Consider the following 144,179-nt stretch of genomic DNA (forward strand, 5'->3'; position numbering starts at 1 on the left):
TTGACAAATAATCGGCTGGTTTGCAAAATATTTGTCTCCAAAAGCTGCCGTTACACCAGACAACAACAAAAAAAATTTAATAAAACAAAATTATGAACATCTACAAAACCCTTTAAAATCTTTATTATTGCTTTCACCAAAGCTTAGTAACTTTGTTAAAAAACCCTGTCGTGTTTAGACGTTTATTATGTCAACGCATGTATTAGCCCCTATGTAATCTGATTGCTCTATTCTGCTTTGTGATTGGCTGAATGTACTTCAAACCAATCGCACGAATCACTGCAAATGTCACATTAACTATTATGAAGGTTTGTGTTCAGGTTCATGAGTCCTGCCAAGCTCCTGCTCTTCTTTTAAGTCCAATCCTGCTACTCATTGGATGTCTGAGAGCATCAGCTGACCACTCTCAGCTTGTCAATGAGGGTCTGTGCCTTGAAACTTGCACAGAGTTGACATTAGCCAGCATGGAAATCGAAACATCTGAGTCCTAACGACACTGCTTGAAGTGTAGTTACGTCTCTGGCAGCTGAGGGGATAATCCCTTTCAAAGTGAAATGCTGCACATATAGCCTCCAAGCACCATATCCACTTCAAATAACTGAAGTGGTCATAGTGCCTGGGATAACCCTTTACATGAACGTTCCATCCTGCAGAGAAGCCCAATTATTACACAATGTAATCATAATTATTTTAAAAAGATAAAAAAAAATAAAAAATACATGCCATTTGGTTCACAATTGGTATATATAAACAAATATTTGGTGGGTTAGAGTTCCCCATCATTGTGGTTGAGATCCCTCAAAATACAGCCATCAAACATTACTGGGTGGATACATTGAATATTGTATCCACGGCCAGGCCCATAGTGCGAATCTCTCGATACTTGAGCAGAGGTTCCGTTTCATAAAGCATTATGAAAGTGACCATAGAACCATTCGGTCTTTCGGAACATATAGAGACATTACCACTAGATAATAATCAGAGTGATATACGGTTAAAATGCTGAGATTTTACCATAAAAATCCAGAATACAGATTAGTGTTGTAATGAGTCCACTCAGTGCACACGGAGTGTTGATTGTCACAAATTTAAAATAATTAGTCTGAGTCACAACATCCAACTTCAGTTCAAGGATAAAGGAAATGCAAAAGCCAGCACTCGGAACTTAAAAAGCTTAATCATGTTCTGAATAGACATTCCCTGCGCCCGCTCTACCCTCCGTTCATCAGCTTTAGCAGTATTCATAAGAACCATTACTATAATCAATCTCTGCGCTCTTTGTGATTCGTACCGAACACCTTCAGCGCTGCAATGTGTTCCAAGTGAAAATCAACCATGAGGAAAATGGATTTCTCACTCAGTCATCCCATTTATATTCCGATACACTAGTCGCAGCCTTCATTTCTGCATGCAGATCTTTATTCTCTAAAGTGATGTTTTTTTTTCCCCCTTCTTAGTCTTTTTGACAAAAAGATACTATCTGGTTATCTCAGATAGATTTTGACTTTGCTCCAAAAAACTTTCATATCTTATTCAACATGGTCTTTACCCTTCTGGTTAAATGACTATATTTTAGCTCTTATAATCCATTTTACAAAAAGTCAATTTAGACCTTGGTTTTAAATCATCAGGAGTGGGGTGATTTGCATTCATTTCCTTATCTTCCTAAATGTATAAAATGTAGAATAAACAAAAGAGAGACATTATTCCAAGTTGTCAGATACCACCGGTTCTTCTTGTTCCAAATTAATAGCCTATTTATCAAGTGCTAAATGTTTTAACTCTATCACTACTAAAGGCCAGAGAGTGCAGAATGATTGATAGAATGTTATATTAGCACAGGCAATGCTGACAGATGCGCCTTGAAGGCACTTAATCATAGGCCACGGTGTGGTATAGTAGCTGATTCTGCGTATGCTCTAACAAAAAAAAACCAAAGTGACAGACAGGTTAAAGAGAGCTTGAAAAGGTGAATGATTCTATGTTTGGTCTAGGAGGTAGTATTGTCACATGAAGATTTGCAATACACAAATTAGCTAGTGGCATTTTTAGAATCACCATATGTCATACGTGTTGGAAGCAATCAGGATCATTCAGTAAATCAGGTGTCCTATAGACAGGGATAGCAACCTTTTAGGACAAAATGGCCAATGTTTATTATAGAACGTCTAGTACTGCCTTCTGTCTGTATCCTCACAGATTATTATAGAGTAGACTTGCATTTGGTTTCCAATGAATTGCAATTTGTTCAATTTGGGGGGGGAGGGGGGGTTGCGATTTGTCAGAATCCTTCATTCTGAATCCTCAGATGACTGAATAATGAAACAAATTAAACAAGGAATGAGCAAGCATTGTGTTTGTTTTGTAAATTTTGAGTCTTATCCATGGGGCTAAAAAAAAAGATAAATAATGGGAAACATATAATTAATGCTGACATTATTTACTGAGAATTAACCAATAGAGGGGGGAAAAAAAGGATGAACAGTAAAAAAAATAATATATATATACACAGAGTATGATTAGATAGGACTCCCTGGGCTTCTTTAAAGTAAAAATTTAACTTTTATTAGCTTACAGAATAAAAAATCAACGTTTCAGTCTGACACAGCAGACTTTCATCAGGATAAGCTCAATATACACCAAACATACAATATATAACAAAAGATAAATCATAAACTCACCACATCTGACGGCAGAACCCATCCAGGGGGTGACCCGGTCCGTCCGAGCGCCTGACTCCGTCCCCATTCAATTACATCATCGCTGCCATAGTAGCCAAAATTAAACAACAACAAAAGACATTAACCCCTTAAGGACCGGACTTTTTTTGCGATGTTGTACATTTGCGACCAGGCATCTTTTTACACTTTTGTGGTGTTTGTGTTTAGCTGTAATTTTCCGCTCTCTCATTTACTGTTCCCATACAAATTATATATTGTTTTTTTCAGGACAAAAGGGGCTTTCTTTACATACCATTATTTATATAATCTCATGTAATTAAATTTTTTAAAAATGAAAAAATATGATGAAAAATTGAAAAAAATACATGTTTTTTTACTTTTATGTGAAAAATCTTTTACTCATCTACAAAAGCGAATGAAAAAAACTGCTAAATAGATTCAAAATTTTGTCCTGAGTTTAAAAATACCCAGTGTTTACATGCTTTTTTCTATTTTTTTGCATGTTATAGGGCTATAAGTACAAGTAGGATATTGCGGTTTCAAAACATACATTTTTAAAATGTATCAATAGTGACATTGTAACACTATTATCTGTCATAAATCTCTGAATAACATCCCACATGTACATATTTTTTTTTAAAGTAGACAACCCAGGGTATTCAATATGGGGTATGTCCAGACTTTTTTAGTAGCCACTTAGTTGCAAACACTGGCCAAAGTTAGCGTTCATATTTGTTTGTGTGTGAAAAAAGTAAAAAACTAAATTGAACGCTAATTTTGGCCAGTGTTTGTGACTAAGTGGTTACTAAAAAAGACTGGACATACCCCATTTGCAATACCTTGGGTTGTCTTCTTTTGCAAATGGTATGCCATCATGGGGGTAATTCTCATTCCTGGGCTACCATCCTGGGCTACCAAAGGCACGTAACCAACCTGGCCATTTTCAATGTAAAAATATTTGACCCATATATTTGACCCTGTAACTTTCAAAAACGCTATAAAACCTGTACATGGGGGGTACTGTTATACTCAGGAGACTTTGCTGAACACAAATATTAGTGTTTCAAAACTGGAAAATGTATCACAACAATTATATCATCAGTAAAAGTGCTGTTTGTGTGTGAAAAATGCAAAAAAAAGTCACTTTCACTGACAATATCATCGCTGTGATATGTTTTACTGTTTTGAATCACTAATATTTGTGTTCAGCGAAGTCTCCCGAGTAAAACAGTACCCCCCATGTACAGGTTTTAGGGTGTCGTAGAACGTTACAGGGTAAAATACAGTGATAGCAAATTAAATTCTCTGGACTTTCAGCCTGGGTTGGCAGGCAGGTCCCTTAAATTGCAATCAATAAAATAACTTAATTATGTAAAAATATTACATAAATACGCACGTAGAATTTAAATATATATGCATATTTATATATTTGAAGTCTACGTGTATATTTATATAATTATTTATGTAATTTTTTATATGGACATATGAATAGTTCGTATTCTTTTTATTTATTTATATATACATAGATATATATACAATTTCATTCTAAGTGTATTTTGATATAAATATATATATATATTAATATCAAAATACAGTTAGAATAAAATTTCGTATAGATATATAATTTTTTTTTTAATTTTTTATTATTATTTTTAATTTTTTTTATTTAATTTAATTTACTTATTATTTGTATTTTATAATAATATATATACAATATATATAGTTATTATATATATTATATATATATACGTGTGTAATTTAATTATAAGTGTATTTTTATATTAATATATGTACATATTAATATAAAAATACACTTAGCATGACATTATATATATGATATATAGACATATATTATATAGGTATAATATATGTCTATATATCATATATATATACACATATATAATAATATTTTTTTTAAATTAACTTTAACTTTAATTTTTTTTAATGATTTTACACATGCAGGGAGACTGCCTGTCAGCACAGACAGTCCCCCTGCAGGCAGAGACTAGGACAGGACTAGGATTAAAATTAACAATAGGGGTGGGGGCCGGGGGAGGACAGTAGGTCCCCCCTTATTGTTAATTTTAGGGCCCCCACCCACCGCTCAGGGGTGGGGGCTGGGGGGGGACAGTAGGTAACCCCCTTATTGTTAATTTTAGGGCCCCCACCCACCGCTCAGGGGTGGGGGCCGGGGGGGACAATAGGTCCCCCCCTTATTGTTATTTTTAGGGTCCCCACCCACCGCTCAGGGGTGGGGGCCGGGGGGGGGGGGACAATAGGTCCCCCTTATTGTTATTTTTAGGGCCCCCACCCACCGCTCAGAGGTGGGGGCCGGGTGGGGACAGTAGGTCCCCCTTATTGTTATTTTTAGGGCCCCCACCCGCCGCTCAGGGGTGGGGGCCAGGGGGACAGTAGTTCCCCCCCTTATTGTTAATTTTAGGGCCCCCACCCACTGCTCAGGGGTGGGTGCCAGGGGGGACAGTAGGTCACCCCTTATTGTTAATTTTAGGGCCCCCACCCACCGCTCAGGGGTGGGGGCCGGTGGGACAGTAGGTCCCCCTTATTGTTAATTTTAGAGCCCCTACCTGCCGCTCAGGGGTGGGGGCCGGGGGGGAAAGAGGTTCCCCCCGTATTGTTATTTTTCAGGCCCCCACCCGCCGCACAGGGGTGGGGGCCGGAGAGGGGGAGGACAGTAGGTTCCCCCTCATTATCTTTATGGCCCCCACCCGCCGCCCAGGGGTGGGGGCCGGGGGGGAGGACAGTAGGTCCCCACCCTCATTATCTTTATGGCCCCCACCCGCCGCCCAGGGGTGGGGGCCGGGGGGGAGGACAGTAGGTCCCCCCCCTCATTATCATTATGGCCCCCACCCGCCACCCAGGGGTGGGGGCCGAAGAGGGGGAGGACAGTAGGTCCCCCCTCACTATCTTTATGGCCCCCACCCGCCGCCCAGGGGTGGGGGCCGGGGGGAAGGAGAGTAGGTCTCCTCCCCCCCCCCCACCCTTCAACCACTATTGTGGCCAGATAGAGTCCATGTGGGTTTTAAAATTCATCTGCCTACTGAAGTCTATGGCGGTTCACCCGGTTCGCCCGGTTCGCCCGGTTCACGAACATTTGCAGAAGTTCGCGTTCGCGGTTCGCGAACCGAAAATTTTATGTTCACGACATCACTAAATATAACCTAAAAAATTGGATCTGTGCCATATATTGCCACAGGAGGAAAACATTTCATACCCAAAAATACTTGAATAAAAGTACTTGATACTTGTAACTAATATGTTGCCAACCATAGGGCTGTGTACTTATGTTACAACCACAACTTACCACCCATAATTGAGACACAAATTTACATATTTACATATTTACACAACATTGATATTGCAATGAAGCAATGTTTTTAGGAATATGGAAACTAGAACAAGGCACGGGCAAACAGATATTAGGGCCATGGCCAACCCTGTGCCTCTCCCCCTGGGTGGGTTATAGGTAACCAAATGAGCCCAATCTGTGCCATAAGTGCTATAATAGTTCCCAGTTACAGTAATAAATATGACAATAAAGTGAGGACAACAGTGGAGAGCCTATCCCCAGGGTGGGCTCTGAACACACTGTCTTTCATTACAGAATGTTTAGAACCAAACCGAAATCACAAGAAAATGGAAAGTGAATATTTCTCGTTTAGGCCCCTTGGTGAGGTGGTATCAAGAGTCCTGATCCAGAATACCTCCTGTTGTAGTAATAATTTTATATTTTATATATCTATATCCACACAGAGCAGTATAGAATGGTCAACACTGCCTTATATGTGAATTCACACAGATCATTATATAATGCACATTAGTGCCTTCTACCTGAATATTTACAGATCAGTATAGAATGCTCAGCACTGCCTTCTGTCTGTATCCACACATATCGTTAAATAATGCACAGCACTGCCTTCTATCTGAACCCCCACAAATCAGTATAGAATGCTCAGCACTGCCTTCTGTCTGTATCCACACAAATGAGTATAAATTTTCCAAGCACTGCCTTATGTCTGTATCCACACATATTTGTATAGAATGCCCAGCACTGCCTTCTGTCTGTATCCACACAGATGAGTATAAAATTGTCCAGCACTGCCTTATGTCTGTATCCACACATATTTTTATAGAATGCCCAGCACTGCCTTCTGTCTGTATCCACACAGATCATTATAGAATGCTCAGCACTGCCTTATGTCTGTATCCACACATTTTTATAGAATGCCCAACACTGCCTTCTGTCTGTATCCACACAGATCATTATAGAATGCTCAGCACTGCCTTATGTCTGTATCCACACATATTTTTATAGAATGCCCAGCACTGCCTTCTGTCTGTATCCACACAGATGAGTATAAAATTGTCCAGCACTGCCTTATGTCTGTATCCACACATATTTTTATAGAATGCCCAGCACTGCCTTCTGTCTGTATCCACACAGATCATTATAGAATGCTCAGCACTGCCTTATGTCTGTATCCACACATATTTTTATAGAATGCCCAGCACTGCCTTCTGTCTGTATCCACACAGATGAGTATAAATTTTCCAAGCACTGCCTTATGTCTGTATCCACACATATTTTTATAGAATGATCAGCACTGCCTTCTGTCTGTATACACACAGATCATTATAGAATGCTCAGCACTGCCTTCTGTCTGTATACACACAGATCATTATAGAATGCCCAGCACTGCCTTCTGTCTGTATCCACACAGATGAGTATAAATTTGCCAAGCACTGCCTTATGTCTGTATCCACACATATTTTTATAGAATGCCCAGCACTGCCTTCTGTCTGTATCCACACAGATCATTATAGAATGCTCAGCACTGCCTTATGTCTGTATCCACACATATTTTTATAGAATGCCCAGCACTGCCTTCTGTCTGTATCCACACAGATGAGTATAAAATTGTCCAGCACTGCCTTATGTCTGTATCCACACATATTTTTATAGAATGCTCAGCACTGCCTTCTGTCTGTATACACACAGATCATTATAGAATGCTCAGCACTGCCTTATGTCTGTATCCACACATATTTTTATAGAATGCCCAGCACTGCCTTCTGTCTGTATCCACACAGATGAGCATAGAATGCCCAGCACTGCCTTCTATCTGAATCCACACAGATGAGTATAAAATTGCCCAACACTGCCTTCTGTCTGTATCCAGACAGATGATTATCGATGGCCCAGCACTGCCTCTGCCAGGAATGATAAATGAGCGGGGACAAACAGAAATCAGATGGAAAGACAAATATATTTTACCCTCCTGTCAGATAACTGACATATAAAATTCTAGATGTCACTATAAATATTCCATGTTTTATTGTCTTTCCCATGATCCAGCTCTTGGAATATATGTATTAAGGCCTTTTGGCCTGTAATTGTGGGAGGGGCGTATGACACACCTCTTCCCTACTTAAGGGACACCCCTTACCTGGCTCCATATCGTTCGAGGTCAGCGCTGCATCATTTCCACTTCCGGGTCATCCAGACGCCATTTTACCTGATTACTCCATGAGGTTTTTTAAGCAGAGCTGTGTCAGGAATCCAGCCACAGGCTTTTCCGGCCTACAACCTTCTTTCTTCAATCCATCGCCGTGGATGGTGTCCAAGTGACTCACAAACTGTAAGTCAACCTACCCGTTATGCCAGGCATCAGTCCCACGGCACCATGCACGGGTCAGGTCCTCACTTTACGGCTGCATTTTGTCTAAGTCTGTTCTAAAACCATTGCATGTTCATGCATATCATTCGTTTAAACCCCCTACTGGTCTTTGGGTGTACTACAAGCTTCTCAGACATTATTGCATTTCATGTATAAACCAACGAACCACTGCATTTTCGCCTACACACTGACCCCTACCGGTCATTCGGTGTACTACAGGCTTCTCAGACATTATTGCATTTCATGTACAAACCATCGAACCACTGCATTTTCGCCTACACACTGACCCCTACCGGTCATTCAGTGTACTACAGGCTTCTCAGACATTATTGCATTTCATGTAAAAACCAACCTTGCTTCATTTAAACGATTGTCATTTCGGTTTGTGTTTTCTGGTCGGCACTTATTCATAGTATATTCTATGCACGATTGCTGTTCGCATTAAAATGCATACGGTTAAGCTATTCATGCTAACTTCTGTTTTCCCTTCATACTAAGATTCGGTTATTCTGCTATGTGTTCACATAGATCTTTTTCGTGAGTTACATTTCATCATTTCATGTATTTACATTAGGTTAAAAAGTTGCTTGGTTAAATAGACAGACCATTTTCATGCTATTTTTAAGGTATCACTTATTACATCAGGGTATGAAACCAGCTAACATTTCTGTATAGACATTGGACTCCCACGCTTACTGGAGTTTTTTGGTTTTTTTTTATAATTATCCATTTCATTACAATTAAATCAGCCTACGTTACAGGCCTCATTTCTTTGTTGTTAACCATGACACAAGGATTTAATTCCTTTTCATGCATACTCGGGTTGAATCACACGTACTGATCCAACCGATCATACGTTTCCTGCACAGTAATCGGTTAAACTTTCAAATACTTATTTTACACGATCTTAGGTTGTCTGTTTTGTTTCAGTTTGCTTATTATATATATATATGGTTTTAATAATAAGTTATTTTATTTTACAATGCAGATATTACATGTATATTACTGTTATGGTTAGCCTACATTACGGCTCCTTTTTCTGTCATGCTCGTACGACATACCACGAGTTCAAGGACACGGTCCTATTTTCAAAGAGTATAATGGAGATATGATGTTATTACAACCATGTACATTACGATTACATGGCACTAACTATTCAGGCCATTTCTTATCATACTCATACGATATACCACGAGTATATAAGAACACGGTCCTACCTTCCACAGAGGGTTTCGGGTTGAATCACACGCATTGGTTCAACCACTCATACGTCACGTTACAACATTTTCTGCATAGATTGTCATTTCACATAATTTCACATGGCATTTACAAACTCAGGCCTTTTCTTGACACACTCAGACGACGTAACACGAGTATTCAAGAACACGGCATATACGTCTCACAAGACTTTTGGTTTTTGAATCACACGTTCTGGTTCATACATTCATACGTCACTTTACAGCAACATTTATGATTCTGCATATTGTCACTTCACATTAAAAAGTCCCTTGCATTCCCAGATCAGTTTAGTGACATGCATATCATCTGATCACCTTCCATATATACACATTACACGGCCAATCCCCTGCTGCCAGGTATCGGACTCAGCGTAACGCTTGTCACCAAGCATGGGCAGTCATGTCACTATCATACTCATAGATTTTACACCTCCCACACATACTGCTAGAAGCCCTAATCCCAGCCTATACAGATTACACAGGTCTCACAGGATCCATTCTCACTCTATCCCTTTTTAGGTTTATCCAGGTTTTCATACCTGTCGAATCTCAAAACTTCATACATACTACCAGGTACGTAAGCCTGCTCACGTTGTAGTTCACATACGTTTCATTCTTCTAGGCCATAGAGTACTGGCAAGTTAGGGGTATAGGCCCAAATAGGTACCTCCCTTCTTGGCATTTCTGCCTATCGTTTAGTGGTCCGCGAGGCCAACACCCCGCCTCAACGTTTCGGAGGCAAACGCCATCGGGCCACACGTGAGTTAGCCGCCTCGCAATATTATAGAGAGGGCCTCACCTGTCACTCCCTCCCCCTGTTTTCTTTTACTATCACCGAGAGGCCTACGATTCCTGCCACTACGACGGGTGGCCTCAATAACCCCTCGCGCCAACTCATAGACAGAGCCTCTCATAGCCACTTGGCAACTAGCAGGGCCTCACCTGTCACAAAACAAAAATTTTTCGCCTTTCAGGCCTAGTTAGCCTGCCAGTATCACCCCTGGGGAATCGGTCACTACACCCCTTACCATGGCTGGGTCGGCCGCTGCGACCCCTCCAGCACTGGTTGAGTTGCAATCACTTTCTCCAGCCATCTGTTTCAGGGCACATGCTAAATCTGTGTCCAAATAAAATGTATCCCAAAACTATACTTAACATCAATAAACATTTCTGTACTTACGACATTACTGCCACATCATCCATCTAGACATTTGGTGGAATTCATTATCTCGGGTCTATCAGAAGGATTCACACAGGCCTCATACACATGCCTTCCGGAATCCTGGAATGTCCTAATTTACAATCCGCACAACAAACCATACAGCAGTGGAGACACTCATAGCCAGGAAGTGGCAGAGGACTTCCTATGGGGGCCCTTCCAGTCCCCTCCGTTCACCACATAGCAGACAAACCCCATCGGTATTGTCACAGGGAAATCTTCTCACAAACAGAGACTTATCATTGATCTATCAACACCTCACACCTCTGCCACTCCTAGTTTGAACTCCCTCATACCCTCTGAGGAATTTTCACTGCAATATTCCACCATAGATCACGCCATTACGGCTATCATGCAGGCAGGGGCCGGAGCATGGCTCAGTAAGACTGATATCACAATGCTTTCAAGTTACTGCCTATCCACCCTACACTGTGTCACCTGCATGGTATCAAGTGGGCAGGGAACTACTATTTTGCTCACGTTTAACATTTAGGTTCCAAAGTAGTCCGGCCATTTTCGACGTATTCGCCGAAACCCTATGCTGGTTTTATTAAATATAGCCAGATGCCCTACAGTTATACATTATCTGGATGATTTCTTACTGGTCGAGGAGAATATTTCCCCTCCCAGTAGCCTAAAAGAAACCATCAGTCTATTCGAACAGGTGGGTGTCCCAGTCTCCTCCACCAAGACTGAAGGACCAGATACCTTCATCACATTCCTGGGTATCATACTAGACTCAGCCACCATGCAAGCTAGCCTGCCACGCCCAAGGTAGAAAACATTCTGATCAACATAATCTCTACATACAACTCGGTACTTGCAACCGCAAGAATTACAGTCTCTGCTTGGGTCACTGAATTTTGCCATTCGCATCATACCTCAAGGCCGGGCTTTCATCTCACAACTCCTTTACATGTTTCCCACTTTTAGACATGATGGACACAGGTCACCCCTGGATACCCAAGCCACGGCAGGTGTAATTATGTGGAGAAATTTTTTAACCACCTTGAATGGTAAAAGCATGTTCCTTCCAAAATTGTCTGACTCCTCACCTACCATTTGGTCAGACGCGGCGTCTACCACAGGTTTTGCAGCAATTTTTCAGGAACGAATGGCTTTGGGGCAGCTGGCCTTCAGAAGTTCAGGACCTGGAGGGTTTTTCCACTACCTCAGCTCTGTTTGAGATATATCCCATCGTGACGGTTGCCGTGGCATGGGTGCATTTATGGGCAGGTTCGTCTGTACGTTGCTACTCAGACAACCAAGTAACTTGTCACATTATAAACAAGGCCGATCCAAATCACTGACTATTATGAGATTCTTGAGGAAACTCACTTGGCTGGCTGCATGTCATAATTTTCTCTTGTTTTGTATTCATGTTCCAGGTGTATGTAACACTGCTGCTGACAATTTTGTCTCGCTTTAATTTCCAGGCTTTTCGTCAAATACTCCCGTCAGCCGCACTCACAGCCACGAACACCCCACTATTCCACCATCTAGTAATGGACTAGATGCTATTATGCAACATAGCAGAACATTGTCCCAATTAGCACTGTCTACTAATACCCGGGAAACTTACGATAGAGCTTTCATTTGATTTAAAGATTCCTTTCTGAACACAACATCTTACAACCTTTCATCGTGACATCCTGGTTGGGCTTTGCTTCTTTTTGCCACCTCAAACTCAAACTATCATACAACACAATCAAACCATATCTGACAGGCATCCAACATCACATGCTAACTTTACAACCAGACAAATCAAGTGTCCTCCTACCAATTAAGAACATCCTTAGGGGTATTCAGAGATCCGAACCCCCACGTACGGCCCAGAGGCTACCCATAGATTTCCATATTTCTAAAGACTTATACAATTCACTAGATTTAAACCCTTTGCCAACAACACAAAAATCATTGTTAAAACCGCCATATACGTAGCCTTGTTTATGGTTTCTTGAGACCAAGAGAATTTACCGCCATCAGCACAACACAGTCCACTCACATCCTACTTCATTCACACTTAACAAAACACATGGACTATTATATCTTGACTCTGCCTCACTCCAAAACCAGTCAACATGCACTTTCAGTAGAGGTTAAGTACTATCCTACTCACAACAGGTGGAGCCCCGTCAAACTACTGGACTCATATACCCAGCATAACAACGAACCACCATCTCAACCACTTTCAGTCTACAAGGTTCGGTACTCACTACCACCACCTTTATGACACACGTCAGGTCTTTACTTACACAGCTGGGCCTCAAATCAGCTAACTATTCGGGCCACTCCTTCCGCATAGGAGCGGCCTCCACAGCATCCAGTGCAAACATTCCAGTTCATGTTATCAAGTCACTAGGGCGCTGGAAATCATCAGCTTACTCTAGATACATACCTAACCCGGTACAAGAAGTAAGAAATGCCTTTCAAGACATGTCTGGTTAAAGTATGTATATTGCTGGTATGTAATAAATTTGATTTTCTACTTTTGCCCTCTTTATTTACAGGCCTACCTCATCGTCGGTTCCGGCACACCACAACCGACTTGCTCTTTTAATACCATCCTACACTTATCAGTGTTTGTATCTTCTGTACTATCATGAGCCCTTAACACAAGTATTAAGGCCTTTTGGCCTGTAATTGTGGGAGGGGCGTATGACACACCTCTTCCCTACTTAAGGGACACCCCTTACCTGGCTCTATATCGTTCGAGGTCAGCGCTGCATCACCCTCCCACCCACTCCTCATTATTAACTCCTTTTCTCTTTACATTTCTTCTTGGTGGGCCCTCTTTATTTACAGGCCTACCTCATCGTCGGTTCCGGCACACCACAACCGACTTGCTCTTTTAATACCATCCTACACTTATCAGTGTTTGTATCTTCTGTACTATCATGAGCCCTTAACACAAATATATATATATATATATATATATTTATTTTATTTTTTTTTTATTTTTTTTTAAATGGTTTCTGTCTCTGGATAAAAGTTACTCATATGTGGCTAATGCCAAAAGTAACCCATGTTTAAATTTTTCGGTCTAGAATTACCATTTAATTTCATTGAGTTTACGGTGTAACAATTTTTAATGAGGACTTTTTGTGTTTTCGTTTGTAAACTTTGTGAGGATTTGGGGGTACCTATGTGCCTTCTTTTCCACCAAATATCTATTTGGTAAAAAAAGCCAATTTGAACTCAACTGGCGCCAAAAAGATGTTTGTCACCCAAAATATTCATAGGTTCAACCTGAGCTTCTAGTTTTATTTAATTTGAGCTATTGATGACTACATTTGAAGGGACCCAGAAAAGTCAATTATGAATGAATTTACATTTCGAGAATATGTAGCTATCCAGATCTAACAACATTGTCTTGCTTCATAGACCCTAAATCTCATTGACTCTGACCTTTAAATGTTGAAAACGCTGCAAGTGTAAACAAAATTCGGAATTGCTGAGTCTTAAAATTGGTTAAACTGCATTTTCTGAATAATTTGAAAAATAACCTTGCGCTTGATCTTTAATTAAAACCAGGAATAATGTCTGAAGATGGAACAAAGGGAATTGATCAAGAAGGTGATTAGGACGAAGTATAATCAACCAGTTATTTGTCTTGCACAAAAGTTGGAGTGATGCTGTGTTGTAATGAATAGATGTCTACTTATCTTCAGATTACAAACTCAACAAAAGGCAGTGTTCATATCTGAGGAAGATGAGATAAGTCTTTCCACTAATTTACTGCACTATAGTTTATTATCTAGCTTTCTGAAATCTCTCGGCAATGAGTGAAGTTAATGTTCTTTTTTCTAACCCAAGAAATCTTTGCTTAAACTGATCCAGTTTATCTTAAGAATAAGGATGAAATGCTTAGGCAACAAGTTATCTGTTTCTGAAAAGACATTTGCACAAAAAAGTGATCTTAATGAAATGAGTAGAATTAAACATTTTATTTTGTTAATTCAGAGGCAGCTAATCCCATATTGTGTTTGTAAAGAAGTATAAAATAGGCCAATCCGACATACTTCTATGACATAATCCATATAGTTAATTTACAGGAGCCTGTGTGCACATTTTAAAGGTTGATTCTCAAAGAGACAATGCATTGAATCATCTACTAATAGGGTTATTCACTAAACAAGGATTAGTCATAGAATATCTATCTATCTATCTATCTATCTATCTATCTATCTATCTATCTATCTATCTATCTATCTGTCTCTCTGTCTCTCTGTCTGTCTGTCTGTCTGTCTGTCTGTCTGTCTGTCTGTCTGTCTGTCTGTCTGTCTGTCTGTCTGTCTGTCTGTCTGTCTGTCTGTCTGTCTGTCTGTCTGTCTGTCTGTCTATCTATCTATCTGTGCTGAAAGTAACCTCATCACTGGTATTTGGAGGGGCCTGCTTGCCAGCCTCTTGCCCCAGGGTTATGGGCCCTGCAAAAAGACATGTTAAAAAGTGACTTCCATGGAAAAACCAAACCACAGAACCGATCTGGGTGATTTTTGGATATGTTGGTCACCCAGATCAGGGCTATCCGAGGATGTGACTCTTGTGGGGTTTCCATGGATCTTGGGGGTACTTTTGGGGTGTTTGTAAATTGTGTGTTTTTCTGTACCTGGAGATAATTAATATCTCTCAGATACAGAGAAGGAGTATGTTGAATGTACTGCTTGTCTGTGCCTTTCCCCCTCCCCCCCCTTTCCCCTTTTTCCTGTCCTATTGTTTCCCCAGCAGGGCGTTGTCCCAGGGACACTGCCATACCAGTTTAAACTAGCTGCTTCGTCCCTCCTCAATCTCCCATCAGCCCTTGCTATTGTCTGACCCCACCCTTCCTTGTACTATAGTGCTATATGTAACCTGTGGTATGTAAATGAGGCTGTTGGGGGTTTAAATGTATGTATAAATTGTAAGTGCTGGCTTCCATTAAACAGACCTGCTTTACCCCTTCATGAAGTCTTGGCTCATGTTTGGGGGATTGGATAGCTATGATCACAATACTCCCTAAACTCTTGTAAGAGCTTGTTCCTGCTACGCTCTCTGGAGTAGGAGAGGTCTGCCCACTGGGAGCTGGATCCTGGTCTTGGGTCCAAGGTGGGTGGAGGGCGGCGACACCCCGGCGCAGCTGTATTGCTGGAAGTGGGGTCTGCAGTGCTTATGGTGTCTGGTGGAGTGCTTGGAGCACCTGGAAAGCACTAGGAGCATCGATTGATGAAGGTATCCGGTCGGTGTGCCAGGCGGTCAGTCACACTAGCTATCTATCAATATATCTATCTATCTATCTATCTGTCTTTCTGTCTGTCTATCTATAATCTGTCTGTATGTCTATAATCTCTATGTTTGTCTGTCTATGTATCTCATCAAGAGAGCAAGCCCTGTATGCTGTCACAATATAGTAATCTAAGTATATAAGTCCAATACTTTGTCCCTATCAGTCTGCCATTTTGTCTATCAGATTGTCTCTTTGTCTGTCTGTCCATCTGCTTGTCAGTCTCTCTTTCTCAGTCTGCCTGACTGTCTGTCTCTCTGTCAGCTACCCTGCCTATCTGACAATATGACTTTCCTACTGACTGTCTGGCTGTCATTCTCTCTCTGTCAAAATGTCTGTCTATCTCTCTGTCCAACTGTTCGTGCACTTATCTCTTCCTCTTGTGTCACTTCATACAACACATCCAACACGACAAAAATTGTTTTGACCAATACTTTGCCAAAATGAAGCCAGTATATGTGTGCATTAATGAGGGTAGCAGAGAGAACAAAGCAACTTTGTAAAATGTCCATTTGACCTGGGAACCCAACAAATATACAAACTAAACATGACATGAATCGAATTGTTGTAATTGGGAAAATCTTAAAGATGTAAGTAAGAACGTTGTACTTGGTAAATGTTTCTCTGGCAAATAGCTTATGTACAGATAAATCTAAGTGATTCTTATGTAAAACCCAATTTCAGCTTCTTCATATGTTATTTACCTGAAATATACAGTGTTTGTCAAGAGGGAAAAGTTTTGGAGCGAGTGAGAGTCATGTACCTTGCAGTGAGAACTTCCAGTTTTAAGGTGTAAAATTTACACATTTTAAAAGTACTGCCAAAAGCTTTGTTTCTACAACAAAGAGATTGCAGAAGAGAAGCAGGGTAAAAGAAAAGAGGCCTTTTCTGCACCCCTGACTTTACTGTCAACAATTCAGATTTTCTTGTATTTGAACTGTTTGCTTTTCACAATGCGCTCAGGTAGGTCAAAAACAAAAAATATATATTTTTTTTTTCATCAAGTGAGATTCATTTCTATGTCACTTTATGACCCTTTCAATTTCCTGAATTTTTGTCAATTACATAACTGACCAGATTATTGCTTTTTTTTTTCTTTAAGATTTTATATAAATATAAAAACGAAATATGCAAAATTAAAAATGGCTCTTGATTTGCGACCGTCTGCAGCGAACTCAAGACTTTCAAAGTACAGTATTTTCTACCACATGTGACACATCGTTTATGTGTCACTGAGTCTTGGAAATTCAATGAGACCCTCGAGATCCAAGACATTTAAACCAATTATATTTCCATTTGTAGAACATTAAAAAGAATCTAGTGGCAAGACCCGACCCGTTAAGAGTAAGATCTCCTAGCAACATGGAATACAATTTTAAAGTATGTTGTAAAACACTTGCTTATGTACAATGGGTGTTTTTAGAAGTGAAGCAATTTCATTGATACATTTCACAATGTTGCACTCCTTACCAAAAGAAAAAAATTAAATGGAGTTATAGCAAAATATCGTTATATGTCCATCATAGAAAAAAAATAAACAATGGCAGGTCAACATCACATAAACAAAATGATAACAAGAGAAGAGGGGGGAGACGCGTTTCGCACCTATAAAATACACTTTCTCAGCAGCTACCATAACATTTACATTTGGCTCCATTTTGAGACAAAGATTAAGCTATTCTGTAGCGGGAAGCAGAGGAATTTTGCCTGTTATTTCTTTTTTTTTTTAAGATCTTTTTTTAGTGATGTGGAGATACCATCTAATTAGTGACTATATGTGTAATAAATTAGGTCATTTTAATATGGAAACTAGCATAGCTGTATGTACGTCCCTCTTACATTGAGCAGTTGAAAGCGCTGAGATGCCGAGTAAGCTGTGTGGCTGTCTTAAGGATTGTGGGAATTTAATGAGCCAAATTAAAATGGAAACTCCTAAATTCCTCTCTTGTATCGAAATCTTTCGCGACAAAGTAAAAGGGTTATTGGTTAGAGAAAGCTTCAGCATAGATTGCATGGGCCCCGGAGGGTGACTGTAAATCTACTCTCTGGGCGTCTGTGAAGTTTGGAATGAGAGGGTAATTAGCCTGCAGCTTGCTAATGAAATCTAGATTTTATTGTCCATATTAGTATTATATTCTTCATTTATTTGGCTACCTCACAGTTCAATTAAGGCGCTGACCTTCATATCTTTCAGTATAGTTGTTGCACTGTAAAATGCATTTTATGATATTCTATTTTTTTCTTTTAATTTTATGCCTTAGTTTGTTGCTGCAAGGGTTTTTTTTTTTTTTTTTTTTCATTGACCAAGCATTTAAATCTAATTTCTAAGCACGTTTAAATTCGGGATGAAACGCGACTGGCTTATGAGTTACTTTTGCAATTCATCCATTTGTTTAGACTGCGGTTGCTCTTTAAAGCTGACATGTTAATATACATCTCCTGCTATCAGGATGCAGAATCAGCAAGAATTTGCAAAAGACGTACCACAATTTATTAACGTATGAAGTTCAAGACAAAGATGCCAAGCCCTTTAACAAAAATGTATTATTACTGTTATTTATTAAATCTGGCGCTACATGTGGTTGATGCAAATGGAAAAAAAATTACATTGCAGTAAAAAATAGCAAGGGCCCTGACACAACCACCACTATAACAGTGGCCCAACCACTGCAACAGCCAGAAAGGTGGTTACGCATAAAATCCATAGTATTTGCTGCAGAAAATATGTAATAATAATAATAATAATAATAATAATAAATAAATAATAATAATAATAAACACATATATATGTAGACAGCACTCAAAAACTGTTGTGGGCTAATTTATAACAAATAACCGAATTAGTGCAAAATGCTTTTTTTTTTTTTTTTTTATTACACTATATTTTTAACAGTACACTTTTTCCATCAGACGAGGAGAAAGAAAAGACCTCCTACAGAACAAAATGATGTTTAAATCGATGTGGATCCAACAAATCAAAACACAAAAAAACTACAGACATAAATAAAATAAAACTCAGAGAATATTATTGTCTAAAGAACCAGCCCTTTTATAAACATTATGCACTAACAGGAAAACAGAAACCAAAGGGCATATCTCCCACTTGTAGGTATAGCAACAATGTCTCCACTTCTTCCATGTCTTTGTTTCTCCTGTATGTAGATACAGAAGAACTTTCAGTTCTTGGAGGTGGCTGTAACCGGATTGATAGCTGTTTTGATGGATGTGGCACGGACAGCTCTGGTTGCTTCAGAAGTAGCCAACGTCCCTGTCAAAGACATTGCGACATAATGAGAAAAGCAATCACAATCACAGTCAGAAACACAACCATTGTTGTAGCCTCCAGTACAGCCACCACTACAGCGAGAACTACCACTAGTCACTCTGATAGTCGGCTGGGGAGATTCCGTGATCATTATAGCCGGTCGGTTCTTTTTCCATGACCAATTTGGCTCACCATCCTTTGCCCATAAACCCCTATGGTGCCATTTGCATGGGTGAGGTGATGCACCTCCAAATAGGGCACTAGGAAAGAGATCCCTGAGCATGCATGCACTCATACAGCACATTTTAAGTAGATATATGACTGATCATGAATGTACCCAGAGCATTGTGGGAAGAAATTGATATGTAGAACTTGAAGGCCTGTAGAGTTATGTATGTTTTCTATTTATCGCCCCTGAACTCCTCACCCTAGTAAATTTTTTAGCGTTTATTAAGTTCAGTGACACTTTCTCTTCAATACTTTTCCACAAGATGGTCTACTGCGGATTCTCAGCTCTTCAAAGTAAGTTCTTGATTTACCGCACTTGTCCCAGCACCTGTCAGACAGAGGTACATTGCCCAGCAGGCAGAGAGGAACATGAATTGTGAGTGGAGAGAATTTACCCTTATTATAGAAAAGTACTAAATTGGAACTAATTTAATCCACTGAGTTTCACAAGTAATGTTGCCAGAACTGAGTTTGGTGATATTTGTTAAAAACAAAATATGAACAAGCATAGAGACGCTAATCTATATGTCACAACCTACAATGATCTAAAAAAACAAAATGAGTAAATGCGTGGCAATTTAATATTGATGAGTTTCCACATGCCTTTTGTTTCTACATTGAAGGACATCTAGAATGACAACTGCCCTTTTCACCACTCACTCATTTCAGAATAAAATGTTTAACTTTCAGATTTAACTTGTTTTTATATCTTATCAAAGTCCCCAAACTACGAATGCTGGAAGAACGAGACAAAATTAAATTCTGAGCCTTTCAGACAAAATGAAATAGACTATGAAAGAGAATGGCATAATCAATTCCTATACGGGCTCAGCTAACAAAATCAATGTGCTTAAATGACTGAGACAGGGCGACCCTGAGCTCAAACCTTGGCCAGGGGATTCCAGTCAATGAGAGGATCTGAGTCACATTGAGATTAATGTATATAATGACAATAAACAGATTCTTTGGGCAGTCAGCAGAAATGTTTACACTCTACTGTAACATTTCACAGCAGACCACTGAAATATAAATCCTTCACTTTAGATCTATAAAGATACATAAATCTTTAGATTTTGATGTATAAAGATATATAAAACTGTCTTCAAAATAATGTTCTTTCATTGAGTTTATCACTTGAGATTAGGACCCCATAATGTGATATCCATAATCGCAATCAACGGAACATACAAAATAACAAAAGTATTTCATTAAAAACACCAATTACGTCTAGTGAATAAGGAGTCATTTATCAAAGTCTCAGAAGCAAGAATGGAAGACTGCGTCCCAGAATGGAGGATCTTTAGACTGAAACAGTAAATCTAAAAAACGCTGAACACAAATCTATATTTGCTGCTCTGAAAATTAGGCTTTACAATCCATGGATGTGTTTATTTCAAAACTTTTTCCTGTAACGGCTGCATCCGGAGTAAAGTCCTATTTCAGTGTGTTTCATGATTATATCATTTGCAAAATTTCAACAATGGCAAATGGTACTTTAAAAATAGCAAATCAAGGGCAAAGATATACAAGGTGGTCCTGCCATTTTTAGAACTTTACATTAGGATCGAGCTATACTACCGTTATCCCTTTCCTCTAGAGCAGTGGCTCCCAAACCAGTCCTCAAGACCCACCAACAGTCCAGTTTTGGCAGTATCTTCATTTTAATAAAACAGGGAAACACGAAAATCCAGGACTATTGGTGGGCCACGAGGACTGGATTGGGAACCACTGCTATAGAGGGCAACAAACTGAAAGGAAGTAGATTCTGCTTCCATGGTAGCCAAAATATATTTGAGAGGTTGAACTTGACGGACATGTGTTTGTGAGTCTTGTAATTGGGCAGAAGATCTAGATCATGATTATTGTAACTCACCATCAAACACTACATATGTTATTGCCACATATTGCTTGGCACTTTGATTTCCAGGACATTATTCCTGTTCTGTCTGGTTACCTATTCAGAAGAAGTTGATGCCTCGATGGAGAAAGAATATCATCAATGGTAAACAGTAGCACAACAGTAATTTTTTTTGAGGTATCACACACAGAATATGATGGAGAGCATCATATCATATATTTTCCAAGATTCTAAATAATGGTAACATTGAAAAGAAAAGCAATGTATTATTTCCTGTTAATGACATCTTTACACAACCAAACCAAACCCCTAACAAAAACTAAAAAAACAATATAAACTCTCTGCACAGCTCCTTCCAATTTAAAATCTAACATGCTAATAATTTTTTACGGGAATCTAAATGAAACAAAAATAAATTTTATGTACAAACTCCAGGGAAAAGAACATTTTTTTATTGAAAATATTTGATTTTACGTCTTTGGAGTTTTAACAATGGCAGCTGCTGAGGATTTGTTTGCAATATGTAGGTCTGAACGGCTTTTAGAGACAAATTTACTATGCTATAAGAAGGGTCTGGAGAGAAACACACAGATGGCTGGTTGTCTGCATTTGTGTTTTGTCCATACTTTCATCTGCAAAGTTCTAAAACATATAAACAAAGCAATAACAAAGTTGAAAACATATCAGCAAAGCGAACTAACTACATCTATAACTAAAAATAATTTTCTTATTTAAAAAAACAAACAAACAAACAAACAAACATAACTGAGCATAAAGCAAATCATCTTTTAGTAGCAGAATGTCTGAGCAGAGTGGATTAAATGTTATTCCTTTGGAATACCTCTAGAATGACAAGTGATATAACTGGAGAGTATAAAAGTCAGTGCATTGCTGGTTTATAAAGGAAGATATATTAGCAGAAGATGGAGACGTGTATCGGAACAACTTTAAAGAAGCTTATAGGATATTAATACATTATAGACGACTCACCTTATGAATACAGATTTGCAACACAGTCTAAGAAACATAATCGTATTGCGTCAAAAACGTCCGTATGGACAGGTTTGTAGAAAAAAAAAAATCTGAAAGGGTAAGGAAACATTTAGCTTAATAAAAACATTACATACAGCATAAGTATAACACATGACAGGGATCTGTGCAGTATAGGGCAGTTTAGGCTGATGTTGCCGTCTGCATAGAAGCTCTGTAGACTGCACAGAGACCGCCTTCCATTCCTGTATGTATAAATGCACTCATTGTGCTTTGAACTAAAGGGACTCTTGATACTGGCAACTGCAGTCCCTCTGTAGGACCGGGGGGCTGAGCAATACCCAAGATGAGCAATAGTTTGTCCAATAGGTAAAGGCTGACAGTGATGCAAAATGAAATTCAGTCCACGAATACATGGTTTTGGGAAGGAAAAGATTGGGGTGTGTATTTTTCATTTATAATGTGTACCTTTTAAAATATTTTTTTGTATTCAGTTTGTTTTATTTAAGTACATGTTTACAATAAAATGTTGTTAGCTTTTAAAGTGTCCTTCCTACAATTGTATTGTATATCTTTGTTTGTGTTGTGAGAGACAGAGATTTGTGTGTGTGCTTTATTGTGCAAATGATAGAGCATTAGTACTTCTCTTGTCCCGCTGCTATTCTAGTGATTAAAGTCTGTTTTAACCGCAATGTCCTTCCTAGAGAAGAGGGTCACGTCGAATGGATGAAGCTTCCATTATTTTACTAGACTGAATGTTTAAAAATACAGAATTTTTCATTCCCTGTGGATAAACAAGTATCCGTTCTATTTTTCTCTGCTGAAGGTAACTTGACGGAGATTTATGCTGCTGAGTGGAATTATAATCATGTTTTCATTATTTTTTCCCTAGTTGTACACCTTTACCTATTTTTCCTTCTTGATTTGTGTAATTTCCTTAACACATTGTCAGCCTCTTTCACCTGCTGCAAAGTATTGAATTTTAACAGGTACAGATGACAAAGAACCTTTTTTTTTAGAAGGATTATATCATAGTGTTAAGAAATAGCTCAGGTTATTGCTCTCTCAGAATATTGCTCTCTTGTAGGACAAAAGAGTTTATTTTGCACCATTGTGCCACAGCGACATCTAAATTTAGGAACTTTTTTTAAAGGTCAGACTTTTTTTCTGGTAAATAGTTGAATTGTTGCATTTTATTTCTTTATTTATTTATGTCAAAGGTTTTTTATTTCTTTTTTTTTTTTTTTTTGGCTGTCACGTAAATATCAGATTGAAAACCAAGTGTGGCGTTTTTTTGTATTTCACGTTGGCTCTGTCCAGATGCTTAAATATCACGCAGTCGGGGAGCAGTGCTGACATAAAGGATTGTGATATTAGCAGCATCTTGAATACAGCTTTGTATTCCTCATTTTCTGAATTTGTTATATTCTCTCTGACATTTGAATGACGGAAAAAACAAGTTCAGGAAATATACACTTTATGGGCAAAAGTATTGGGATACATGACCATTCCGCCACTGGGACATTGATGACATTGCATTCTAAATACATAGACACTTTTATGTCACTTTACCCCACTCCCTCTAGACTGTAGGCTGGTTTGAGCAGGGCCCTCAGCCCCCTCTGTTCCTGTATGTCTAAATCGTCTGGGTACGAATACTTGTCTGTTAGTCCATTGTACAGCTCTGCAGAATTTTTTTGTCACTTTATAAATCTTAATAATATTTGGTACCCCCTTTGCAGCTCTAATGGCTTCCACTCTTCTGGAAGGCTTTTTGGAGTGTTTCTGTGGGAGTGCGTGCCCATTCATCCAGTAGAGCATTTGTGAGGTCGGGCACTGATTTTGTACGAGAAGGTCTGGCTTGCAATCTCTGTTCCAGTTCATCCCAAAGGTGTTTGATGGGGTTGAGATCAGGACTCTGTGGAGGCCAGTCAAGGTCTTCCACACCAAACTAATCCAACCATGTTTTTATGGACCTTTCTTTGTGCATTGGGCCACAGTCATGCTGAAATAGAAAAGGGCCTTCCTCAAACTGTTTACTCAAAGTTGGAAGCATAACATTGTCCAAAATGTCTTGGTATGCTGAAGCATTAAGATGTCCCTTCACTGGAAGAAACGGGTCTAGCCCATCCCCTGAAAAACAGCCCCATACCATTATCCCTATTCCACCAAACTTTACAGTTGGCACAATGCAATCAGGCAGGTAATGTTTCCTTGACATCTACCAAACCAAAACTCACCCATCACCCATACTATATTGCTAAAACTGCTAAAACTCACGAACAACTTTCCCAGGTCCTTTGTATGTACGAATGACCGAACACCCGGCCCTTGGCGTGTGCCACCAATTACCTTCGTTCACCTTTGCAATGCCGAATAAACTACCAAACAACCGACCACCCTACCTGAGGAGTGTGCCCCTTATTAACCACCCAGGAGTTGCGGTTTTTGTGGTTAATGACCGACCACCCGGCCCTTGGCGTGTGCCGACTATTAACCCCATTCACCTCTACAATACCGAATAAAATACCGAACGGCCGACCACCCTTCCTGAGGAGTGTGCCCCTTATCAACCACCCAGGAGTTGCGTTTTTTGTGGTTAACCGCAGACTAATTGGCAGTGACGGGGTGGTCGTCGTTCGTATGCACGAACACGCGGCGGCCATCTTTAACCGCCGAACGCCCAGCGGGACCTGGTCATCGACGGTCTGGTACTATTCTCGGACACTATTTTATCCAAACCCCGCTGGGGTGCCCAGTGCCCCGTCCGTGCATAATACACTGAACACCATACCGTTCGGTACTTTGGGACTACGAAGGCTATACCAACCATATGCATGATCCTATGGAAGAGGATCTCTGAGCTGCTAGTTTGCCGAACAGTCTTAGAGACAATTTTTATCCCCATGACATTTCCACTCCATTCGTCCAAGCTGTCTGGGGATATGTTGAATGCACAAATTAAAGAATATGATGTATGAGTTATAGATTTTTATGTAGTTTTCATGTACTTGTAAAAACTAGAATATTGCCTGTACCTGGAGATAATTAAGTTATTGTAACCATTAAGACTAATTATCTCCAGGATAGAGGGGAGGGTTTGAAAAGATGCACTTTGTTACCATTGGTTGTTGTCGCTTGTCACCCTGTGTACCATCAGGTCCAGAGGGGTGTGCCTCTGGCCTGAAAATGTGTATTTAAGCAATGCCATAGGGAATAGTGTTACTGTGATAGATTACTGTATTGTACCATAGAGAATACTGTTACTGTAATAGATTACTGTATTGTACCATAGGGAATAATGTTACTGTGATAGATTACTGTATTGTATCATAGAGAATACTGTTACTGTGATAGATTACTGCATTGTACAATGGGGAATACTGTTACTGTGATAGATTACTGTATTGTATCATAGAGAATACTGTTACTGTAATAGATTACTGTATTGTACCATATAGAATAATGTTACTGTGATAGATTACTGTATAGTACCATAGAGAATACTGTTACTGTAATAGATTACTGTATTGTACCATAGGGAATAATGTTACTGTGATAGATTACTGTATTGTAACATAGGGAATACTGTTACTGTGATAGATTACTGTATTGTACCATAGAGAATACTGTTACTGTGATAGATTACTGCATTGTACAATGGGGAATACTGTTACTGTGATAGATTACTGTATTGTATCATAAATGTGACGCACCACAGGCACTCCGACAGAGTACCTGTCACGTCCTGCTCTGTTCTGTGGAGATGTCTGGTAATGACTTCTGGTATCCAGTACTCTTGTTACAATTCTTGTTTAGTTTTTCCTGTTTTTTTATTCTATGTCTGGTTTTCTTTATGCTGGGATTTCTGGGTTAATTCCTATAGTCCGTCCCTGGATTTCCCAGTCTCTTGGATTCATTTAAATGTTTGTTTTATGTTGCTACACCCATTTGTTTTCCATCATTCCCTTTGTTTCAGAGTTCCTGCAGGCAGCTCCTCAAGGTTTCTGCCCTTTCTTGCAGGTAAGTTCTATATATGTCTTTGGTTGTTTTAGCATACATTAGGCAGTGTAGGACTTGCCAAATATGGGGTACATTGGCGTTGCTGGCAGGCTTATGCAATGTATGATCATATAGTGTGACTAAATCCCCATGATTTCCATATGTAGTACTTATTTCTCCTCTTGTTTTGCCTATGTTATCTTGTCTTGTTTTAATTTGTATACCCAGTCCATGTACAGTCCTGTCCAGTCATGCCCATGTTATGTTCATGTTTTCCTCATGTCTTGTGTATATGTTCTGGGTTTAGCTTACTATCCTTCTCTGGTTCTGGGTTCTATTAGGTCTGTCTTCTTTCCATGTTTGGTGTCTATCTCTAGTCTTGCCTTGTTTCTAGTACTGGATACAATCTTGCTGCAGAGCCTCCCTATTCAGCTCCTGGGAGGTCTGCCTAATTTCCAAGCTCCTAGTTTCTGGTATCCACTGAAGATGATTCAGGGTCTTGGTATGTGGCTGCACAAACGCTGGTGCTCAACACCAGGGGGCGTGCGGTTACCCTGCAACAGACCCTGCTAATCCACCTCCACACTGTGACTCCTACTCTAATATCAGGCATACTGGGTCCCGGTCCTGCACCGCCGCCTGGATAGTGTCTGGGTCCCGGGCACCGGACCGCCACCCTGACAGTACCTCCACCAATCGATGCTCCTAGCACTTGCCGAGGACTCCAAGCACTCCAACTGACACCATCAGCACTGCAGACCCCACTTCCAGCGATGCAGCTGCGCCGGGACCAGGATCCAGCTCCCAGTGGGTGAACCTCTCCTAAATCCAGAGAGCGTAGCAGGAACAAATCAAGCTCTTACAAGAGCTTACTCTGGGGAGTAAGTGATTATAGCAATCCCCAGAGTGTAGATATCCCTTCCCCCAAGCATGAGTCAAGGCTTCAAGAAAGGTGCAAGTAGGTCTGGTTTATTGAGGGTTACCTGCCCGGTATTTATGCAAGTGTCCACCAGGTGGACACTCCCCTAGGGAACCTGATGGAACAATGGGACACATATTGGATATCAGCCAATCACAGACAATACAAACAAAACACTCCCCCAGTGACATCACAATCCCTCCTCTCTATCCTGGAGATAATTGGGAAGTAATTACATTATCTCCCAGGACAGAGGCAAGACTCCATTAACCACATGGTTACAAAAAGACATAAAATTACACAATGTTACAATTATTACATAAAACATATACATGCATATCCCCAGATAGCTTAGATCTGAGCGCACATTATTACCGAATGGCGCTCAGATAACATACATACAGTTCAATTGCCATGAAGCCAAAGTCTTTTCCATAGTCTTTCGTTACACGAATAGGCTCCATGGCATAGCTATAGCACTACTCACATACTGAAAGTCCCGAACAACCCGGCAGAAATACACAAATAAACCTTTCTGCGGGGTAAAATACACCTATCAGCCCAGGGGTCATAGTCGGAAGGCAGGAGGCTAGCCAGTAGTCCCCTCTAGGCAAAAGTGGCAAAGGGCACTTCGTCACAATAGGTAATACTGTTACTGTGATAGATTACTGTATTGTACCATAGAGAATATTGTTACTGTGATAAATTGCTGTATTGCACCTAGGGAATACTGTTACTGTGATAGATTACTATATTGTACCATAGGGAATAATGTTACTGTGATAGATTACTGCACTGTATCATAGAGAATACTGTTACTGTGATAGATTACTGCATTGTATCATAGAGAATACTGTTATTGTGATAGATTACTGCATTGTATCATAGAGAATACTGTTACTGTGATAGATTACTGTATTGCACGATGGGGAATAATGTTACTGTGATTGCTGTATTGTACCATATAGAATACTGTTACTGTAATAGATTACTGTATTGTACCATAGGGAATACTGTTACTGTGATAGATTACTGTATTGTACCATAGAGAATTATGTTACTGTGATAGATTACTGTATTGTACAATGGGGAATACTGTTACTGTGATAGATTACTGTATTGTATCATAGGTAGTGTTATGGGCAAATGCAAATATTACAAGTTTTAGAATGAAATGTTGTATTTCTTAAACTGTGTACTTTGTCTTTAAGAGATATTGCAAACTGACAAGGTGTTAGAAATGGAACATATTGTTTTTCATAACTGTTTCTTTAAGCAATAACCTCAGTGCATAATATGTTTGCGCCATTTTGTCCCAGACGAATTACAATAACAATAACGCATAAACAAGTTTCAAGGCTATACTACGACTCTTTCAGTACACAATATACTGTGGTAACCCCAAGTTAATGGAACTTCCCCAAATCCGGGAATCTCCCACGACTGTGCACTTGCGTCTTAGTATAAACAACAGATAAGCTATTCAGACTTTAAGATGCCATCTTGAACTAAGTCAGGAAAATTTCCATGACGTATACACCCTTTAGTTATGGCCTTGTATCTTTGCCAAATTAAGGGAGGTCCTAAATTGATTTAAAGTAGACAAGTTACTTTTTCATATATGAACTATGGTGACTCTAAAATTACGACACTTAAGGTATAAATAGGTGTACTTTTAAAATGTTAAGAAACAGAGGAGAGACTTGGAGACAGACGCTGCTCCATCTTAAAATGACTGAGAGGCTGACATGATGACATGTTCAGAAGGGTATGTTAACCTATTAATGATATTTGCAAGCATTTAATTTCACCTTATAAACTCTGCTATAATGGATTTTATATGTCTATATTTATATTTTTATATAATAAATATCTAAAAGACAAAACTATTGCTTCCAAGACAATCCTTATTTTATATTGTATTCTCAATTATTTACATATGTTAAATAGAGGATCTCTTACTAACTATATAACATTATGGCTAAGATATCTGTATGGTTAGCCCTACTAAGTTCTATGCTTTAAGACATTATAGAGGTAAATAAGGGAACCGCCCAGCGGTTACAGTAGTACTGTTACTGTGTTAGATCACTGTATTGTACCATAGGGAATACTGTTACTGTAATAGATTACTGTATTGTACCATAGGGAATACTGTTACTGTGATAGATTACTGTATTGTATGATGGGGAATACTGTTACTGTGATTGCTGTATTGTACCATAGAGAATACTGTTACTGTAATAGATTACTGTATTGTACCATAGGAATACTATTACTGTGATAGATTACTGTATTGTACGATGGGGAATACTGTTACTGTGATTGCTGTATTGTACCATAGAGAATACTGTTACTGTGATATATTACTGTATTGTACCATAGGGAATAATGTTACTGTGATAGATTACTGTATTGTACCATAGAGAATTATGTTACTGTGATAGATTACTGTATTGTACAATGGGGAATACTGTTACTGTGATAGATTACTGTATTGTATCATAGGTAGTACTGTTACTGTGTTAGATCACTGTATTGTACCATAGGGAATACTGTTACTGTAATAGATTACTGTATTGTACCATAGGGAATACTGTTACTGTGATAGATTACTGTATTGTACCATAGAGAATTATGTTACGGTGATAGATTACTGTATTGTACAATGGGGAATACTGTTACTGTGATAGATTACTGTATTGTATCATAGGTAGTACTGTTACTGTGTTAGATCACTGTATTGTACCATAGGGAATACTGTTACTGTAATAGATTACTGTATTGTACCATAGGGAATACTGTTACTGTGATAGATTACTGTATTGTATGATGGGGAATACTGTTACTGTGATTGCTGTATTGTACCATAGAGAATACTGTTACTGTAATAGATTACTGTATTGTACCATAGGAATACTATTACTGTGATAGATTACTGTATTGTACGATGGGGAATACTGTTACTGTGATTGCTGTATTGTACCATAGAGAATACTGTTACTGTGATATATTACTGTATTGTACCATAGGGAATAATGTTACTGTAATAGATTATTGTATTGTACCATAGAGGGTACGATTTTAGGTGATCCCCTGCTCACTGGTAGGGATCCAAGGAAATAGAACTGAAATAGAACAGTGTTGCAATCAGCTAATGGATATGACTGGTGGTAGCCATTCAGGCAGTGTTTGTGCGAGGAATGGGGTTTACACCTGGATTTTAATCTCGCCCTTTAAACTGACCTTTTTTGTGTGATCTGCTGCCTCGATGCCATAGATTTCTCAATGGAAGAATATGGTAATTTTATAAATTTATTTAAAATAATAGAGCTAAAAATTTGTAAAAGTGGAGCAATCACCATTGGAATGTTCCCGCTGATTCCAATGGTTTCCGTGGTGATTGCCCCACTTGCACAAATTTGCACCACTTTTGTCATCTGCTTTTATGAAAACAGATTTTTCCACTAAACTGGATATTATGGAGAACCGACAAAGGAATGTAATGTTTGAGGCTAAAACAGCCAAGTTGGCAAAACACGAGATTTAGAATTTTTTTCAATTCTGATACTTTTGTCCAAAAATGTAAAATTCTCTAGTCAATTATTTATCACAGATTACTGAATAATCTAGAATGATGTTTACTACAAACTTAGATGTTAAAATAGTAGATTGAGTTTTCCAGAAAACAGAATATTTTCTAATAATTGTAGCTATTAATGTGACATTTCAGTGGTTCATTTTTTTTAATAGTGCTAATTTAATTCAACATATGTACATTACGTGTGATAGCAATGAACCTTCAGTTTGAACCCAATGACAAATAATAGAAATGCACAGAGATTGATTTGTTTAACCCCTTAAGGACCAAACTTCAGGAATAAAAGGGAATCATGACATGTCACACACGTCATGTGTCCTTAAGGGGTTAAAGAGAAGCATATAATATTTTACACTAAAAGCAATGACAGTCAGTTGTAAATGGTCAATTGTGTCAATAAAAGTGCTGCTTGGGATTAGAAAGTAATCATATTTTATATTTCTTTTTCTATTGAATCAAAGTGTAAAAGAAGATGTATTATTGTGTACATAACTGCTGAATGCATCAGATAACATTTGCTTCATTTATTAATGAACCAATAATTTAATTCTTTCTCAAGTGTTGGATAACTAACTCTCCCTGGACACTTTGTAGGACTGTGTGTAGACAAATTATCAGACACAAGACGTGGAGAGGGGGGGCTCACATTTTGACGAGACATGACTCAGCTCTGGGTAGTGTGATCCGTAGAACAAAGATACAGTCATTAGGATTAAGTTATTGTGTTGCTCCCAGAAGTAATAGCAAGTAAATTAGAATTACACAGGGTTATAGAGGGTTAAAGCAATAAAACCATAATTACCGTGATTAAATATACTAACAGATTATAACAGGTTAACACAATAACAATGAGAAAAACAAGATAACAGACTCGGAGCAACAATGCAATGCAGATGTACACAGTAATAGAATAGGAAATTACAATGTAAACCAGAGTAACACAGAATAATACCATATAATGCAGAGTAACACAGTTTGATACTATATAATACAGAGTAACACAGTGCAATACCATTAAATAGAGAGTAACACAGAATAATACCATATAATACAGAGTAAGACAGAGTAATCAGGGCCGTCTTTAAGGAGGGGCAAAAAGGGCAGCTGCCCTGGGCCCAGTTACTCCTGGGGGCCCTAAGGCAGCTACCCCATGGGCCCCCTGCAGCACCTGAGGTAATCAGGGGCCACAGCCCTTTAATACTGCTCCGGACCGGGGCCCTGTAATATGTGGGTTGGCTGAATACATACTCACAGCTAGCTCCCTCACACACTGCCCTGTGATCCCTTTGCTTCTCCGTGGCATGCTGGGAGGAAGTGAGGTCAGATCGCTTCCTCCTCAGTGCCGCTGGGGAGGGGGCACACACCACATGGAGGAGAAAGAAGCATTGTGGGGGAGAGGGACTGAGAAAGCTGATGGCAGACTCCCATCAGCCTGGGCCAGCAAGCTCTCACTGGACCCCAGGGAAGCCACCCCTCTGTACCCAAAAGGTAAGGAAACAGGAGGGTGGCTAAATATTGTTTGTTTTTTGATTTGCTTATTTCTGATATCACTTTTATTCATGTGTTGGTGTTTGTAATGTAACACACAGGGAATAAGTACATGTTAAAAATCCTAGAAGAACCTGGCAGTTCCCTATTAAATATAAATGTAAAAAGTATTTATTTTAACATATTATTGCATCAAGTGTTATCAAAAGCTGTACACCATTTCCAAATGTCACTTTTGCCAAATTCTGGACCATGGTATGTAAGAACAGAGTTGAGACATTATATTGGCCAAGGTTGCTGGGAGTTGCTGTCCAAGAGCTGCTAGAAGGCAGAGATTAAAATATGTAAATGTACACATATGTGTGTGTGTGTGTGTGTGTGTGTGTGTGTGGATATGGCTTTGTTTGTGTCCTTGTGTGTATCTGGCTGTGTTTGTGTCAGTGTGTGTATCTGGCTGTGTTTTTCTGTGTGTCAGTGTTTCTGTGTGTATGTATACCTGGGTATGTGTACTTGTGTGCCAGTGTGTATGTGTATCTGTGTGTGTGTTTGTGTGTATGTATGTGTCGGTGTGTGTAAGTGGGCATCTGAGTGTGTGGTAATGCATACATCCCAGCATTTTAATGCCAACACAAATACACTCCTATATTCCATCTCTAGCACTGTACACATATAGACCCCTGCATTTATAACTTTATGTATGTGTGTATCTGAGTGTGTGTGTACATACATGTGTGTGTGTGTTTGTGTGTGTGTATCTCTGTGTGTGGATGTGCCAGTGTGTGTGTGTATCAAAGTGCTTGTATCTGTTTGTAAAAGGGTGTGTATCTGAGTGTGTGTGTATGTATGTGCCAGTATGTGTCAAGTTGTGAGCATGTGTCAGTGTGCTTATGTGTGTATCTGCGTGTTAATGTGTATATGTATATGTGTTATAGAAAGCACACAACATGCAAACAAAGCCCTGCAAACACAAACATTCCATACAAACACACCAGTTTGCTGAAACACCAATACTACACACAAATGTACATATGCATTTAAAGCACAACTCTACATCCAAACACCCCCCTGCATGCAAATACAAACATTACATGCAAACACATTCCTGTATTACAATGCTAAAATAATATACAAACACCAACTCTACACACAACAGTACACCTGCATTTAAAAGCCAACACTACAGACAATCACACATCCCTGCATTCAAACGCAAACACTACACACAAGTGCACCACTGCATTCCAATGGTAACAGTACATACAAATACACCCCTACATGCACACATACACTCTGTACAATAACATGCTGACATTCAATTGCACAAACACTGCTCAAAAATACAACCTTGCAAGGATGGTAGATCCCCACCTGGCATAGCATCGCAGGAGTTGTATGACAGATGGGGATCTGTCTTTTCTTTACTCTTGTGCTACAGGGCAGGCCTGGATTTTTTTTTGCATCAAGGCACTCTCTACATTAGTTTCGCCTCTAGGTTGGGGTGGAGGGAGTGATTGCATGCCCAGGGGGCCCAAGCAGATGCTTGCCCAGGGTCCAATCAATATTAAAGACGGCCCTGAGAGTAATATCATATAATACAGAGTAACACAGAGTAATAATACCATATAATACAGAGTAACGCATAGTGATACCATATAATACAGTGTAATAGCATATAGTACAGAGTAACATACAGTAATACCATATAATACAGAGTAACACAGTGTAAAACCATGTAGCACAAAGCAACACAGAATAGCAATATAATGCATATAGTATAGAGCAGGGGTTCCCAGTTATTTTTTCCCGTGGACCCCTTTGACTGTGACACACAGATACACACACTGGCAAACAGATACACTGACACACACACCTTGACCCACAGATACACACACTCAGATGCACACAGTGGCACATACACACATCTTGACTTAAAAATACACACACACTCAGATACACACAGTGACATATACACACACTTGCACCCACAGATACACACACTGGCACATACACACACTCAGATACACACATTGACACATATACACACTCAGATACACAAACTGACATACACACACACACACATAGGCATATACAAACACACTGATATACATTGGCACATACACACATACTGACATACACACACACACACTCATATGCACACAGTGACACATGCACAAACCTTGATACACAGATACACACACTGACACTCAGACACACATACTCTTTGACAGACACACATACACTCTCACTGACAAACACACATATACACTGTCACTGACAAGCACACATACATTCTCACTGACAAACACACTCTCACTGACAGACACACATACAAACACATATACACTTTCACTGAAAAGCACACATACATTCTCACTGACAAACACATACACACTCACTGGCAAGCACACATACACTCTCACTGACAAACACACATACAATTTATTATTATTTTAGAATTTTATTCCACCCAGCCTCCCTACATTTGGGAGTGCTGGCATGGAGTCTCTATGTCCCTGGGGTCCAGTGGGGCTGCTGAGTGGCTGGCGTGCGGGCAGCGAGGGAGCAGTGATCTCCCTGCTCAGCTCACTCGTGCACCTCTTAGTGATGCCGCAGCCGGAGTGACGTCATATTCCGGCTTCGGCATCACTTCTGTGCGCGCAAGGGAGCTAAGCAGGGAGATCACTGCCCACTGCTCCCTCGTCAGCTGCTGCCATTTTGTTTTCAGAAATCTTGGCGGAATCCCATTTGTGTTCTCGCGGAACCCCAGGGTTCTGCAAGAACACTAATTAGGAAACGCTGGTATAGAGTAACACATAGTAATGCCGTATAGAGCAGAGTAACACAGTGTATTGCCATATAGTACAGCAAGCATGTCAAACTCGCGGCCCACAATGGACATGTTTGCGGCCCGGCAAGCCACAAGTACATGCTCAGTGTTATAGCAGAGTAGGCACCTGCTTTCCCCAAATTTCAGGGGCCTACTCTGCTAAAACTTACCTGGCCTGGAGCTCAGTAGAGGGGGAGAACTGGGATTTAGTATATGGGGGGGGGACTGGGACTCAGTAGAGGGGGTTGCTGTGGTTTAGTACAGGTGGATGCTGTTTTTTGTTTTATACTGTACTTTTCAAAATCAACCTACGTTTCTATGGAAATTTAAGGTGTTTTTTGTTTTTTTTTGCGGCCCACATAAACTTCAACCTTGTTTATGTGGCCCGTGCTAGACTTTGAGTTTGACATGCTTGTAGTACAGAGTAACATGGACTAATGCCATATTATACAGATTCACACAGAATAATAATACAACAAGAGTAACACAGCAATAAAATAGGGGATTACTATGCAAATAAGAGTAACAGAATCATACCACACAGTACAGAGTAACTCATTGTATTGCCATATAGAATAATCCATTCTTTTTTTATTCTTTGGCGACATATGTAATACAAACAGCTTGTGAAAGCTGCGGACCTTCTGTCCTCCTGTTTATCCCAATATATTGTAAAAAGAGGAGGAATACTGCATTCTTGTTGAGATCCAGGAGCTGCCAGACCTGGGGTTGGCTGTCCCCACTGCAACTGTCCCTTGTGGGATTGAAACGTTGCACTTGTTTCCAATAAATCTGCTGTTAAATTGAATCCTGAGTGCCGTGACCATACTTTTGTTCTCCTGTTTATCCCAGGCACAGACTGCCATTGAGAAGCCTCTGTGCCTGGACTGTGATCATGGCTTTCCTATGCTACTCAATGAGTTGTAGAGTAAACTTGGGCATGTCTGCCCCTTACGTTAGCTCTGTGTAGCTAACAAAAGATAAAGAAAATCTTCCCAGCTGTGGAGTTTATGCCCCAATTTTAAAAGTTTAGATTTCTGATGATCTTTTATAAAGTTTCACAAAACTGAATCCACACTTAACTACATATGCATTTCAGTTGTTCCTTTAACGGGGCTTGGAAAACATTTGAGAAAAAATAGTTTGTAATATTGATTTAGAGACAGACATCCACATAGGCGTAGACACACATATTCTCGTAATTGCAGACAGACACACATGCCCATACATAGACTGAAAGTTACAGGTACAGTTACAATACTCAGTGCGCACACACATACATGCACACTCATACTTATAAATACACACAAAAACACTCAACAATGACAAACACACACATTTTATCAGGCACACTCTCACACAATGTCACACATACAGTCACAGAAACATACATGCACACTCATACTTACAAATACACATGAAAACACTCAACAGTGACAAACACAGACATTTTGTCAGGCACACTCTCACACAATGTCACACATACAGTCAAAAAATATTTTGTTTTCCATAATATTCATGAAAGTGGGGAGATCCATGCAATCTTTTTTTCCCAATACAATTTTATTGGTAAATATTGCATTAAATGAATGTACATCATTTTGTTCAGATTATAAATTGCTTTCTGTGTTTACTTTAACATTACAGGGTGTTTATATTGCTAGGTCCAGCTTTTCTTGATATTTCAAAGCAAACACAATTTTTTTCTGGGACAAACCACGATTTGAACATTTCTGGATTATATATGGAGCAGGGATTGGGAAATGTACAAGTTATTTTTCCAATAATGTCTGTATGTGTCCTGTACATAGGGATAATCCCCTGGCCCTTGACGTTGGAATAAAACATTTTGTTTAGATCCCTGTATATTGCTGCTGCTTATATTTCATATCTTATATTACAAGCCCTTCTGCTTCACGTTCTGTAATCATCCAGAGAAGGCGTCAGGCCCTTGTTCCAAACCTGCAACACGATGAGACGCCTTCTATGTTACAAATCCAGTGCGAGGCTCTCATAAACAGCATATTGAGTATAAAGTGCTACATTTAATGCAACAATATAAGACATTAAGAACATAATAAGTAGTATAGGCAGAGGCACTTGGTGCGTACAATTGCAGAATACATATCACGTTTGCTACAGGTTAATAATCCAAGGGAAAATGCACTGAGCACTTTAGTGACCTATTTCATTAGCATTAATGGATATTTTATGCTATTAATTGAACGAGTGATTGCTCCACGTTATTCGGTATTAAATCGCCACTGAACGGCCCATCCAAGCTCAGAGTCACTTTATAACTGTGTTTTTTTTTTAACGTGCAAGGCATAATATTTATGTAGGAGCCATTAAACAATATAGTCAGGAGGTCAAGGAAATTGTCCTCCGATACACAGATATAATAAGCTATAAAAGAGGAAATAGAGAAGGACTTAATTGTTACCATTTGCTGACTCCTAAAATACCGAACGATCAAAAATCTGGCTGATCTGTACAGTATTAAGATTACGAGATTTAACCTTGAGTTTGGGATGTGTAAACCCATAACTCCCACAAGCTAGTGCTCATTTATTTCGAACTTGCTTATATATTTTAAATATTCATACATCCCTTGCAGGAGAAATATATTTACTTTATAGGAGAGGCACACATATAGAGCTTAATACATTGTAGTTTAATGCAGGGGCAGGCATCCTTCAGCACTCCAAATGTCCCATAATGCTATTACAGCCATATGACTGGCAATGAATCAGGGGCAGGGCCGGCGCTTCCTATAAGGCGAACTAGGCAGCCGCCTAGGGCGGCTGGTATCCCTATACACTACATCCCATAAGCACACACATTAGATCCTCTACAGTAACACATAAAACATCCCCTACACACTCCACTCCCTGTGAGCGAACTCATGGGTGGAACATGTAGGTGGACTTATGGGTGGGCCTTATGGGCATACTCACCGTCAGGCCCTGGGGCCCAGACCTTGATCTGTGTAAGGGGCCCCAAAACAATGGAGCTGCTTGCTGTTCTCCCAGAACATTGAATTTTGTGACCACAGTTACAAACAGCCTCCAGAGATCCTGTTCTACACCAGACCAGTGGAGCCAGACTGCAGCCAGAGCCCATCACCATCCTCATCTGGTTGTAAGTAGGCAATCTAGTATATTATTAGTAACACTAATCTATAATTTACCTCACATTAAAGCGACACTATAGTCCCCAGAACCACTGCAGCTTAATAAAGTGGTTCTGGTGTCTATAGTTTGTCCCTGCAGGCTTTTTAGTATAAACACACACTGTGTGCAGCACTGGCGTTAGTTCATATGGCAGATCATATTGATGGGGCATTGCGATGTCACTGGGGGGTGGGTGGGGGGGGGGCGGCAAATCTTTCTTTTGCCTAGGGCGGCAAAAATCCTTGAACCGGCACTGATCAGGGGACATGTAGTTCATGATATCTGGAGTGCCGAAGTTTGCCTACCAATCCTACGATATTAAATGCAAAATAACAAGCTGGTCCGGCACTCGTTCATGTAGTGTTCATTTATTGGTGCCCAAAGAGCCCAAAACATTACCTGCTTTTAGGCGCTTAATGGGTTGGAGGTTATGAGGAGGTAGAGGTAGCAAGTAGAGGTAGTAGTTGGCTAACTTCGGGTTTATAGTTATGGGTACAATTCTTCTGGTCTATATCAGGGGAATTATATAAGTCAAATAAAGGGAAGTTAGTTGTTTATGAGGAGCGGAATTAGCCAAGTTATATCAAAGTGTAGCCAAATGGAAGCACAAATTAAATTGAAAACACCAATGTATCCTTTTATGAATAGTCAAAATACTTTAAACACCCCAAGTGTGAGGACTGAATATCATGTCTGTCATGCGGATGCTGTTTTTCCTTTTTTATGACTAAACCCCTGAATATTTCCGTAGTTTCACTGACTCTATATCATTTCCAATACCCTGCTATAGATCCAGGTAAGGATTTAAATGTTTCCATGACATTTAACAATTTCAAATGCCAGCTTATATCTATGGTTCCTCTCATGTCTCCATGGTTGCATCTGACCGACATCAGAAAAGGCTCTGCAAAATGTCTCTTGATGTTCTGCAGTAAAATATAGCACTTCCTGTAGTAAGTCACTCGATAGAATCCTCAGAACTCTCAGAATGATATAGAATGTGACGTTATGGTCATTCAGGTTCTCACCAATGTTACCAACGTATACCGACCACATTCCCCATGCTGTTCAAGAAAAGCTATAGTTTGATTAACAGGTTAAAAGACTAACCATCACTGTCCCATGGGGCAAGCAGGAGGAAGTTTGAGATGTCTATGTTGTGAGGAGCTGCTCTTGAAGTCACCATTATATCTGTCAGAATTCTCCTGGTACTAGCAAGTACTGTGACTGGTTGGCACATAGTAATGTGCGCAGCTTCAGGGTGATTTTATACTCTTATTTAATTTTTTACCTTTTTTAATAAATATTGCTATAACAGTAAAATGGCCTGGAGCTATATCTAGCTAGTTAGCTAACTAACTAACTAGTTAACTAATACTGGTAAATCAATTAATCTATTTAGCATTAACATCGCTGTACCTAAACTATTACAAATTCAGTAACAGTCAAAGTGTTTGCCACTCTGTGATACTGACGGAAAACAAGAAATCTGATATATTAGCATATATATTTATAAATGCATGGCAGGATTCCAAAGATAAAAAAAAAAAAAAAGATGAAAAGCAATGAGTGGATAGTTTTTTGGTCGTAAAGCTTTCATTTCAGATAGTAATAAAACTGAGTGATATGAATTGGGGTGAGGGCAAAAGGGAGCGAGATGAGAATATGGATGTGAAAGGTGATGTTTGAACAAGATTATAATTTACGTTTCTCTCCAAAGTTTTTAGATTCTAGACAGTTTAACTCATTCACTGCTAGTCTGTCACTTGGTGGCTGTTAAATCTCAACTACCGTTTATTAGTTTATATCACACAGTATGTGTATATTGTAAAATCTACTGCCTGCTTATTGTGCCCAATATACGATATGTATATAATTTAAAATGTGTTGTAAATTGTTTTCATATAATCTATATTGATATTGTGATACACAGTGTATAGACCAGGGGTAGGCAACGTTTTATCAGTACTGTGCCAAACCCAGATCTTGAAGTCCCTTAGTGTGCATTCCTATTTGTTTTAATTGAGGTGTGTATGTTGCAATATTCTTCTTGTGTTTTTGGTGGTGCAGATGCCCTGTAGTGTTGTATTTGTGTGTATGTGGTCTGTTATATCGTATATGTTCATGAGTAGTTTTTGCAATTGTGTATGATATCTATGAATGTGGGCTACTTTTGGAATTGTGTGTGTGGATGAGATTATTATTATTATTATTATTATTATTATTACTGGTATTTATATAGTGCCAGCATATTCCGTAGAACTTTACAATATTATCAAAAGGGGAGATTTAACAATAAAACTTGGTTGAAGAGGGCCCTGCTCAAATGAGCTTACAGTCTATAGGAGGTGGGGCGTAAAACACAACAGGACAGGAAGTAGCAATCAATCAAGGTGGAATGAAGCAGAGCTGGAGGATAGAATAGAGTCCTGCCCTTTAGGAGAGAGCAAGGGACAGGTACGTGAGGTAGAGGTTACACTGGGAGGCCATAAGCTTTCCTGAAGAGATGGGTTTGAGGCATTTTTTAAATGATTGAAGACTAGGGGAGAGCTTGATGGTCGTAGGCAGACTATTCCAAAGGAAAGGAACCACCCGCAAGAAGTCCTGTAAGCGTGAGTTTGCTGTATGGGTGCGAGCAGTGGACAGAAGAAGGTCATGGGCAGAGCGGAGAGACCGAGAAAGTGCATACCTGCGGATCAGTGAAGAAATATAGGAGGGGATAGAATTGGTCAGTGCTTTATAGGTGTGGTTTAGTATCTTGAATTGACTCCTATAGGATACAGGAAGCCAGTGTAAGGACTGACAGAGGGGAGAGGTGTGAGAGGACTGACTAGAGAGGAAAATCAGTCTTGCTGCAGCATTCATTACAGACTGTAGCAGGGCAATACGACCTGTGAGCAGACCAATTAGGAGAGGGTTACAATAATCCATGCGAGAAATTACTAGAGCACGGGCAAGCTCCTTAGTAGCATTTTGTGTAAGAAGGTGGCGGATGCGGCTCTGTTTTTAAGGTGGAATCTACAGGATTTTATAACATTTTAAGGTGGAATCTACAGGATTTGATAAAAGACTGGATGTGAGTCTCAAATGTGAGGCCAGAATCAAGTATAACGCCAAGACAGGGTGCTTGCAAGGGTGGACTGATGTGGGTACTACTCACTTGAAGTATTAGGAGGAGGAAAGACAATGAGTTCAGTTTTAGAGAGATTGATTTTCAAAAAGCTGGAGGACATACAATCAGAGATGGAAGAAAGGCAAGCAGTGACACGTTGCAGGACGGCAGTGGAGAGGTCCGGGGAGGAGAGGCATATCTTAGTGTCATCTAATGCCTTAGTGGCATTAGATTTGATTAGTTAGCAACTTGCTATTGATTGCTGTATAATTAGCTATTGTGTGCAAATAAGCAGAGGCCTACCCAGGTGTTAAACATTCCTAGTGGGTGGTGATTTTAGGAGTTATATAAGGGTTGTTGTCATTAGCTTGGCTAATATAGCTTGGTTGCTTCATCTAAGTGTTGCTTCTAAGTGTGGTTGGAGATATTCTGGAGAGTGTTGCTTCTAAGTGTGGTTGGAGATATTCTGAAAAGTGTTGCTTCTAAGTGTGGTTGGAGATATTCTGGAGAGTGTTGCTTCTAAGTGTGGTTGGAGATATTCTGAAAAGTGTTGCTTCTAAGTGTGGTTGGAGATATTCTGGAGATAACCTGGAGGTAATCTGAGGTATTCAGGAGGATAAATAAAAAGTTAAGATTTGTTTGATTTAAATTATTCACCTTGTTGGAATGGCAGACTTAGTTCAATGTAATAGTTGCTATGCATTTGTTTCACGTTCCACTTTTTGGAGGTTTGGTTGTTGTCTAATCTGTAGACAGTTCTCTATCTTGCGGCAGGAGATTGTATTTTTGAAGACTGAGATTTGTAAATTATCTGGTAAACAAACTCGGGCTGGAACTGCTGCAAAGCCACTGCTGCAGAGACATACTAGGAATGGCAGATGGATCACTGTAGGATCTGGTAGACGTAGAGTTGTGGATAAAAGGCATATTGCACAGTCTGTTGCTCTACATAATTCATTTTCTGCACTTTCAGAGGGTAGTGGTGTTGTGGAGAGAGGCATTGAGGCTAGTGGTGTTGTGGAGAGAGGCATTGAGGCTAGTGGTGTTGTGGAGAGAGGCATTGAGGCTAGTGGTGTTGTGGAGAGAGGCATTGAGGCTAGTGGTGTTGTGGAGAGAGGCATTGAGGCTAGTGGTGTTGTGGAGAGAGGCATTGAGGCTAGTGGTGTTGTGCAAAGAGGCATTGAGGCTAGTGGTGCTGTGGAAAGAGGCATTGAGGCTAGTGGTGTTGTGGAGAGAGGCATTGAGGCTAGTGGTGTTTTGGAGAGAGGCTTGGAGACTATGATGAGGCCTAACGTATCTGTAATATTGTTAAGCGAGCAAAGCAGGAAGGCGAATTGGATGTACTTGTCCATCTAGGGACAAATGACTTGGCTTGCAATGAGATCTCAGAGGTTAAGGGCGTTTTTAGTGTTTTTGCCAATGATATAATGTTGCTTCCACACTGTCATTCTCTGAAGTTCTGCCTGTGCATAACACTCAGAATGACAGGCGGATGCTTATTAGGTACTTTAACTTGTGGCTTCGTGAATGGTGTCGGGAGCAAGGATTTGGCTTTATTTCTCATGGTAGCTCTGTTTGGAATGGAAATAAACTGTACAAAAAAGATGGTTTGCATCTTTCTCAAAAGGGAACAAATGTTCTCAGTGAGCAGTTCAGAGGTTTTGCTAGGATGTATTTAAACTAGTTAAACTAGGAGGGGGAGGGGCAAAAGGGTGATAAAACATCAATCCAATTGTCCCCCAAAACAAGGACAGAATGTGCCTGTAGCAAGTGTGTTAAAAAATGCTAAGCTTAGAGTCATGTCTACAAATGCTCGTAGTTTAGGGAATAAGATCCATGAACTTGTGGCAATAATGACAACTGATAGTGTAGATTTAGTCGCTGTTACTGAGACATGGTATAATGAGAAAAATGACTGAGACATAGCAATACCAGGGTAATCTTTATATATAAAAGACAGGGAAGGCAGGAAGGGGGGGGGGGGGTGGCCCTGTATGTGAAGGATAGCATAAAATCTAGCCTAATAAAAGTTAGTGAGGCGAACATAGAGTCCCTTTGGGTTACATTAGAATTTGGTAATCACACAATAACTCGTGTAGGTGTGATTTATAGGCCCCCAGGACAAATTGAAGAGTTAGATAATCTACTAGTTGAGGAAATAGCTAAAATGACAATGAAGGGGGAAGTTATCATCATGGGTGACTTTAATCTTCCTGATGTGAATTGGAAAACAAAAATAGCTGCTTGTGCCAGGAGCACACATATTCTAAACTCCCTACTGGGATTGTCTCTAAAACAAGTCGTTGAGGAGCCAACTCGTAAAGAGGCCATACTAGATTTAGTGTTAACAAATGGAGATTTGGTATCCGATATTACTGTAGGTGAAAGTTTAGGATCCAGTGATCATCAGTCAGTGTGGTTTAATATAAGAACAGTGACTGAGTCACACAACACAAAAACAAACGTTTTAGACTTTAGAAAAACAGACTTTTCTAAAATTAGAATATGTGTAAAGGAGTCATTATCAGACTGGAGCAATTTAAATGGAGTCCAAGAGAAATGGGATTATTTAAAAGTGGCACTACTGAAGGCAACAGAAAATTGCATTAAGCTTGTCAGTAAAAGCAAAAAATTCAAGAAACCACTGTGGTACTCCGCAGATGTGGCCAAAATAGTAAAAAAACAAAAAGTTAGCATTTAGTAATTATAAAAAAAACCCAGAGTGAGGAAGACAGAATGATCTATAAGATTAGGCAGAAAGAGGCTAAGCAAGTTATAAGAGCTTCCAAATCACACACAGAAGAGAAAATAGCACAGTCAGTAAAAAAGGGGGACAAAACTTTTTTTAGATACATAAATGAGAAAAGAAAAGTAAAACAAGGATTAGTTAGATTAAAAACAAAAGAAGGCAGGTATATAGAAGAGGATAAAGGTCTAGCTGACTGCCTCAATGAATATTTTTGTTCGGTATTTAAAGATGAAAATGAAGGGAAGGGACCTCAGTTAAGAAAAAGGATAAATTAGTCATTTATTACACGTGAGTTTACAGAGGAAGAGGTTCTATTTCAACTCTCAAAAGTAAAGACAAATAAGTCAATGGGACCTGATAGAATACACCCAAAGCTATTAAAAGAGCTTGGTGGTGTACTAGCAAAACCATTAACAGATTTATTTAACCAATCATTAATAACAGGAGTAGTCCCAGAAGATTGGAAGTTGGCGAATGTTGTGCCCATTCACAAGAAAGGTAATAGGGAGGAGTCGGGCATCTATAGGCCAGTAAGCCTTACTTCAGTAGTGGGAAAAGTGATGGAAACCATGTTAAAGGATAGGATTGTTGAACACCTAAAAACACATGGATTTCAAGATCAGAGACAACATGGATTTACTTCAGGGAGATCATGCCAAACTAATTGTATTGATTTTTTTGATTGGGTAACTAAAATTATAGATCAGGGTGGTGCAGTAGACATCGCTTACCTAGATTTCAGTAAGGCTTTTGGCACTGTTGCACATAGAAGGCTTATCAATAAACTGCAATATTTAAGTTTGGATTCCAATATTGTTGAATGGGTAAGGCAGTGGCTGAGTGACAGGCAACAGAGGGTTGTAGTCAATGGAGTATATTCGAAGCTTGGGCTTGTTACCAGTGGGGTACCTCAGGGATCTGTACTTGGACCCATTCTCTTTACTATTTGTATTAGTGATATTGCAGAAGGTCTTGATGGTAAGGTATGTCTTTTTGCTGATGATACTAAGATATGTAACAGGGTTGATGTTCCAGGAGGGATTAGCCAAATGGCTAATGATTTAGGTAAACTAGAAAAATGGTCAGAGTTGTGGCAACTGACATTTAATGTGGATAAGTGCAAGATAATGCATCTTGGACGTAAAAACCCAAGGGCAGAGTACAGAATATTTGATAGAGTCCTAACCTCAACATCTGAGGAAAGGGATTTAAGGGTGATTATTTCTGATGACTTAAAGGTAGGCAGACAATGTAATAGAGCAGCAGGAAATGCTAGCAGAATGCTTGGTTGTATAGGGAGAGGCATTAGCAGTAGAAAGAGGGAAGTGCTCATGCCATTGTACAGAACATTGGTGAGACCTCACTTGGAGTATTGTACGCACTACTGGAGACCATATCTCCAGAAGGATATTGGTACTTTGGAGAGAGTTCAGAGAAGGGCTACTAAACATGTTCATGGATTGCAGGATAAAACTTACCAGGAAAGGTTAAAGGGTCTTGCAACAAGCCCCCTGGGATGCCTGCTGTGTTTGGTCTTCCACCTCCCTCCTCTGACTCCTCTTCTTCAGACTACTCTCTCTGCATTGCCTCTCTCTGCGTTATTATAAAGGTGTGTTAAGTAGTACTATTCTTATCAGTTTAATCCCTGTTACGAGTAGAGGACTATTTCCTTGTTTCGCCAAACCCCTTCAAAGATGGAAAAAGCGGTATGAGTGGAAGAAACAAGGAAATGTGTTCAGGTGGTGGTGCCAGCCCCACCGAGGGCTTGTACCCAGGTATGCTAACAAACTGAAAAAAGAAAAAAATCTCCCAAGAAGGAGATCTAAAACTGGCATAGGAAAAGGTTAGACAACTATAATAAAGTGATACCTACAAATCCTAGTGAGCATAGGTGTATAATAGAGGGAGAAAGGGAAAGCAGAGTAATGTTTCCTAATACCGTGGTTAGTACCCTTTGTTAAAGTAAATTGAGTAATGGACAAAAGTCTTTATTGTATCATTTATAAATAACAAAGGGATACTATACTCATTCCCCTATAGTGGCTAATTGTGTAATAATAGTAATACTATTACCTATTATATAATATTGCCAGGGGCAAGGAAATTCCCTCTAAATAGATGGGTATAGGCAGAGAGTATGGAGACCGGAGTGATGCTGTCATAAAAAGTGGCAATAAAGTGATATAAAGTTAAATGTATCACAGACACACAGACACCCTTTCTCTTAGCTAGTTTCCAGAAATACTGGATAGGTAGAAGGGCTATAAAGACTCAGAGAGGTCTAAGAAGAATCCTCTAAACTAGCCCTAATCTCCTTAAACACCTTCAAGGGTGTTCTAAGCTAAAGCTCAATCTAAATGTTTAGATGACTGCCTGATTTCCCATCACAGATGCTGGCTAGGAATAACACTGTGCAAGACAAAGAGTGGGTCTAAGTGCCCATAGTGCAGTAAAGTGTCCCTAGTGAAGTGAAAAAGAGAATAACGAGCTGGCGCCCAAGAGAATAACGAGCTGGCGCCCTATCAGGAGACGTGTATATGGCATCGATTTTAGGAACCGGGAGATGGAAAAAGATGCTTGTTCGGTCCTCTTACTTCAAATTTGGGGCACTGCGCGTGCAATCTAATGTGCCACCAGATAGGAGTGGTGTGTTAAGTAGTACTATTCCTATCAGTTTAATCCCTGTTATGTGCCTTTTTTTTTGGTTTGGTTTTTGAAGCCACAGTGCAGCACCAGAGGCCCGAAAAATTAGGCATGTACACATGCCTGAAAAATTTGGTATTGTTGCAGCCGCTGCTGTAGCAGCGGGCAGAAAAATTGATGTTTGTTTCCCAGGCAGAAAGTGCCCTAAAACATTGCGGATTGAACCCTAGTTGGTGGCGGATAAGTCACGCAAGTCAACCGGCATTCAGAGCTAAAATACAGCAGCGTGTGGACCATTTTTAGCCCAAAGCAGCTCATCTCATCAGGCCTTTTTTAGTCGAATGTATCGCCCACTGTCAGTCCCTTCGGGATCCATCCCTCATCTTAATAAAGGTGAGGTAATCTAGACTTTTTTTACCTAGGCGACCTCTTCTCAGTGACAATATCTCCTGCTGCACTGAAGGTCCTTTCTGACAGGACACTTGAAGAGGGGCAGGCCAGAAGTTCTATCGCAAATTGGGATAGCTCAGGCCACAGGTCAAGCCTGCACACCCAGTAGTCAAGGGGTTCATCGCTCCTCAAAGTGTCGATATCTGCAGTTAAGGCGAGGTAGTCTGCTACCTGTCGGTCGAGTCGTTTTCTGAGGGTGGACCCCGAAGGGCTGTGGCGATGCGTAGGACTTAAAAAGCTCCGCATGTCCTCCATCAACAACACATCTGTAAAGCGTCCTGTCCTTGCCAGCGTGGTCGTGGGAGGAGGAGGATTACTTTCACCTCTTCCCCTGTTAAATTCCCGTTGTGCTGTGCCGTCACCCTTATACGCGGTGTAAAGCATAGTTTTTAATTTATTTTGCAAATGCTGCATCCTTTCCGACTTGTTGTAATTTGGTAACATTTCAGCCACGTTCTGCTCATACCGGGGGTCTAGTAGCGTGGACACCCAGTACAGGTTGTTCTCCTTCAGCCTTTTTATACGAGGGTCCCTCAACAGGCACGACAGCATGAAAGACCCCATTTGCAAGGTTGGATGCCGAGCTACTCATTTCCCGTTCCTCCTCCTCAGTTATCTCAATGAAGGTATGTTCTTCCCCCCAGCCACGGAAAACACCACGGGTACCAGATAGGTGACAACGAGCACCTGGGATGCCTGTTGTGGTTGGTCTTCCTCCTCCTCCTCAAAGCTATTGTGACACCAGATATGAGTGGTGGCACTGGGCAAGTGGGCACAGTATCCACTGTGAGCCTGACACAGAAGCTGGCAGGCAGGCAACTGCAATTAGATTACACAGGAAAAAAAAGCAGACTGATGTTCTAGCCCTAAAAAAGGGTTTTTGGGGTGCTGTCCTTACAGCAGAGATCATATGAGTCCTTCAGGACTGTTGTGGACACTGAATACACTAGCCTAGCTATCAATTTCCCTATCAAATCAGCAGCAGCTACACTGTCCCTCCTCTCACTAAGAATGCAGCTTCACAATGAATGTAAAATGGATGCTGTACAGGAGGTGGGAGGGTCTGGAAGGGAGGGTCTGCTGCTGATTGGCTGGAATATGTCTGCTGACTGTGAGGCACAGGGTCAAAGTTTACTCAATGAAGACGAATAGGGGGCGGATCGAACCGCGCACATGTTCGCCGTCCGTGGCGAACGCAAACACGCTATGTTTGCCAGAAACTATTCGCCAGCGAACCGTTCGGTACATCACTAATTGTAAGTGGTGTTGTGTTTGTCTGTGAGCTGTTTGTATTATTTGTATGAGGGGAAATTAATTCTGCAGCTTATTCTGGGTGGCTTCCCTGGGTCAAGACAGGTACAGGTCAAGGGCAGGAACTGTGATAGCTCCTGCTCGCTACTCTACTCCAGTGCGGATTCCAGTTCAAAAGCGCTAGGAGGAAGTGATCTGAGATTGAGGATTTCCCTGCAATCACTGATTGGTTTGCACTAGCAAATATATGAAGTCCCACTGGGACTGATAGGCCAACACCTGTAACCTCTGGCAGTGCTGTGCAAAGGCATCTAGAGTGCCGTGCGTGGCACAGGTGCCAGAGGTTGCTGACCCCTGTTATAGACTGTAATGTCAGTATTTTACATGGTATACACTGTCTGTGTGAGGCAATATACACGGTGTGCTTATTGTATTGCTTATATATGCATGTCTGTATATCGTAGTAGAAAGACTGTTTGTATAGTATTTATTTAGGTATCTGTGAGAAAGTTTTCTAATGCCCACAGATAGCCTGTCCACATGCTGTGTGGATCCACGTTGTTCTGTAGACAGAACAACACAGAATAAAACACTAAATACAATTCCATTGTGGCTGGAAGTGATATTATAAAATGCCATTTTGTTTGGTATAGACTGTCTGTATATTGCGATATATTCTCACCGTATAATCTATTGCACACTTATAAGAAGAAGACCTAATGCTGGGAAGTGAGGCATTTGAGAAACACCTCGGGGCAGCACTAATGCTGTGATAGACAGCTATTGCTTTTGCCAGTGGAACGTGCTTATACTGAAATGAGTACTTGCTATCTGTATCAATCAATAACAATGTGCTCATATCACCAGCCCATTCAAAGTGTAACAGACAGAACATTAATAAATGCAGAAAGAGGTTGTGACATATGTTACTAGCTATGACTTAATTATGACATCAACGGTTGCCGATGTCAAATGAGGTAGTTATTGCTGGTGGCTTTCTTAAGGCTTACAACAACACACAAAAAAGACGCCAGTTACCAAAAAAGAAAAAAAATACCAATATAGTTGAATTTATGTAATAAACTGTAATGTTTGAAGCTCTGAGTAAAGATATTATTCTCATATTGGCATGGAATAATGTGTACTGGCAATGACTTCATGAGCAGCAAAGAACCTTTAGAAATACATTTTACTTATATCAGCAGTAGGAAGATAATCATACTTTAGAGGTGTTGCAGCCAGGTGATAAGATAAGAAAAACTATGGATTGTTTGTCATGAAAATTGACCAAGGTGACTATTTAATGGGCACCAGATCCAAAACAATAAATCGCGGGTGTGTTCACTAAACTGAAAATGGCAATCAAACAGTAGCTGAATGATATTCATTGTCTCAATTTGTCTGTTTTAAGCAAATTTAATCTATTCAACTGAATATAAAAGTCATTTTTTTTTTTTTTTAAATCCAAGTTTGCATTTCCATGTGCTTGAAGTTTAGCTGTCCGTTTAAATTAGTCCAATTTTTCGGGTTAATTAGACTATTCACTTACAACCAAATTGCTACCAAATTGTATGCAAATTCTGTTCTACAGACAAGGGCACTTGTCAAAAATCCCTACTCCCATAATTTAGCCCTGTGATAATACAAACTTTAATCTGGGGATTTTAACAAAATAGTTAAATGCCGGAGTACCACGGAGTGATAGGAATGCAGAGTCTGGGGGAAAAAAAAGCATAATAGCTTATCAGAAAGGCAAAGCAAGCAGCTATGCTTATATATTTGAATTAATTGCACCTTAGTGATAATTGGCATTTTAAAAATGAAACTTGATTTAATCAGACAACCAGTCCTGTTACTTCTGGATTGTTTAGCTCAGTCTCTAAACGGAAGAGTCATCAATTGCCCAGCACACCTGCTTTGCAAAGGCTTTTCATTGAGCTGTACTGGAAAGCCTGTGATTGGACAGCCACAGAGAGTCTGGGCAGGGTTAGAAGGGGAGGGCTTGTAAAGACTGCAGAAAAGAGAACTGTAGCTTTTACCAGCTGATTTTAGATATACCCCTGTGGAGAAAATCCATTATTAAATCCATGCATTATTTAATTAGGGGTATATCTCCTGAACATGTATTTTTTAAAATTTGTTCATTTATGTTGGCATTGTAGTGTCCTTGAAACCAAATACTGTAGAAATGATATTACATTAATTCTGCAAAACAGTAGGCTACACTTGATAAAGGAACAGAAACTTGCAAAAAACACAAACTGGTGAAAATGGAAGTCAAAATTCATTAAGGGGATGGCAGCTTTGGGGCTGTCTCTAACCGGATTGGTGACCACTGCTATACTGTAAAAATAAAAGATAGGAATTTGCTTCAAAGTATAACTATCAAAAAAGAAAAAAAAAAGAAAAAAACACAAGACTAATATAACAGGGGTAGCAACCTTCGGCACTCCAGATGCTGTGGACTACATCTCCCACAACGCTCTTACAGCCATAATGCTGGCAAAGCATCATGGGAGGTGTAGTCCAAAACATCTGTAGTGCCGAAGGTTGCCTATCCCTGATATTTAAGTTGCCTATCCCTGATGTCAAGTGGCATATCTAACATCTTAACAAAACACAGAACAAACAACAATAGAAGTACTAAGAGTGAACAGGTCAATAGACTAGGTGGCAACACAGATGCACTCATTGCGTCCAGAGCTGGTAACATAATAAAAAAGGGAGCTGATCTGAAAGACTGCATGAATTAATAGTGAGCCGTGAGCGGGAGTTTTTTTTTCCCAAATCAGCACCTTTTGCCCAAATTCTGCAATTCAGTTTTGTGAATAACATTAGGTTTCTGCTTGTTATTTTTGTAGCCTGTTGAGCGAGCAGTCTCAATCAGCTGCTTAGCATGCAAGAGTGTTTATGCCATGAAGAGCTGGATAATAACACTGAATTTTAACTTAAATTGATAAACTACTGAATTCTCGGTAATACGTCAAATCTCTATAATAAACACGTAACCACTCAAATAGTGTGTTTGCATGCTTGTTTATGTGACACGCGAACGGGAATTCACTATACCAATACAGCAAATAATTCCATTCTCACTGCATGAGTCTCAGAATTTGTGATATCAATTTGCTTAAGAGTTTGTCTGTAATTCAAAATGCAACACACAGTATTTTAGTACAGTTTGTTAGAAGAGAAGAGCAAGAGAGACTTAAAGCAGACACCAAACATCATTGCTCATTGTATGATATGTACTAAATCTTCTTTTCCAGCAGCTCATCATAACCTTTTTATTTTGTTTTCTAAAACGTCTTCCCTGGTCTGTTATCTGATTTAATTCCAAATAATTACATCTATTTTGTTTCGTTGTGAATTTCTCTCACTGTTTTTACCATGCAGTAAGTTTGCTGGTACCTCTGCCCCCAGCCCTCATTCTAAAATCAATGGAAAACCATTCAACTGATTAATTGCAATTGCATTTTGCTGCAGCTCATTATACATTGAAAATCATGCTCTTTATAGAAAGCTACAATGGGTGCAATTTGGGAGAAGCAGCTATGACACTGCTCACTAATTAAATAGGCCTATATACTTGTTTTTTTTAAATCTATTGATTGGACTAGGCAAGTGGCGACCAGGTGCTTAGATCAGATCTTAATTTTGTAAATAATTTTAAAAGATTGAATAGACTTTTTTTTTTTTTTTATATTTAAATAATTAATAAAATATTTATTTTATTCATGAGATGTATGCTTGCAGACATCAACATTTTCCATGTTATAATGGTAAACATTTTTGTCTTTTGAGTAGTGTAGTTGATTAAAGTAACTGCCCCCAAAAAAACTAATCACTGAATAGTAGATATTTCCCCAATGAAAACATGCAAGCATTTAATTAAAGGACCATTATGGTTCCAGGAAAACAAACGTATTTTCCTGGCATTATATGGTCATTAGGTCCCCCCACCCTCAGGTCCCCCTCCCACTGGGCTGAAGGGGTTAAAACCCCTTCCATCACTTACCTTTCTCCATAGCTGCCTCGGCGCCGGGGAACTCTCCTCCTTCTGCCGACGTCAGCTCTGAATGCGCATGTGCGGCAAGAACCGCAATACTGTCCCTAGTCATATACAGGTTTTTTAATAAACTGCAAAAATGACATTGCACCGTTAAAGGAACACTATAGTCACCTAAATTACTTTAGCTAAATAAAGCAGTTTTAGTGTATAGATCATTCCCCTGCAATTTCACTGCTCAATTCACTGTCATTTAGGAGTTAAATCACTTTGTTTCTGTTTATGCAGCGCTAGCCACACCTCCCCTGGCTATGATTGACAGAGCCTGCATAAAAAAAAAACTGGTTTCACTTTCAAACAGATGTAATTTACCTTAAATAATTGTATCTCAATCTCTAAATTGAACTTTAATCACATACAGGAGGCTCTTGCAGGGTCTAGCAAGCTATTAACATAGCAGGGGATAAGAAAATCTTAATTAAACAGAACTTGCAATAAAGAAAGCCTAAATAGGGCTCTCTTTACAGGAAGTGTTTATGGAAGGCTGTGCAAGTCACATGCAGGGAGGTGTGACTATGGTTCATAAACAAAGGGATTTAACTCCTAAATGGCAGAGGATTGAGCAGTGAGGCTGCAGGGGCATGTTCTATACACCAAAACTGCTTCATGAAGCTAAAGTTGTTCAGGTGACTATAGTGTCCCTTTAACTCCATCTCAGACATTAGAGGGACATACGGATGGTTATTCGACATTTGGTCGCCTAACTGATGCTGATCATTCTCAAAATTTGCATTAGGACATCCAGTGCCACCAAAAATTCCATAGGAAAGCATTACACAACTATTTTACTATGGGGGAAGTTCTAATGTGCTTGCAGCGTTTGCATGTGCATTTGGTCCCCTCAGCAGCTGACGTCAGCAGAGGAGGAGCAGAGGTCTGAACCAGCACCGAGGGACGTCGGCACTAGAATTAGGGAAGTGATAAAGGGGTTTTTCACCCCTTCAACACCATGAGGTGGTGCAAAAGTGGGCGGGCACTATAGGTCCCTATAATGCTAGGAAAGCAACTTTCTATTCCTAGTGCTATAGTTTCCCTTTAACATTAATAAAATAATGGTATTACTCAACATTTTTCCAGCCTCCATTAGGATCATTGAGGACCAGATGTGCATGTATCCAGTGCTTTCCTATAAGCTTTTGTCTCTCATGACCAAGTTTTCTTCAGCCAGTGCCGCAGAAGCCCCTCCTGTGACTATCAGTATGACAGTCACTAGAGGCGTGTTTATGCCTTTAATGTAATCCTTGTTAATCAATGGAATCCGTGTTAATTCACTGAAATGGGAATTGTAGAATTCACAAATTTCAGATCAAACAGCTGAATTGGGAAACTAATTTGGTTGGAGAATTTTTCCTATATGGCTATTTTGAGCTAAACCGTGCGATTTTCTTGTCGATTCCTCAGAATCCCCAGTTTAGTAAATACACTAAATATGAGATCCCCTGCAGTACATCCTCTAGAAAGAGGAGTGCTGTCTGAACAGATGCAACATCGCAGCCTTAATTAGCATTGTGCAATATGCCTCATTTTTTTGTTGCATACCGTAAACCTTTTCTCTCCCAGAGGAGAATCAGACACCGATAGATGAGAATGTTAGGGAGAGAGAGTGTTAATCAGCATATTTCTCCCAAAAATCCTTAGGGGTCTTATTTACTGTATTTTAATTACCTGCTTTTGACTGCTACAGTTGCAAGTAGACAAACCATTAGCTAATAATATATTGCTTCCATCCATGTAATATTTCACGACTAATTGCCTTAACAATTATTTATTTAAATAGAAATAGTGAGTAATTTTGAAGCGTTTTCACCGAGTTACTTTACTTTTCAGACAGGAAATAAACATACATCGATAGCGACATGTATTCCATAATCCGAAAGAAGAAAAGGTCGGGACTCACGAAAAACATATGGGCACTAAGACGGGAAACGTGAGGTCAAAATGAGGGGTTATGGATATAGATAATTTATTATTTGAAAACTTGGAAAATAATCCATTAACGATCTACAGGGAGTGCAGAATTATTAGGCAAATGAGTATTTTGAAAACATCATCCTCTTTATGCATGTTGTCTTACTCCAAGCTGTATAGGCTCGAAAGCCTACTACCAATTAAGCATATTAGGTGATGTGCATCTCTAATGAGAAGGGGTGTGGTCTAATGACATCAACACCCTATATCAGGTGTGCATAATTATTAGGCAACTTCCTTTCCTTTGGCAAAATGGGTCAAAAGAAGGACTTGGCAGGCTCAGAAAAGTCAAAAATAGTGAGATATCTTGCAGAGGGATGCAGCACTCTTAAAATTGCAAAGCTTCTGAAGCGTGATCATCGAACAATCAAGCGTTTCATTCAAAATAGTCAACAGGGTCGCAAGAAGCGTGTGGAGAAACCAAGGCGCAAAATAACTGCCCATGAACTGAGAAAAGTCAAGCGTGCAGCTGCCAAGATGCCACTTGCCACCAGTTTGGCCATATTTCAGAGCTGCAACATCACTGGAGTGCCCAAAAGCACAAGGTGTGCAATACTCAGAGACATGGCCAAGGTAAGAAAGGCTGAAAGACGACCACCACTGAACAAGACACACAAGCTGAAATGTCAAGACTGGGCCAAGAAATATCTCAAGACTGATTTTTCTAAGGTTTTATGGACTGATGAAATGAGAGTGAGTCTTGATGGGCCAGATGGATGGATTGGTAAAGGGCAGAGAGCTCCAGTCTGACTCAGACGCCAGCCATTGGCGGATCCAGGGGGGGGGCAACGGGGCAATTGCCCCCCCCGAGATTCTCCCCTGCCGGCTAGTGCAGGGCTGACATTGCCCAAGTGCCAGCCCTGCATTGTGCCTGCAGACCGGGAGGGAGATCAGTGATCAGTGATCTCCCTCCCCGGTCCGCAGGCACATTACTGACAGCCGACCGGCAGGGGAGGGAGAGAGGACCCGGGAGCTGTTACCAGCAGCTCCTCCGGGTCCTCCTCTCGCGAGATTTGGAGCGTTGCCGCGGTTACCACGGCAACGCTCCAAATCTCGCGAGAGTGAACTCTAGCCCTGGAGCGCGGGCTAGAGTTCACTGGAACCACTGGACCACCAGGGATTCCCCACTGGGACCACCAGGGATCCAGAAATGTCCCCCCTCCTCCTCAATAAAGGTAAGAAGGGAGGGGGGACATAATATATTTTATTAAATACATTTTTTTTTTATTTTTTTATTAAAAAGCCTCCCTTCCCTCCTCCCCTCCCCCATACACACTGCCCCCATACACACTGCCCAACATACACTGCCCCCATACACACTGCCCCACATACACTGCCCCCATACACACTGCCCAACATACACTGCCCCCATACACACACTGACCCCATACACACACTGACCCCATACACACACTACACACACTGACCCCATACACACACTGACCCCATACACACACTGACCCCATACACACACTGACCCCATACACACACTACACACACTGTCCCCATACACACAATACACACACTGTCTCCATACACACACTACACACACTGTCCCCATACACACACTACACACACTGTCCCCATACACACACTGTCCCCATATACACACTGTCCCCATATACACACTGTCCCCATACACACACTGTCCCCATATAAACACTGACCCCATACACACACTACACACACTGACCCCATACGCACACTGACCCCATACACACACTACACACACTGACCCCATACACACACTGACCCCATACACACACTACACACACTGACCCCATACACACACTGACCCCATACACACACCACACACACTGACCCCATACACACACTGACCCCATACACACACTACACACACTGACCCCATACATACACACACTGACCCCATACACACAAACACTGCCCCCATACACACAAACACTGCCCCCATACACACAAACACTGCCCCCATACACACAAACACTGCCCCATACACACAAACACTGCCCCCATACACACACTGTCCCCATACACACACTGTCCCCATACACACACTGTCCCCATACACACACTGTCCCCATACACACACTGTCCCTATATACACACTGTCCCCATATACACACTGTCCCCATACACACTACACACACTGACCCCATACACACACTGACCCCATACACACACTACACACATTGACCCCATACACACACTGACCCCATACACACACTGACCCCATACACACACTGACCCCATACACACACTGACCCCATACACACACTGACCCCACACACACTGCCCCCATACATACACACACTGCCCCCATACACACAAACACTGCCCCCATACACACAAACACTGCCCCCATACACACAAACACTGCCCCCATACACACAAACACTGCCCCCATACACACACTGGCCCCATATACACACTGTCCCCATATACACACTGTCCCCATACACACACTGTCCCCATATACACACTGTCCCCATACACACACTGCCCCACACACACACTGCCCCACAAACACTGCCCCATACACACACTTCCCCCTTACACACACTGACCCCATACACACACTGACCCACAAACACTGCCCCACATACAAACACTACACACACTGACCCCATACACACACTGCCCCCACAAACACTGCCTCCATACACACACTGCCCCACAAACACTGTCCCCATACAACACTGTCCCACAAACACTGTCCCCATACACACTGCCCCACAAACACTGCCCCATACACATACTGCCCCGCACACACTGCACACCTATACACACACAGTGCCCTACACACCCTGCTGCCCCCCCATACACACATTGCCCCAAACACACACACACGACCCCCCCCATACACACAGTGCCCCCCATACACACACTGCCCCACACAGACATACAGTGCCCCCCCATACACACACTGCCCCACACAGACATACAGTGCCCCCATACACACACTGCCCCCTAACACACACACTGCCACCCTTACGCACTCACACTCACTTCACCACTCACACACACACTGCACCTTTCACACACACTTCACCCCTAACACACACCACTTCTCCTATGCCCTATATCCCAGCAGACCCCAGGTAAGTTGTCAAACTGTTCTTAAACGGTATGACTACTTACTCCGGGGTGGGATCCTGGCACTACTGGCACCATAACTACTACACTGAGCTGTAGTGGTTATTGTGCTAGGATTATTTTTTTTAAATAATCTACAAGTGCCCCTCCCGAGATCAGGCTCTGGATCCGCCACTGACGCCAGCAAGGTGGAGGTGGAGTACTGGTTTGGGCTGGTATCATCAAAGATGAGCTTGTGGGGCCTTTTCGGGTTGAGGATGGAGTCAAGCTCAATTCCCAGTCCTACTGCCAGTTTCTGGAAGACACCTTCTTCAAGCAGTGGTACAGGAAGAAGTCTGCATCCTTCAAGAAAAACATGATTTTCATGCAGGACAATGCTCCATCACACGCGTCCAAGTACTCCACAGCGTGGCTGGCAAGAAAGGGTATAAAAGAAGAAAATCTAATGACATGGCCTCCTTGTTCACCTGATCTGAACCCCATTGAGAACCTGTGGTCCATCATCAAATGTGAGATTTACAAGGAGAGAAAACAGTACACCTCTCTGAACAGTGTCTGGGAGGCTGTGGTTGCTGCTGCACGCAATGTTGATGGTGAACAGATCAAAACACTGACAGAATCCATGGATGGCAGGCTTTTGAGTGTCCTTGCAAAGAAAGGTGGCTATATTGGTCACTAATTTGTTTTTGAATGTCAGAAATGTATATTTGTGTATGTTGAGATGTTATATTGGTTTCACTGGTAAAAATAAATAATTGAAATGGGTATATATTTGTTTTTTTGTTAAGTTGCCTAATAATTATGCACAGTAATAGTCACCTGCACACACAGATATCCCCCTAAAATAGCTATAACTAAAAACAAACTAAAAACTACTTCCAAAAATATTCAGCTTTGATAATGAGTTTTTTGGGTTCATTGAGAACATGGTTGTTGTTCAATAATAAAATTAATCCTCAAAAATACAACTTGCCTAATAATTCTGCACTCCCTGTACCTCATCTGGTTTCTTGGTGTAGACCTAAATGTGCAAAAGTATAAGGTGCCCCATGACTGACCTCCAAAAAGATTTAATCAGAAAGAGCATTTCTTTTTTCCTCCATAATTAAAAATAAAATAAAAACATGTACATTTGTGGACACGGTAGATGCTCTTGTCGAAAGGCTCCTATAGGTAACTGCCTACGTTGCCCATCGGTAAATGGTTCTGTAGGCACAGGTTAATGACTGAAACTACCAATGTGGTGGGCTGTTAAAGAAACTTCTGCTTTCTAAAAACAAGACTGATAGTGAACCAGTCTGCACACTTGTTTGTCAAACCAGGTGGATGTAAAATGGCCCATTGGGTTTGCCTTAACCCCTTAAGGACACATGACATGTGTGACATTTCATGATTCCCTTTTATTCCAGAAGTTTGGTCCTTAAGGGGTTAAAAGAGATCACATTATATGAATGTTTGATAGAAACTATAGCATTGAGATTTTTGTTCTGAAGTGAAGTGAGAAAATTCCGTACCTTTTGATACATTAACAGCTTCGCTAGTGAGATGATTTTGTTTACAAAAAAATAAAAATCTAATAAACATTTTTAAATTAGAAAATACAAATTGACATGAAACATGAAGTAGATAGCACATAAACATTGGACGAAAGAACATTTTTGAATATGAAATACTGTCTGGATATTCATAAAAAAGTGTATTACGCAATGTATACTTCAAAGAAACACAAACGGACAACTGCCAGACAACTTGAGCGAAGAGGAAAAAACCTACTGAGGAAAATATCAGAAAACTAGTATATGTTATAAATATTAAAACTCATCTATGAAGCAGTGCTAGACATATACATCAGGCAAGGCTTCCATTGCAAATTGCATCTGTCAGTTATTCAGCCACAGTAAGGGCTTCCTTATCATATATCTCATCTTCCACCCCCTGATGGAAGGTGGGCAGTGGAACAATGCATTTAACTGCTTATCATTCAAAAAAAATATTATTAGTGAATAAAAAGTTTTAGGATAAAATCGTTTCTCTTATCTTGATATACTAAAAATGGTTTTGATATATTAGCATGTAGGAAAAATGCTATTTTGCCACCTGCATTAGGCAAGAGGCACTAAGACATTGTAGAGTATTGCAGACTGTCATTGCAGTCTGCAACTATGTTCTAGAATGTGCACATAGCAATCCTTCCTTCCTCCCCTGTCCATGGCTGCTTGCATTTGGAAAGTCGTGTACTCCTACACACGAAGGAAGGGTGCATGCTTTTATAGTCTCTCTGTATGATAAAATGTGTTTCTCTGCTTGGTGAAGGTCAGTATTGGTAAGAAGGTTGAGTGGTTTTATTCCATACACAGATACATTTAGTAAACATATACATTTAGTACATTTTTAGTCTCCCGGAGCAAAGCTAGTCACTGCTTCTCCGGTGCCTCTAAAGCGGCCATGTAGTGCAATTCAGCCACAATTTGACTGGTATTTGCAATGCATGTGTGACCAGGGACACCTTACTGCTTTCCGTTTCAAACTGACTTGTCTGACCTTCATTATAAATGCATGCAAATCATATACAGAGGGCAGAGGCTGTCATTATTCAGATTGTAACATAACTAATCTAATAATTTATAATTTATTATTTGACATGAGATGCTGACTCATTAACTCCAAGAAACTGAAAAGCAATTCAAATAGCAATAGAATCTGAGAGTAAGAATTCAATGGCTCATTTCTGATACTATTACAGTAAATATTATTTAATGAATGTCCCTCTGTAACGTAAATGCTGTGCTGTCGAACAGATTTTTATTTTTTTAACAAAATATGTTTTTTTATTTTTTTTTTTATTTTTTTTTAGGGAATGGTGTATAAAATAAGAAAAGAGTAAACATTCTTGTTAATAAACACAAATCAAATTAAACTGAATGTAATAAATTATATGTGAAATATGTAAAACAGAGAAAAATAAGGATTAATGGTCTGAAATAATGCCCCACAATTCACTGTGTAAAATAACACTCTTGGGTTAAATATAGAAATATTTGTGTATAACCTTAGTTTGCTCCTTTATTAAAAGGGACATTTTAGTCACCAGAACAACTACAGCTTATTGCATTTTTTTCTCATGAGTATAATCATTCCCTTTAGGCTTTTTCAGTAAGCACTGTTTTTTCAGAGAAAATTAAGTATTTACATTATAGCCTAGGGATACCTCCATAGGCGTGCGCACGGGGCGTGCCGGGTGTGCCTGGGCACACCCTAATCCCCGCGGCACGCCTAGGTATTGAGACCGGCAGGGGAGATCTCAGGATCTCCCCTGCTGGCTCATGCAGAGCCGGTGCTATCCGAGCGCCGGCTCTGCTCTCAGCCTCCCTCACCACCGACCCACAGGCAGTGATGGAGGCAGGAGAGGACCGGCGGAGCTATTGCCAGCAGCTCCGCCGGGTTCCTCTCGCGAGATCTGAGTGTTGCCGCAGCAGCAGCAGGGATCCCCCCTCCCAGGCATAAGGTAAGAAGGGAGGGGGGATAACTGATCTGCCCCCACCTCCACTGGACCACCAGGGAAAGCAGCAAGGAAAGATCCCCCCTCCCTACATAAAGTAAGAAGGGAGGGGGGATATTAAGTAATGTACCCCCACCTCCACCCCCCACAATCACCCACACACATACACAGCACCCACAGACATACACAGCACCCACACACATACACAGCACCCACAGACATACACAGCACACACGCACATACACAGCACCCACACACATACACAGCACCCACACACATACACAGCACCCACACACATACACAGCACCAACACACATTCAGCACCCACAGACATACACAGCACCTACACACATACAGCACCCACAGACATACACAGCACCCACACACATACACAGCACCCACAGACATACACAGCACACACGCACATACACAGCACCCACACACATACACAGCACCCACACACATACACATCACCCACACACATACACAGCACCAACACACATTCAGCACCCACAGACATACACAGCACCTACACACATACAGCACCCACAGACATACACAGCACACACGCACATACACAGCACCCACACACATACACAGCACCAACACACATTCAGCACCCACAGACATACACAGCACCTACACACATACAGCACCCACAGACATACACAGCACCTACACACATACACAGCACCTACACACATACAGCACCCACACACATACAGCACCCACAGACATACAGCACCCACACACGTACAGCACCCACACACATACAGCACCCACAGACATACACAGCACCCACACACATCACCCACCCACATCACCCACACAGCACCCTCACAAACATTACACAAACAGCACCCTCACACTCACACAGCACACTAACAGTACCCTCACAAACACACACACACAGTACATTTAAAGCACCCTCACAAGTGCACACACACAAACAGCACCCTGACACACAGTACATTCACAGCACCCTCACAAGCACGCACACACAAACACAAACACCCTCACCCACATAGTACACTACCAGCACCCTCACAGCTTTGTGTGTGTATGTGTATACACACATATATATATACACACATATATATATATATATATATATACACACACACACACACATATATATATATATATATACACACATATATATATATATATATATTCAAAGAAAAAATCAGAGCACTCCAAAAGGACTTCTTATTCAGTGTTTACTGTGACAAAGGTTACATCAAATCATCAAATCGACGTTTCGACCCCTTAGGGTCTTTTTCAAGATCAAATAATGTGTGTGAAAACAAAGTTTAAATAGCAAAACATTAATGAACAACTCACCAATCTCGTGTGTGCGGCTACTCAAACCCGGAAGTGTTACACCCCTTCACGTGACTCATACGACGTCCGTGCGTGTATACGTCATGGTTGCTAAGAGATGGAGTATCAACTCCGTGAAAATGACCGTGCGGTTGCTAAGCGATGGAGTGTAAACTTAGTGGGTGAACAGTGAGTATACCGGAAAGCCCGTGCATCGAAACATATAGTGCAGGACAAATTACGAGATCCCACAAGGAGATCATAACGTGTTATATAAAAACAAATGAATATGAGCACATATTCAAACGGAGGATTTCTGGTATGTTAAAAGATGTCATGTCCGGCCAGATGCCGAAAAAACAATCCACCTGTGACAAAGTGATCTAAATGTGTGTGAGAACGTGAACATAAAAAAACCAAAAATGTATATATAGAAAGAACGATATACGGCAAAGAGCCTCAATAACATCCCAGTAAGGCTGATCGTAATCGATGACAAAAATGTGAACATTAGAATATTAAGACATTAAAAAGATGTAAGTTATACAATATTATCCAATCAGGTCAAAGGTAATAGGTAATAGGTGACTGAGAAACCAAGGTTAAATATCAATATCTGAAGGACAAAATACGGCTACCAGATTGCACTCATAAAAACATAGTGAATGAGATGTATTCATTTAGTCCCTTTGGGGTGACAGTGTCTAAACGATGTATCCAGTAAGTTTCTCGTTGGAGTAATAATTTTGATCTGTCTCCTCCTCTGGGACTGGGTGGTACATGGTCAATAGCCATAAATTTGAGGGTAGGAAGTCTATGATTCAGTAGAAGGAAATGTTTGGCGACCGGTTTGTCGGATTTTTGATCCCTGAAGGCAGTGGTAATAGTGGATCTATGGCCTCGGATCCTTTCACGGAGGGTCAGATCCGTTTTTCCAACGTAGGACAGACCACACGGACAGGTGATGAGATATATTACATGGTCAGTCATGCATGAGATGTAGTGGGTGATGGAAATTCGAGTGCCACTATGTGGGTGAACGAATGAGCTGCCCGTATTCATGTGGCTACAGGTAACACATCCACTGCAGCGATAACAGCCTTTCTTGGTGGGTCCTGTAGATTTCTGGTAACATCTAATGGGATCGCTCTTAACTAATAGATCTCTCAAGTTCTTATTTCTCCTTAAGCTAATATTAGGTTTTTGAGAGAAAATTGGTGGTAAATTTTTGTCGGAGCCCAAGATGCCCCAATATTTGTGAATGGCTTTTTGAATTTGTGGGGTACCAGTGTGCAGAGTGAGTGGTAAGTACATCTTGGTTGGGGTAGGTATATTTCTAGCAGTCTCCATGTGTTCCCTTGTCATGTGTCTTTTGGCTTTATCCAATGCTCTATCAAGGACTGTACGGCTGTAACCTCTAGCCAGAAATCTCGCGGTCATCTCTTGCAGTTGGTGTGCTTGGTTCGTAAGGTCGCTATTGTATCTCAATACCCGCATGTACTGGGATATTGGGAGTGACTCTTTCAACTTAGATGGATGGTAACTGTTGAAGTGGAGTAACGTATTCCTCGCGGTCTCCTTACGATAGAGAGTATATCCCAATTTACCAGTCTCAATGTCTTTATATACAGAGACGTCCAAAAATTGGATAATCTGGGTATGCACAGTGAGTGTCAGTTTCACTGGGAGTTCTGAAGAATTAATTTCATTGATCATCTGTTCCAAATTATCAATGGTTCCTGTCCAAATTAGAAAAATATCATCTACAAATCGATGGTATACAAGTATCTGTTGATGGAATTTCTCCAGGATGTGTTGAGTTTCGAAGAGGAACATGTAGGCATTGGCATATGATGGTGCCATTGCTGCTCCCATTGAGGTACCCATCAGTTGTAAGTAAAAGTGGTCTTCGAACTTAAAGTAATTGCAAGTGAGAGCTATATGTAAAAGCTCCATAAGGAATTCAATGGGAGGACCATTGTATTTAGAAGAGTTGGAAAGGATCTGTCGTAATGCTTGAACGCCTTCACTGTGAGGTATTATAGTATAAAGATTTTTGACATCTAATGTAACCAATAGATGTTGTGCTTCCACTGCGGTTACCTTGTTGATGTTGTTCAAAAAATCACTGGTGTCTCGTAGACAAGTTGGGAGATCTGTGACTGAGGTTTTGATGTAATGGTCTATATATTTAGCGATAGGTTCAAGTAGGCTATCTCGAGCCGAAACTATCGGTCTCCCTGGTGGATTAAGTGGGTCTTTATGAATTTTGGGTAAGGTGTATAGAACAGGATGTTTGGGGTATTCAACGTATAGAAATTTGGCCAAATTCAAATTAATAAAGCCCATCTGTATTCCATCTGTGTTGATGGTGGTTTGTATTCTGTTCTGAAAGTTCTTCACCGGATTATATGTTAATTTCTGGTACGTAGTTGTATCCGAGAGTTGATTAAGTATCTCATCCCTGTATTTGGCATAAGACATCACTACAATAGCTCCCCCTTTGTCCGCAGGGCGGATAATAATATCAGGGTCTGATGTGAGATCTTGAAGGGCTTTCTTTTCAGAACTGGTTAGGTTCTGTCGGTTGTCCGTGGGATTTTTAAATGCTTGTTCGGATTCTTTCTTCACTGATTGCATGAAGGTCTTGATAGATGTATTAGCGGTTTTGATGTCCCCCTTGTATTTCACTTTAAAGGGTTGTTGGATGGTAGTGGTGGTTGTGGTGATTTCTGGTATCGAATGACTATCTTTCCATCTTTCGTAGTTAGACAAAGTACGTTGAATTTTGTAAAGTTCAATGTCAACTTGTAGTGAAACTGGTTTGGAAACAGGTACAAAAGTCCGTCCTTTTGAAAGGACTGCTAAATGGTGTTCTGTTAAGTTCACGGCACATGTGCACGGCACATGTGTCAACTTGCCCAAATGCAATGCCGCCAACAAATTTCTTCCGTTGTCACAAACCACTTTGCCGATCTCCAGTTGGTGCGGAGTCAGCCACTGATCCACCTGTGCATTCAGGGTGGACAGGAGTGCTGGTCCGGTGTGACTCTCTGCTTTCAGGCAAGTCAACACCAAGACGGCGTGACACTGCCGTATCCGGGATGTGGAACAATACCTGGGGAGCTGGGGGGGTGCCGTTGATGTGGAGCAAGACACAGCAGTAGAAGAGGACTCAGCCGAGGAGGTTATGGAAGAGGATGGAGTAGTAGGAGTAGAGGAGGTGGCAGCAGGCCTGCCTGCAAGTCGTGGTGGTGTCACCAACTCCTCTGCAGAGCCACACATTCCATGCTTGGCAACCGTCAGCAGGTTTACCCAATGCGCAGTGTAGGTGATATACCTGCCCTGACCATGCTTTGCAGACCAGGTATCAGTGGTCAGATGGACCCTTGCCCCAACACTGTGTGCCAGACATGCCATTACTTCCTTTTGCACAATCGAGTACAGGTTGGGGATTGCCTTTTGTGAAAAGAAATTTCGTCCGGGTACCTTCCACTGCGGTGTCCCAATAGCTACAAATTTTTTGAACGCCTCAGACTCCACCAGCTTGTATGGTAAAAGCTGGCGGGCTAAGAGTTCAGTCAAGCCAGCTGTCAGACGCCGGGCAAGGGGGTGACTTTGTGACATTGGCTTCTTACGCTCAAACATGTCCTTGACAGACACCTGACTGTAGGCAGATGAGCAGGAACTGCTCAAGGCGAGAGACGGAGGGGCGGATGGTTGAGAGGGGGCAAGGAGGACAGCAGTGGTTAACGTGGCTGAAGATGCTGGACCAGGAGGAGGATGGCAGCTTTGAGTTTGTGTGCTGCTTGTACTCATGTGTTGATCCCATAGGCGTTTGTGATGTGCGATCATGTGCCATCGCAAAGCAGTTGTACCTAGGTGGGTGTTGGACTTCCCACGATTCAGTTTCTTTTGGCACAGGTTGCAAATGGCATCGCGGTTGTCAGAGGCAGACACACAAAAAAAAATGCCACACTGCTGAGCTCTGCAATGACGGCATTCTGGTGGTGGCAACAGCATGCGTTGATTGGCGTGCTGTCTGGCTGACCCCGGGTGCCGATGCATGCTGTCTGACTGTGCCACTAGCTCCTTGCGACGACCTCCCCCTGCTTCCAACTCGTCTCCTAATCCTCCTCTCTGTCTCCCCATCTGAACTTTCCCCCTGTTCTTCTCTTCTAGCGGGCACCCACGTGACATCCACGGACGCATCGTCATCATCAACCGCTTCACTTGTATCTGACAACTCAGCAAAGGAAGCAGCAGTGAGTACAACATCATCATCATCACACCGCACGTGTGTAATGCTGCCTGACTGAGACATATCCCTGTTATCTACATCCTCTGGCAATAATGGTTGCGCATCACTCATTTCTTCCAACTGATGTGTAAATAACTCCTCTAAAATACCAAGTGAAGCGGCTGTGGTGCTAGTGTTGGTGGTGGCGGCAGGCGGGCGAGTGGTAACTTGAGAGGTGCCCGAAGCTAAGCTGGAGGAGGATGGTGCATCAAGATTCTTGTGTTAGCCAGTCAACTATGTCCTCAGAACTTTTCAAGTTCAGGGTACGTGGCCTCTGAACACTGGGCATTATTCTAGGGCCAAAGGGAATCACAGCACCACGACCACGACGGCCCCTACGGGGTGGCCTGCCTCTGCCTGTCATTTTGTTTTCGATTAGTGGTACTATGCGTGCAAGCTACTGTGACAACAGATATGAGTTGCACTGGTGTGACACTGTGCCCTGGCAGGCCCTGAAATGCACACTCGTGAAGGAAACTGACTGCTATTATATTACAGTCCAAAAGTTTACTTTTTTTTTAAATGCAAGCTATAGTGACACCAGTGAGTGAGTGGTGGCACTGGGCAAGTGGGTACAGTATACGCTGTGAGCCTGACACACACACTGGCAGACAACTAACTGCTATTAAATCTATTACAGTCAAAAAATGTTTTATTTTCTTTAAATGTACACTACTGTTACACCAGATAAGAGTTGCACTGGTGTGACACTGTGCCCTGGCAGGCCCTGAAACGCACACTCGTGAAGGAAACTGACTGCTATTATATTACAGTCAAAAAAGTTTCGTTTTTTTAAATGCAAGCTATTGGGACACCAGTGAGTGAGTGGTGGCACTGGGCACAGTATATGCTGTGAGCCTGACACACAGGCTGGCAGGCAGGCAGGCAACTGCAATTACATTACACAGAAAAAAAAAAGCAGACTGATGTTCTAGCCCTAAAAAGGGCTTTTTGGGGTGCTGTCCTTACAGCAGAGATCAGATGAGTCCTTCAGGACTGTAGTGGACGCTGAATACACTAGCCTAGCTATCAATTTCCCTATCTAATGAGCAGCAGCTACACTGTCCCTACTCTCACTAAGAATGCAGCTTCACAATGAATGTAAAATGGATGATGTCCAGGAGGTGGGAGGGTCTGGGAGGGAGGGTCTGCTGCTGATTGGCTGGAATGTGTCTGCTGACTGTGAGGTACAGGGTCAAAGTTTACTCAATGAAGACGAATAGGGAGCGGACCGAACAGCGCATGTGTTCGCCATCCGTGGCGAATGCAAACAAGTGATATTCGCCAGGAACTATTCGCCAGCGAACAGTTCGGGACATCACTATTTATTTTAATTAACTATATAACATTAACAGGATTTTTTTTCCTAGTTTGTTGCAAAATTGGAAGTGCTTCAAACTGGTTTATTTTTGCCTTCTTTTGGATCAACAGCAAAAAACAAATGTGAGGAAGGCTGAACTTGATCGACGCAGGTCTCTTTTCAGCCTATGTAACATTATATAACATTAAAAATAGAGAGTCATTTTGGAAATACTTTAAAGGAAAAATAGGGCCACTGAGCAAATATAACTATGTACAGAATGCAGGCTGTATTGTTACCGTTATTGTATCATATTGCCTTGTCAGCAAAGTCTTCATTAATATGCAGTGTAACATGATGTCAAGGTGACTTTGTACGACTTTGTACGTTTTTGCAAACAATGCAGCAATTCATTAAAACAAAAAAAAAAGTATTTACCAAACTGGGTACAAGATTGCAACTGCAAAGTTTAGATCATAATAGACAAACTAAAAACAAAAAGATAATAAAATCCTAATCAATTATCCTTCTAGCTCAGCTATTTTTGCCCTAAATACCCAAAGTTTTACAAAGAAACTAAGGGTTCTATGCTCACTGACAAATGCAATATTACTAGGGACACAGTGAAATCTTATATTATTATTATTTTTTAATATAGCGTCAATAAATTCCACAGCGCTGTATAGTGGGTGGACTAACAGACATGTAATTGTAACCAGACGAGTTGGACTCACAGGAACAGAGGGGTTGAGGGCCCTGCTCAATGAGCTTACCTGCTAACAGGATTGCAACATGGTCCCCACTATTGGACTGTATATACAGGAACACACTCAGCTCACACTTTAAGCCAATAATGATGGTCCTTTCAGATGTTACTGAACTACAACTCCTATGATTCTATGAATGAAATAGATAGGCTGAGAATCCTGGGAGTTGTAGTTCAGCAACATCTGGAGGCACAGAGTTTGGGGAAGCCTGCTCTAAGCCAATAACAATGGTCCTCCATGGTTATGTATTTGCCTGGTAGAGCATTCTGGATTCTATTGTCAGACAAGACTTGATGCATGGGATGGGATCATGGGCACCTGGCTAGACTCAGGTAACTTGACAAACTGTACTAAAATGGTTTGACATCATACCATGGGACATGCCAGGACACTCCTGGCTTCATAAACAATAAACTAGGTTGTAGTAGTTATGGTACTTGCAGTGCTCATTTAAAAACAAACCAAAGAAAAGGATAATTCGATTTTTCACTTCACTTGGTTGAAACAGCTGTGACCGAAGTATCCAACGATTTAGTTGCTGCTAAATCTCACGGCCATTATTCTATCCTAATTCTCCTTGATCATTCTGCTGCCTTTGACACTGTTGATCATCAACAGCTTCTCTGCATGCTCCATAATTTTGGTTTACGGGATACTGCTCTCTCCTGGTGCTCCTCCTACCTCTCCCAGTGCTTGGAAAACTGAAAACAGAAATGTAATATTTTAGACTAAAATGCTTTAGTGAGGTTATTTTTATTTTTCCAATGCAGCTGGTTTGCCCTAAAATTCACAATTCCTTCATAAATAAATCTGAAAACTTTTAGATCCAAACTGAATGATTTTCTGTCCAAGCATTAGCATAATTTCAAAGTCAAAGGATCCAAGAGAATTGCCCGCGGCGGCTAGTCAGTCATTAATATGGAAGATTGTAATTTATATAAAGAAATGATCTTGTACTTTGGTGATTAAATGCAAGATTTCCATCACTTTGTCACTTCGCTGTTGAATTACTACTTAAAAGAAAGAATATTATTCATGCAATTTCTTCAATCTGATACCATTATATTACTGCTTCCCTGACCTGCTCAGATTAAAAGAAGGAATAACATTTGAATTGGACGGCCGTGCAGCCCTAGGTATGCTAAATTGATATGTAATTCGTTCCTGTAAAGCAAGTCTAGGCACAGTAATCTAATCTGAAGAATGGCTTTGTACTCTGCAGGTTGACAAGCCTTGGATTCAAGAAGAACTTCTCCTTTGTCTCACAAATGTAACACGCTGACTACAGATGACCTCTATTTACTAACACAGCAATAAGGTTTTCTTAAAACAGATTTCAAAGCAAAAGATTATTTTTACTTTATAACATCGGAATCTTTGTAAAATGCTGGAAGCCAGCTGTCTAAATTCCACTATTCTACTGTCATACACTTAGAGAAAGACTAGGGGGTTTATTTACTCCAAATTGTGTTGAATTTACAAGTAAATAACACGTTAGTTCACTATAACCAAGGTATATAATTAAAGTTATAAAACCAGTAAGGTGAAAGAATTAAAGAGACACTATAGTCACCAGAGCAACTACAACTTATTGCAGCTGTTCTGGTGAGTATAATCATTCCCTGCAGGCAGTTTCATGCAAACACAAAGTGTTAACATTGCCCTCTAGGGACACGTCCAGTGGCCACTGAAGGGGCTACCTGGGCCAGTGCTGCACAGTAGGCAGCACTGCCGTTCAGTGTCTCTACGCTCTGCAGTATCTGCAGTATACCTCTACGCTCTGCAGTATCCCTCATAGAGATGCGCGGCGCTGTGGTTTAAACACTATAGGGTTAGGAATACATGTTTGTGTATTAAAGAAAAGTAAAAAGTGAAAAGTAAAAATATTGGGGGGAAAAAAAAATGAATCAACATTCAAGCCGACACCCAATCAAATTTTGAGAGTCATAAAAAATGTTCTATGTTTAGAAAATAATTATTTTCCATAACCAAAAGTTTTGCTGTGCACAAGTCTAATGGAAATAGCCTTTGAAGGTCTTTGCAAAAACAATCTTAAAGTTCCACTTAAAAAGCGGTGACTGAAAGTTGACAGGAGATTATGTTCATTAGCTTATTTTCATTTTATAATTGTTTCAGAAGCATCTCATGCATCATTGTGGACCTGCTATAAGCTCACCAACAAAATAGCCACGTGTGAGAACACTAGCTAGTATCTCTCTTCCAGGCTTGAGCAAGATGTAGGTGTAAATCAGGTTCAAATGCTTTTCATGAACGATACAAAATAGCATACACGATACATTCTAACACTATAGTACGAGGACTGTCCCTTTAGCAGCCTCCAACGCAGCCTTTGTTACTATCCCATTTAAGTGTTATTTACTAATGCAGAATATTATAATAAGGTGAAAATTCCTTTCTAACAGATGCTAGAATACAAACAACGGCGCTGATTGTGACATTTGTTTTGTGTGTGGTATTTAATATGCATTCTGCCAGTGTGAAATCAAATTAGCAAGGTCAAATTTCAGTTTCCCTTTGAAGTTCTTGCAAAGGTACCTGCTGAATAATCTTTCACTTAATGAGAAGTAAACACTCAGAAATGACGAAAAAAAACATATGCGCAAAATTTTCATTATCATTTTCATGCATTTTTCCTGTTCACTCTTTCAGGAGGCTGCGAACAAGGATAATAAATGGAAATTAATGGAAATTATCCAAGGCATTACTATGTTTTTCTAAACTGGAGAAATTCTCTAGTGTCTTTATTTTTCCATCTTGGATATATTGCATCTGTCAATGCGGTCAATTCTGGCTTTAATGACTAACGATAATGGTTTTTATGTATAGGTATATCAGCTGAATCCCACATGTATTGTGTATATTTTTGGGCTTGTTTAGACTAAACACTATTTGTTAAGGTGTTCGGTGGGAAGCTGTCTCTGTACAATTGATAAGTATACTCAATATTTTTTGTATATTCTTTTGTTTTATCAGGGAATGTAAGCTATATGTGTATGATGTATATATGAGAGGGTTATTCAATAAAGGGAAAATTGTTCAGAAACCAAAGTTGATTTCCGATTTTAGGTCGAAATAGTTTGTGAAGTGTACAATATGTATGTGTTTTCTGTACATATTTTGCATGTGTGTACTTAAAGGAAAACTAAAGTGCAAGGAAAACAAACTTATTTTCCTGGCACTATAGCTCCCCCCTCCCTCGCACCCCTTGGAACAGATTCAAACATGTGGCGGTGGCCATTTTAAATTGTCCAGCAGTGTTTTGTCGTCAAGTGTATGGAACTGTTTTGGGCATGGGACTATGTGCACGGTGGGGCAAAAATAAGACTTCCAGGAAATTCCTGAACCCCTGAACCGATCTGGGTGATTTTTGTGGGGATATGTTGTATTTTGGGGTACTTTTTAGGGTTTGTAAAAATGTTTGTTTTTTCTGATTAGAGTTAATTGAGTTAGTCCATTGTGTTTGTTAATTATATCACAGGCAGAGGGGAGGGATTGTGTACAGTGACTGAATGTAAAACTATGTTTTTATTGGCTTGTTTTTCCTGTGTCCCTGTGCCCCACAAGGTTCACCTGGGTGGTAACCTTGTGGGGGAAAACTGTATAAAAGACCAAGCTGTTCAATAAACCCTCAGATCTGCTGAGTTCCTGATTTACCCTCAACACAGAGCCTCGCCTCGTGCTTGTAGGGAAAAGCTATACCTGATGTAATCCTTGCCTTGGGATTGCTCTATAATCACTTGCTCTTCTAAGAGCTGTTCCTGCTCTACTCTACAGTCTCCCTCTCTCAACAGGGGGGAAAGATCATCTCCTGGTGGCGAAAAACCCCTCACTCTACCGGGGTGCTGCTACAGGGTCCAGTGCAAATGTTTTAATGGAGGAATACTGTCTACTAATATATTTATTGATTTTGGATTATACGACTTTTATTAAAGTTATAGTCTAATCGGACCAAATTGTGAAAAAGTTTCGCTTTAAAACTGTAATTTAATCCTTGCAATATTTGACACGTAACTTCAAATAGATTATTGAAATTCTGAACATTTTGGGTATTACAAGACTAACAAGCCAAGCAAATTTATGTTAAGGTGTTTGTTTTTTCATATGCAATTGTGGCACTATTTTTTTTTTTCTTCATATTTTATATATATGAAATATTGGTTTTATATTTACATATAGATTATAAAAGGAAAGTTAAATCTGTCTATTAAAAAAAGTACATGTAAAATGTATGAGTGCATGTAATGGGAACAAGCAACAGAAAAGACATATGACATAAAAATGCCTATGTCATGTGCACACAAATTTTTGAAAATCCACAGACGAGAAGTTGATGCATTATCTGTATAATACATAACAAAACATGAGCAGTTACAGTATCACAGCACAATCCAGCACATGGACTGTATTAGCCATTGTTTACTGCTGTAAAACTGAGCTTTTAACACAAAATAGGACAGCGATAACTTACATAACATATTTAGATTTTATATCTGGCTTCCAAAATGTCAAGAGTCAGTTTTTACCTTCTCAGTGGATGTTTTGATAATTGACGTTACCATCTTTTCATTAAATCCTTTACATTTTATTTTTCCTATCTAGAAATTTCTCATCCATGCTGGGGGGAGGGGGAGCAGCAATCTATCTAGCTATGGAGAGTTTAGCTGACCTTTTTTTGAGATGTGTTGACTTGGCTGATCAGGCACCTGTGAAAGAGGGCAGCAAGGAATTAAATGTACAAGGGACATGCAATCGGAGAGTTGTATTCAGGAAAGGTTAATACTGTGATGCTGCTACTCGTTTCCATTTAATAGACTTATTGTAGCGAGGAAAGTTGACATGGCTATTCCCAGAGACTTATGAAATGACAATGATACCTAATAAAAATGGAACCACAACATATTTTTCTTAATTAGAAATTCAAGTTTAGCAACAGATTTTGCACGTGGCTGATAATATACCTAGATAATACATACATTTCCATTTGACATTTTCCTGCACAAATGAACAAGAAATATATCTATAAACAGAGCCGTATTAAAGTTATCCAGGGTTCTAGACAGAGTTCCAGGTTGGGCCCCTCCCTGGGCTTTGTTTCTATGTTTCGATGTTTCTGTGAGCAGTGTGAATGTGTTGACAGTGTTGTGTGTCTAGTGACTGAGTGTTATGCGTGTTTATATAAGATAAGGAAAGTGTGTCAGACACCTCATGAACGTATGAGAGTGAGTGACAAACAGAGGTCAGTTCGGTGGTTCCAGTTCCACCATATAGGGCTTGTACCCAGATTAGAGTATTAGACAAAAGATAAATAGATAGTGTAGAGACTCACCGAAGTGAAGCTCCTAAGCTGGTTTTGATACAATAGATACTGAAATAGCTTGATATATATATAAATGACTCAACCAGACGCACTGTATAGTAATGCAGTATCTATTTTATCCTGATGTGTAACTCCAGATATAGGGCATAGATTCTAATAAAAATACTTTATAATGTTCTTAACAGAACAGAAATCCATAAGAACACATAATGCCTCTAAGGAGTGCCAACAGGGAAAGATACAATATAATTAGAATTGGAATACACAGGCTGTAGAAGTAGTGGTGGATTCTCTAAACAGTGAACGGAATAGAGAGTCCCCCCAGGTAAAATTGGTACACTACAAATGATGCCAGGGAAAACATAATCCTAGGTCTCCTAGATAATGCGCCTCCAAGGTGTATGAGGCTAATCAGTAGAAAATCTAAAGAATTCTAGAGGTCGAGTCCCAAATAAAAATAATCAGAAGAGCAAAATATGTCCCTGCAACTCCTAGGAAACACCTTCAAGGGTGTTCTATACTTTCCCTAAGAGCGAAAAAAAGAGAGAGATCGTACTACTCCAGTTGCCTCTAGTGATATAACTTCTGATTAGCATCAAACAGTGCCAATTATAACAGGGAAAGAGAGGTGCAAAAAAAGCAAATATATATATATATCCCTACAGCTCCTAAGAAAACACCTTCAAGGGTGTTCTATGCTGACCCTAGGAGCTCCAAGGAGACAAGGACATGCTACTCCAAATGCTTTTAGCGTTCCAATTCTTAATAAAAACAGTGCTGTCTGGACAAAAAACTTAGGTGACCCAAACAAAGTAAAATTAACCACCTAGTGTTCCCATAGTGCTACGTGAAAAAAATAAATAAAATAAAAGGACCCGACGCGCGTTTCGGTGCGTTCTAATGCACCTTCGTCAGGGGCTACCAAAACCTCGTCCAAGGAAACGTCTTTTATACCCTCTATTTGCCGCCAAAAAAGTAATAACCCCGAGATTACCGGATCCATCGGACAGGTGAGTGCAGGAGACCTGGCGTGGGCGGAGGAAGCCGAGTAGGTTTCCCCCAATCATCGCTCTGCATACATGACAGCTCTACAAATATCCAGCCCCACGTGTGTATGTAGGGGCGAATCCGGAGGTGGAGAGGAGGAGGACCGAAAGAACGGAGAAAAGCTCCTCCCCTCTAGTCCTCCATCCACTCGGAGTGTAGAGGGGCATATAGTGGGCGGAGATTTGAGCCGTGAGTGACAGCTCAAACGGCTCATCGAGAACTGACTGCTTGTGTAGTTAGTCAAATCTCGATCATAAGAGGATGATAATGTCCATATGGTCATATTGGAAGGGTTAATACCTAAGTGATATGTAATACAAACTGAGTGTGTAATACAAATTGAGTGTTTAAGGAAGTCCCAGGATAGAATATACACTAAAAAGCTGCCTTTCAAAATAGGGGCAGCATTATATAGTAACTGATTTAGAAAAAAACTTATAGATATTTATAAAAACCCGCAACTACTATCTCTTTATAGTCATCTTTCACAAAGAAAGTTTAGCATCTCTTTATAGTCATCTTTCATAAAGAAAGTTTAGCATATTGTAGGGATATCACATTTAAATCCCGGTAAGGGGGATAAGATTGTAGAGATATCTCCGATATTTCTGTGGTTGTAGGGATCTATAATTAATCAAGTTGTTACCAAGGGACAATTGCCTTGGTGTATTACATATTGTGAGTATGGTAAGGTGGGGCATATCACACTTATAACCGAATTGGAGAAATAAAGCTGTGGGTATGTCTCATATGTTACAGTTATTTATGAAGTCCTTTGAATTCATTCTATTATCGAAGAGACACACTCACAGCAAAAATATTTCTCAACTATCAAGTATCGGAATAAGGGTGACAAAAACTGGCATGGATTTCAGAAGTGGGGGTATTAGTCCGTCTTGGAAATGCAGGAGGTCTGTGAATAGATTAAATTTGAAGTGAAATCGTGAACATATAAGGAATCCAAAAAAGTCATTAATAGAAGTTATAAACAAATTCTCAATAGAGATCGTATGTATTGTATAGATGGTATTAAATGTCAGAGATCACTAATGAACGGGGAGTAGGAAAATCCTTCGTTTAGCCCCCTTGGTGATAGAGTGCTCAGGCGGTAAATCCAAAAACACTCTCTTCTCCTAAGGAGCTTATCGAGGTTTCCCCTCCTTTGGTCCAGTTTAACCAATTCAATCCCAAGAAATTGGAGTACTTTATGGTCACCTTGATGAAAATTCTTCACGTGTCTAGAGACTGTGGTCTCAATATGTCTCTTTGTTTTAATTGAATTAATGTGTTCCAAAATCCTTCTTTTAAAGGGCCTGAAGGTCTTTCCAACATATAGTTTGTTGCATTGGCATTTTATCAGGTATACCAAACCTTTAGAGTTGCAGTTAAAGAAGGAGTTTGGATAGAATGTTTCCAACTGAGAGCTGTTATGAAAACTTTTGGAATCCTTACAAATGAAGTTGCAGGCCTTGCAACGGCCGCATTTATAGGTCCCTTGGAGTTTGTTAGAGAGCCAGTGGGTATTGGTCTTTTTGGCCTGCTTGAAATGACTATGTACAAGGTGATCTCTGATATTCTTGCCCCTACGTGCTATAAGCGAAGCATTTGGGGGGAGAATTTCTTTTAGATGGTCGTCTTGTTTGAGTAGAGGCCAGTATCTGTTTAGGATGGTTTTCACTTGCTCCCATCCCGCGTCATAGGTGGCAATAACGCTTAGGTGTTTGGAATTTAAAGTCTTTTTGTTTTTAATATTTTGGTTCTGAGAAGGTATTACATCTTTTATCAAATCTTCTCGATCCGTTAAAAGGGCCCTATGGTAAGCCCTTTTCAAACACTTATTTGGGTACCCCTTCGCTCTAAACATAGATCGTAATTCTCTGGCCCTGATTTTGAAATCCTGTACATCAGAGCAATTGCGCCTTAGGCGCAAATATTGTCCTGTGGGTATACCCCGTTTGAGGGGGATTGGATGGAAGCTTCCCCAGTTCAGCAGACTATTTGTTGCTGTACTTTTTCTGAATAGGTCAGTTTTTATTCCACCCCTTGTATTGGGAATGATTGTTAGATCCTGTGGGTATACCCCGTTTGAGGGGGATTGGATGGAAGCATCCCCACTTACTTAACTTCCCTGGTGATCAAGTGGAGGGTGAGCTGGAATGCTGACGGGGAGCGCCATCGTCTGTACCATCCTCGCAGTTATAGCGTTCAATCAATAACTCATAATGCGGGCTGTGATGAACTTAGTCATCAAGATATGCTGTAGGGACTGTGAGAGAACATTTAAAGTGGTCTTTTCCTGATATTGGTATGAAGCACAGGGCCATGCAGGGAGATATGCCTGTTGTCTCAAGGAGTTCCAAGCTCAGAAAGGAGCCCATCAGGCGCCTGTCTGAGCCGGTGTCCTGGGCAGCCACCTGTGGTGGACCCCCTGGTACCCCGACTGGGTACCTCCGCCAAACATGCTATCGCCGGGACACCATAAGCACTTTCAGCCCCTCAGTCGCTGCAGCTTGGCTGAGGTCTAGACAAGACACCGGCTATTTACACAGAACCCAGCCTGACTCCAAACCAAAATTAAACGGGCTGACTACAGGGCGTTTAATTGAGCGGTGCGCCTTCGCTCCTTCCCTCCACTGGAGGGGGCAGATTCCATACACAAATAACCCCTTATGGGCCTACCGCACAATCGGTATCCAATACCCCTAGTGGGTCCACCGTCTAAAACAGTAGTCGTCTTACCTCCTCGTTCCTGAACCTGGGTTCACACTCATTGACGGGGACACCCCAGCACTTACTACGTAGAGGCCGATGATCTCCTGGACAACAGACCAGTGGCGCCGAGACGAAGGGAGGTCCACGCAGAAGTTCAGGGGTGCAGCCGTAGAGAGCATGGGCAAAGATAGACCGTCTCACGCCTCTGCTTCTCAGCTACCGTTGAACGATGAGCTTCCCGGCCAATTGCACCAAATGATACCGGAGAAACTGACGGAAGCCAAGCACAGAGAAGTGGACACAGGTTTCTTCAGGAAGGAAGAGATCTTTATTCGATTCACCGACCAGGACTCAGAGGGACTAATGTCACCAAAAAACAGCAAAGTCTGAGCCCTGATCATACAGTGTAGGTCCCTTATATAGGCATGTTCAACCCACATAATCGGTTCAACCTACACATACTCTTATCTAATCAACTGAATAGAGACTAAATTCCTGTTTGACCACATGGCTTGCCCAGCACAATGGAGGAGGGGAAATACTCGTATATCCTGTATTCCTACACATGCTCAGTACTCTGTTGATTGTATCTTAGCTACGTGCAACCAACCGACCGATACATCAACATATGCAAGCGCACATACCACGTGGCAATCTTGTCCTAGTAAATTTATTTTTACTGAGATTCCACCACAATATCATGAAAAAATAATCTATAACCTACAAATGAACTAAGAGTAGTGATCCTGTAGATGCTCCTCATGTGGACCTATGATGACGCATAACCATGTATGACATTGTAGAAGGACTGTGCAAGCATGCAAGTGTATGCCTTGTTTATCTTGGGAAATATTGCAGATCTAAGTGTGTTTTATACTTTCCTCTGCTCGCTCCCTAGCTGACTAATCACTTCCATAGCATATACTGAAATGAGGAAAAAGTGAGGTTTAAGATTCAGAAAATAGTAGACGATGGCTTCCAATGGTGTCTTGCCCAAGCAATATAGCTCATATATGCTCTAGCATGCCAGTCCTAAATAATCATTTTGTTTTCCCTCTGAAATATGAAACTGAAATGCATTTCCCGTGAGACCTCACAATATCATAACTTCAATCAAGGAATTTAATATTTATGGTATTTATCAAGAACAAGAGAGAGAAGATGAGGATTCCAGTGGGGAGAATATTGAGCAATCTGTTCTGAGCAGATTTACTGAAATATTCATTTCTGAGAGACACGATACACCATAGAAGTCAACTCACTAGTTATAGCACAATGTGAGAATGAATGCAAGAAAGTATTATTGTATTTGCAGAATTAATTCAGAGCAAAGCCAGCTGTTCTTTTGGTCAGCTAATGGGTAGACTTGCATAATGCTAAATATACCACTTCTCTTTAGTGCTGTGCAAAAAAGAAGCACAAAAGCTTTATGCTTGTTTACAGTCTGATTTTCTGTACCATGTTTGGGAGACTGGGATGTCAATTAGAAGTGTCAGTACTGTGTAAATATTTTTTGCTAAAGATAGAACATTAGTGATGTACCGACCTGTTCGCTGGCGAATAGTTCCCGGCGAACATAGCGTGTTCGCGTTCGCCACGGCGCGCAAACACATGTGCGGTTCGATCCGCCCCCTATTTGTCATCATTGAGTAAACGTTGACCCTGTGCCTCACGGTCAGCAGACACATTCCAGCAAATTAGCAGCAGACCCTCCCTTCCAGACCCTCCCACCTCCTGTACAGCATCCATTTTAGATTCATTCTGAAGCGGAATTCTTAGATAGAAGAGGGAAAGTGTAGCTGCTGCTCATTTGATAGGGAAATGGATAGCTAGGCTAAGGTATTCAGTGTCCACTACAGTCCTGAAGGACTCATCTGATCTCTGCTGTAAGGACAGCACCCCAAAAAGCCCTTTTTAGGGCTAGAACATCAGTCTGCTTTTTTTTTTTTGTGTAAGGCTCACAGTGGATACCACTCATATCTGGTGTCACAATAGCTTGCATTTAAAAACAAAAAAAATGTTTTCACTGTTATAGATTGAATAGCAGTTAGTTGTCTTCAAGCGGGTGTGTCAGGCCTTCAGCGTGTACTCTGCCAACCTCTGCCAGTCCACTTTGCCACTCATATCTGTTGTCACAATAGCGTGCCTTTAAAAAGAAAAAAAGTTTTTCACTGTAAGCTAATAGCAGTCAGTGTCCTTCAAGCGGGTGTCAGGCCTTCAGCGTGTACTCTGCCAACCTCTGCCAGTCCACTTTGCCACTCATATCTGGTGTCACAATAGCGTGCCTTTAAAAAGAAAAACGTTTTTCACTGTAAGCTAATAGCAGTCAGCGTCCTTCAAGCGGGTGTCAGGCCTTCAGCGTGTACTCTGCCAACCTCTGCCAGTCCACTTTGCCACTCATATCTGGTGTCACAATAGCGTGCCTTTAAAAAGTAAGAAGTTTTTCACTGTAAGCTAATAGCAGTCAGTGTCCTTCAAGCGGGTGTCAGGCCTTCAGCGTGTACTCTGCCAACCTCTGCAAGTGCACATTGCCACTCATATCTGCTGTCACTATAGCGTGCATTTAAAACCCCAAAAGTGGGCGGAGAGAAGAAAAATGCCGTCAAGCGGAAGCAGGAAACTAAAGACCGGAACGAGAAAGAAGAATTGAGCACCAAATTTGAAGATCGGATTGGTATATATACAAGGAAGTGGGACTAATGTAACATGCACTTTGAGAAAGACTTTGATGAGTCGAAACGCGTCAGTGCTGCTATCTTTTTCATTCTATATCCCTGTTTTTTATTTAATTTGTATATTATTAAATTTTCCAATATCCCCACTCTCCTGGAATTATTTGTATCTGCTGTTGTTCCTGGTACCAGTGGAGTGATCCAGAGGAGTGGAGACAATAAGAAAGGGATTTTCTTTAAGAACGAAAACAGTCAGAGCCTACTATACGAGGCTCTGAAAAGTGTGAGTGAAAATTATACCTCTCCATTTTATATAGTTTGTTCAAACAGTATTATGCTATGTTTTCACTTTCTTATGTAGGTGAAATCCAAAAGATGACCGAATGTGAATAAGTATATTATTCTTTTTTGCACTCCTCTATCTCTGTTCAAACTTGTATCTATATTAGTGTTTTTTAAGTGGTTTTAAAACACTGGGGAGCTGCACTTGTACCTCTGATACCACTCTGACACCTTGTGTGATTTGCACTTTATTGTGCCATATATCTGCCAAGTGACCCTATGTAGGGGGAACAGTCCCTAGTCTGCTCTGTGTCAGTGTGTATAAGGGTCTCTGAGGATGGGGAACAGTCTCTATTCTGCTCTGTGTCAGTGTGTATCATGGTCTCTGAGGACAGGTGTCAATCCATATCTTCCGAGTGACCCTATGTAGGGGGAGCAGTCCCTATTCTGCTCTGTGTCAGTGTGAATCAGGGATCCTTAGGATAGGTGTCAATCCATATCTGCCAAGTGACCCTATGTAGGAGGAACAGTCCATATTCTGCTCTGTGTCAGTATGTATCAGGGTCCCTGAGGACAGGTGTCAATCCATATCTGCCAAGTGACCCTATGTAGGGGGAACAGTCCCTATTCTGCTCTGTGTCAGTGTGTATCAGGGTCTCTGAGGACAGGTGTCAATCCATATGTCAAGGTGTCAATATGTCATATGTTAGGTGTCAATCCATATCCATTGTGATTAAGGAATGTTAGGTGATTTATGCCCTTTATGGATTAAAACCAGACTCTGCATCAACTGTGTAATTTTCCATGGGAGTTTTGCCATGGATCCCCCTCCGGCATGCCACAGTCCCCTTGAAACAACTTTTCCATCACTATTTTGGCCAGAAATAGTCCCTGTGGGTTTTAAAATTCGCCTGCCCATTGAAGTCTATGGCGGTTCGCCCGGTTCGCCAGTTCGAGAATGTTTGCGGAAGTTCGTGTTCGCCATTCACAAACCGAAAATTTTGTGTTCACGACATCACTATAGAACATTTTTTGAGCCACCTGAAGTTCGGCCAAATGTTAGTTTGGCTTGGTCAAATGTGGATTCAATAACCAAATTAGTGGACAACCCAAAAAGACATGAACATGGGCTGATCAGTGTGCTGCTAAATATATACATAGTATAAAAAATATTTTTTTGTTAGGGGCAGGTGAGGGTCTGTTTGTAAAAAATGTAAAAAGGAGCATGTTAGTCTGGCGTAGATGCACACCACGTTGATCGTCATTTGGGCTGGATAACTCTGCTTAGTATATCTTATGAAATTCCAAGCCAGAGCAATTTTGAAGTTGTCTCTCATAAGCTGAATACCTGGAGTTCAGCTTGCAATGCATTACTGGTCTGGTGATTTGTCGCTGAGCTCTTGGAGATCAAACGCATGACAGGGACCTAAGTTCAAGACTAACCTGGACTCCAGGACTGTTGGGAGGTATGTCAGATTAAATCTCAAAGAATATTATGAGCGTACTGGGCTGTTTATAACCTTCTGAAGAATTGCATTTAAAGGAAATTTGAAATGAAACACTAATTTTTAAAAGGTGGACATCGCTTGTAGCAAACAGGATTTTAGATAAAAAGTCATAAGAGTAAAATCTGTTATTTGGCTTTTTGGTTAAACCTTACTATTTCAGTTTTTATCAGGAGAAAAAAAAATTTAAAACACACTATTTTCAGCTAGTGATTGATAGCTGAACTTGTTCATTTTCCTTGCTCTAATACTCTCATGGAAAAGCCATAATTGAATTCCTTTTAGTCAAAAGAAATCTTTGGCAGCACAATGAGAGCAAATTGTTATTTACAAATGCCATCTGAATGACTTTCGCCCCTGCCTTTTGACTAAAGAAAGTGATTTTTAGTCATAAAAACATTACACGGATGGTAGGAAAGTATTACACACATAATATTTAAGTCACCCTCCTGTTTCCTACCTTTTAGGTGCAGGAGGGTGACTTTCCCTGGGGTCCAGTGGTGGCTCAGGTTGATGGGAGTCAGAGTTCCCACTGTTCTTCTTCCCACGCGTGCTCTCTGTAAGCTGGGAGGAGTGATGTGCAGTCACTTCCACCCAGCAGTGATGATCTCATCACAGGGGGCCCAGTTGCGCTGTTAAAGGGCCCAGCCCCCTGACAATCCATATCCATTGGGTGGCCCTGACAGCAGTGGCCACCTGATGGACCCCTTAACATGCGGCTCCGGTGGTTTGCCGCGCGGGCCGGGGCCGTAAATGGTGACGACGGGCCTGGTCGCAGCTTTGACCCCTGCGACCGTGATATGTACGCCAGTGCTCCTGAGCTAAACCTTGTTTTCCTGAGCTAAGCAAACGGTAGTGGTGTATTTGGAGTGCTTATTTAAGAATATTTAATGATATATTTTGGAATTGTGGTATATGGCAGGTAGGAATAGTGACAGGACTGTATCTTGTTATAACGTAGAACTATGCGTTTGACCTGTACAAGAAATTGCATAATTGGCTCTTGTACACAGGTGAGGGGTGACACACAGTAGAACGGACCAGAGACAAAGTAGATAAATCTGTTTCTTCACTTGGTAAAGAGCAGAACATGTATGTGTTTGGAGAGAAACAAGTCATTACATCTTGCTGTGCAAGTTTCATACAGTTTTGGATAAATCCAATCTGTTACTCTGACAGAGTTCTTCACAAAACAACAGAGTGTGACAAATTGAAATCCAAATGCAAAATGTAGGCTAAAATAGCTGATCTTGAAAAATTATCCAGCTGGGCAATAGCCATGGGTTATTTTATCCCAAATGTTGCAATTTCAATTTCAATGCATTGCAATCTAAAATTTAGTGTGTCGCAAACCCCCAGGTTTATCTCACATTTGTGTTACAGGGTCCTTACCAAGCATGGTGTAAGGAGAGTGGGGATTGTGCACAGCTAATGGATTGCAATAACGCAATATGTAATAAGGCATATTGGTCACAATGGCAATCTCTGCTCGTAAGCTTCTAATTCTGCGACCGCAGCATTTTCACGATTACATTTGAGAATTTTTACAATCTGGGTATTTAAATTTATTTTCTAATTTCTGACAATTAACGGAACATTCCAAACTGGAAATATCAGTCTCTTTATGGGAAAATGACCAATCACATGCATCTCATTGTGGTCCCTATAGTGCCTCCTCCATCACCCCTGGTGGTGCTGAAAGGGTTAAAAACACTTTTGTCACTTACCTGATTCCAGTGCCGTCCCTCTGTGCTGTGTCTGGCTCTACCTTGGTTCCTCCGCCAACGTCAGCTGAAGTGGGCAATCCTATGCGCATGCGCGGCGAGCGCCAGAATCATATTAGGATTAACCCCTTAAGGACACAACTTCTGGAATAAAAGGGAATCATGACGGTATATGCCCGTCATGTGTCCTTAAGGGGTTAAGCGAAAGGACATTTAGCATCATTTAGTGGAAGAAAAGACCAAAAAGTGCCTCTAATGGCTCTCTGGTTAAGGGGACATGGGCACTGCACTAAGACTACTTCAATGAGATAAAGTGGTCTGGGTACCTATAGTGTCCACTTAAAAATGCTAAGTTCACTTTGAAAAGTCAGAACCCCTATGTTTCAATTCTTTATAGAATGCCATGTTTTGTTACTGTTATTAATCTACTTATTTTTCACCAAAAAAAGTATATTCACCTTTGACCTTGGGCGCCTGTGAAGCTGGTGAGAGACCCATCTGTATTCGTCAAGCATGTTTTGTTGACAAAACTACCAGAGAATTTGATAAAAAAGGCAAAGTCTCTTATCTTGTGCCAGATATCTTTAAGTTCTAGAAAATACCTTGTCCAAGCTTAATTAATACTTTTCCCATTTTGAATCTGCAAGAAGAGAACCTCGAACGCATGTAAGTAATCACAGCTTTACTACGACCGTAAACACAATTTATCTTCAGAAATTATTCTCTGTGCCAACTAAATTAATCTTTTATATTTTAGGTATGCAGAACAAGTGCCAGGCTTAACTTGTATCTAAAATATAATGCAATTTTTTTAACATTTGCGCGGTTTTGCCTGCAAGTGTTTTTAATTATTGACTCATTTCACGTGCAGCCATCATTTTTGTTAATTACAAATTCAAATTAGCGTGGGCTAGTAATGAAAATGTCATTGAATGGTACTGCGTGTGAATTTCCAAGCAAGGGAAATGTATATGAAATGTGGCTCACCTGAGGCCTGTCAGCAATACCAGCTATCAACAAACACAACAGGATGCAATATTCAAGTATCTCCGCAGCAGAATGTTTGGCAAAGTTAAAAATGAACTTTTATGGAAAGGCACAAACACAGGTTTAGCGTATCACAGATCACTCAAATCGTGGCTCAAGTAATTCAGAGGTGATTTAGAAGTCAGCAGTAGCAAGGCAACACATGGGGAATAATTCATCATGCCAGAAATTGTGGAGAACTGACAAAAAAAAGTGTAAATCTTAGGTCACAGCAGCCAAGGTGGAAAAATAAAAAAAAATGCCAGAGTCATAAAGTGTCTAAATTCTTCTCCTGTTCTTGATTTTTAACCCAGCTTTTGACCCTATCTCGAACAACACTGACAGAACCTCACAGGAAGTGGGTATTCTAGCTTCTTAACTTTCTCCAGACATCTTACTAGATAACTGTCCAAACAATTTTAGCTCTCCTTCCCTTTTCCTGTCCTACAGAATCATGGAGATTATGCTCCACAACTATTGAATGTGAGATCTTTCATAGCTTATCTTATCCATGTCTAGGAGGTATATCTGGCTGCATCTGCATCCATGGAGCCACCAAGCATGCACTGGCATTATTATTGGCCAATGCAGCAAGGTCCCCCCCAACCCCCCCGGAATAGCAAAAATGAAACCTACAACTATGAACTCTTTCCCAAGAATTTTTTCTCAGCTATGGTCTCCAAAAATACAACAGCTGGCCTGACACCAGTATTGTGGATTCTATTTTTTGCAAACATCGTGACTAATATTGGAAGAAGCTTTGGATAGCTAACCTTGCCCGACTTGTATCTTGGAAGAGAAAGACATAATTTGCTCTGATTTGGATATGTTTTATATGAGATGTCTTGTCAAGAATTCCCTATTAGTCACTTTCCGTCTTCTTCCCTTTTGTTTCTGGTTCATATTCTGGTGACCTATTCCTTGGGTCCTAAGATTAATAGGATATTAACAACATTGGTCCTCTGTGTTTCTACAGAAGGCCAATAAAGTTACTGAACAATACCCTATGTATTATGTAGAAAATAATCAGCTCATTAGTTCAGTGCTCTTAATAATAACTATCAATTTATTAAAATATCTATTTACATGAATACGATGAGGGACACCTTTTGTATTTTCGATAATTCTTCTTTAGCAGCTCTCTTGCAGTTTTACTAAAAAAGCTTTTTATGGGGAACTGACAAGTTTGCACTATTTAACAATAAGTGTTTTACCATTTCCAGTTCATTAAAAAAAATGTATCAAAGCGTTTACTCACTGAATCAGAATCTGCTGCAAAGTGAGAAGGGAATTTGAAATTTTATGGCAAAAAAGTTATTTTTTTAAGCTTTTTTTTTTTTACCTTAAAGGAACACTATAGTCACCTAAATTACTTTAGCTAAATAAAGCAGTTTTAGTGTATAGATCATTCCCCTGCAATTTCACTGCTCAATTCACTGTCATTTAGGAGTTAAATCACTTTGTTTCTGTTTATGCAGCCCTAGCCACACCTCCCCTGGCTATGATTGACAGAGCCTGCATAAAAAAAAAACTGGTTTCACTTTCAAACAGATGTAATTTACCTTAAATAATTGTATCTCAATCTCTAAATTGAACATTAATCACATACAGGAGGCTCTTGCACGGTCTAGCAAGCTATTAACATAGCAGGGGATAAGAAAATCTTAATTAAACAGAACTTGCAATAAAGAAAGCCTAAATAGGACTCTCTTTACAGGAAGTGTTTATGGAAGGTTGTGCAAGTCACATGCAGGGAGGTGTGACTAGGGTTAATAAACAAAGGGATTTAACTCCTAAATGGCAGAGGATTGAGCAGTGAGGCTGCAGGGGCATGTTCTATACACCAAAACTGCTTCATTAAGCTAAAGTTATTCAGGTGACTATAGTGTCCCTTTAAAATGTACTGGCTTAGTAAATAGAAACCCATGTTTTACTTATATTGGAGGCATTTATTCATTCATCTTTATTCTTCAGTTATTTAAATGCATGTAGGTATGAAGCTACGAATGCAAACTCATTTTAGAAAATTATTTTACTAAATGAACATAGCACTCAGGATCAAAATGCCTTGTCTGTATCCACATAACAAAAGAAATGAAACAAACAAACAACATGATCTGAAATAAATTAAAATATGTAAATATGTCAGAACTTTTTCCCAGTTTAAATTCCAAACTTGTGTGAAAATCAAATGCAGTAATCTAGGGACTGGAACTGATCCGAAAGGAAGTGTATGTCAGAACAAAGTGATATTACCTTAATGCAGCAGTACCATATGGAGCATGATTTGACGGCTGCTGGAGTGGGAATTTTAATTTACTAATTTAATGCAGGAGCTGGAGGTAGCTAAAAAATTAATTATGTGCGACATTAAAGCTTTGTAGAAAATGATACTTGTTTTAGCTATAAAATGAACACTCTCCCAACAGTAAAATAATTCTGTGCCACTAACTTATACCACGATAGATGGACAAGAAGGATAGATGTTCAGAATTTAAGTTAGAATGATATAATTCTGTTTTGACATGAAATTACATATGAATATAATTTCTGATGGACCTCAATCTTTGGTGCTGTGAATGTTAACGCACACAATTAGAATGGATAGGAATCGAAAAACAAGCACAATGAGACCTACCTTGATGCAACATAGACTCACCCCACAGTACAATTGTTGTCAGCAGTTTATATTGATGTCTGCCATTTCAGCTTTTACATACATGGTAGGTAAACCTATATCTTGCAAATGCAGAAAGAAAAGTCCTGCGCTCACTCCCATCACTACTGGGCGGCTGCAATGACTACAGCAGGGGTGGGCTGGGCTGGGGGGCAGGGAGGCAATTGCCCCCCAGGCCGCCCGAAATTCTTTTAGGACCGGCCGCGGCGGGCCGGCCCTTTAAATGCTGCAGCCGGCTGAGCGCTCTGTAAAGAGCGCTCAGACGGCTGCAGCTGCTTTTCCCTCCCCTCCCCTGTAGCGTGGCCGAGCTGCTCTCCGGTCCGCGGTGCCGGCCGGAGTGATGGGAAATTGCACGCTCAGTGTGCACTTCCTGTCAGTCCGGCTGGTTACAGGAAACAGAGACTCCTGTTCCGCGCGGAGTTTCTGTTTCCTGTAACCGGCCGGACTGACAGGAAGTGCACACTGAGCGTGCACCTTCCCATCACTCTGGCCGGCACCGCGGACCGGAGAGAAGCTCGGCCACGCTACAGGGGAGGGGGTAAGAAGAAGGGGGGGGGAGAGAGTCAGAAGAGGGGAGGGGGGAGAATAAGAAGAGGGGAGGGGGGGGGAGAGTAAGAAGAGGGGAGAGGGGGGAAGAGTAAGAAGAGGGGAGGGGGGGAGAGTAAGAAGAGGGGAGGGGGGAGAGTAAGAAGAGGGGAGGGGGGAAGAGTAAGAAGAGTAAGAAGAAGGGAGGGGGGAAGAGTAAGAAGAGGGGAGGGGGGAGAGTAAGAAGAGGGGATGGGGGAAGAGTAAGAAGAGGGGAGGGGGAAGAGTAAGAAGAGGGGAGGGGGAAGAGTAAGAAGAGGGGAGGGGGGAGAGTAAGAAGAGGGGAGGGGGAGAGTAAGAAGAGGGGAGGGAGGGGGAGAGTAAGAAGAGGGGAGGGGGGAGAGTAAGAAGAGGGGAGGGGGAAGAGTAAGAAGAGGGGAGGGGGGAGAGTAAGAAGAGGGGAGGGGGGAGAGTAAGAAGAGGGGAGGGGGGAAGAGTAAGAAGAGGGGAGGTGGAAGAGTAAGAAGAGGGGAGGAGGGAGAGTAAGAAGAGGGGAGGGGGGAGAGTAAGAAGAGGGGAGGGAGGGGGAGAGTAAGAAGATGGGAGGGGAGGAGAGTAAGAAGAGGGAGGGGGAGAGTAAGAAGAGGGGAGGGGGGAAGAGTAAGAAGAGGGGAGGGGAGGAGTAAGAAGAGAGAGGAGAGTAAGAAGAGGGGAGGGGGAGTAGGAAAAAGGGAGGGGGGTAAGAAGAGGGGAGGGGGAGTAAGAGGGGAGTAAGGAGGGGGAGAGTAAGAAGAAGGGGGGAGTAAGAAAAGGGGAGGGGGGAGTAAGGAGAGGGAAGGGAGGGAGTAAGAAGAGGGGAGGGGGGATAATAAGAGGGGGGAGTAAGAAGAGGAATGGGGGAGTGTAAGAAGGAGGGGAGAAAAGAAAAAGAGGGGGAAGAAGAGGGGGAGGGGAGTAAGAAGAGGGGAGGGGGGAGTAAGAAGGAGGGGAGATAAGAAAAAGAGGGGGTTAAGAAGAAGAAGGGGGGAGTAAGAAAAAGAGGGGGGAGTAAGAAGAAGAAGATGAGGGAGTAAGAAAAAGAGGGGGGAGTAAGAAGAAGAAGATGAGGGAGTAAGAAAAAGGGGGAAGTAAGAAGGAGGGGAGGTAAGAAAAAGAGGGGGTAAGAAGAACAAGAGTGGGGAGTAATTAGAAGAAGGGGGTAAGAAGAAGAGGGGGGTAAGAAGAAGAAGGGGGAGTAAGAAGAAGAAGGGGGTGTAAGAAGAAGAGGGGGGAGTAAGAAGAAGAGGGGGAAGTAAGAAGAATAAGAGGGTAAGAAGAATAAGGGGGGTGTAAGAAGAAGAAGGGGGTAAGAAGAAGAATGGGGTAAGAAGAAGAAGGGGTTAAGAAGAAGAAGTGGGGGTAAGAAGAAGAAGAGGGGGTAAGAAGAAGAAGAGGGGGTAAGAAGAAGAAGGGGGTAAGAAGAAGAAGGGAGAGTAAGAAGAAGAAGGGGGAGTAAGAAGAAGTAGGAGGGTTAAGAAGAAGAAGGGGGGAGTAAGAAGAATTAGAGGGGGGTAAGAAGAAGGGGGTAAGAAGAAGGGGGGTAATAAGAAGAAGGTGGTAAGAAGAACAAGGGGGGGAGTAAGAAGAACACAGGGAGGAGGGGGGTAAGAAGAACACAGGGGGGTGAGGAGAACACACAGAGGGAGGAGTGAGAAGAACACAGGGAGGGTGGAGGGGGGATGAGAAGAGCACAGGGAGGGTGGGTGAGTGTGAGAAGAGACCGCTAGGGGAGGGTGGGGGAGAGGAAAGACCACTAAGGGGCAGGGGAGAGCTCTAAGGGACAGAAGGGACAGCTCTATAGGACAGGGGGCAAGACAGGGAGCTCTTTCACACTACGCGTGCGCACCCACACACACACACAATGCATCCCTATACATACACAGAAACACACAATGCATCCCTATACATACACAGAAACACAACATGCTTCCCTTACACACAGATAAACACACAATGCATCCATTACACACACACACACACACACAATGCAACCCTTACACACAAAGACAATGCATCATTTGCACACATACACAGAAACATACAATGCAAACCCTTACACACACATGCAAACACACTGTTTTTCTTACATACACACAGAAACACAATGCATCTCTTACACTCAATGCACACACATACAGACACACACCTTGCATCCCTTATGCATACAAACACAGATTCACACAATGCATCCCTTACACACAACCAGAAACACATAATACATCCCTTATACACAAATACACACTGCTTCCACTACACACAAACACACTGCATCACCTGCACAAACTGGTATCCCTATACACTACATACCATAAGCACACATATTAGATCCTCTACAATAACACATAACACATCCCCTACACACTCCACTCCCTGTGAGCGAACTCATGGATGGGTGGAACATATAAGTGGACTTATGAGTGGGCTTTATGGGCATACTCACCGTCAGGCACTGGGGCCCAGACCTTGAGCTGTGTAAGAGGCCCCCCAAAAATTGAGCTGCTTCCAATTCTCCCAGAACGTTGAATTTTGTGACCACAGTTGCAAACAGCCTCCAGAGGTCCTGTTCTACACCAGACCAGTGGAGCCAAACTGCAGGCCATCATCATCCTCATCTAATTGTAAGTAGGCAATCTAGTATATTATTAGTGACACTAATCTATAATTTACCTCACCTTAAAGGGACACTATAGCTTAATGAAGTGGTTCTGGTGTCTATAGCTGGTCCCTGCAGCCTTTTTAATGTAAACACACACTTTGTGCAGCACTGGCGTTAGTTCAGATGGCAGATCATATGGGTGGGGCATTATGATGTCACATTGGGGGGCGGCAAATTTATATTTTGTCTAGGGCGGCAAAAATCCTTGCACCGGCTCTGATCCTGGGCAGGTGCACCAGTCTACTGGTGACCCACAGGAGGAGAGTGCACTGATTGCACTGCACTCTCTTCCTGCCCAGACCCGTCTTGACCGCAGTGCAAGTGCCCTCTGCCCCTAATTTACAGTGACTCACACTCACAACAAGCAGTGCCTGGAGCCCTTTGCAGAGACGGAAACAAAGAGGTTCTGCGGCAGCTGGCCATCCTGCAAGCATTACATTAAACAGCTGTTCCCCATGCAGCCACAGGTCACGTTGTGCTTGGAGACTGTGATTACTCTTCACTTCCTCCCAGCCTACAGAGCAGCGCATGGGGGAGAGAGAGGAGGAGGCATGATTTAATCTTGAATAAATCCTCTAAACAAACCTTTATAAATTTGGGGGGGATCAGCTCTGTTTCCACAGTTTATTGGTGTTTACTCTGATGTCTGTATTAATATTGAGGGATGTCTAAGTAGTAACGTCAGTGTGTGTCAGCAGGGCCAGCCGTTGGGGTGGGCAAGCTGTGCGGTCACGCAGGATGCCATGACAACAGAGGCTCCCGGCGGCCAACACAGCTCACAAGTTGGGTACACCAGCATATTTAATTTAAACGATTCGCTGGTGGTCCACTGGTGCGCACCAGCAGTAGGTGCAGTCAGATCATATCCTCTCCCTCGTGGTTCCGGTGCTCAGTTAGTGAGTCAGAGCACAGGCTCAGAGATTCTCAGCCTGTGCTCTGACAACATTGAAAGTCAGAGTGCCGTGAAGGAGCGGGTATGGCAAAGAGCTACTGATTAGCATAACATCAATATCCGTTATAAAACCAGAAAAAGGTGGTCATGGATGGTGAACTGATTTGGTGGCGCAATGGGCCACTTGACTGGTTTTGCCCCCCAGGCCTAAGGCTGCCAGCCCTCCCCTGGACTACAGTACACATCAGCCCCAATATATAGTAAAAACCAAAGACAAACAAGTTACCTGCGCTCTCTCCTTTATCCCTATGTATTTTTAAACAAATGGAGGTCTGTTAGTTACCTCCAATGGCCATGAGAGGATGAGCCCACCTGCCAACATCAAGGCAGACCCCCCTAGGTGGGTCCTAACTCTAACCATTCACCTTGCTTCCTTGAGCCTCTGGCAAAAATCTCGAATGAGACAGAAAGGGGTATTTTTTATATACACCCCTATACATTATTAACCCTTAATAGGCAGGTGGGCTCATCCTCTCATGGCAATGTATAGGGGTGTATATAAAAAATACCCCTTTCTGTCTCATTAGAGATTTTTGCCAGAGGCTCAAGGAAGCAAGGTGAATGGTTAGAGTTAGGACCCACCAGTGGTGGTCTGCCTTGATGTTGGCAGGTGGGCTCATTCTCTCATGGCCATTGGAGGTAACTAAAAGACCTCCATTTGTTTAAAAATACATAGGGATAAAGGAGAGAGCGCAGGTAACTTGTTTGTCTTTGGTTTTTACTATATATTGGGGCTGATGTGTACTGTAGTCATTGGAGCCGCCCAGTAGTGATGGGAGTGAGCACATGACTTTTCTTTCTGCATTTGTATCCATTTTTTGTATTACTCAGCCTTATTACAATGCAGCCGCCCATCCCATGTGTTCCCTATTAAGGGTTAATAATGTATAGGGGTGTATATAAAAAATACCCCTTTCTGTCTCATTAGAGATTTTTGCCAGAGGCTCAAGGAAGCAAGGTGAATGGTTAGAGTTAGGACCCACCTAGGGGGGTCTGCCTTGATGTTGGCAGGTGGGCTCATCCTCTCATGGCCATTGGAGGTAACTAAAAGACCTCCATTTGTTAAAAATACATAGGGATAAAGGAGAAACCTATATCTTGCGTCTGCCTTTTTTGAATTATGATTATTCCCAGTTCATTAACCTTGGAAGGTGTGTTCTGTCTGCTACCCCTGCTTCATGTATCTAACTGCATTCTTACCAGCAATAAATTAATTATGTGTGAGGTCTTATCCTACCCCCACTAGGGTTATTGTGACTTCAGAATTAGTTAAAGGTAGACTGTTGGCGCTATAACCATTTCATCTCATTGAAGTGATTATAGTGCTTGGAGTCCCCTGGCACTGTCCCTTCATTCAGTGTTAACCCATATTTCAACAGTTTAACGCTAAATATAGACTTGGCATAAATTAATTGTTTTAAGCGATTTATCCAACACAAATTCTTGGCAATTATGAATAAATCAATTCCAAATCATTTACTTGTGGCTTTACCTGTAGAGTTAACAGGTGAGGTTCAGAAAAGTCACTTTGAATGAATAGTTGAGCAAGTTAAATAAATAAACACCTCTGGTTTCCCACAGTCTAGCCCCTACCGGAGATATGGCTAAGCCTGAGATTATACACTTCCTTCTAGCCAGACCAATTCATACCAGCTATGGGTTGCTGTGATTGGTTGAAAGCAGACATCTGACACTCTCGTCCAATCACAGCTGTGCATTGTTGCTCTGGCTAATGCTTCCTCATTAGTTCATGCTCCATAGAGGGGATTGACCACTGGGGAATCTCACTTAGCATTAAAAACTGTTTAACACTGAAGGAAGGGATGCTGTCAGGAAACTACTGATACTATAACCACTTCAATAAGATGAAGCAGTTACAGTGTCTATAATGTCCCTCTAAGGATAGGATGCTTAGACTTAGGAAGAGTAGGTGTTTAGAGCTGGGAGGATCATAGGTCCCATGCATGGAGTATGGAGATTTAGAGTTAGAGTTGTACCTGCTTTCAGTGTACTGTAGACAAGTGATCTCTAATTATTGTTAAGAATTTTAGCTCTGCTGTCTCATTTTTTCTGATAGGAGATTTGTTGGGACACCCAAAATTTGGATGGTTGTTGGTTTGGCTTGGTAGAATGTCAGTTCAGAAACAGTCTGAATAACAAACCATTAAAGGCATGAAAACGGGCCAATCAGTGTTCTTCAAAATATATACATACTATAATATTTTATGTATATATTTTGCAGTAAATTGATAATAGCATTTTCCCTTAATTTGCTTCACAGATCAAGTGAGGAAAAGTAACCAATAGAGGGAAAACAGGAAAAGCAGTAAAAAAAAAAAAAAAAATATTTATATATTATATATTTACAGTATTACAAATATAAATATAGATTTCTTTTACTGCTTCTCCTATTTGTCCAACTATTGGTAACTTCTCATTGATCTGTAAGTAAATCAACATTTAGTGACTGCTCCCCAGCCATCAATTATCTTTTTTACCCATAAATCACCTCTTTTTGTGGCACGATAGGTGAAATTATGAATATTGAACCTCCCCCCTCCACCCCCCCCCCCCCCCCCCCAAAAAAAAAATAAAAACACTTGACATTGAGCCTTTCTGTTAATTCGGGTATATTTTGCCTCTGAATTTGGGGAAACTGGCCCAAATACGGGTAAAAAAATAATATGTTTACACATTACCTTCAAGAACACATTACCAGTTTTTTTGATAATTGTGTTCAATTTGGCAGTGAAGGCGTTAAATGAAACTTTTTTTCCTGTTTATTTGGATGCTGCGTCTTCAACAATGTTTTTGTTTTTAAATGCATTTATTATCACATTCTAGTTTTTTGGTTGGCTGTGAAAACATGTTTGAGCATAGTATTTATCTATGGCTTTTAATAAAGGCTTAATGTTTTGCCCCTCCAATGCTCTATTACTTAGGAGTAATCACCGGAAGCCGTAGTGCAGTACACATGACCAAATAGCCAGATTTCTACAGTGATTATGATTTTAAGAAATAATTGCTGGCATCTGACTGGGACTTTATCCAAAGTAATGTGACTAACGTCATGATGTAGGCTGCTCCCCACTCATTTCCTCAGCTCATAACTGGGTGTAATGCCAACTTATTGGAACACTGAGAATAAAGAATGTTAGCTGAGAATTCTGAATCTCAACAATCTGTTCCTGGTATAATAATAATTAACACTGTGTGTCTTGGGATATTTGTATACCTATGTCCAAATGCAAATTCCCATAGTAAAGCGGCACTGTCATGGCCGAATCAAGTTTTTTTTTAACCCCTTCTCCCGACTCCACTACATCTAACTGACCCCCTAGTCACCCCCGAATGCCCCTAAGCCCACACCATACTACCTATTTTTTTATCTTTATTTTGTGCCCGGATCTAGGTTCTGGGCACCGTCATCTTTGTGTGGGTAGATGAAGTCACTGTGGGACACGTCAGCTGCCCACACTAGATAGCGCTGTGAAATTCCCGCACATGCCCAGTTAAACACCTGGACATGCGAACAGGAATTTAATCTATTCATTCATTTGTCAGAAAGACGAATGAATTAATACAAATGTCAGACAAACAAACAAACACTGAATATCAGTGTTCATTTGTTCGTTCAGTTTATTACAAGGAGGAAGCTACAGGCACGCAGCTCCCTCCTTGTAAAATGTAAAGATAAAAGCATCAGGGAGCAGTGCTTCCCGCTACTTCCTAAGCCCCCCATGTCCTCCCTCACTCTCGCTATACCGCGAGTAGGGGCATGTCTACTAAACAGTGAGAAGCCTGTTGGGCTAAAATAAAAATATTCCCTACCTACACCCCTCACCCTAAAAATAGTGAGGGAGGAATAAAAGAACTAGCTACTTGTAAAAAAAATTAAAATTACCATTTGATGTCTTCTTTTTTCTAAAATCTTCCATTTTCAGCCCCAAAAAAGGCCAAATAAAAACCATAATACCCGTCGAACTTGTAAAAAATAAAATCAAAAAACCTGAGCGCAAAAAAAAAAATCTGACGAAAAAGAAAATTCTGACGCAAAAAAAATTAATCTATCTTTACCCGGCGAGGGAACGGCACAGACTGAGCTCTGTAGGGCGGGGAAAGGCTTATAAAGCCTTGCCCCGCCCTGCAATTACACTCAGAACACTCTGATTGGTTGACTTAAAATCCATCCAATCAGAGTGCTCTGTTTCATTTTACACATCATGCGAAAATTCCAAAGAACTTTCCCACGCTGTGTAAAATGACTAGCACTCTGGTTGAATTCCAAGTCAACCAATCAGAGTGTTCTTAGCCTAATTCCAGGGCGGGCAAGGCTTTATAAGCCTTTCCCCACCATGCGGAGCTCAGTCTGTACTTTGCCCTCGCCGGGTGAAGATGGATTAATGTTTTCGCGTCTGTTTTTTTCTTTTTCTTCTGATTTTTTATTTGCGCTCTGGTTTTTTTATTTTATTTTTTACAAGTTCGACGGGTATTATGGTTTTTATTTGCCCTTTTTTGGGGCTAAAAAAAGGAAAATTTTAGAAAAATGAAGACATCAAATGGTAAGTTTTATTTATTTTTTACAGGTAGTTAGTTCTTTTATTCCCCCCTCACTAATTTTAGGGTGAGGGAGGTAGGTAAGGGATTATTTTTTATTTGGGTGGGGGGGTGACTAGGGGCTTGGGGACCCCTAGTCACATTGGAGGAGGGCATTTTCATTTAGGGCCCCCACCTGCCGCTCAGGGGTGGGGGCCGGGGAGGGAGGACAATAGGTTCCACCCCCTTCATTATCATTTATGGCCCCCACCCGCCCCTCAGTGGTGGGGGTTGAGGGGGAGAGGACAATAGGTCCCCCCCCTCATTGTTATTTATGGCTCCCACCCACTGCTCAGGGGTGGGGGCCGGGGAGAAGGACAAAAGGTCCCCCACTCATTGTATTTTATGTACCCCACCCACAGCTCAAGGGTGGGGGCGGGGAGAGGACAATAGGTCCCCCCTCATTGTTATTTATGACCCCCACCCACCGCTCAGGAGTGGGGCCTACGGGGGGGGACCATAGCCCCCCCTCATTTTCTTTTATGGTCCCCACCCCTGAGCGGTGGGGGAGGACAGTAGGTCCCCCCTTATTATCATTTATGGCCCCCGTCCACCGCTCAGGGGTGGCGGGGGGGGGGGAGGACAATAGGACCCCCCCTCATTAAAAATAATATCAGGAAGTATTACTTTACTGAGAGGGTAGTGGATGCATGGAATAGCCTTCCAACTGAAGTGGTAGAGGTTAACACAGTAAAGGAGTTTAAGCATGCGTGGGATAGGCATAAGGCTATCCTAACTATAAGATAAGGCCAGGGACTAATGAAAGTATTTAGAAAATTGGGCAGACTAGATGGGCCGAATGGTTCTTATCTGCCGTCACATTCTATGTTTCTATGTTTCATTATCCTTACTGGTCCCCACCCACTGCTCAGGGGTGGGGGCTGGGGACGACGACAATAGGTCCCCCTCCCTTATTGTTATTTATGGCCCTCACCCACTGCTCAGGGGTGGGGGCCAGGGGGGAGGTCAATAGGTCCCTCCCCCTTCATTGTCATTTATGGCCCCCATAAATGACAATGAGGGGGGGAGGGGTTTTTTTTTTTTTTACAGTGAGCAGCCAAAGGCTGCTCACTGTTTAATACACAGTACCGTGAGTAGGGGCAGAATTTACTAATACTAAGTAATTTTTACTTAGTATTATTAAATGTGGCTGAAAGACCAATTTAGGTCGTTCAGCCTTTTGGTAGATAGCTCCCTAATACCGTGGGAATTAGGGAGTTATCTACTCAGAGGCTGCAAGATACAGCGACGGCACAAATAGGATCAGAGTTTCATTCATATGAATGAAATTCCGATACTAACAAAGTCCCGAATTGCGTCCTAACACGAATGTAGAAACTGTTCTGTTAGGACACAATTCAGTAGTTTTGCCGGTGTTCTGTCTAAATGACAGGACGTTCGGCAATATTGACAGGAAGCATCGTGGGAACAGGGAGGAAAGGTGAGAATTGTGGGAAAATTTCTCTGACCACCAGAAATTAAAACATACTTTGCTCCTCTGCTGGTCAGAGATGGTCAGGCGTAGGAAACCTCCATAAGACATAAGTCTTATGTTTTGAAGAAAACTAGAGCAGACAGGAAGAAATGAAGAACAGACCCTGAGAGAGGGAGAGAAGAGGAATCGAAAAGAAAGGCAATAAAGAAAGGTAAGTTCGGCGTGACAGAGCCGCATTAAGCTCCACCTATTGTGTTGTTTTTGGTTTAATTATAAGGTGTGGGTGAGGGGATCCCCCACATGTGTTTTGAGCTTACATTCACTGAATCTTGTATTTTTTTTTTTATCTGTGTGAGTGTTTAAATTGTATTATCATCATTTTTTTCATTATCATTATAATAAAATATTTATTTTTTAAGATGGAACAGAGAACGTTCTGCACCATCTTTTGTATGTTTCATATTTAGTGTGACACCAGGATCCAGTGGCGTAGCTAGAGCTTTTGCCGCCTGGGGATCCCCCTGAGTTTGCTGCTCCTAACTCGACCCATGTCATGTCCGGCGCAGTCGCGCATGTCTGTGGCTGCACCAGACATACCTCTTTCAAGTACTTAATTAAGATATACACCCAATGAATACATGCATTAAAAATTCATGCATGTAATACATTGGGGGAATATCTACTAAACAGTGATTTTATGAGGGTTGGGTTTGCCCATTTGGGCAGAGTGTTCCTTTAAATAATTATTGTTACTGGAGCGCTTCAGCATATTTAACTTTTTATTGGTGTTAAAAGAAACACCTGAGAGTGAATTGCAGCTTATTGAATTTATTTTTTTACACATTTTAAAAATGTACATTTATTTTTTGGGAGGGAGGGAGGGTATGTGTAGAGAGTGCAGGGACGGAGTGGGATTTGTGGAGGGAGGAGTACAGTTCAGAGGAGAAGGGATCTGTGCAGGGGAGGGAGACTGTTAGGGTGCTGTGAAGACAGGGGGAGAGGAGATCTGTGCAGGGGAGGGAGGGGGGAGGGGTTGTGTGCAGGGGAGGCGGGGGGAGGGGGCTGTCAGGGAGGCAGGGGGATCTGTGCAGGGGAGGTAGGGGGAGAGGGGTTGTATGCAGGGGAGGCGGGGGGATCTGTTCAGGGAGGGGGGCTGTCAGGGAGGCTGGGGGATCTATGACAGTGCAGGGGAGGGAGAGTAGATGTGTGCAGGGGAGGCAGGGGGAGAGGGGATGTGTGCAGGGAGGGGGGCTGTCAGGGAGGCAGGGGAATCTGTGCAGGGAAGGAAGGGGGAGAGGGGTTGTGTGCAGGGGAGGCAGTGGGAGAGGGGATCTGTGCAGGGAGGGGGTTGTCAGGGAGGCAGGGGGATCTGTGCAGGGGAGGGAGGGGTGAGGAGTTGTGTGCAGGGGATGTGTGCAGGGAGGGGGCTGTTAGGGAGGCAGTGGGATCTGTGAAAGTGCAGGGGAGGGAGGGGGGATGTGTGCAGGGAGGAGGGCTCTCACGAGGCAGAGGGATCTGTGAAGGTGCAGAGGAGGCAGGGGGAGAGGGAATCTGTGCAGGGATGGGGCTGTCAGGGAGGCAGGGGGATATGTGAAGGTGCAGGGGAGGGAGGTGGAGAGGAGATGTGTGCAGGGGAGGCAGAGGGAGAGGGTATCTGTGCAGGGAGGGGGCTATCAGGGAGGCAGGGGTATCTGTGCAGGGGAGGGAGAGGGGATCTGTGCAGGGAGAGGGTCTGCCTGGGAGGCAGGGTGATCTATGAAGGTGCAGGGGAGGGGGAGAGGGGATTTATGCAGGGAAGGGATGAGAGGGGATATGTGAAGGGAAGGCGGGGAAGATGGGATCTGTGCTGGGAGGGGGCTGTCAGGCAGGCGGGGGTTCTGTGAAGGTGCAGGGGAGGCAGGGGGATAGGGGATCTGTGCACGGAGGGGAGCTATCAGGGAGGCAGGAGGTTCTGTGAAGGTGCAGGGGAGAGGGGATCTGTGCAGGGAGGGGGCTATCAGGGAAGCAGGGGGATCTGTGAAGGTGCAAGGGAGGAAGGGCGAGAGGGGATCTTTTCAGGGAGGGGGGCTATCAGGGAAGCAGGGGGATCTGTGAAGGTGCAAGGGAGGAAGGGGAGAGGGGATCTGCGCATGGAGGGGGGCTGCCAGGGAGGCAGGGGGATTTGTGCAGGGGAGGGAGGAGGGAGACGGGATGTGTGCAGGGTAGACAGGCGGCGAGATAACTGTCAGAGAGACAGCGGGAGAGAGGGGCTGTGCAGTGAGGAGGGGGCTGGGAAGAGCTTACCTGGTGTTTATGCCAGGCTGCTCTTCCTCTTCTCTCCACAGAACAGGAGGCACAAGAAGTGACCTTACTTCCCATCCCTCCTGCCCCGCCTCTTCCCCTCACTGCACCGCACGGAGAAGACCTGCCCAGCAGAGCAGGATCGCTGTCAGGTCTCACTCAGAGGGTGGGAGGAGGGTCACTGCTGCCCCCAAAAAAGTCTCGCCCAGGGTGGACCGCCTCGCCACCCCCTTGCTACGCCACTGCCAGGATCCATTCTGATTTGAAGTCACAACCAAAAGATTTGAGTTTTTTCTATATGCCTGTCCCACCTAGTGTATGTGAGTGCAATGTATAACTATTATTAGGCTATATCACCTAAGTAGTGCTATACTATATATATATATTTCAATATGTGGTATATATAATAAACTAAAAAATACAAGCTCCATAATATATGCATATAAAATTTAATGTAAGGGATGCAGAATCCTGTCAGAAGCCAATCTTTTATTGTGTTAAGAATTTAGAATTTTACATTCTTTTGGTATTAATGGTTGTGGTATGGCTTTTTACATTTTTAAAGTCCCCAAAATACCTGTGTTTTATACCCTTCCTAAAATCCACAAGGACAATAAGAACCCTCCAGGTAGACCATAGTTGCCGGAGTAAATAACCTCCTGAGTCGGTTGTCCGAATTTATTGACAGACTATTGCAACCTGTGGTAATATCTCAACCCACCTACTTCAAGGACTTTTCCTTTTATTTTAGAGGGTATCAAACTTATTTTACAGAATATTTTTTTCCGGTTTGAAGGCTCTTATTTTTTACAATTGGTTGGGACTGCAATGGTTGGGACCAAGTTCGCACCAAGTTACGCTAATTTATTCATGTCCTTCTGGGAGAAATCTTTTCTCTCAGGGGATAATTCTTGGAGTGCGAACTTGGTCCTCTATCGCAGATATATAGATGAAATTTTTTCCATTTGGAAGGGGGAAGAACAGTGTCGGTTTTTAGGGTTTTTAAATGATAACTCGAGGAACATCCTAACTAGCGAATATAGTAAAACCCAGGTAAATTTTTTAGACTTAGTTATTTATATAGAGGATAATAATATTAAAACTAAAACTATTTTTAAGCTTGTTGATGTCAATAGTTATATTGACACAACCAGTTGTCACTATTCACCTTGGATTAACAACATGCCGAAAGGACAGTACATAAGATTGTTAAGAAATTGCATTGATCCGCATCAGTTCAAGCACATCAAGAGGGGTATTTAAACCCTGAAAATGGACCAGTTGGATAGCACTGAGGAAGGCCCCGTATATGGCTGAAACGCGTTTGCTTCATACTGGACATATTCTGGGACTTTTGCTGGTGGTATTTATTTGTGTTTGTATTTACTAGTGATGTCGCGAACATAACATTTTCGGTTCACTAACGGCGAAAGTGAACTTCCTCAAACGTTTGCGAACTGGCGAACCGGCATTGACTTCAATGGGCAGGCGAATTTTAAAACCCACAGGGACTCTTTCTGGCCCAATAGTGATGGAAAAGTTGTTTCAAGGGGACTAACACCTGGACTGTGGCATGCCGGAGGGGGATCCATGGCAAAACTCCCATGGGAAATTACACAGTTGATGCAGAGTCTAGTTTTAATCCATAAAGGGCATAAATCACCTAACATTCCTAAATCACAATGGATATGGATTGACACCTGACATATGACATATTGACACCTTGACATATGGATTGACACCTGTCCTCAGGGACCCTGATACACACTGACACAGAGCAGAATACGGACTGTTCCCCCTACATAGGGTCACTTGGCAGATATGTATTGACACCTGTCCTCAGGGACCCTGATACACACTGACACAGAGCAGAATAAGGACTGTTCCCCCTACATAGGGTCACTTGGCAGATATGGATTGACACCTGTCCTCAGAGACCCTGATACACACTGACACAGAGCAGAGTAGGGACTGTTCCCCCTACATAGGGTCACTTGGCAGATATGTATTGACACCTGTCCTCAGGGACCCTGATACACACTGACACAGAGCAGAATAGGGACTGTTCCCCCTACATAGGGTTACTTGGCAGATATGGATTGACACCTGTCCTCAGGGACCCTGATACACACTGACACAGAGCAGAATAGGGACTGTTCCCCCTACATAGGGTCACTTGGCAAATATGGATTGACACCTGTCCTCAGGGACCCTGATACACACTGACACAGAGCAGAATAGGGACTGTTCCCCCTATATAGGGTCACTTGGCAGATATGTATTGACACCTGTCCTCAGGGACCCTGATACACACTGACACAGAGCAGAATAAGGACTGTTCCCCCCACATAGGGTCACTTGGCAGATATGGATTGACACCTGTCTTCAGAGACCCTGATACACACTGACACAGAGCAGAGTAGGGACTGTTCCCCCTACATAGGGTCACTTGGCAGATATGGATTGACACCTGTCCTCAGGGACCCTGATACACACTGACACAGAGCAGAATAGGGACTGTTCCCCCTACATAGGGTCACTTGGCAGATATGGATTGACACCTGTCCTCAGGGACCCTGATACACACTGACACAGAGCAGAATAGGGACTGTTCCCCCTACATAGGGTCACTTGGCAGATATGGATTGACACCTATCCTAAGGATCCCTGATACACACTGACACAGAGCAGAATAGGGACTGTTCCCCCTACATAGGGTCACTTGGCAGATATGGATTGACACCTGTCCTCAGGGACCCTGATACACACTGACACAGAGCAGAATAGGGACTGTTCCTCCTACATAGGGTCACTTGGCAGATATGGATTGACACCTGTCCTCAGAGACCCTGATACACACTGACACAGAGCAGAATAGGGACTGTTCCCCCTACATAGGGTCACTTGGCAGATATGGATTGACACCTGTCCTCAGGGACCCTGATACACACTGACACAGAGCAGAATAGGGACTGTTCCTCCTACATAGGGTCACCATTTTTAGCCCAAGGCAGCTCATCTCATCAGGCCTTTTTTAGTTGAATGTATCGCCCACTGTCAGTCCCTTCGGGATCCATCCCTCATTCATCTTAGTAAAGGTGAGGTAATCTAGACTTTTTTGACCTAGGCGACTTCTCTTCTCAGTGACAATACCTCCTGCTGCACTGAAGGTCCTTTCTGACAGGACACTTGAAGCGGGGCAGGCCAGAAGTTCTATCGCAAATTGGGATAGCTCAGGCCACAGGTCAAGCCTGCACACCCATTAGTCAAGGGGTTCATCGCTCTTCAGAGTGTCGATATCTGCAGTTAAGGCGGGGTAGTCTGCTACCTGTCGGTCGAGTCGTTCTCTGAGGGTGGATCCCGAAGGGCTGTGGCGATGCGTAGGACTTAAAAAGCTCTGCATGTCCTCCATCAACAACACTTCTTTAAAGCGTCCTGTCCTTGCCGCCGTGGTCGTGGGAGGAGGAGGATTACTTTCACCTCTTTCCCTGTTAGATTCCCATTGTGCTGTGACATCACCCTTATACGCTGTGTTAAGCATACTTTTTAATTTATTTTGCAAATGCTGCATCATTTAAGACTTGTTGTAATTTGGTAACATTTCAGCCACTTTCTGCTTATACCGGGGGTATAGTAGCGTGGACACCCAGTACAGGTCGTTCTCCTTCAGCCTTTTTATACGAGGGTCCCTCAACAGGCACGACAGCATGAAAGACCCCATTTGCACAAGGTTGGATGCCGAGCTACTCATTTCCCGTTCCTCCTCCTCAGTGATCTCAATGAAGGTATGTTCTTCCCCCCCAGCCACATACAACACCACGGGTACTAGATATGTGACAACGAGCACCCTGGGATGCCTGTTGTGGTTGGTCTTCCTCCTCCTCCTCAAAGCCACATTCCTCCTCTGACTCCTCTTCCTCACAATCCTCTTCAAGCGTTGCCACAGGTCCAGCAAGCGATGCTGATAAGGCTGTTTCTGGTGGTGATGGTGACCACAACTCTTCCTCTTCACACTCATCTACGGACTGATCCAGCACTCTTCGCAGGGCACGCTCCAGGAAGAAAACAAATGGTATGATGTCGCTGATGGTGCCTTCAGTGCGACTGGCTTGGTTTGTCACCTCCTCGAAAGGACGCATGAGCCTACAGGCATTGCGCATGAGCGTCCAGTAACGTGGCAAAAACATTCCCAGCTCCCCAGAGGCTGTCCTAGCACCCCGGTCATACAAATATTCATTAACGGCTTTTTCTTGTTGGAGCCGGCGGTCGAACATTAGTAGTGTTGAATTCCAACGTGTCGGGCTGTCGCAAATCAAGCGCCTCACTGGCATGTTGTTTCGCCGCTGGATATCTGCAAAGTGCGCCATGGCCGTGTAGGAACGCCTGAAATGGCCACACAACCTCCTGGCCTGCTTCAGGACGTCCTGTAAGCCTGTGTACTTATGCACAAAGCGTTGTACGATCAGATTACACACATGTGCCATGCATGGCACATGTGTCAACTTGCCCAACTTCAATGCCGCCAACAAATTTTTTCCGTTGTCACAAACCACTTTGCCGATATCCAGTTGCTGCGGAGTCAGCCACTTTTCCACCTGTGCATTCAGGGCGGACAGAAGTGCTTGTCCGGTGTGACTCTCTGCTTTCAAGCAAGTCAAACCCAAGCCGTATCCGGGATGTGGAATAATACCTGGGGAGCTGGGGGGTGTCGTTGATGTGGAGCAAGACGCAACAGGCAAGACGCAACAGCAGAAGAGGACTCAGCCGAAGAAGTTATGGAAGAGGATGGAGTAGGAGGATTAGAGAAGGTGGCAGCAGGCCTGCCTGCAAGTCGTGGCGGTGTCACCAACTCCTCTGCAAAGCCACGTATTCCATGCTTGGCAGCCGTCAGCAGGTTTACCCAATGCGCAGTGTAGGTGATATACCTGCCCTTACCATGCTTTGCAGACCAGGTATCAGTGGTCAGATGGACCCTTGCCCCAACACTGTGTGCCAGACATGCCATTACTTCCTATTGCACAATCGAGTACAGGTTGGGGATTGCCTTTTGTGCAAAGAAATTTCGTCTTGGTACCTTCCACTGCGGTATCCCAATAGCCACAAATTTTTTGAACGCCTCAGACCCCACCAGCTTGTATGGTAAAAGCTGGCGGGCTAATAGTTCAGAAAAGCCAGCTGTCAGAGGCTGGGCAAGGGGGTGACTTTCTGACATTGGCTTCTTATGCTCAAACATGTCCTTGACAGACACCTGACTGTGGGCAGATGAGCGGGAACTGCTCAAGGCGAGAGACGGAGTGGTGGATGGTTGAGAGGGGGCAAGGAGGACAGCAGTGGTTGACGTGGCTGAAGATGCTGGACCAGGAGGAGGATGGCGGCTTTGAGTTTGTGTGCTGCTTGTACTCATGTGTTGATCCCATAGGCGTTTGTGATGTGCGATCATGTTTCTTTTGGCACAGGTTGCAAATGGCATTGCTGTTGTCAGAGGCAGACACACAAAAAAAATGCCACACTGCTGAGCTCTGCAATGACGGCATTCTGGTGGTGAACACAGCATGCGTTGTTTAGTGTGCTGTTGGGCTGACCCCGGGTGCCGATGCATGCTGTCTGATTGTGCCACTAGCTCCTTGCGACGACCTCCCCCTGCTTCCAACCCGTCCCCTCCTCTCTGTCTCCCCATCTGAACTTTCACCCTGTTCTTCTTCTTGCCGAGCGGGCACCCAGGTGACATCCATGGACGCATCGTCATCATCAACCGCTTCACTTGTATTTGACAACTCAGCAAAGGAAGCAGCAGCGGGTACAACATCATCATCATCACACCGTACGTCCATGTGTGTAATGCTGCCTGCCTGAGACATATCCTTGTTATCTACATCCTCTGTCAATAATGGTTGCGCATCACTCATTTCTTCAAACGGATGTGTAAATAACTCCTCTGACATACCAAGTGAAGCGGCTGTGCTGCTAGTGTTGGTGGTGGCGGCAGGCGGGTGAGTGGTCTCTTGAGAGGTGCCTGAAGCTAAGCTGGAGGAGGATGGTGCATCAAGGTTCCGAATGGAAGCTGTAGAAGATTGGGTGTCCTGTGTTAGCCAGTCAACAATGTCCTCAGAACACTGGGCATTATTCTATGGCAAAAGGGAATCACAGCACCACGACCACGATGGCCCCTGCGGGGTGGCCTGGCTCTGCCTGTCATTTTTTGGGGTTTATTGGTACTATGCGTGCAAGCTACTGTGAGACCAGATATGAGTGGCACTGTGCAGTGGCAGAGGTTGGCAGAGTACACGCTGTAGGCCTGACACACCCGCTTGAAGACAACTAACTGCTATTCAAACTATAACAGTGAAAAAAGTTTTTTGGTTTTAAATGCACGCTATTGTGACACCAGATATTAGTGGCAATGTGCACTGGCAGAGGTTGGCAGAGTACACGCTGTAGGCCTGACACACCCGCTTGAAGACAAGTAACTGCTATTCAATCTATAACAGTGAAAAAAGTTTTTGGGTTTTAAACGCATGCTATTGTGATACCAGATATGAGTGGCATTGTGCACTGGCAGAGGTTGGCAGAGTACACGCTGTTGGCCTGACACACAGACGCTTGCAGACAAATAACTTCTATTCAATCTATAACAGTGAAAAAAGTTTTTTTATTTTAAATGCATGCTATTGTGACACCAGATATGAGTGGTGGCACTGGGCAAGTGGGCACAGTATCCACTGTGAGCCTGACACACAGACGCTTGCAGACAACTAACTGCTATTCAATCTATTACAGTGAAAAAAAAGTTTGTGGGTTTTTAAATGCACGCTATTGTGCCACCAGATATGAGTGGCACTGTGCACACTGGCAGAGTACACGCTGTTGGCATGACACACAGACGCTTGCAGACAACTAACTGCTAATTAATCTATTACAGTGAAAAAAATGTTTTTGTTTTTAAATGCATGCTATTGTGACACCAGATATGAGTGGTGGCACTGGGCAAGTGGGCACAGTATCCACTGTGAGCCTGACACACAGACGCTTGCAGACAACTAACTGCTATTCAATCTATTACAGTGAAAAAAAAGTTTGTGGGTTTTTAAATGCACGCTATTGTGACACCAGATATGAGTGGCACTGTGCACACTGGCAGAGTACATGCTGTTGGCCTGACACACAGACGCTTGCAGACAACTAACTGCTAATTAATCTATTACAGTGAAAAAAAATTGGGGTTTTTAAATGCAAGCTATTGTGACACCAGATATGAGTGGTGGCACTGGGCAATTGAGCACAGTATCCACTGTGAGCCTGACACACAGACGCTTGCAGACAACTAACTGCTATTCAATCTATTACAGTGAAAAAAAAGTTTGTGGGTTTTTAAATGCACGCTATTGTGCCACCAGATATGAGTGGCACTGTGCACACTGGCAGAGTACACGCTGTTGGCATGACACACAGACGCTTGCAGACAACTAACTGCTAATTAATCTACTACAGTGAAAAAAATGTTTTTGTTTTTAAATGCACGCTATTGTGACACCAGATATGAGTGGTGGCAATGGGCAAGTGGGCACAGTATCCACTGTGAGCCTGACACACAGACGCTTGCAGACAACTAACTGCTATTCAATCTATTACAGTGAAAAAAAAGTTTGTGGGTTTTTAAATGCACGCTATTGTGCCACCAGATATGAGTGGCACTGTGCACACTGGCAGAGTACACGCTGTTGGCATGACACACAGACGCTTGCAGACAACTAACTGCTAATTAATCTATTACAGTGAAAAAAATGTTTTTGTTTTTAAATGCATGCTATTGTGACACCAGATATGAGTGGTGGCACTGGGCAAGTGGGCACAGTATCCACTGTGAGCCTGACACACAGACGCTTGCAGACAACTAACTGCTATTCAATCTATTACAGTGAAAAAAAAGTTTGTGGGTTTTTAAATGCACGCTATTGTGACACCAGATATGAGTGGCACTGTGCACACTGGCAGAGTACATGCTGTTGGCCTGACACACAGACGCTTGCAGACAACTAACTGCTATTCAATCTATTACAGTGAAAAAAAAGTTTGTGGGTTTTTAAATGCACGCTATTGTGACACCAGATATGAGTGGCACTGTGCACACTGGCAGAGTACACGCTGTTGGCCTGACACACAGACGCTTGCAGACAACTAACTGCTAATTAATCTATTACAGTGAAAAAAAAATTTGGGTTTTTAAATGCAAGCTATTGTGACACCAGATATGAGTGGTGGCACTGGGCAATTGAGCACAGTATCCACTGTGAGCCTGACACAGAAGCTGGCAGGCAAGCAGGCAACTGCAATTAGATTACACAAAAAAAAAGCAGACTGATGTTCTAACCCTGAAAAGGGCTTTTCGGGGTGCTTTCCTTACAGCAGAGATCAGATGAGTCCTTCATGACTGTAGTGGACACTGAATACACTAGCCTAGCTATACATTTCCCTATCAAATGAGCAGCAGCTACACTTTCCCTCCTCTATCTAAGAATGCAGCTTCAGAATGAATCTAAAATGGATGCTGTACAGGAGGTGGGAGGGTCTGGAAGGGAGGGTCTGCTGCTGATTGGCTGGAATGTGTCTGCTGACTGTGAGGCACAGGGTCAAAGTTTAGTCAATGATGACGAATAGGGGGCGGATCAAACCGCGCATGTGTTCGCCCGCCATGGCGAACGCGAACACGCTATGTTCGCCAGGAACTATTCGCCAGCGAACAGTTCGGTACATCACTAGTATTTACCTGTATTTGCACTGCTTCTTTGCAGCGTATTATTACTTCACATAATACCTGCCATATCTTTTGTCCCTTACTATCCACATATTTGTCATTAGATTTTATTTCAATAAATTTGTATTTATATTCTCATCCTTGTGAACATTGAGTTCTTCACTGAAGCATACCGAGAGCCTGGACAGGCACCCAAGGGCTGTTTACATAGAGCCTAACGTGCCTCCATCTTTGTGAGGGCATTTCACATATACCTTCAATTTCTGTTATTTATATGTTATGAAAAGCACTATGTAGGCTTTATTTGTTTTTCAGATGGAACTGTATTATTAATTTCTGCAATAAGTGGTATATTGGTATATTATACCCACTTTGTGTGTGTGATTTAATTTTTATGTACTACTTGTTTTTTAGGTGATAAGGGATTACACATTTTTTCCAACCCACTTACTAATCCTTTTTTAACATTTGAAGTGCCTACACAACTATTTGTATTATTTGCGTTGAAGCCGACTTGGAGTGTTCTAGATTACTTATCCAGATGTAGAAAGCAGATTTTAGCTGAATATTACATGGTTATTTAGCCAGTAAAAGCTGATAGAGGACGTTATGAATCCTCCAGTAAGTGTTGAGTGGATCACTGGGGTCTGAAACGTCTTTAATGTTGCAATAAATATCTCAGTTTGAAGCAGCTGAGGGTTTCTGTTGCACTGATGAGCCCTATTGAATAATGTGAAGACAATCTGTCAGCTGAACAGAGTCAAGTTCGGCTAAATTAAAGTGCAGCTTGGTTTGTGGAATTGCAGCTAAAAATTTCTCCATTCTCTTATTAATGGAATTAAAGGTGTTTCCTGAACACAGACAGTTTGGTAAAAGTAACTGACTCCCCAGGGCCTGAGTCAACGCACCCCCTAACAAATAAGGGTATAACATCTGTGTGTGAGGTAAGGCAACAGCTACAAATTTTAATATTTTTGGATAAATGTTTAATATGATTTAATATTTTTTTAAAACAGTTTAATATTTTTGATATATATATATATATATATATATATATATATATATATCTCAAAAACCAAAAAGGTAGTGGCGGGTAAAACATTGTGGATAGTTAATACAATGTTAAAAAAAATCTGCATACCAGTCAAGCCATAAAACTTGCTTTTCCCACAGAAATCACAAATTTGCAGTGATGTTACTACCGCAAAGGATTCTGGGTGGGCATATGCAAATTAGTTTAACAAAGAAATGTTAAAGCGCGCGCGTTAGTCCTCCCCATAGGAAAGCATTATTCAGTGCTTTAGTTTGGGGATTCTGGCGACGCTGGAGGACCTCATGCATAGCGGGAGGACATCCAGCATCATTAAAAACACTTTTCGTGTTTTAAGAACCCGGAAGTCCCTCTAGTGGCTGTCTGATAGACAGCCACTAGAGGAGGATTTAACCCTGCAAGGTAATTATTGCAGTTTGTAAAAACTTAAATAATTACACTTGCAGGATTAAGGATGATGGGAGTTGGCACCCAGACCACTCCAATGGTCAGAAGTGGTCTGGGTGCCTGGAGTGTCCCTTTAAAATGGAATGAGGCAAATATTTGATTCTTTGTTAAACTAATTTGCATATGCCCACCCAGAATCCTTTGGTAGTAACATCACTGCAGATTTGTGATTTCTGTGGGAAAAGCAAGTCTTATGGCTTGACTGGTATGCAGATTTCTGTTTAACATTGTATTAACTATATATATATATATGTATATATATATATATATATAGAGAGAGAGAGAGAGAGAGAGAGAGAGAGAGAGAGAGAGAGAGAGAGAGAGAGAGAGAGAGACATATTGGTAATAAATTATATTTTTCATAATATTTTGAAAAAATAATTGTAAAATTGTATCTAAAAATATTGAATCAAGGCTTTAGTGATCTAAAACCTAAATTAATTGCTAGAAGCTGGGTTATTAGCACCTATAGAAAGTTATATTACGGCAAGGCTCTGCTATGTAGTTAAAAAGTCCCAAAAACAAGAATGCAAAAATATATTTTTAAATCTTTTATAAAGCTCCAAAAAAATACTCCGGTGCTGTAAAAAATAAAACATACCCGTAATTTACAAATAACAAAGATATTATTTAGGAGAGTGGGAACAAGAGGTTCCTAGAACAATACTCGAGTCTAGTCAATTCCACCAAAAAGCTGCAACAATAGCAGAATAAACAGCAATCACTTGGAAACAAAAACTTAGAATTCACAAGTTACAATCATTAACCCCTTAAGGACTGAGCCAAAATGTACACGTTGTGATCAAAACCTAAACAAAAACTTGAATTTTATAGCATGACAGGAGGCTTCATATTTGCTTAAGTCTCTCTTTACTAGAACTCCACAGCAGCACATTAACAGAGAGATAAACACCAAAGACAAAAACATAAGGTATCTATATAAGGCTCCTCCCAAGCCACCATTTCCTCTTTCTTTGCTGCTCCGCAGAACAGTACAGGTCAGAGTACCACTGCCTCCTGTTTTTATATGGGTGGCTGTGTGTTTTATTAACTATATCCTTCTGTGTTTATGCTGTGTGTGTTTTTACAGTTATTTCGTTTTGTTGCCGCTTTTTTCTGGGGTTTGTGTGCTTTCTGTTTGGCAGTTCTGGCTGCCTGCCGTTTTTTTTTGCCTTACTTTCCCCTGTTTTCGTTTTTGTCTCTTCCGGCTTTATTTTGCCGTCTGTCCCTTTATCTTCGTTTTCCTTTGCCTGCTGGTTCTTGTTTGCCGGTCGCCGGGAAGCGGTCACCCGACCGCCTCCCGTGCCGACTGTCGGGGCCACGGAGAAAGACTCCGGTGGCCCCACATATTGATTCCCACCTGCCGTCTTCCGACGCCGGGCGGGAATCCTCTACTTGCTCCCCTGCCCCTCCCGCGTCCCCGCTCAGCTTTCTCTTCACGGGCGGCGTGGGGAGGGGTCAGGGACCTCGTTGTTGCCACATAGCTTCGGCTTCTGTGCGCCCTTCCCCCGTGACCGCATGGTCGGGTCCGGGGGTGCACGGCTCTTGGCTGCTCATGCCGCGTGTGCGCCCTGCACTTAAAGGCGCAGGGCCTCCCGTGTGTGAGACACGATTTTTTCCGTTTTTACGTGCAATTGCTTCGAGGAAGTAATCATTCTTCTGTTGTCTTTCAAACCAGGTTCCTTAAGTGGCATTTTTTCTCATTTTTTCTCAGTTTTTCTTATTTCAAATCCCTGGTTACATTATGCTTTAGAAAGTTGTTTTCCCTTTCTGCAGGGGTGTGGAAATAGTTATTCTACCTTACATATATCGCTGTTACTACATCTAATATATTTATTTTGCATGAGTGAGTTATAGAAAATAAATTAACTATGAAAAATGTCAATATTTTCTAAATACTTTTCTATGCCACTCAGTTAACCCTTTCCTGCTCCCAAACTGTGTAATCAATATATTCTGCTATACTGGGTTAGCTAGGTTCTTTTCTGTTTTCCCTGTCTCTATGCAGGTAGCAGTAGCATTCATGTCGTTTAAAACTCTGCTAACTGCAGTCGCACTCAGTACATGGACTCTGTGCCTATTCTGTTTTCTATGCTTGCTGCCTGGACTAATTGAGGATTGGTTTCTCCATTGCATCTGCATGTTTCCTACGTGGGACCCTGCTTGGTGGCATTTTCGCCGCACTGGTCTGGACCGTACCTGGGGACCTGGTACATCTCTACCCTGCACGCCCCGTATCAGGATCTACCTGCATGCCGCCTATTGGGATTTGCTTTCCTGCCTCCATTTATCACTGAGCCGGTTCTACCTGTGCCCATATACTGGCCAGCCTTGTCTGTGCCCTTATGATTGGCCTGTTCTGTCAGTGCCCCCTTGATTGGCCTGCTTTGTCTGTGCCCCATGATTTGGCCTGCGTTGTCTGTGCCATATTACGCATGCTACTGGCCTGGCGGCTCCATTCCTGGACCCCTGTTATTGAGCCTGCATGCGTTAATACTTGCCTCTGCCTATTATAGGGGTGCGGCCCCTACTGCCTGCTAGGGATACCTGTTATCTACCTCCTCAGGTATCACCTACACTCATCTCGGACATTATGGAGGCCTCTGCACAGGAGCAGAAGTTGCAGGCATTGATTAATGCGGCGGTGCCCGCCACTGTGGAGAAAGCCCTGGTTAGGGCCCTCCCGCAATCACGACCGGACAGGGGTGCGAGAGGATCCCCCTGCTTGGCAGACGACTCGGCTGAGTCAGACTCTCACGATAGAGAGCAGGCAAGTGCGCAAATGCGCTATTGGAAGGGTGAAGGCCCTGAACCACGCTCCCGGAAGGACAGGGCTCCGGCGAAGCGACATGGTTCGAGGTTATCGAACCTCACCGGCCAGGCGCCGCCGTCTTTCGGGCGCAAGGGAGGTGGCCTCCTTACCCCCCCTACATTGGCCTGCTGGAGGAGTGGCGGGCAGACCAGTCTCCCTCGGATGAGGGAGATGATTGGATGAGGACCGTGGGGAGGGTCCCAGTTGGCGCTGGGAGGAGGAAAACGCGCCGGCAACAGAGGCCCCCACGGCGATGATGGGGGACGATGCCTTTTGGACGCTACAGGAGAGCCTCTGTTTATCCCTCGGTCTATCAGATGCCACAGACCCTCAGAATGGTAACTGCCCGGCCACTCGGCACAATTCGTGCACTACTGGATCCGCGGATCCCCTAAGGGGAGGCCCGCGAGAAGCTGCGGGCGGACTACCCCAGGCCCGTCCTGCCGGACGAGGTGGCAGCGACCCCGGTTTTTGACCCCTGGTGGCCTCGTACTTGAATCCTATGGGTCGGGACCCCAGGAAAGCCTCCGCTCAGCGCAGGATAGACAACGGGATATGCTGAGTCCCCTGTGCAGGATGTTGGTCCTGGCGGATGAGGTCTACATGGTAGGTATGAACCTGGACCCGACCATCATGCGGGATTGGGCGCTACGCCCCATGTGCCTTCTAGGCGATGCTAAAACGGTTCTGCACCGTGCGCAGGTAAATGGCTCTGTTCCGTATGGACGCCAAGCTATCGGAGCTAGGGTCTAAAGAATTGGGCCCCTCTGGCAATCAGACCTACTGGTCAGGACACCTGTCATTAGGGAGCTACAGTAACGCATCAATTTTCGCTTCTCTGGATAAAGCACGGTCCTCTATGAAGCAGGTGTTTCGCTCACTGTTATCCCGGCTGGTCTTCGGACCCCACGGATCCCGTGGCCCATCCCTTTTTCCCACCATACCAGCCCAGACCCCCTACACTTGAAGGGCGGGTGGAAGTCGTGGAGGCTGGGCAAGAGGACGAGCGAGATTTCCTACGGGTGAGTACATCTCCTGCCACTTTCAGTTCGCCCCTATTCCTTACAGACGGATTGTTTCCCTGCAGAGACAGGTGGCAGGAAGTGTCTTTAAATGCACGGATCCGTCAGACGGTACGGAGTTAGGTCATGGACTTCCCCTCCCCACCGACGCAGGTTGGACCTCCGAGTATCTCCTTCGGGACCTTCCCCGGCCAGGAGGCTTGTTCATGTGACTGGACCTGAGGGATGCTTACCCCCCGTCCGGGTGGACAAGAGGGGTCGCGGTTTGCTTCGCTTCGCCTGGAAGGGCGTCTCTCGCCAATTCACATGTCTCCTGTTCGGCCTCAGCTCGGCCCCTTAGTGCTTCGCCGAGCTGCTGACGCCTGTGGTCGCCCGCTTCTGGCCAGGGGGCGTCCGTTTCCTGTTATTTCTGGATGATTTGCCGGTCCTCTGCGAAGATCCCTCCAGGCTCAGAGCTTACACACGTTCGGCGATATCCTTGTTGGGGATCCTGGCATTCGCAGTTCATCTGAGGACATCAGCTTTGGAACCACCCCAGGCGGTGGAATTCTTGGGTGTCATGGTCAGTGCGACGGATTGCGTTCTCCGTCTGCCTTGGACACTGATAGCATCCGCCCAGGAGGTGATGAGAGGGTTATTACGACAAGTCCGGATTCCCCGTCATATGTTTGCTCGCAGGGTGGGCCTTCTCTCAGCCTCGATACAGGCAATATACCCGGGCCCACTACACCACGGGAACATGCAACAGCTGAGGACCCCTGTTCTACGCATGTGACCCTCTTCAGACCGGATGATTGCCCTGTTCCCGGACGTGAAGGCCAGACTGAGCTGTTGGCCTCTGCACGTGGCCGCATGGAACGGCAAGGCAATTTTCAGACCGACCCCGGATTTCGTTCTGGAATCGACTGCAAGCCTCGGGGTTGGGGTGCCACGTACACGTCCGGGTCCGCAGGTGGCTCGTGGTCGGACAAGGGATTGGAGTTCCACGTCAATTACCTGGATTGATTGCGGGTTTGTTGGCAGTTCGGAGCCTGGCAAGTCACCTGTCGGACTGTTGCGCCCTCCTTCGGAGGGACGAGGTTTCAGCGGTACAATTTACCGACCGCTTGGGAGGCGCTCGGTCTCGCACACTGGAGGTGACGAAGGAGATTTCTGGCTTATGCTTCCAGCGCAATTCGTATTTCAGGCAGAGTATCTACCGTGTGAGTCGAACCTGGCGGCGGATTCGTTCTCCAGACTTTGGGAGGATGCCAGCGACTGGGAACTCTTTTGACCCATCTTCATCGTACTCGTGCGTCGCTAGGGTTTGTTCATGGTGGGTCTATTCGCCTCCGGGACGACCATCGGATTCGGACGTGCTTTGGTTGGCTCCCAGATCCAGCGTGCGCGGTGGTGGTCGCGCTTCGACAGGTGCGGTTGTTTTCTCGGGAAGTATAGGTCTTTCCTTCGTTCGCCTCTTTTTCCCCGGGAGTTCCTTCTAGTTTGTGGTCGACGTGTGTCCTTAGTGTTGTTGACTCCGCTAGGGCGAGGTCGGTCGGGTTCACGGAGCTTCTGGATTTTTCCTGTCGGGATCCTCTTCTCTTACCGTCCTCTCGTATACTCCTCTTGGACTCTTTCGGGAGTGCCTGGTATGTCGAGGCGTCGTCACTATCGGCCAGGGACCTTCTCTGGGATCCCTGAGCTCCCGGGACGAGGAGATGTTTACCTCTCAACATGGATTTCATAGTGTCGTTGGTGCTTAGGACAGGATGCTGAACCCTTTTTCCGGCCCGTGTCCAACTTGCTGAGAGTCTTGTCCCTCCTCGATGATTTGGGACGGTGGTGCCGTCTGGTTCTTGTGATTAGTCTTTTATTTAGGCGGCGCGTGTTCCGTTTGGAGGTTTTTTCCCATCGGTCAGGACCCGCTGGTCTGCAGATTTCTACGTGGGATGAGGCTGGCACGTCCTTCGACACCTAAATACCCTTCCCTCTGGGAGGTAAGTATGGGTTTTGCGTTTTTCTTCGGGATTCGGCCGGAGTTCCTTGTTTTTTTCCCATTCGCCAGATTTCTTCTGTGTTTGCCCTCTTGTTGTGTCTGGTTTTGTTCAGACGTGTTTCTGATGTCCGATCCTTCGCCCCTGTCCAATCTCGATGGATGAGATGGTTGACACTGGCAGGGGTGAGTGCGACTCTTGGAGTGCATTCGGTTAGCGGCGCTTCTGCTTCTGAGTTTTTCCTTGGTGGGCGTTTCTCCTCAGGACGTTTTGTAGGTGGCGGTCCAGTTCCGTGAGGAGTTTTTGCGCCAGTTTATTTTAGACCGTCGGACAATGTTTCTTTGGTTTTGCTGTCGGAGCGTTAAAACAGCAAATATGAAGCCTCCTGTCATGCTATAAAATTGTAGATTATACTAGCTTTAGTGTAACTATAATCTTAATTTTATTAATGACAGGAGGCGAATATTTCCCACCCAGTTTGGTTTCTTCCCCCCCGTCTTTTGGATGGATTGTATTGATTGTATTTCTGTTGATTTGTCTGATTATCTGGGCTAGGTTTGGTAGTCTGGGGTGATGTTTTGGGGAAGTGCATGTTTTATTGTATTGACGGTCATTAGTGACGGATTTCATGTCTTTATTCTATCAGTACTGGATCGTGGGATTTATGTTTTATCAGTACATTTCGTTCACTAATCAGTGTTTTCGATTCTGTTTATTTCTTTTCAGTTTAATGGTTCGACTTCAGTTCATAGAATCGGCTGTTTGACAGGATGAAGATCAAGTTCATCCATTATCCGAAGTTTTTTCCAGATGACATTCATTGTTATGTTGCAAAATGTTTCTTTATTTAGTTGTTGTCATTGTTGTGTACGTTACGTTGTCGCAGCGTGAAAGAGGAAATGGTGGCTTGGGAGGAGCCTTATATAGATACCTTATGTTTTTGTCTTTGGTGTTTATCTCTCTGTTAATGTGCTGCTGTGGAGTTCTAGTAAAGAGAGACTTAAGCAAATATTCGCCTCCTGTCATTAATAAAATTAAGATTATAGTTACACTAAAGCTAGTATAATCTACAATTTGCGCTATATGTCTGTTCAGGTGTAATTCGCCTCTTAAGTTTTACGTGACATTCTAACTGTGAATGTCATAATACTGTTTGCTTTTGCTGCAATAAAATACACATATTTGTATTCAGCGATGTCTCATGTGTAAAACAGTACCCCCTATGTACAGGTTTTATGGTGTTTTGGGAAGTTACAGGGTCAAATATAGCATGTTAAATTTTTCAGTTTTTTCACATTGAAATTTGCCAGATGGGTTATGTTGCCTTTGAGACTATATGGTAGCCCAGAAATAAGAATTACCCCCATGATGGCATACCATTTGCAAAAGTAGACAACCCAAGGTGCTGCAAATGGGGTATGTCCAGTTTTTTTTAGTAGCCACTTGGTCACAAACACTGGCCAAAGTTAGTGTTAATATATGTTTGTGTGTGAAAAATGCAAAAAACTAACTTGAACGGGGGAGCCAAAACGGACTGAGGGGGACTCCCTGGGCTGCCGTGATAGCTGGCGTGGGAACCGGTAAGTAAATAGGACGGCTGGGATAGCACACCCACTGTCCTTAAGGTGTTAATAATTAAAGTGCACCAATCCCCAAGGATTAATTAGCTGTAATGGACTGTTCCCTGTAGTTTATTGTTCAATCTTGGATGTTATACAACATATATCACCTAACCAACTCTGACTAGGGAAAACTACACTAAACACTGTCAAATGTTGGCTGTCCGAGTGGGAGCATGGCTAGCTGACAATGGATCAGACGTGTCCGAGAGAAGCTCTTAAAATTGTCTCTATCGCTTATGAGCATAGTGAGCAATACTTGAATTGACGACATTCTGAAATCCCACTCATAGAGAGATGGGGCTCAAGCACAAACAATTGGCCCACTGTCACATCCTGTTCCATGCTGCGGATCATTCTGGTGATAGCTTCTGGTATCCAGTACTCTTTTTACAATCCTTGCTTAGTTTTTCTTGGTTTTTCTGGTTTTCCATTCCATGTCTGGTTTTCCTTATGCTGGGATTTCTGGGTTCATTCCATTATTCCGTCCCTGGAATTCCCAGTCTCCTGGATTTATTTATGTTTGTTTTATGTTGCCACACCCGTTTGTTTTCCATTTTCCTTTTGTTTCAGTCTGGACCTGCAGCAGTGTTTCATGTCTCTGCCTTTTCTTGCAGGTAATTGCTATTGTGGCTTAGTATGGTTCTTTTAGCGAACATTAGGCAGTGAAGGACCAGCCGAATATGGGGTACATTGGCATTGTGGCAGGCTTATGCAATGTATGATCATATAATGTAACTAAATCCCCATACTTTTCATATATAGTGCTTAGTTATGTCTCCTCTTGTTTTGCCTATTATATCTTGTCTTGTTTTATTTTGTAATCCCAGTCCATGTACAGTCCTGTCCTGTCCTGCCCCTGTTTAGTTAATGTTCCCTGTATTGTGTACATGTTCTGGGTTTAGCTTCCTATCCTTCTGTGGTTCTGGGTTCTACTAGTTCTGTCTTGTTTTCTTGTTTGGTGCCTGTTCTAGTCTTGCCTTGTTTCTATAATGAATACATTCTTGCTGCAGAGCCTCCCTATTTAGCTCCTGGGAGGTCTGCTTAATTCCTGCTCCTAGTTCCTGGGATCCGCTTATGCTGCATCAGGGTCCTGGTATGTGGCTGCACAAACACTGGTGCTCAACACCAGGGGGCGTGTGGTTACCCTGCACCAGACCCTGAACTATCCACTCTCATGCTGAAGACTCCCACTTATCATCAGGCAATCAGGGGTCCCGGTTTCCGGACTGCCACCTGTGACACCCACCCTAAGAGCACCTTTCTTCCCAATAGTAATGTCCCGAACTGTTTGCAACATAGCTTGTTCGTGGCGAACGCATCGGGCGAACATATGCGATGGTCGGTCCGCCCCCTATTCGTCATGGAGGTGGGAGGGTCTAGGAGGGAGGGTCTGCTGCTGATTGGCTGGAATGTGTCTGCTGACTGTGAGGTACAGGGTCAAAGTTTACTCAATGGTGACGAATAGGGGGCAGACCGACCATCGCATATGTTCACCCACCGCGTTCGCCACGAACAAGCTATGTTCGCCGGCGAACGGTTCCCGGCAAACAGTTTGGGACATCACTACTTCCCAACATATGCAGATCCTTCGAAAGGCCGAACCTGCAGGCCCTGCCCAAGATGGCCACTGACATGCCTCAAGACTCAAGCAAGTCAGATGACTCCCTAGATGGAGAAAGTTCCATAGCCTCACAGGCGCCGAGTGGGGGATACCAGGGTGTGAACTTGGATGCAGACACGTCTCCATCCACTATAGGAGACATCAAGAAGCCCTTGAGAGACCTTGACCTACATGCAATCTGGAAGGCAGATTTGCAGGGGGGACAAACAGAAATCAGTGGCTTGACTCAATGCATTGGCAATGTGCAATCCCGAGAAGGGAAATGAGAGGGCCGGCTAACTGATACCTGATCGCAGCTGGAAGCAATTTCCCAGCAGGTCCAGTGACTTACACGTACAGTGACTTCACGTGAGGCGAGGCATTGCCAAAGAAACATATGGCTGTGTGGAGCACCGGAAACGGTGGTGTCACGACACTCCTTAGTCGACATGCCCTCGTGCAGTACTCGCACTCACCACTCTTTCTGTTTGGCACTGTTCTCATTTCCTTTCGTTAGGCACTACACCTGGCCCTTGTTTAGCACCTATATATTCTGGTTTCTCCCCTCACTCCCGGTCAGATCATTATCCTCTATCCTTGACCCTGTACCTGCTGTTTCCTGGCTCCCGTGATTCTGGCTCCTGGCTCCTGTGTCTTGTTTCCTGAGTATCCTGAGTATCCTGAGTATCTTGTGTTTCCTGATCCGGTGTTCCGATGTCCTTATGGTCCTGTGTCCTGTGCCTCCTGTTCCAGTGTTCGCCTGCAGTGTTCCTGTCTAGACTCCTTCTCCAGTGATTCTGACCTTGCTGCATTATTTCTGTGTGACCTGCTTAGGACTTTGCCCCTTGATGTTCATTTTGTACTTGGTGGCTGCACTAACCTGACTAAGCCTTTACCTTTGCCTAGGACTATCGTGGACTCTGCCTGCTCTATTGTATATATTGGGTTATTGTATATATTTATATATTTGTGGCATTGTCATATTTTGTTTTGTATATATTATATATATATCTATATCCTTTTGGTTTGCCTTAATACATTTTCTTTATTACTCCATTTATCGTGTCCTAGAATTATTTCTCTGCTAAGTTGGTTCCCACACTTAAAGGGACAGTGCTGTTGCAGGGCAGCACCCCTTCATGTCATGACAGAATGATCTGAACACTTGGAACCGGCAGAGTATAATGTCTAGGATCACAATGAAGAACCTTGTTGGTATTCACGCTGATTCACAGCAAGAGTGTGCTCTCATTGAGACTTGTTGTAATCAGTTAGGAAAAATTCAGCGGCAGATTGGAAAGGCCTCTAATTTATGCTTATCTATTATAGATGTCTCCTGTCAAATCCAGAAATCTGTATTATGTGGATTTATCTATGAACTTCAAACTTTTCACAAAAACATATGTGATTCATTGCTTTTTCAGTTACCTAATTGCGATATATGGTTGAGAGAGCCTCCTGTGATAAGTAGGGTGTATACACTTATCCGTGTGTCTCTTAAAGAGATATCACATAAAAAATCTTTATCATATTTGCAGAGACAAGTGAGAGTAATGCACAATAATCTTGTTGCCTTGTTACCTGAAGTGCAATTTATTATTGATCTTGTACAAGAAAGAATGACTGTCTTTATGCCTGATAATAATGATGGCATCCCCTTTTCTGATGTACATAGCATAACAAATCCTCCTGACTCTGACTTGGGAAAATGGCTTGTTGGTCCTCCCGACTGCAAAACCGAAGTCCCTCTGGAAATTAAAGCTGAAGGCCTTCCTGCCCAAACAAAAGACGAAGATGTTGAGGGGTTATACAGCACTGGCGATCCCCTCATGGACCAAGTCTTTGATGAACTGGGTGCTCGTTGCATAGCAGCTTTAGAGGACGAGCAGTCTGAATGGGAAGGTAGTACCAGTACGCAGTTTCCTAATGTTGTCTCAGTACCAGAGACCCATAGTACCCATATATTACCGTCTCTTTTCTGCAAGATCCACTCGCCTATTCCCAAGGTGAAGCTACCGACTACCAAGATGAACGATCTCAACACCGTTCAAGAGGGTACAAGTCTGGTCAGAGAAAGTCTCAAGCAAACTCTGCCCAACCACGAAGCAGAAACAGACTCCCCTGAGTCTGCAACTAGAGATACGAATTCCTACCTCACCGTGCCAATTGAGGAGACCACCAGTGACCTTAACCAGGTAACGGGATCTGATCTGAAGGCCTGTCCCACAAAGGACAATGCATCTGAACTAGAAGAGTCACCTATAAAATGTGCTCCGGGTGATGCAAGTGACGACAAGGTTGGACCATTGAAATTGGGGACCAATCTCGTTGAAGGTGAATCTCCTGTCAAAAAGTCACCACGTAGGAGACGTGGTAAACGACCTACTTCTTTCAAGACACTGGCTGAGAAGGCTGAAGAACCAAAGGTGAAAACTTCAGAACAACCAGTGGAAGAAGAGGCTATTGTGCCAAAGGCAGCTCATGGTTTTGATGTGGGGAGGCTTGATGATTCCAATTTTAACCCTTCTACCTCTGGGGGTTTGAAGATTGGCACCCCTCTCACAACCGCAACTGTGGAAAATGAGTTGTCGCCAAGTAAAAAAGACTGTTATCTTCAAATAGAAGACAAAGACTCAGACTGGGTGCAACGTGACAAACCCGTGATGGATCAAGCCCAAGAGAAGAATCTAAATGAGACCAGGCTTGTTCTAAACCCACAGCCTGAAGAAGACTCTACAGTTCTTCAAGTTACATGCTCTGGTAGAACAATTTCTCTGCTGCAAGAGGAAACCCCAACTACCAAGCTTGTACCTGAACCAAGCGCCGAAGATTATTCTAATCAGCCGCTTAACCAAACGCCAAAGGAAGGGAGTGAAACCGAACAAGGAGGTACCTGTTCCCATGATGAAGGAAGCTCCTTCTATGACATTTCAGTTACCATGATGTCTATCACTCCACCTAAACTCCAGCAAGTATTAAATGAAGACTTGCCTTCAGTTGAAAGTCTATCTACGACAAATAAAGAACTACCTCAAGCTGAGTTCACAAGGGAAGAAGAGAATGATTTCATTAACCAGGTATCTCTAGCCGCTACAGAAAAATGTCAATTTGAGAGAGAGTCGTCTCTGCTTCGGTTAGCCCCGTGCTCGGAGAAATTTGGGGAACCCTTCCTTGATGCATATCTGCGGTCTGTGGAGGAAGGCTCGCAGAATGTTCTTGATCCTGTACCTATTAATTTAGGGGATTCTCCTTGTTTGGTTCCAGTGGTACCTACCCAAGATTACGCAGAGACTGTTCTCCCTTCGACTGAAGTTGCATCGCAGTCTTTGTTCCGAGGATCCCACAAGCCAGAAACCAAGTCAGACCCAGGACTTCTGAGTGATGAACCTGTTACTAGCAATAGTCCCAGATCTAGTGGGTTAACACATTTGTCGGTCACTGGTATGGAGTGTTTCTTATCTTATGTGCCTTTACCTTCTGTTTCTGTGTCTTCCCTTCTATTGCTAAATGTTACTCTACAGTCCTTGCTTTTGTATGTTTCTATTCTGCCTCGTTGGTTTCTCCCATGGGATTGTCCACCTCTCATTCCTCCTAAGCCTCCTCCTTGTTTTCCTCTACTGGTTGGGTGGCCCTGATTTTCTTCTGTCACCCGTGGGGGATCTTTGGGTTTTGGAGCGCCGGGAGTCGCTCCTTAAGGGGGGGGTACTGTCACGACACTCCTTAGTCGACATGCCCTCGTGCAGTACTCGCACTCACCACTCTTTCTGTTTGGCACTGTTCTCATTTCCTTTCGTTAGGCACTACACCTGGCCCTTGTTTAGCACCTATATATTCTGGTTTCTCCCCTCACTCCCGGTCAGATCATTATCCTCTATCCTTGACCCTGTACCTGCTGTTTCCTGGCTCCCGTGATTCTGGCTCCTGGCTCCTGTGTCTTGTTTCCTGAGTATCCTGAGTATCTTGTGTTTCCTGATCCGGTGTTCCGATGTCCTTATGGTCCTGTGTCCTGTGCCTCCTGTTCCAGTGTTCGCCTGCAGTGTTCCTGTCTAGACTCCTTCTCCAGTGATTCTGACCTTGCTGCATTATTTCTGTGTGACCTGCTTAGGACTTTGCCCCTTGATGTTCATTTTGTACTTGGTGGCTGCACTAACCTGACTAAGCCTTTACCTTTGCCTAGGACTATCGTGGACTCTGCCTGCTCTATTGTATATATTGGGTTATTGTATATATTTGTGGCATTGTCATATTTTGTTTTGTATATATTATATATATATATCTATATCCTTTTGGTTTGCCTTAATACATTTTCTTTATTACTCCATTTATCGTGTCCTAGAATTATTTCTCTGCTAAGTTGGTTCCCACACTTAAAGGGACAGTGCTGTTGCAGGGCAGCACCCCTTCATGTCATGACAGGTGGGCACAGAGGTCCTACTGGACTTTGCTAAAAAGGTGAAGACAAAACTGAAGGGAAAATGCCCCAAGAACAAGCAGGAACTGAAGACAGTTGCAGTAGAGGCCTGGCAGAGCATCACCAGGGATGAAACCCAGCATCTGGTGATGTCTATGCGTTCCAGACTTCAGGCTGTAATTGACTGCAAAGGATTTGCAACCATGTATTAAAAAGTGAAAGTTTCATTTATGACTGTTAATCTGTCCCATTACTTTTGGTCCCTTAACCCCTTAAGGACCAAGCTTCTGGAATAGAAGGGAATCATGACATGTCACACATGTCATGTGTCCTTAAGGGGGTTAAAAAGTGGGTGGGACATATACAAACTGTTGTAATTCCTACACCATTCATCCTTCCGAGGTAGATAAAATGAGTACCATTAAATTGGGTGATAGCTGAAGGAATTGCTAAACTCTGCAGGCTGTTTCCACCTGCATAATCTATATTTATTTATAATAATATTTTTTGTAAATACTCTGAAGACCCACTTTTGTATATTTACCAACATACATTATCCAGATGCTTGGAGTCTCCCTGTAATGTTTCCTATCATTGAGTAACATCTTGGTACTTTCTGATGGTGTGTATCCAGCTGAGTAAAAACCTCAACAGCCTGTGTTGTACGTGAATATTAGCGAATACTAAATGTGTCCTTCCTGTTTAAAAAGATTCTGTAATATGATCATCATTATTGCAGTCATTATATAACATATTATCATTCGTGCCTGCTTTGTTTAGCTTCTGAAGCAGTCAGTACCTTGAAATCTTGATGAATTGTGAGAGCAGACATGTCAGCCTTAATTCATCATTAAATGTGAATATCACAAAAACTGTGACTGCGAATGTAGCGTCTGTTGAACGTGTCACACTGAGTAAGAGACGTGTACATCAATCAACCTGCCTGATGACTCCACGGACCTGTTTCTCTTTCAATCAAGGTTATATTGCAGACAAGTTTAATGATGTAACAGAGCAGAGGCCAATGCTTGCTTGTCCGTCCATCTGTCTGTCCACATCTTCAGTTTATAGTTTATTGTGTGGATCCCTAAATAATTACAATTACAATTACTATCTAGTGCCAACATATTCAATAGAGCTGTACAAATGAATACAAAACACATTTTAAATACAGGCACATTAGGTGAAGCATGCCGTGCCTTAACTAGTTTACAATCTAAAATAAGGGACAAATACAGAGGGCAGTGAGGGAATCAAATGATCTGTATGTACCTGAAAGGACCGAGGGGTGTTTAGGAGAATGGAGGACTGTAGGTGGGAGAAAGTAGAGATATCTTGCAAGGCATGAGACTGTAAAGGGTGAAGACTGTGTCGTATGTTTTTTCATTTTGCAAAAAGTGCAGATTTCAATAGATTAATTACTTTGCATACAATTTCTCATAGTCTTGACCAGATATGTGAATTTTTTTTTGCTTCTGTAGAAAAAATGTTCTATGCTCAGAAGCCACCTCCCACAGCGAAACGATTAAAACAAATAAATAAATTCAATATATTATTATTAAAAATAGGTAACAATATTTTCCAAAGGAAAGAGAGAAATGCAGCTTGGGATTCGTGGTATTTTCTCCCAAGTAGGTTTTCCTAAGACTGTGATGTCCCTATTAACATGGCATCATGATCACAATTAACTACATCTCAGTCATAATGGTTGCATAGCCTATGCATTGTCTACCAGCTATTAATACGTCTGACAAACGGTTGCCTTTGATAGCCTTAGTTTCTTCTTGTGCCTCAAATAGTATCTGATGGATTCATCCAAAGAATAAACTGCAAGATTCTCATCACACCCACTGTGAGTCATAAACAAAGCTCCATGAAAATGCATTATAGAAATACCATAGTTTAATACACTTTACCTTAAGTGAAGTTGAAGGAGATAAGTACAGTCGAATATAGCAGAGTGACTATAACAACCAAACCTAATAATACATTATATCACAGTAAATTCAATTGGTCTTCACTAATCAATAGGAAATATATATATTACTATGGGCGGAAAAGTTTTATCGTTTGAGAATTTCATAAACCATAGAGTATCACCAGGATACCTTATGTAACTAGACACATTAAAAGTCTTCAGCTTTTATTTTTTATTTGTCAATCCTATCCTAATGAAAAAGGCACAGGAGTTGATGAATATGTTGTATTTGGTGTTATCACACGGCGTACTACATTATGTCCAATATGCTTTTCAGATTTAAAGTTGATGAAAATAATACGTAATAAGTATAAAACAAGTTCTGACGTTCTTTCATCTGTCTCATTCTTTCCAGATCATCTGTGTTAACACTTCTGGTGTCTCCACTGAATGACCACAAATGGAGTGAAAGATGATAAGACTTACTTTGAGCTCTTTTCTATTTCTAAGTTTTCATGGAACATGGAGTTGACTTATATATATTAATTTATTTCATCATTGAGACTCAGAGACACTAAGATGCAGAACATCAAGGGCAGGGTGTTCACAATGAATGTCCAGCAAATACCACAAGTTGACCATTTAACATCAACAATTCTGTAAGAACTGATTGTACAGTTGCAAAAAGTATGTGAACCCTTTGGAATGATATGGATTTCTGCACAAATTGGTCATAAAATGTGATCTGATCATCATCTAAGTCACAACAATAGACAATCACAGTCTGCTTAAATTAATAACACACAAAGAATGAAATGTTGCCATGTATTTATTGAACACACCATGTAAACATTCACAGTGCAGGTTGGAAAAGTATGTGAACCCCTAGACTAATGACATCTCCAAGAGCTAATTGGAGTGAGATGTCAGCCAACTGTAGTCCAATCAATGAGATGAGATTGAAGGTGTTGGTTACAGCTGCCCTGCCCTATAAAAAACACACACCAGTTCTGGGTTTGCGTTTCGCAAGAAGCATTGCCTGTTGTGAATGATGCCTCGCACAAAAAAGCTCTCAGAAGACCTACGATTAAGAATTGTTGACTTGCATAAAGATGGAAAGGGTTATAAAAGTATCTCCAAAAGCCTTGTTGTTCATCAGTCCACGGTAAGACAAATTGTCTATAAATGGAGAAAGTTCAGCACTGCTGCTACTCTCCCTAGGAGTGGCCGTCCTGTAAAGATGACTGCAAGAGCACAGCGCAGACTGCTCAATGAGGTGAAGAAGAATCCTAGAGTGTCAGCTAAAGACTTACAAAAGTCACTGGCAAATGCTAACGTCCCTGTTAACAAATCTACAATACGTAAAACACTAAACAAGAATGGATTTCATGGGAGGATACCACAGAGGAAGCAACTGCTGTCCAAACAAAACATTGCTGCACGTTTACAGTTTGCACAAGAGCACCTGGATGTTCCACAGCAGTACTGGCAAAATCAAGACATTTTGCAGGAGAACTTAAGGCCATCTGTCTACCAGCTGAAGCTCAACAGAAGATGGGTGTTGCAACAGGACAATGACCCAAAGCATAGAAGTAAATCAACAACATAATGGCTTAAACAAAAGAAAATACGCCTTCTGAAGTGGCCCAGTCAGAGTACTGACCTCAACCCGATTGAGATGCTGTGGCATGACCTCAAGAAAGCGATTCACACCAGACATCCCAAGAATATTGCTGAACTGAAACAGTTCTGTAAAGAGGAATGGTCAAGAATTATTCCTGACTGTTGTGCACGTCTGATCTGCAACTACAGGAAACGTTTGGTTGAAGTTATTGCTGCCAAAGGAGGTTCAACCAGTTATTAAATCCAAGGGTTCACATACTTTTTCCACCTGCACTGTGAATGTTTACATGGTGTGTTCAATAAAAACATGGCAACATTTCATTCTTTGTGTGTTATTAGTTTAAGCAGACTGTGATTGTCTATTTTTGTGACTTAGATCATGAATGTGATCAGATCACATTTTATGACCAATTTGTGCAGAAATCCATATCATTCCAAAGGGTTCACATAATTTTTTCTGGCAACAGTATTTTAGAAGCAAGAAGAATACCTTTGAATTTATAAGAAAAGTCAAGAAAATCTGATTGTGTTATATCATTATGTGACACAAACTTACCATACATATGTGTATGATAGAAGGTGGGTCTCGTTTACCAGAAGGAAAATATATATATATATATATATATATATATATATATATATTATTATTATTATTATTATTATTATAATTTTTCTGGTAATAATATATATAAATTAGTAGTACCAAGTATTATTATTTTATAATAGTATATTTTACATGATTAACTCACCTCCTACAAGCCACCAGAGAACTTTAATTGTGAGGGAGGGATAAAATGTAGCCTGGATGTCCCACTGCTGCAGAGAGGAGGATCATATAGTCGCCGAGGGGGATTCCTGTTTAGTCCTTTGGGACTGGTGCCATAGTCATAGTAAAAAGGTAGTGGTCCTTCTGGTATCTGGTTCCTTTAATATATTCTTAGGTAAACCTTTACTTCATAATAGTGTATGAAAGAGAACAGAAAAAAACAAATAGTACAATATGTCTCTTAAAAGTTTCACAAACTCACATTTGGTGGAGCAATAACCGGCTCTAGGTAAAACTGCATACAGTGGTATTAATCCCCACTTGTAGCATATACTTCTGGCAACAGCTCACAACAAGGTAATGGTGAGGAAGATATAAAAAAAAGGTACAATAGTCCTCTTCTAGGTATATAAAATAATACACAAAAATGTACTTACACTAAACAGAGCAGACACACCACTTTTTAAACCAGGCATAGGCAGAATAATCCCCACCTAGGATTCTTTGGATGGTAGTCAGCAGATGTCACAAGTGTAAAACCATAAACCAGGTGTAAAATGAATATCTAAATAGCTGGGTTTGCACCATGTTCTCTTAAGAGAGAGTAACAGTCTGTTAAAATGTGGTAATCAATAAAAATGTTCACTGACTTTTGTGGAAAGCATCATATTTATTTATTTAATTAATTTGCAGTTATTATACAGCGCTCCTATCCAGAGCATTTGGTATGTATAGAGATAACCAGGAAGTAACATTACATTGAGTGATTTTCTGACTGCCAGAAGAATGTTAATTTTCTGACTAACAAAGAATGTTAATATTTATTTTAGACTGAGACAATATCCTAAAACAATATTACAACAACAGCTACAACTCTTTAATGATGTCTGTGGTGTATCACCAAATTAATATATATATTACACAAGGTTCGTCTACATTAAAAGGTATTTATTTAGAAGGCAACAACACAATATTATAAATGTATCACAAACACACAGCCCAGACCCACGGAGCAACAACCCTTTTTAAATCTATCTATCTATATAGTAATCCCCTTCCCTACATGTTTGATCTCACCCACGGTTAGGCCTTCACATCTAGTAATGGCTCACTGCTGCAAGTTCGACATCACATCCACCAAGGAAGAAAAGGAAGCAACAGAGTGTAACATGGTTCACCAAGATAGCACATGGCGTCTGCACATCTGCTCTGCAGCACAACCAAGAAGGAACAGAGAGGAATGAGGATAGAGGGAGAGTGGTTATCTCTCTCCTGACTTGTAAAGGTATTGAATTACCTACTTACCATAAGCGTATCCCCCTGTAAGAAAGATCTACATGATCTTGATCACATGACCCCTGGTCACCATGTTAGTTTGATGACAGAATGTCACCACATTCCCTCACTTTTTCTTCTCTTATGTTGAGCACATTTAAAAATAATAATATATCCCTCTTATCTATCTAAACTATGAGATCTGAAGTAGGAAAGGGGAGCACAAGAATTAGTGTGAGTGAGATGAGTAAGGTAAAAGAAAACAGTCAAATAGGGGTTGCATCACCCCACATTCCCCCACTTTTTCTTCATCTATGTTGCTCCGTTATCTAGTTATCCCTCTAGTACAAGAGAACCTAGTGGGAGCAAAAACCTGGTATACAGGAGAAATTCAACCCACCTTCCCTCTGGAATAGTTCCCTCAGCGACATAAGTTCTCCTGTACTTTCCTATGGCTGTCAATTCACATTTTATACAAATTTGTCACAAAAAAACAAAAAACAGAAATGTAGGTGAGTGTGTGTGTGTGTGTGTGTTAAATATGTATGTATGTGCAATGTAAACTTTTATTGAAGAATGAATGAGAGAGAAACAAAAACAAAACAAATTTTTTTTCAAATATATCCCCCTTTTCAAGTTTCTTCCTCATCTATATCATTGCCACACAAAAGTATAGTGTAATTATGAGAATGAGTACTAGTGGCAGAGTTTGTAGAGTGTGTAGGACTGGATGTGATATTTGCGGAATTCCATATTCTTAATCCAGTTCCGACTCCTCCCAGAAGGGCTGCAAATATGTCCAGTTTTTCCTGACTCCCTGCTTTGTCTAAACCACTGCCGCCGTTGTTCCGGACACCTTGGAGGAATAGAAGGATTATTAAAATGTAGACTCTAATCTTTTTAAACTGACTCCCTTATTTGGAGTATCTTCTGCCCGCATTGCCTGTCTCCCATCCCTACTGTGATACAGCTTATACTTATCCATCCTGTAACAAGGATCCACCACACATCATCATCCTAATGCAGCTTTGCCTTGCTCTGTGGGAACACTAGATCTCATCATTAGAAATGTATAGCTATATGGGAGACTGGAAAACTCAGAGAAAGAATCAAAAGAAAAGAAAAACAAACATACATACAGATGTAGAGAGATACAAAAATTATGAGAGTTATTGATTGCTGGGACCCCCCAATTGATCAATCTTTTCCTCCTCTCTCATCTGTTCCCTCAGTGCTTTCACATCTGCCTCCAATCTTTCAGTCTGTCTCTTTAGGTCCTAGTAGTCTCTAGTCCCTTCTTTATTCCTCCAATTATCCCAGTCCCGTCTATTGGTCTGATGCTCATCCCATCTATGGTTCCTTCTCCAATTATTCTCCCAATAACTGTTCCTGTTGTTTCTCAGTTTTTCTCCCCAATTGTGATTTTCCCAGTTAATATCTGTCCTTTTTAGCCTCTCCCATGTATTTTTATTATTCCAATTATTATTGATTACCTTAGGCCCCTCCCATCTATTTCTCCAATTCTCTCCCATTACATTACTTCCTTTAGCACTGTCCCTATTCCTATTGTCCCTCTGTGGATCTCTCCATCTTTTGTCAAAGTCCTGTTTTGGTCTCCAGTTCTCATTATCCCTCTTGTTCTGGGGTACATCCCACCTCTGGTTTCTCCATTTACCATCTATATCTCTACCAGAGTCAACCTTGAATGTTCTTATGGCTGAAACAGAGAAGGCCTGTTCTGAGGAAGGATGCTTGATCCACCAATTGTCGGCTCTAGTTAGTACCATTTCTAAGTCTGATGGTGTTGGATCAAAAAGCCTCATAAATTCTTGACACTCCCAGGGAAGGGCTTCCATTACTTTAGCAATGTGTTCTGGTGAGCCCAAGACCAGAGGCTGTTGAGGTTGGCGTAGCGTATACCAGAACAATATCCTTTGAGCTACCTCTCTAGGACCATCTGCAGGCCTCATCATAATATTAGCTATTTCTTTCTCAATGCTGAGTAGATAGAAATTTGTTGCAGCAATTCTTCCTGCCTGATCAGACACACTGTTATCCAAATAGTCTGCTAGCCAAAGGACCCATAGCATATTCTAACAGTTCTGTCCATTCTTCTAAGTTAAAACCTCCTTTTTTCGCTCTATTTGCTCCCCTCATAAACCAATGTGTAAAGGTGTTAAAGTCGTCAGTTGGCATACTTCCCCACCATTTCTGGAAATCGTCTTTGTCTGTGATTGACATAGTCCTTGTCTGTCTAGAGAAGCTAGTAGGCATTTCTCTTACATTAAAATGTTCAGTTATTATCATAGGGGCTTGTGGGACACAATTCACAATTGGCACATTTCCATTGTATTTTGTTCCCACTACTGGTTCTTTACTTTCAGATATAAAATAAGACTGGCCTGGGCATACTCTAGGAATCTCCTTATCCCATTTATTTGTGTTTTCTTTAATTTTCATTTTATATTCCATGACTAGGTCTTGGAGTTCAGTGATCTTAGCACTATATGCATCTCTCTGTTGTTCTATTTCTCTTAACTCCTTTTCTAGTTCCCCAACAATTGTAGTTGTTCTCAAAGCTGCAATTTTTAAACAATCACTTTTGTCCATTGCTTCCTCCATTTTATTTGTTGTTTCCAAATTATGCTGCCGTAATTCTTCAACTGTGTCTATTAGCCCTCCGATTGTGGCTACAACAGCTTGTGTGACCAAACTTTTTCTTTTCTTTATTCTATACTTTTTGTTATTTACAATTTGTGTTAGTACATACATTAATCTCTCCTCTTTTTCACTGTCTGGGTTTGCTGGCTCTGGAAGCTCATATGGACCATCATGTTTTTGAATATGTTTCTTAAAGTACTCACGTACTTCTGTGGAAAAGTATTTGGCCCCTTGAAAAGACATTCATACTCTTTTACTCACCCAAGTAAGAACCCAATTTAAATCAATTTGCAACTAAAGTAGCACGCTTCTGAATAGCCAACAATAGTTGATGACTATTCAGTAGGCCAGGTGTAAATAAAAAATAAAAAATAAAAAATTACCTTCGTATGCTAAACACAATGGGTGGGGAACACAATAACCACAACTCTACTGTGAAGCTTGACTTAGGATATGTCAATAAAAAAAAAAAATCATATATCTGTTTTATTCTTTTTTTTTCTAAAGCAGTTTATCTTTATTTTCTAAAGAGAAATTCCTGGTTAACAACAAATCCATGTCCTGGATAAGATTAGGCTATTCGAGGTGAAGTTGAAAATAGACAATTGAGTTTCAGGAACCTGTGAGGTCTTCACCCCCCAGAACCCTAATTTAATGTAGAAGTACGAGAATTATCACACACAGAGACAATAGAATGATACCACCTAAGGCACCTCTCTCTAGTTCTCTACTCTGTCACCATAGCTAAGACTCTGTGAGGGCAACATAAAGAACGTAAATATGCATGCTCTAATAACAAATCCTCTGGATATTCTACCATTAAATATATTGAGATTAATTAAATCGCAGCATCTGGAGGCTGGACAGACTGATGGCTTTCATACTATTTTATTTTACTTCTTAATCAACTAATAAGTACCCAAATGACCTATCCAGTTTCCAGTAAGACATAAAGACTCAAATGGTTTGTGCAGACAAAAAGTATAATCAAAGAATCCCACTGGCCTTCAACGCTTCCAGCTACTCTACAGTTTTTCAAGCATCCTACAATGTACGCTGCACTGACATTTTTTGATTGTTGGCAAGAACAAAGAAATACTCGTGTTTAGATGTATTTATAGAAAAATATAAATTATGCAAGATTGCAAACATCTAACCTCAAACAGTCTTTAAACCTCCCAATGTGATGCCCCTGTTCTCTAAGAAACAGCTTGCTCTTGAGTACCATAAACTTAAAAACACACATTTCTTCTCCACACTACAGAGACTTTGAATTTTAATCCTCATTATGGATTTAATCCTCTTTTACAGAGGAAATGTAAGTAGACCACATGGAGAGAGGGCTGTGATTTCTAAAACATAGATTTCCTCTGTGCTGAGACACAACCAGAGAGACCTGTTTGTCACATTGAGGATGCAGTCATCTAATAGTTCTTCTTTTTAACTTTTGGAATATTGTGATTGACACTTCTAGGAAATAATGTATCCAATTCCAGTGGGGAGGGCACACCGTGTTTCACATAGACATGGCTCAATAATTATCTCATTTGAGACAGTTATTCTTTGAACAATAACGTATGATTGTTACAGATAATAGTAATTATAGCCAGGGTCGGACTGGTCATTCGGAATACCTGGACATTTCCCAGTGGCCCACGGCATCTGGGACAGACAGTGCAGCACATTACATGTAACCATAAATATCAATTTATTTCCCCCCTCCTCAGACTGTGTGCTGGGGGACTGGTGCAGTGCAGATAGTTAACTAGGCTGCCGCATTGAGGCTGCAAGCAGCCGCTACAACAACAAAGTTGGCAGCCAGCCAGCAACAGGGAGGAGTGAGAGAACACCTTAAGTCTCTCTCAGAAATGCTCCTTCACTTTTTACAGCTTTGTATGGCCGCATGACTCTGGCAGGAGCCAACCACCGCAGTGGAGTTCTGTTGCCCAGACTCAACCAACTGACCTTTCACATAGGAAGAGGAAGATATTTTCTCACTGCCGTCTAGGGACTGCCTTCTGAGTTCTTATTGCCACTGACAAAAAAGTCTAGGTTTTCCAGCAGCCCATAACTGATTGCGTGTATCAGTGAGCTTGTGTGTGTGTGTCAATGAGTGTCCCTGTAGTGAGTTAGCGTGTCTGTAGTGAGCTTGTCTGTGTGTCAGTGGGCTTGTCTGTAGTGAGCTTGTGTGTGTTAGTGAGCTTGTAAGTAGTGAGCTTGTGTGTGTCTGTGTGTCAGTGAACTTGTGTGTAGTGAGCTTGTGTTTGTCTGTGTGTCATTGGGCATGTCTGTAGTGAGCTTGTGTGTGTTAGTGAGCTTGTCTGTAGTGAGCTTGTTTGTGTCTGTGTGTCAGTGAGCTTGTCTGTAGTGAGCTCTTGGGTGTGTTTATCAATGAGCTTGTATGTGTTTGTGTCAGTGAGCTATTCTGTAGTGAGCTTGTCTGTGTGTCAGTTAGCTTGTCTGTAGTGAACCTGTGTGTCTGTGTGTCAGTGGGCTTGTCTGTAGTGAGCTTGTGTGTGAGTTAGTGAGCTTGTCTGTAGTGAGCTTGTGTGTGTATGTGTGTCAGTGAACTTGTGTGTCGTCAGCTTGTGTGTGTCTATGTTTTAGTTGGCATGTCTCTAGTGAGCTTGTGTGTGAGTTAGTGAACTTCTCTGTAGTGAGTGTGTTTGTGTCTGTGCCAGTGCGCTTGTTTGCAGTGAGTTTGTCTGTGTATATGTGTCAGTGGACATGTCTGTAGTGAGCTTGTGTGTGTGTTAGTGAGCTTGTCTGTAGTGAGCTTGTGTGTGTCTGTGTGTCAGTGAACTTGTGTGTAGTGAGCTTGTGTGTGTGTCAGTGAGCTTTTCTGTAGTGAACTTGACTGTGTCTGTGTGTCAGTGGACATGTCTGTAGTGAGCTTGTCTGTGTGTCAGTTAGCTTGCCTGTAGTGTCCCTGTGTGTGTCTGTGTGTCAATGGGCTTGTCTGTAGTGAGCTTGTGTGTGAGTTAGTGAGCTTGTCTGTAGTGAGCTTGTGTGTGTCTGTGTGTCAGTGGGCATGTCTGTAGTGAGCTTGTGTGTGAGTTAGTGAACCTGTCTGTTGGTGAGCTTGTTTGTGTCTGTGTGTCAGTTAGCTTGTTTGTAGTGAGCTTGTCTGTGTATGTGTGTCAGTGGGCATGTCTGTAGTGAGCTTGTGTGTGTGTGTGTTAGTGAGCTTGTCTGTAGTAAGCTTGTGTGTGTCTGTGTGTCAGTGAGATTGTGTGTAGTAAGCTTGTATGAGTGTGTATGTCACTGAGCTTGTCTGTAGTGAGCTTGTGTGTGTTTGTGTCAGTGAACGTATATGTAGTGAGCATGTGTGTGTCAGTGAGCTTGTCTGTAGTGAGTTTGTGGGTGTGTTTATCAGTGAACTTGTCTGTAGTGAGCATGTGTGTGAGTTAGTGAACCTGTCTGTTGGTGAGCTTGTTTGTGTCTGTGTGTCAGTTAGCTTGTTTGTAGTGAGCTTGTCTGTGTATGTGTGTCAGTGGGCATGTCTGCAGTGAGCTTGTGTGTGTGTTAGTGAGCTTGTCTGTAGTAAGCTTGTGTGTGTCTGTGTGTCAGTGAGATTGTGTGTAGTAAGCTTGTATGAGTGTGTATGTCACTGAGCTTGTCTGTAGTGAGCTTGTGTGTGAGTTAGTGAACCTGTCTGTTGGTGAGCTTGTTTGTGTCTGTGTGTCAGTTAGCTTGTTTGTAGTGAGCTTGTCTGTGTATGTGTGTCAGTGGGCATGTCTGTAGTGAGCTTGTGTGTGTGTTAGTGAGCTTGTCTGTAGTAAGCTTGTGTGTGTCTGTGTGTCAGTGAGTGTCAGGGTACCTGAAGTCTCTACCTCCGAGAGAGGTAGAGACTTAGACGTTCATCCGTCCGGACGCCATGTTTCCTCTGTTCCTCGCGGTCGACCCGGTCACACAAACGCCGGCCGCGAGGGAGTCTCTTCCTTTTGTAGCATGGTGCCCGGAGGCCGACGTCATCACGCCAATCCGGAACGACCTGTCACTCAGTCCGAGACAGACTAATCAGGTTTCGTCGGAGGCGTGTCTATCCTCTCTAGCCAGGGTATTTAAACAGACTTCGCCCTGTTGCTCATTGCCCTGTCGTGGTTCTAGCCTGTCTAGTCACACAGTGCTCTGGTGTTTCTCTGTTTTCCTTTTGGTTTCGACCCGGCTTGTTTCCTTACTCTGTTTACCTCCGTTATCCTTGACCCGGCTTGTTCCTCGCTTACCTGTCTTCTCGTTCCCTCGACCTCGGCTTGTCTCTGACCATTCTCTATACTCTCTGTACGTTAGCCCGGCCATTCTAAGGACCGGTATACGTACCCTGTACCTGTTTGTACTTTGCGTGTTGGATCCCTGTCCCGATCCTGACATTACGACAGGGCCAATGGATCCTGCAGGTACAAACAGTCAGGTTGGTCCCTCTGATTCCAGGTTTGACGCCATGGAACACAGAATGGACCAAATGGCCTTAGCACTACAGGCATTGTTGTCTCGTGCTAATAATCCTCCAGAGGAGACGCGTCCTACTCCTATTTCCTCTGTAGGTTCAGGCCTAGAGGTAGCTACTGTAGGTGCCTCTTCCCGTGTTACTCCACCTGTACGTTATGGTGGGTCACCTGAGAAGTGTCGTGGTTTTTTAAACCAGATCAGCATTCACTTTGAATTGCAACCTCGCTCCTATCCTACCGATAGGGCAAAGGTTGGGTTTATTATCACCTTACTCATTGAGAAAGCTCTGAGATGGGCTAACCCATTATGGGAGAACGATAACCCGTTGGTATACAATTATACTGCCTTTGTAGCTGCTTTTAGAAGAACTTTTGACCCCCCTGGTAGAAAGGTCAATGCAGCCAGATTACTGTTGCGCCTGAGACAGGAGAACCGAACATTAGTGGATTATGCACTAGAGTTCAGGTCTCTGGCGTCAGAGGTTAAGTGGAATGAACAGGCTTATATGGATGTATTCTTGAACGGGCTATCAGATGTTATCCTTGACGAAATTGCTACTAGGGAGCTACCAGAGAATTTAGAGGACTTAATTTCGTTCATTTCTCGTATTGATGAACGTATAAGAGAAAGACAGAACACTCGAGAGAGGAACCTAAGACCTGCCTTTAAATTAGCACCTGCATTTCTAAGTCCTGAGTCCAATACCTCACTAATTCCTGAACCTATGCAGATAGGCAATACTCATCTCTCAGAAGAGGAGAGACTGTACAGGAGAAGGGAGGGATTGTGTATGTATTGTGGAGTCAGAGGTCATTTACGCCTGAATTGTCCTGTTCGCTCGGGAAACGCCCGCACCTAAGTTTCTCTAGAGGACAGGCCTTGGGTGTTTCTATTTTGTCCTCTACGCATAATTACAAAAATCACAGGCTTTTACTACCAGTTTCTTTAACATGGAAGAAGGAAGTACTTAAGACCGTGGCATTGATAGATTCCGGCGCTGCTGAGAATTTTATCGATCAAGCCTTTGCCACTAAGCACACTATTCCTTCCCAGTTAAGAGAGACCCCCTTGGCCGTTGAGGCCATTGATGGTAGACCACTACTCGAGCCTGTTATTACTCGTGAGACTATATCCATGAGCCTGTCTGTTGGTATCTTACACGAGGAGAGTATATCTCTTATGCTTATTTCGTCCCCTTCCGTTCCCATAGTCCTGGGGTATCCATGGTTAAAGAGACATAACCCTACTATCGATTGGGAGTTAGGGGAGATACTCTCGTGGGGTCAGGGTTGTCAGGAGAGGTGTTTACAGAAGGTATCCCCTTTGGCTGTAATTTACACACCTGACACTACTACCCAACCTAAAGAGAGACAGATACCTCCTTTGTACATGGACTTAAAGGCAGTATTCGATAAAAAGAACGCTGATACTCTACCTCCACACAGGTCCTTTGATTGTAAAATTAACCTATTACCTGGTACCATGCCTCCTAGGGGCAATGTATACCCTCTATCCACTAAAGAGAATGCTGTTTTAGAGGAGTATATTCAGGAGAATTTAGACAAGGGATTTATCAGGAGATCCTCATCTCCTGCCGGGGCTGGGTTCTTTTTTGTTAAGAAGAAGGATGGGTCACTCAGACCCTGTATCGATTATCGAGGGTTGAATAAAATAACCATCAGGAATGCCTATCCTATCCCCTTGATTACAGAACTCTTTGATCGGTTAAAGGGCTCTAAGATTTTCACCAAGTTGGACCTCAGAGGGGCGTACAACTTGGTGAGAATTCAGCAAGGCCATGAGTGGAAGACAGCGTTTAATACCCGCTATGGTCATTATGAGTATACGGTCATGCCTTTTGGTCTCTGTAACGCACCTGCAGTTTTCCAAGATTTGATTAACGAAGTTCTTAGGGAATTTCAACATGATTGTGTTATTGTCTACCTGGATGACATACTCATACACTCTAAAGAGATTGAGACCCACCATCGACAAGTCAGACAGGTATTACACAAACTTTTACAACATGGTTTGTACTGTAAACTTGAGAAATGCCGTTTTGACCAGACCCAGATAGACTTTCTTGGATACGTGATTTCTGGGGAGGGCTTTAAGATGGATCCTGACAAACTCCAGTCTATTTTAGATTGGCCATTGCCTCAGGGACTCAAAGCTATTCAGAGATTTATTGGCTTCTCTAATTATTATAGACGCTTCATTAAGGGCTACTCGTCTATTATTGCGCCCATCACCAATATGACCAAACAAGGGGCGGATACTAAGACATGGTCTACTGATGCTCTAGCTGCTTTCAAGAGTCTCAAAGAACTTTTTGCTTCTGCTCCAATACTAGTCCATCCGGATACGACCTTACCGTTCCTGCTCGAGGTCGATGCCTCTGAGACAGGAGTAGGGGCGGTTCTGTCACAAAGATTGGGGGTAGATAAACCATTGCACCCATGTGGTTTTTTTTCTAAGAAACTTTCGGGCCCTGAGAGCAGATATGACATCGGCGACAGAGAACTCTTAGCAGTCATTAAAGCCTTAAAGGAATGGAGACATTTATTAGAGGGAACCTTACACCCTATTACTATCCTGACGGACCACAAGAACTTGTCCTACATTGGGGAGGCTAAGCGCCTGTCCTCTAGGCAGGCTCGTTGGTCCTTATTCCTGACTCACTTCAACTATGTGCTGACTTATAGACCTGGTTCAAAAAATTCTAAAGCCGATGCCTTATCTCGCCAGTATGAACCTTCTACTGTACCTGAGCCGGTCCTTTCCTCGATAGTTCCGAAATGCAATATTGTCGCTAATACGAATCTCAGGATTCATTCTCCGTTACTGGCCGAGATCGTTAAGCTACAACATTTAGCACCTAGACAGACTCCTGTGGGTCGACATTTCGTTCCTCCTGCTCTTCAACTGGAACTGTTGCAGTGTTTCCATAACAGCAAGATGGCGGGACATCCTGGTATTCGCAAGACTTTTGCGTTGATCTCTAAGGATTTCTGGTGGCCTGCTTTACGTAGGGATACTAAAGATTTCATCGCTGCATGTGAGGTTTGTACTAAGACCAAACAACCTCATACACTTCCTTGTGGATTCCTGCACCCCTTAGAAGTTCCAGAGAAGCCGTGGTCCTGCTTGGCCATGGACTTTATTGTCGATCTACCTATCTCTAAAAAACAGACTGTTATCCTCACCGTGGTTGACAGATTCACTAAGATGGCACACTTCATCCCTCTGCCTAAACTTCCATCTTCTCCCGAATTGGCCGAGATATTCGCTAGGGAGATTTTTCGCCTACATGGGATACCCTCTCAAATTGTGTCTGACAGAGGTTCCCAATTTATTTCCCGTTTTTGGAGGTCCTTCTGTTCGCAACTTGGTATCAAATTGAACTTTTCTTCTGCCTATCACCCTCAGTCTAATGGAGCTGCTGAACGTACCAACCAGAAAATTGAACAATATTTGCGATGTTTTGTTTCCGAACACCAGGATGATTGGGTCGGTTTGATTCCTTGGGCAGAGTTTGCACACAACAATCTCGTTTGCGATTCTACTCATTCAAGCCCCTTCTTCATGAATTATGGCTTTCACCCGTCTATTCTTCCTTCGGCTTCTCCTTCCCAGGGGGTGCCGTCGGTTGATGTTCATGTTGCTAATTTGAGGAAGTTGTGGGATCAAACTCGGCAAATCCTTACGCACAATTCTATGCTGGTTAAGAAACATGCTGATAAACGTAGAAGGGCGGCTCCGCTCTTTGTTCCGGGTGATAGGGTATGGTTGAGCACGAGGAACATCCGTTTAAAGGTGCCCTCCATGAAGTTCGCTCCCCGTTATATTGGACCTTACAGGGTGTTGTCTCGTATCAATCCAGTTGCGTATCGTCTAGCTCTTCCTGATACCTTACGCATCCCTAACTCGTTTCATGTGTCGTTGCTGAAACCTCTTATTTGTAACAGGTTCTCCTCCACAACAGCCCCTCCTTGTCCTGTTCAGGTGGAGGGTCAGGAGGAGTATGAGGTTAACTCTATTATTGATTCTCGTATCTCCCGGGGGAAAGTACAATATCTGGTCGATTGGAAGGGATACGGTCCTGAGGAGAGGAGTTGGGTACCTCAGGAGGATGTTCATGCTCCTCGTCTCCGCAGGGCGTATCACTCTCGCTTTCCATCTCGTCCCGGTTCTTTCCGCCCGGTGGGCGTATCTGAGGGGGGGGGTACTGTCAGGGTACCTGAAGTCTCTACCTCCGAGAGAGGTAGAGACTTAGACGTTCATCCGTCCGGACGCCATGTTTCCTCTGTTCCTCGCGGTCGACCCGGTCACACAAACGCCGGCCGCGAGGGAGTCTCTTCCTTTTGTAGCATGGTGCCCGGAGGCCGACGTCATCACGCCAATCCGGAACGACCTGTCACTCAGTCCGAGACAGACTAATCAGGTTTCGTCGGAGGCGTGTCTATCCTCTCTAGCCAGGGTATTTAAACAGACTTCGCCCTGTTGCTCATTGCCCTGTCGTGGTTCTAGCCTGTCTAGTCACACAGTGCTCTGGTGTTTCTCTGTTTTCCTTTTGGTTTCGACCCGGCTTGTTTCCTTACTCTGTTTACCTCCGTTATCCTTGACCCGGCTTGTTCCTCGCTTACCTGTCTTCTCGTTCCCTCGACCTCGGCTTGTCTCTGACCATTCTCTATACTCTCTGTACGTTAGCCCGGCCATTCTAAGGACCGGTATACGTACCCTGTACCTGTTTGTACTTTGCGTGTTGGATCCCTGTCCCGATCCTGACAGTGAGATTGTGTGTAGTAAGCTTGTATGAGTGTGTATGTCACTGAGCTTGTCTGTAGTGAGCTTGTGTGTGTTTGTGTCAGTGAACGTATATGTAGTGAGCATGTGTGTGTCAGTGAGCTTGTCTGTAGTGAGTTTGTGGGTGTGTTTATCAGTGAACTTGTCTGTAGTGAGCATGTGTGTGTCTGTGTGTAAGTAAAATCCCCATATCCCAGTTAGAATACAGGCATGCAGCAGCCTATCTGCCTCTATCTGGGTTATTTAGGGTTGGGCTTCCAACTTCAGGTAAGTGCATCAATAGTTTAGATTACTGATTAGAATACGAATCTGGGCTATGGATTTTCTGTAATCTCTACTGCTTCCTTAAGACTTTCTTATAACAAATGGGTCACATATATGTGGTGTCCAGTATTGGAGGTGGATAAAAGAGTGCAGCTTATGGCTAGTAAGCTTGTCTGTAGTATGTGTGTCAGTGAGCTTGTGTGTAATGGGCTTGTATGTAATGAGCTTGTGTGTGTCTGTGAACTTGTTTGTAACGAGCTTGTTTGAGTGTGTATCACTGAGCTGGTCTATTGAGCTTTTGTGTGTTTGTGTCAGTGAGCTTATATGTAGTGAGCATGTGTGTGTCAATGAGCTTGGCTGTAGTGAGATTGTGGGTGTGTTTATCAGTGAGCTTGTCTGTTGTGAGCCTGTGTGTGCATGAGTGAGAGTGTATGTGTCATTTAGCTTGTCTATAGTGAGCTTAAGTGTATTTGTGTCAGTGAACCTGTCTATAATGAGCTGGTGTGTCTGTCAAATCCCTATATTCCAGTTGGAAAACAGGCATACAGCAGCCTCTCTGCCTCTATCCAGCCTATTTAAGGTTGGGTTTCCAACTTCAGGTAAGTGAGTGCATCAATAGTTTATATTACTGATTAGCATAAGTAAAGGGGCTATGGATTTTCTAATACTTCCGTTGAGGCTTTCTTATAACAAATGGGGCACATTTAGGAGGTTATTGGTGAGTTTTATACGTGTGTCCAATATTGGAGGTGGATAAAAAGAGTGCAGCTAATGGCTATACCTCATGAAAGTTTGAATGTATGTTAAAGCCCTGAAGAAAAAATAAATGCCAATACCAGAGCTAATGTTTATACTTCATGGGAGGTCTGCCTGTATATTACAGCCCTGAGAACAGCAGGAGAGTCCAATACCAGGGCTGATGGATTTATTTCAGAAGAAGTCTACCTGTATGCTATTGTCCAATGGACACGTAAGATACCAATTCCCGCAATAACTGAGAACAATGGACAACATTTGTCTTGGTCCTCTTAGACCTCCTATATATGACTGCTTTATATTGTAGATACCTTTCTATGGTAAAAGGCAATATGTACTCGCTCTTTTTTAGTCCTGCTAGATATTTTATGCCCTGGACTACAGGTCCTTTGCATACATACCACGTCTCCCTATTTAGGAGAGATAGTCCCTATTTAGGAGAGATAGTCCCTAGTTTGGGCTCTAACCATCTGCCCTGGTGTTCCTCTTTTCTAGGAGTACACCAGAGCTCCACTACTTTAAAACTCACAGTAATGTGTTTTTAAACTACATTAATTGGGTTTTGAGGTCAGTCTGCGTAAAGTTACATTGTTTTTGGTTGGTATTTTAAATGACCGCCATGCTTTTAACTAAATGCATTATGTCCACATCTGCTTTTGGCATACAGATACATTTTTTTTTTTTTTTTTTTACTAATGTTAATATCTTTGCAGATAAGACATGTTAAAAAGGGACAGGGAAATGGTCCTAGTTTATGCATTTTAAGCTAAGTCCTTGTAACATATTCTTCCTCACCTTGCGGTGTCTGCACCCAGCGGCCGTGCGTCTGCATGACTGACACTTTCGGCATGTTAATGGATGCCGGCCGCTGCGGATCCACAGCAAAATATACCCCGATGTCCGTTCACGTGATTGACGACATTGGTGCGCGTGTGATGTCATGCACGCGCCTCACACGCACGTTTTGGGGTCAATCAGAAAGTTTGAACAGGTATTTAAACCTCATTATACCTGACACTCATTGCCCAGTCGTGGTTTCCCTAGTGGTTGTCCGAGAGAGCGTTATTCATTCTGGTTATTCTGGTATTTTGACTTTTTGGCATTGTTTTTGACTTTCCTGTTTTCTGGCATCCCTGACCTCTGGCTTTCCTTTATCGTTGTGTCTCTTTCTGTGTCCCCTGACCTCGGCTATTCTGGACTATTCTTTGGTACGTTAGTCCGGCCATTCTAAGGCCTGGTAATACGTTACCTATCAGTCACCTGTGTTACACAATTCTACGTGCTGGATCATACAGTAATCCTGACAGTGCTACATGTCTATAATTTTAACAAAGCCTGTTTAAGCTATTTGAAATATTTAACGTTCATATCAATTTTAGATTGTTATAGTAATGTCTCATTACATACTTTATGGTATAATGTGCCTCATTTTTGTTTTGTGTGACCTACACGTGGTTTTTAAAAAATGGGGGGATATTAACTTTTATCCTGACCTATGCTATATATTTTACAGTACTGTATCCAAGGTTTGGTAGGTGGGCTGGTGAGGCTTCA

This window comes from Pelobates fuscus, chromosome 12, assembly GCF_036172605.1.
Source record: "Pelobates fuscus isolate aPelFus1 chromosome 12, aPelFus1.pri, whole genome shotgun sequence".
Lineage (NCBI taxonomy): Eukaryota > Metazoa > Chordata > Amphibia > Anura > Pelobatidae > Pelobates > Pelobates fuscus.